Here is a 144,179-nt window from a genome sequence, read left to right on the forward strand (position 1 = left end):
TAAAATAAATTTATGCACATGGAATATTTTTAGCTGGGTCTTCTGAAATTTTGTTGTCGTTTCTTCTCACAGAATAAGAGGAATCATAGAGTGTCATCTTTAAAGAAAGTCTGTCACTCCCAAACACTCCTGAGAAATGACTTCATCCTTCAGAGAGATTGCATTTTTCTTCCTAAGGCCCCTCTTCTTTCTTGATGCTGTCTTCTTAGGGTACCAGGCTGACTAATTAGAAATTACTCAGAAGAGGACAGAAAATGCCACTGACATACTTTGTGGAGGAAATATGGAATACAACCAATGATACATACAATGCTTTTGATTACCCTGCCTGCTAGTATGCTCTGCTAATCCTAGCAAAGGGACTGTCTGTCTGGATGGGCCATGAGGGGCAGGTCGAGGAGTGCACTTCTAAGCAATGCTCGTTGTTATAATTACTCTTCTTCCAAAGATTGCAGAAACTGACCTTGAATTATTATATCACCTTGCTTGTGCCAGTCAGGGAAATGGGAGTGCACCTCATCCATCAACACTGTCTCATTCTGGCTGTGGAATCCTGAGCTGATGGGGTCCCAAGATCCTTAAATGTTCCCTTAGATGGGGACAGTTGGTCAGCGTGGCTTTGGGCAGGCTAGAACTTCAGCCATTTAGTAGTTTTATCTTTCTAGTATTCCTTCTGACTGCTGTTGCTGGGAGTGAAATGCAGTTAACCCTTGAACACCACAGGTTTAAGCTGTGAGGGTTCATTTATAAGCAGATTTTTTTCAATAAATATACAATATAGTACTATAATATCTGCTATTGGTTGGATCCATGAACCATGGACATAGAGGGCCATCAGTATAGTTATATCCACATTTCTGACTGGACAGAGATTGGCGCCCACAGCCTCTGCATTATTCAAAGGTCAACTGTACTAACCCTACCAGAGCCTAAACTAAGGATATGTATGGGAACTGAAAACAAGAGGCCGCTGGCAGAGTTTTCAATCATGGTTAAGAAGTCTGAAATATTTCACACGTTGGCCAGAGGAATTTCCATGGAAAGTCTCAAAAGATGAAATATACAGAGATGCTCCAAACAGACAACTTGCTCTACTGACCCAGTCCTGTGGCTTTTGCTTGTTATGCCTAAAGCTCTACCTTGAGCATCATGGCCCAAAAGGTCCCTGTTTTTGACCTAGCCATAACTTCTCTCCTGTTCCTTGGAACAGGAAGAGTGGTGGGGGCAGGGAAAGGAACTGAACAACTTCTTGGGTTTGCAATGGGCCGTGAATATTCAGAACTACATAGGGGACCATGCAACACACTGGTCAGGATAAGGAAGTAACCATTTGGTAAGTACCAGCTTATACCTGATCTGAGCATAGACTGAACTTCAGACTCTCTGGCCAGAAATATATTTTCCCCCATGGAATTCTGCTTTTGCTATCGCAAGTGCCTCTGGCAATCACAATTCTTGATAATGTTTCTAACATAAAACCTCTTCTCTTTCCTCCTCCCATCTCTCCCTTCATTTTTTTCTACCAGCACAGTGAATACACTTATTCATCTTCCCTGTTTTTGGTACAAGGAAGACATAGTGAACATCTTAAGATGTTTGTAAGTTTGTAGAGGCAGAAAGGCAAAGAAAGTTGTAGAGGGGAATTTCTGAGGGACTTTGTAAGAAATCAAGTGTTAGGAGTAATAATATAGGTAGTTAGGAGTTAGGACATAAAGACATAGGTAGTTTCTGACTTCCCTGTCCCTCCCAAGAAAAAAAAACTAACAATTATTTATGGGTAAGACACCACTAAGAAAATCCTAGAACATGCAGGTGGGACTGTCAAGATGCAAATGCTGGCTCTTGCGAGCTCCTACCCCTACCCCACATTGCCCTTCCCCCAGGGCAGCACAGCACCCCATTAAGAGGTCTTCCCCTGAGCCTAGCATTTCTCTATTGGGAAATGAGAGCCTAGAGTGAACCTCTAGCCTCCACAGTGTTGTGGGTCACTTCTTGGTAGCCCCAGTCTGGTCTCATTCCACGGGAATTGTAGGAAATCTGTGGGGCTTGATCACTGATAGTATGGTTATGATGGAGAAGGGTTAGTGGCTTGCAAGAACCAGCATCTGCATCTTGGCAGACCCAAGTTCCTACTTGCAGGGCCCAGCTAGTTGTCCCAGTCAGAGAATCTGCTCACATGCTGAGCTATGACCAGGGAAACCTATGGGATGCAAGTCTGCCTGATTCAGATCCTCAAATGAAGAGCCTTGCTATCCCTAGAGTCTGGTCTGCCCCACTGCAGCAGAGGAGCTGAGTCCTAGCCTAACCCACTGCTGAGTGCAGTTCCAAGTACCCCCTGACCAGAAAGCCTGGAAGCTACACAGCTCAGGAATACAGAGCTACATAGCTCTGCTTGAGCAGAGAATGGCAGGCTGTTATGATCATTGCAAAGCAAAGTCTGTCAGTACAGGGCCAGGGTTCTTGGAAGGACCAAGTCAGATTGAGTGAAAACCACAAAGAATCTTGCCGGGCATGGGTGTGTTCTGGGCTCCATCAAAGCAGGGAAACTAATTCATACACCCATCCATTACTGAGTATAGTGTCTGGCCTCTCCTGAGCAGAAACCCTGATCCAGAACACCTGAGAACAGCTTGGAGCTGACCTTTCCATTTCACCCAGGCAGAGCAGTTAAACCATCCCTTTATCAACTGGTAACTACCTGCTGGCCCACCTGGCCAAAACACCTGAAGCTGCATAGCTCAGCAACACTCAAGTAGAGAGTATGGCAGGCAGAGATGATAGGTTGCAAAGCCAAGCCAGGGGCCCTGTTTGGCCAGGGAACTTGGAGAATGGGTTGACTTGAGACAAGAGCACAAAGAGCCTTGCCAGCCTTGGGGGTGATTCTCCTGTTCTACCTGGGCAGGAAACTGATTTGCTGCCCTCCCGTTGCTATACACAGCATTTAGCTTGCCCAGCCAGGAAAGCTAGCCAGAGCAGACTGGAAGCTGTACAGCCCACCCAACCACCTTGCTTACAGTGACGCCTGAACAGAGAACACAGGCTGTGGCTTTTCGGTCTGCAGGGCACAACCAGTGACCTCATCTGGCCATATAATTCAGTGCACATACCTGCCTGATTCAGGTCCCCAGACAATGAGTTATGCAGGCCCTGGAGCCTGTCCTGCTGCCCTACTGAGGAGAGGAAGCTAATTCATAGTTCTGCCTCCTGTGGAGAATAGCATCCAGTTCCAATTATCTAGTAAGTGTGACAAGAAAACTCAGGCGACCATGGAGCCCATCCTACTGCCCTACCTAGGAAGGGGGCAGAGCCAAAAGTCCTATCTAACCATTCTCAGCCAGAAGTACCACCCCAGACCCCAGCCTGAACAGTGGACTCATCTGAAAATACACCCTGATGGCAAGTCCCACCTGTCCAAAGATATGACCATCAAACAGATGGTAATATCTGTTGAAGTTTACAGTCTGGAAGTCTCTGTAACTGTGAAAGCTCTCAGTCCTCCTTGCTGTTGCTTACAAAGGACTTTCTCTGGTAAGGTCTCATGGAACCATAAGTAACTGCTTCATGGATGGTTTCATGGTACTGGAGCTGAAGACTAGAATCTGATATCCAAAGAAACCCAAAATGAGCCAACTGGTAAAGAACTGTTTGTGCCAAAGTAAATTTTAAAAGTCTGGAATTAGAGACTTTTTACTAAAATGCACAAATGTCAACATAAGGAATCAAGGATCAAAAAAAATCAGGTAAATGTGTAAATGTGACACAAAAGGATATAAATTTCCAATAACTGAACCTAAAGGAAGGAGGTACATGAACTGTCAGACAAGGACTTTAGAATGATCCTCCTCAAGAAATCTGGTGAACTATAAGATACAGCAGACAAGTAAACAATCAGGAAAACAGTGACAAACAAAACAAGTTCAACAAATAGAAACCATCAAAAAAAGCCAGACAGAAATCCTAGAGGTAAAGATTACAATGATTGAACTCAATCACTAAAAAGTCAAACTGTCACAAACTGTTGACTCCAAAGTCAACAGACTTGATCTGGCAGAAGACCTAGAAGACAGAACATTTGAAATAATCCAGTCAGAGGAGCAAATATAATAGAAAACAAAGAATGTAAAGAGTGAAAAAAGAATATGTAACTTATAGGACACAATTGAAAGAAACAATATTGGCATTATGGGAATTTCAGAAGAAGAGAAAGGGAAAGAAAGCATATTTGAAGCAATAGTGGCTAAAAACTTCCCCAATCTTGGGAAAGAAATGAATGCCCAAATTCATGAGGCCCAAAAGTCCCCACATAGGTGAACCCAAGTAGAGCTACGTCAAGACACATTATAATTAAATTGTCCAAGTGAAAGCTAAAAAGAAGTTTGAACGCAGTGGAAGAAAAGGGTGGAGCTACACACAAAAGAACAGTCATAACATCAGCAGCTTTTCCCACAGAAGCTTTGAAGGCCAGGAGAGAATGGAATGATATATTCAAAACATTGAAAGAAGAAACTGTCAGCTGAGAATTCTATACCTGGAAGAGCTGCCCTTAAGTAATGGATAAAGACTTTCCCAAACAAACAAAAGCTGAGGGAGTTCATAAGCACTAGGCATGCCTTATAAGAAACGCTAAATGGCATCATTTAGCGTTGTCTTGAATGAACCACATCATTCAAGATACTGTCTCTGGAGGAGACAGAAAGCCATGGAAGCTCTTCCTCTGGAAACAATATAGAGCCTTTTAGAGAGTGAGATGGTCAACAGGTACTTATCCAGAAAGTTGTTCACTAACAAACTGTAAGATTTGCAAATTTGTAAAACAAGATGTAAGACTCATGTACTGGAAAAAGAATCTGTGAAATCCAAGCTGCTGACAATACTGGAATATCCTCATTTACAGTGAGAGAATGTGAGAGCTCCAGTAGGATGGACTCAAGGCCAAGGCGCTACTTATTCACAGGTCACACGATTGGCCACATTCAGGTGTGGGGTATGACCACTACCATGGATACGGTGAACAAAAGCGAGGATAAGGATGTAGGCGGTCTAACTGAAGACTGGCTCAAAAGACTGGATCAGTGTGATCTATGCACATCTCACTGCACTACTCCTAAGATCAGTCTGGCAACTTCTGTGGCTCAGCACAGCCATCTTTGGATATCAGATTCTAGTCTTCAGCTCCAGTACCATGAAACCATCCATGAAGCAGTTACTTATGGTTCCATGAGACCTTACCAGAGAAAGTCCTTTGTAAGCAAGAACAAGCAGGACTGAGAGCTTTCACAATTACAGAGACTTCCAGACTGTAAACTTCAACAGAAATATAGAAAGCATTGTCCCTAAAAATAGTAATTTGGGTCCAATACAAGCTGAAGTAAAGCAGGCAACAGGGTAATGGAATGTGTCTAAGAGAAAGTCTCATGGAACAGAAATTCAAAAGTTTGAGAGGCTCAGATAGGGGAGTGGAGATGAATAAAATAGCCAAAGATTTTCTAGAATCCAAGAAAAGGTCATCAGAAGATGAAAATGAAAACAGAGTTACAGAAGAAAGGATTTGAGCGAGGAGGATCCCTTGAAAGAAAGGAAGTTCCCCACCTGGCATCATCACCAAGTATGTCTGATGGAGGAGCTGACTCACCTGGTATTGCATCCCCATCTCCTACAGAGATCACTCTATCTCCTCAGCATAAAAAAGTGATTCTTCAGGTCGAGTACAGCTTGCAGAAACTCAGCAAAGTGAGTATTTGCTACATTAATTCAGACAAGAGTTAACTTTACTGGATTTCAATACATTACCTTTTACATCAAAACTTTACAAATTAAGATTGGACTTCATTTTGTATCTTTTTATCAGAAATACCTGGGGTAAGGAGAGAAAATAACCATATTTCTTCCAATCATTTGGAAATTTTGTTTAGTTTTACAGGCACATTTAATAGACTATTTGTAAAGCAGGAGTCTATTTCACTGTTAATCTACTTTGTGCACTTTAGAGCATACTATGTCTTAAAAAGATGGTTCCCATGTAGATAAGCATCTCCTTAGAGTGTGGAAACCAACAATTTGCATTCCTAATGTTGATTAAGCAAATTAAAAAATTCCCTTTGGAACTTAGTCTCCCAACCCTTATTGTGATAGCAAAGTGGTTTACCAGGTATTTAATAAGGTGCTATATTTATGAAAAAAAACACATGTAATTCAAAAACACTATTAAATTGCTTGGTGTATCAGTAAGTCCTTTAAGATAATTTTAACTGTGGTCATTTCCTGAGTCTCATTACTGAAATTCTTAAATGTTAGCAAACATTACCAATATTAAATGTCAGAAGTTCATTTAAACGTTCTTTAAAGTTAGAGCAATTGTCTGTGCTTAAACAAAGTAAAAATAATAAAGACAGCTTTGAGTACCCAGAAAGAACACTGTACCAGTTGCTGATCTGCCTTACTTTAGAGCCACCATAGTTTTTTCCTGTGTTAATAATCAAGATAATTAAATTAGAATGTAGCCATTTTGTTAAGCTTAAGAGATTGAAGTTCTGAATTTTTGGTTAAAAGTTTTGGCTGCTGCAGAAATGTTATTTTAAATATATTTTGAATTATAAGAACAGAAAAATTGTACTTTTTCCTCATTTAACTAGAATGATTTCCAAGTTTCTGTAAATAATTGTAAATTTAAAGCATTAAGCATTTATTGGTAAATAATGTATATATTCCCATTCTGAGAAATATAAGTGGGTCAAGTCAAAATAAACTCTTTTAAAGTCTAAAACAAAAGCCCAAAAACAAAAACACTAAAGGGAGTTCTTTATGTGGTAATAAAAGGACACTAATCAGCATTATAAAAACATAAGAAAGTAGCATTAAACTCACTGATAATGTTAAATATAAAGCCAAAGAAAGATTCTATAATATAGTAATGGTGGTCCATAATTTATTTGCAACTCCAGTTTAAAAATTAAAAAACAAATGTAGTAAAAAGAAAAAAAATGACCACAATAATCTGTTATTTGATACAAAACATAAACACATAAACTATAACATCAATAATCTAAAATGTGAGGGGCAAAGAAAAAACATAAAGTTTAGGAGTGCTATCAAAATTAAATCATTATCAATTCAAAATAGGGTGATAAAATTTTTAAATTTTATATTCAAGCCTCATGATAACCACAAAGGAAGAGCCTATAGTAATCACATTCACACCACGATAAAGAGACTCATTTAGCCTTAAAGACACACATACACACAGAAATTGAGATTGAAGATATGGAAAAAGATTTTAGCAAATTAAGGGTTAAAAAATAGGGTCGCTCTATCAGAGAAAATATATATTTTAAATTAAAAATGGTTGTGAGGCAAAAATCATTCATAATAAAAAAAAAAGGGCCAACCTATCAAGAAGATTTAACGATCATAAATATTTGTACCCAATATCAGAGCATCTAAAAATGTAAACCAAAAACTAACAGAGCTGAAAGAAGAAATATAAACAGCAACATAATTATAGTTGGGGACTTTAATACCCCACTCTCAATAAGACAGATCATCCAGACAGTCAATAAGGAACCAATAGGTTTGAACAATACTACAGTCCAAACTAACAACACACAGAATACTCTGTCTGAAAACAGCAATGCTCATTCTTCTCAAGTGCATGTGAACATATTCTATGTATATCATTATTTTAGGTCACAAAACAAATCTTAGCAAGTTCAAAGAGATTGAAATCATACCAAGTATCTTTTTTGATCACAGTGAGATGAAACTAGATATCAGTAATAGGAAACTGAAAAAATCACAAATACAGGGAAATTAAACAACACTCTCATGATAATCAAGGGATCAAAGAAATTAAATGGAAAATAATAAAAATATCTTGAAATGGAAACAGTGTACCAAAACTTATGTGATTCAGCAAAAGCATTTCTAAGAGGAAAGATTACAGAAATAAATGCCTAGATTAGTAAAGAAGAAAAACCTTAAAACAACCTAACTCTGTGCCTACAGGAACTAGAAAGAGAAGACAAAACTGAGCCCAAAACTGACAGAAGGAAGGAAATAAGACTAGAGTAGAAATAAAATATAGAACAGGAGAACAACAGAAAAGAGTAACAAACTAAGAGCTGACTCTTTGAAAGAGAAAATTGAGAAAACGTTAATCAAAGAAAAAATAGGAAACATCAACAAAATCATAAATGAAAATGAGACATTACAACTGGTACTACAAAAATACAAAGATCATAAGAGACTACTGTGAACAGCTGTATGCCAACAAATTAGACAACCTAGGAAAAAATGGAAAAATTCCTAGAAACATGCAACCTATCAAGACTTCTAGGAAGAGACAGAAAATGTTAACAGACCGAATAGTAAAGAGACTAAATTAGTAATCAAAAGTCTCCTGATGAAGAAAATTCTAGGACCAGATGGCCTCACTGGTGAATTTTACTAGAGAGTTAAGTAAGAATTAATGCCAATATTTATTAAACATTTCCCAAAAGTCAAAGAGTAGAGAACACTCATTTTAGGAAGCCAGCGTGGACCCAATGTCAAAGCCAGAGCAGGACACTAAAAGAAAATAAAACTATATGACAATGTCCCTGATGAATATAATTACAAAAGTCTTCAACAAACTAGTTTCAAACCAAATTCAGCACAACAAAAGGACCATTCACCATGATCAAATAGGATTTATCTTTGAACTACAAGGATGGTTCAACTTACACAAATCAATAAATGGGATACATCACAATAGAAAGAAATAATTATATGATCATCTTAATAGATACATAAAAAGCACTTAACAAAATTCAACATCCATTCAACACATTATAAACAGATTTATGTATCAATATAATAAAGTTCATATACAACAAGGCCACAGGTAACATCATACTTAATGATGAAAAGTTAAAAGCTTCTCCTCTGAGATCAGGGAAAGACAAGGGTGCCTGTTATTTCCAATCCCATTCAACATAGTACTGGAAGTCCCAGCTAGAGCAAATAGCAAGAAAATAAACAAATAAATGGCATCAAAATTGGAAAGGAAGAAGTAAAATGGTCTCTATTTACAGATGACATGATTTAATATACAGAAATCTTGAAGACTTCACCAAAAAAAACCAAACCTGTTATATCTAATCACTGAATTCAGTCAAGGTGCTTGGCAAAAAATTAACATACAAAACCCAAAGTTTTTCTATACACTATACAGATTATCTGAAAAGGAAATAAAACAATGCCACTTAAAGTGGCAAGAAAAATAAGATACTTAAAAATAAATTTAACTAAAGAGGTGAAAAACCTCCACACTGAAAATTAGAAGATATTGATGAAAGAAACCAAAGGCAACACAAATAAATGGAATCCTTGTTCAAGGACTAGAAAATTTCATATTGTTTAAATGTCCTTATTTAAATGACCTCCAGTGGCTAAGAATCTGCCTGCCAGTGCAGGGGACACAGGTTCTATCCCTGGTCCAGGAAGATTCCACAAGCTCAAGGCAACGAAGATCACATGCTACAACTACTGAGGCCTTTGCCCCTAAACCCCATGTTCCACAACGAGAAGCCACCGTGATGAGAAGCCTGAACATGGCAACTAGAGTAGTCCCCACTCACACAACTACAGAAAGCAATGATGACTATTTTAAAAAATCAGTTAAGCCATTTATAGATTTAATGCAATCCCTGTCAAGACATTAATGGCATTTTTTTACAGAAGTAGAAAAAACAATCTTAACATTTATGTGGAACCACAAAAGACCCTGAATAGGCAAAGAAGTCCTAACAAAAAAGAACATAGAGAGGAGCATCACATTTCCTGATTTCAAGCTATATTATAAAATTATAGCAATATGGCTGGTTCAAGATTGTAATGTAGGAGGTCCCTGAACTCATCTCCTCCAATGTGAAGTCACTCAGTTGTGTCTGACTCTTTGTGACCCCGTAGACTGCAGCCTTTCAGGTTCCTCTTTCCATGGGATTTTCTAGGCAATAGTACTGGAGTGAATTGCCATTTCCTTCTCCAGGGGATCTTCCCAACCCAGGCCTCGAACACGCATCTCCTGCATTGTAGACAGAGGCTTTACCATCTGAGCCACCAGGGAAGTCCATCTCCTCCAATAGACACACCAAATCTACAGCTAAATATGGAACAATTTCTTCTGGAAAAAACAACAACAACAAAACCTAAAACTAGGTGAGCAACTCCTACACATAGGAAAAAGAAGAAGAAAAACCCCACAAAGTGGGTAGAGGAGGCCGAGATGCAATCTCACCATAAGCCCCATCCCCAGTGTGACAATCTATAATCAGAATTCAAAACCAGGACCTTCTCCCTGAGAAGGAAAGAGTCTCAACCCCACATCAGGTACCACAACTTTTAAGACCTGCACCTGAGGGATGAAACATCTTGCTTTCAAAACCAACAGGACTCACATCCTTAAGAGCATAGCAGAACTTCCCTGGTGGTCCACTGGTTCGGAGTCTGCCTGTTGGTGCAGGGGACATGGGTTCAATCCCTCGTCCTGGAGAATCCCACATTTCTCGGGAAGATGAGCCTATTCCACAACTGCTGAAGCCCAAGTGCCCTAGGAGCCCGTGCTCTGCAACAAAGGAGCAGCCCATGCTCGCCACAACTAGAGAAAGCCTGTATGCAGGCGGCAAAGACCCAGTGGAGCCAAAAATAGTTTTAAAAAAAAAAAACCCAACTTTAAAAAAAAAGAGCATAGCAAACTGATAAATGACTCTGAGAGGGCTCACATGCTCAGACTCACTCGTCCCAGGGACTAACACATAGGCAGCCAATTACAAGGTGCTCAGAAGACACACGGGCTTCCCTGGTGGCTCATCAGTAAACAATCCACCTACCAATCCAGGACACACAGATTCAATCCCTGGGTCGGCAAGATCCTCCGGAGTAGGGAATGACAGCCCACTCCAGTATTCCTGCCTAGGGAATTCCATGCACAGAGGATCTTGGTGGGCTATAGTCCAAAGGGTAGAAAACAGTCAGACAGGACTTAGTGACTAAACAGAATACATATACAGAGAACAAACTGGTGGCAGCCAGGGGTGGGGGCAGGGAATAGGTGATATGGCAAAGTGAAAGTGACGTCGCTCAGTTGTGTCTGACTCTTTGCGACCCCATGGACTGTAGCCTACAGCACTCCTCCGTCCATGGGATTTTCCAGGCAAGAGTACTTACTCAAAAGTCACAAACATCTAGTTATAAATAATTAATTCATGGACATATGTTGTACAGCATGGTGATTACAACTAATAATACTGTTCTGTATATTTTTTAAGAGAATAGATCATAAAGTTCTCATCAAAAGAAAATAAACTGATAACTAACTGTGATAGATCTTAACTAGGCATACTGTGGTCATCACTTATTAATATACACATCACTTACTAATACACACTATATATCAATGTAATATATAGAAATATCTAAGTATTACGTGGCATACATGAAGCCAATGTATATGTCAATTATAGCTCAAGAAAAGTTAAATAAGTATTAATGTCAGGGCTATACTGCACAACACGATGGCTATAGTTAACACTGCTGAATGGCATGTTTCAAAATAGATCCCAAGAAGTCTCACAAGGGAAAAAAACATTTTTTTTCTTCTTTTATATTTACATGAAATAATGAATGTTAGCCTATATCGATAATCATTTTACAATACATGTAGTCAAATCATTATGCTGTACATCTTAAACTTACACAGCACAGTATGTTAATTATATCTCAATAAAACTGGGAAAAGAAAAAAAATCAAGTGTTTATTGGATGAATGTATGCAGAAACAATATAGCCAACAAAAGATTAGCATATATTTCTGATGAATTCTGTTTCCCAGTGTTGGTGGAGAATAATTTTAAATATCACGCATAATGAGTATGCTATAACTTGAGGATTTTCTAATATATATAATCTTCTGAGTCCTCATAAGACTAGAATATTGGAAATACACAACTTCAACACTATAATCTTCATTAAAATCTAGACTGTGTGGATATAAAGTTATCCATTAATAGTTAACAGTGGGCATTAATCTTGGAACTGACTAAATTTTATTTTAGCTGATATATTTAAGTGGAAATCTCTCTAGAAATAAATTTCTATATAACAGTTCTATAAAAATACTTTCCATGGGTTCTTAACTAAAGGAAACTGAAATTTATCCTTCTTTTGATGATTTATTACTCTATTACTATTTATTACATTATATTGTCTCATGCATGGTGGAAGAATTAGTTGCTCAGTCACCTCCGACTCTTTGCAACCCCACTCCTCTGTCCATGCAATTCTCCCAGGCAAGAATGCTGGAGTGTGTTGCCATTCCCTTCTCCAAGGGATCATCCCAACCCAGGGATCGAACCCGGTCTCCTGCATTGCAGGTGGATTCTTTACCATCTGAGCCACTAGGGAAGCGCTAGTGTATGGTAGTGGCAGATTAAGAATATAGCAAATACACCTACCAGGCCAGCAGACCCTCCTGGATTCAAAGAGAAGATCTGGTAAAAGTCCTAATTCTACATTCTGTTCCTTCAAACCAGCCCCTTTACCTGTACAATGTTTCTTTATCTTAGTACCAACCTCTCTGCTAGCCAAGATCTCAACTCCCTGAGAAAAGCAGATTTCCTCACTCTTCCCAAAGCATTACTTATACCTTTTTTCAGGCACCATACACCTTGGAAAAACATATTTCCTTTCCTCTTTGCCTTTTCCTATCATCTCTAGTTTTAAGGTCTAGCTTGGACTTCAACTTTTAAGTGTGCCTCTCATCTCGTCCTGTCCACTGGGATTCCTTCCCCCCAGAAGCCTCCTGCTGGAGAATGTGCCTTACTCATTTGGACTCTTTCCCATGTTTTATTCCTCCATCAGTGCATGAAGATCTGTCTTATATCCTCAGATAGCTTGTAAGTGATAAAAGAAAGAACCCCACCTCCACTTTCTCCAGCACCTAACAGTGTATGATGCCTACAGTCCAGTGTTTAGTGCTTACAGGATGCAGTGTTAACTCATTTTCCTGTAAGTAAATTTCAACATGAAAGAGCTAAGTGTAAAACCTCAACTTCACACAATCCATGAAAAATTTAAGCCCACTCAAGTCCAGCTAGTTTCCCCAGATCGCACACAGACTCTCTGGCTTTGAAACAGGCTTGTGACCTGGGATCCTTTGCTGCTGTGCTGTAACGCTTACACATGGATAAACCTCTCCTTGAGCAACAGAATACAAAGAAACTGTGTGGGACTAAACATAACCGCACGCATGCAGTTGGGGCAAATTCTGGACCCAAAAGATATAAAGAGACAGCTTCCCCCCCGCCCCCGCCCTGGGAAAAAAGACTTTAAAGGTCATCTTTAACTTTCATTAATTCAGACCTCACTCATTAGGATGTTGTGACTATTTAGGAGGGCTGAGATCCAACATGAAAGCAAATCCAGTGAACAGAGGAAATATTCAAACCATTTAAAAAGGAATCAGTTATATACAGCTTATTTGCTAATTACAAATCCAGCTTGTTTTTCCTACTAATTGTCAGTACCATCTGTTCCAGTACTTCTCAAACTAACTCTAGCTTGCAACAGAATCACCTGAACCCGCTCACCTTGGTTTTGAATTCAGGAGTTTCAAGGAAGGCCCGTGAATTTCAATTGACACAAGTACCAGGTGGTGTCAATACTCTTGGCTGGGAACCCATACTTAAAACCACTGATCTACTCAATATTTTGCCAAAATTAGAATATACAATACAAGCTAAACTTTTCAGTTTTATACGACCATATAATGTTTTCGAGAGTATCACCCTGATGGAAAGGCAGGCAGGTAGCAACTTCAAACTGTGGTCGTTGTTAATCATATCATTCAATACAAAACACTGTCACTACAGTTTTCTTGCTGAGGAGAGCAATGGGGGTTTCCTAAAGCAGGGGTACCCAACCCGGGGGATCTAATGCCTGATAATCTGAGGTGAAGCTGATGTAATCATGATAGAAATAAAACACACAATAAATGTGATGTGCTTGAATCATCCCCAAACCATCCCCCACCCCCAACACCAGTCTGTGGAAAACATGTCTTCCACAAAACGGGTCCCACGTTCCAAAAACGTTGGGGACCACTGTTAAAAGATTGAGTCAGGACCATTCAAAGGTCTGCCACCTTGACTGGCACTTTGTATCTCAGAAGCCGGAGAATAAGTCCTCCCAACTCCAACTCCCAGCGCTCACCAATTTAAGAGTGAGCTTACATCAACGTGTACAATAAGTAAAATATCAAGATCATGGGCTTTGAATGGGCGTCAGACATAACTAAACTTCATATTCAAGCTGTATGACCTTGGACAAATGATTTAACGTCGCTAAAATGCAGTTACCTTGTGAGTGGACACCGTAATACATGCTGAGATCCCCTGCACTGAAGGACGTCTTGCGCCAGCCATTGCAAGCTGCTGCTGCAGCCTTGCTCTCAGCTCTTCGGGATGGACTTATAGAAGAGGATCACATGGTCCAAGACCACGCCCCTCCCCGCCACCGCCCCAGGTGTGGCTCCCAAAGGCGCCTCTTAATAAACATTAAGCGCACCAAACTCCATCTCAGATTCTGCATCCCAGGAAATCAAACCTGTGACGCTCGTTTAAAAACAAACAAGTGGATGAAAACCCCAACAGGCAGTGATTTTATAGATTCATTCATTCAACAGCATTTATTGGGCCAAAGTGTTTTAGACACTAAGAATACAGCAGTGAACAAAGATGACCAAGTTTAAGAAAAGAGCTCGTGAAAAGCTTTAAGAGGTTGAAATCAATTTTTAGCTATTGCATTGATTGAGCTTCCAAGGTGGATGTAGTGGTAAAGAATCTGCCTGCCAATGCAGGAGACACAAGAGATTCGGGTTCTATCGCTGGGTGGGGAGATCCCCTGGAGTAGGAAATGGCAGCTGCTCCAGTAGTCTTGCCTGGAAAATTCCATTGACAGAGGACCCTGGAGGCAGTCAGAGTCAGACACGACTACTGAGCACAGCACGCATGCATTGTTGACTACTTGCTATTAAAAAAAAAAAGAGAATATTACTTCTTTCCATCCTCACTCCCCTATCTGCCTAGGTTTTTCTTTTTTTTAAATTTAAGCTTATATTTCTATTCTGTTCAGAAACCAAAAAATACTTGATTGTCAGTCTCAGTAGGTCTCAGGTGTTTGAGCCTAATTCCCCTATTGGTTTCCTTCTTTCCATCCGTCCTGTTTTTACACTACCCTAGGTGTGCAGGTTGTCGGAAATTGTTAGGCTAAAGTCCTAGTCACCTAGACACTTTATGCAGTCATTTCTGCTTCGTAGTTACAAACCACTGTAGAGTCTCTCTAACACCCCAAGGTCATATGCCTGACCTGTGTAATTATTGGGGTAATTTACACAGCTCAGCTATGTAATCATTGGGGTCCTATGACTCTTAAGTTCTAACCAGGAGATGGGGCACAAGTTTTGCTGTTTTTCTCAAATCCAGCAAACCTATGGCAGTTTGCTGTGACCACTTCAGCGCTCACTACATAAAGCAGGACACAGGTCCTTCCTCAGAGACTCATTAATATATTGACTCTCATGGCTTCCTCTAAACCTTCCCAACATCAGAAATCCATTTCTATTCTAGGGGTTTGAGAAGTTAGCTGTTACCTTCCAAGATATTTTGACTCTGCCAACCAAGAGGTTAGATTTTTGACTCTCAAAAGTCAAGAAGAAATCTTTTTTTTTTCTCTGGTATTTGTGGAAGCATCTTTTTTCTGAGCTAAAAACACCAAACGCTTAATTATTTGAATGTGAAAGAAGAGGCAAGTAGTCAATCAAATGCTCCAGGGAGTGGAGAAGATCATTGGTTAAGTTTTCTGAATATCTTCTTTACTTGATCACTTCCCCTGCAGACGGCCTCCTTAATCCAGCCTCTTACCTCTCTGTTCGTGCTAAATTGCTTCAGTCATGTCCAGCTCTTTGCGACCCCATGGGCTGTAGCCCACCAGGCTATTCTGTCCATGGAATTCTCCAAGCAAGAATACTGGAGTGGCTGCCATGCCCTCCTCCAGGGATCTTCCCGACTCAGGGATCAAACCCTTGTATCTTAGGTTTCCTGCATTGGCAGGCAGGTTCTTTACCACTAGCGCCACCTAGGAAGTCTCCATCACTCTCTCATACCATTTTTTTCAGTCTTGTCTTTGCCTGGGTATCCTGACTTCCACCCATGCATGACTTTAGCAGAAAGACAAATCTATGTATTTATCTTTCTCCTATTGCTTGTCTGTCCGTCTCCTTCACCTCTCTCCTACTGTTTCTCTGTCTACCTCCACAGCTGGCCCTATTTTAAACTGCAGTGTACTTTTCCTTATTTACTGAAATATCATGTGTCCTACTCTAAGTATGTGAATAGGAGGATTTATGTTCTTCACTTCAAAACTTGAGATATGTTTAGATCTTGTCATTATACTCTGTAATCAACAGACTTTGAATTACAAGAAAACTCTCCCCCAGCCCACAGAGTGGAAGAAAATGTAAATTTTATCTGATAAGAAACTTGCATCTTGAATGTGCAAGGAAGTCTTATAATTCAATAATAAAAAGATATATAAGCCACTGGAAAATGAGCAAAAGATCTCAATAGACAGGTCTCCACAGAAGATGTACAAATGGCCAATAAACAGAAAAAGATTCTCAATATCGTTAGCTATCAGGGAAACTGCAAATCAAAATCGCAAGATACTACAGCTATAATCAAACATATAGTTAACAGCTGTTCATCAGGATATGGAGAAATTGGAACCCTCATACATTACTGATAGAAATGTAAAATGACACAACCACTCTGGAAAGAGTCTAGTTGTCCCTCAAATGGTTAAGTATAGGGTTACCATATGATCCAGGAGTTCTCCTGCTAGTATATACTTAACAGAAATGAAAACACACATCCACACAAAATCTTGCACACAGCATTGAGATTAGTGTTATTCATAATAGCCTAAAAGTAGAAGCAACACAAACGTTTATCAACTAATGCGTGAGTAAATAAAATATGATATAGCCATACAATGGAATATTGTTAGACCATAAAAATGAATGAAGTACTGATGTATACAACATGGATTAACCTTGAAAACATTATGCTATGTGAAAGAAGCCAGTCACAAAAGACCACTGTGGTCACAAAAGACATACTGTGGTTTATCAATTTTCATGTGATTTCATTTATATGAAATTTCCAGAATAGGAAACTCTGTGGAGACCAAAAGGAGATTAATGATCGCTTAAGGCTAACAGTGTTGGGAGAAAATGGGGATGGACTGATCCTTCTGGGTGATTAAAATGTTCTAAGATTTTAGTTGTCCAATTCTGTGACTATAAAAATATGAAAATACAGAAGTTATGAACTAGATTAGAAGAAATAAGGGATGAGAGAAAAAGTACACCATTCATCTAATAAGAGTTAAGAGTTACGGAATAGAGAAAATGGGAGACGGGGGGGAGATTAAAAAGGAGAACAGCCAAGAAATTTCCGGTATTAAATATGCTACTCTCTATTTTCACATACAGTCTTAATTGCTTAAAATATAAAGTATTCTTCCAGTGACAAAAGTACTACATGTTTATTTGCTTACACATTTATAACCTACACATAGTACATAGGAAGAGTCCTTTGTGTGGTAGGGTGGAAATAACTTTCCATAAAGGCTGATAATATTAATTATATTCAATTTGACATTTACTCCCTAAGAACAGACACCTGCAGACACTTGTAGAGTTTAATCATCAAGTTGAAATATCAGAAATGCCATCATGTTTTTACATTATAATGTTCAACCTCCTCAATTTTTTTTTTTACAAACAGTGGGCATGTAACTTAAGTGTTAAAGTGAATTTTACAGTTATTAAATTATACAGCAAATTTTCAGTAACTAAAGGGTCGTGCAGTTAGTTGACTCTGTATCAACAAACATTATTGGATGAAACTCAAAATTTCCTATAAGGATCAATACAAAAGCTACTTCCTCCATCTCAACCACATCCCTGTCCCATGTTACCTACATTGTGGACAGACACTCATTTTCTATACTTTCTGGAGTTATCATAAATAAAAAAAATTATGAAACTTTCATATTCATATATTAATATTTCCCTTTTCCTAGTGCATGTTAATATTGAAAACCATGTTGCAAAATGAAACTCTTTTAAGAGTTGTTTTCATATTTATTCACAATTCTACAGGCCTTAATATTTTCAAAATGCTGTGGAAAACATATGGTTATTATTCTGCATCATAATATTCCATATGCTAGAATACTTTATCCTCACCTGTAGATGAGAATAATCAGATAAGTCAAGGCCATTTCCTAAAGAAACATAACCAAGGTGTGTGACTTCAGGATAATAAAGATTTCGACGTTAGCCTCTAGGGCAGGATTTCTTGAACTCAACACTATTGCTCTCTGAGGCAGGATCATCTTTTGCTGTGGAGGAGATGGCGGCTCTGTGCATCATAGAACATTCAGCAGCATCTCTGAATTCTATCCACTAGATGCCAGTAGCACCTCCTCACCAGCTGTGACAACCAAAAATACATCCCGATTCTTTCCAAATGTCACCTGAGATGTAAAGTTGCCCCATGGAGAACCACTGGTTTAGAGGGAAATGAACACATAAGCAACTAAATAGATGAATATACACGTATCCTGTTTTACATCCTATATATAAAATTTTCTTTTCTCTATGGAGTGAATGTGATTGGCCTGTAGCCTTTTGATTCCTACCTATACTTCAATTTTTCTATGGTAGAAATCTTTTAGAGAAAGGAACTATCACATCATTACATTGAAAATTATTAACAGCTTAACTTTTTTCAAAACTAGCAATAACCTTTGTCTCAACTTTTGATTTCCAATCAATTTCAATTGAAATTTTAAGCACACTATTTGAGTTAATAAAGTGCCAAATGATCTCTGATACTCATACATATTTTTGTGAGGTAGGTAAGTGTTTAGTGTTAAGTTCCATCATTAGAGATTAAGGATAAATTCAAGGTAATACAACTTGTTAGTGGCAAAAAATAAAAGGCAACTTACATGGCTTTTTGCTCCCATTAGCACTTTTATGATTCAAAACAATTAAGAACACTTGATTTTTAAAAATTCATATTATATTAACATTTTACCTTCATTTGGTTTAACTCAAAGATTTAGACAAGATAAATAATGTTTAATACTTAATAGTAATATTACTTTTATTTCTTAAGAATTCCATCTGGTTCTCTCACGTTTATAAAAGTAAAATATCTACAACTCCTAATGTCACAAAGACATATTTTGTTAAAACAAAGTAGACAAGAATTGAAGTATTATCTCTCTCATTAAGAATATATTGCATAAAAAAAGAATATATTGCATAACTCCTTGGCAGTCAGATAAGAAAAAATTATTTAAATAACTTGATTTTTATTTCCTAAATTAAAGCAGTCTATACATATGTGCATTTAGAATTATTAAATAAATAACAATAGTTCAAATCACACTCACATGAAACAAGATTATATCTTTCTACTCATTAAAAAATTACAGAAAGGTTTACAAAGTTTGATATATGCTTACAAACATGTTGATTAAAAGTAACAACTTTACTTATACAAAATATATGAATATATCATTAATTTAAATGTATAAATCTTTGTTTTAGATTAATGTTATTTCCTATTTTTTTAATTTATTAATGTTTTTAATTGGCAACCTCTAAATGTACACAGCATAGTCACCTAAGTATCAAAAAATAAGCAAAATTATCTAATTATAAAATATTTTAATGTACCTAAATATTTCACACATTATTATTTTAAAACAGTGTGAAGCTAAAAAAAAAAAAAAAACCCTTCTAAACAGTATCTAATGTGTGAACTATAGGAAAAAAGTAAGCTATTGATGAAAGCCTATAACCAAAGTCTTAGCTAGAATCGTAGCAAAAGAAACAAAATAAACTTTGAGATTGCTACTTGAAATTTTAAAACATGGAACATAGCATATACTCAGTAATTCCAGAACACTAAAGAAAAATAGTAATATTTGTCTATGTAATTTAGCTTTTCAACCAGGTGGATATATGGGAATTCAGTATGTCTAAGCATTGCTGTTTAGTCACAAAGTCATCTGACTATTTGAAATCCCATGGACTGTAGCCTGTCAGACTCTGTCCATGGGATTTTCCAGGCAAGAATACTGGAGTGGTTTGCCATTTCCTTCTCCATGTCTAAGCACGCATGTTCAGTCACTTCAGTCATGTCTGGCTCTTTGCGACACTATGGCATCTGGTCCCAATCACTTCATGGCAAACAGATGGGAAAACAGTGACAGACTTTATTTTGGGGGGCTCCAAAATCACTGCAGATGGTGACTGCAGCCACGAAATTAAAACACACTTACTCCTTGGAAGAAAAGTTATGACCAACCAAGACAGCATATTAAAAAGCAGAGATATTACTTTGCCAACAAAGGTCTATCTAGTCAAAGCTATGGTTTTTCCAGTAGTCATGTATGGATGTGAGAGTTGGACCATAAAGAAAGCTGAGCGCTGAAGAATTGATGTTTTTGAACTGTGTTGTTGAAGAAGACTCTTGAAAATCCCTTGGACAACAAGGAGATACAACCAGTCCATTCTAAAGGAAATCAGTCCTGAATACTCATTGGAAGGACTGATGCTGAAGCTGAAACTCCAATACTTTGGCCACCTGATGCAAAGAGCTGACTCATTTGAAAAGACACTGATGCTGGGAAAGATTGAAGACCGGAGGAGAAGGGGATAACAGAGGATGAGATGGTTGGATGGCATCACTGACTCAATGGACATGAGTTTGAGTAAACTCCAGGAGTTGGTGATGGACAGGGAAGCCTTGCGTGTTGCAGTCCATGGGTCACAAAGAGTCAGACACGACTGAACAGCTGAACTGAACTGGACTCTAGTCCATCAGGCTCCTCAGTCCATGGGATTCTCCAGGCAAGAATACTAGAGTGTGTTGCCATTTCCTTTTCCAGGGAATCTTCCAGACTCAGGCATCAAACCCGCATCTCCTGCCTTGCAGGCATATTCTTTACCACTGAGCCAGGTGGCAACCCATGTCTAAGCATATGTACCTTTAAATTTAAATGATTGCATGTTAGTTGACTTTCAAAAATGCAGCTTAATAGTATTCAGTGGAATCTTCTAATTCCATGGAGCTTAATCATTTTTAATTCTGTGTATGTTCTTAGACCACCAAATCTATAAGTACCTAGCTGACAGTACTCTGGTCATTTTAAGGCTCATGGGAGGGAGTTTATATTTATAGGCTGGGATGCAGTGAACCAGGATCTGGGGTAACAGGATTCACACTGGGTGTCTTAAGACATATGCAAGCACAAGGCAATAGAGTGAATGGGAATTATGAATAGGAAGGCAAGCAAGCATGAAATGCACAACAAAACCAAAGTCAATGGGCCAGAAAATTGGAATCCAGATAAGAACCAGAGTTTAAGAAAGACAATATAAGCAGCCAGTGGCCAGGAACTATAGATAACAATCAAAAAGGCCTAAGAATAGATGTGTAGTACCAAGAAGGCCTTGATTATTGGGCCCATGTTCTGTCCCAAACAGGATGCTTCTTGATTACCACCCTCCTGAGCAAGAGTCAATTCCAAGATTAATATGTGCCCTGGGCTGATAGGGGTTGATGAGAAGCAAAGATTTAGTTAGCATAGACCCATTATTTCATTGTTCCCTAAAAACAGAGTGGAGGGAGAAAGGTCTTTTTCAATATCAATTACAATTTCAGCAAACTCTAAAACATGCTAGCACCAAATGCATGGGAAATATTTTTAATGATGCCCTAATATAAGAATATTCTTTTAACTATCAAGTACATGTTATATGTATGTATTAGCTTTTCAGCACATATTAGTCACAACTTTCACAACTACAGCTTCACTGAAATAAAAGCGAGTTATAGGGAAATGCTGATGCTGAAACTTTTACCTCCAGAGTTGCATCAGTTAATGAGTGTAGAAAGTTAAAAAAAAAAAAGTCAGGGCTTTGCTTAAACAAAATGATCCCCCGAAGTTCCCTCCAAAGTACTCATTATAGACCAAAAAAAAAAAAAAAAAAAAAATCTAAAACCTGATTCAAGTATTTTAGAAGACATAAAACTGGCACACTGCTTAAGATCATTTAGCGTCACAGCTGCTTCACAAACGAGTTCCATTGATCTTGCTGCTTTGATCTGTGCCGTTCAATTCAAAATGGTTGAAGGCAGGATTATCAGTTCCACCATCTTCTACTGGATGAGATTTATAGCCTAAAACTTGCTTCTTCTAAAAGAAAATGTTAACATGATGATTAGAAAAAAGAAACTGTTCATTCAACTCAATAATTATTACTACTACTTTTCTTTCTCTAAATCTTATTCACAGTCTACTGAAGCAGAGATAAACAACAGAAATAACTCATTTTAAAGAGGAAGGCAAATACCTTCCTTGTCCATCAGAGTTCCAAGGAAAATCTGAGGACTAACAAGTATTCTATACTGGTGATAAAAGCAGTCTTAAGAATTTAAGGAAAAAGAAAGCCAACTCACTTTCTTAAAAATGTCAAAATTAGATAAAAAGTCCTCTTTGGTTAGTAGGAATCTGCAGTCTATGTTTTGTTTTCTTCCTCCTGAAAAGCAGACATTATTTACATCATTAAAAAGATATCTGTAACTACCCAGTGATGGACCATCATACACACATTTAACTTGAGCACATGCACTTTTATGCACTTACAAAATACAAAGAGTCTTTTAAATAGTGCTGGAGACTCAGCCCACCCTTTTTCTTCCTTCAGTCAGTCCCAGATTCTGCAAGCATCTCACTGGGATCAATATGAGTCTAGTGTTTAAAGGTAAATGAGATGGCTCTTGAATGTAAGCCAACTGCCTCATCCAGTATTAGCTAGGGAACAGTCATCTGGCCCAATACTGGAAGGAAAACTGGTTTAAAAGCATTCTTCATGTTCTATCAATAAAATGTCAAACCATCTACCTCTGCTTCAGACAGCAGAGTTTCCCTTCTTTAATCTGGTGGCTATGAATGTATGAAGAAATGTAGGGAACTGTGAATTGTTGGATAAACTATTCAAACGAAAACCAATATGGTTATCAGAATCAAAACATTTAGCAGGGGGGAGGAGCAAAGAGAGTATTATGACACTCCCATTTTTGAAAGAAAAAAATGAGTTGAAAAAGACCAAAAGTCAAATAGTAAAAGATGTTTGTTCCAGATCTGAATGGTTGGGTTACTGGTGAGAAAAGTTTAAAATCTGTCTTAAAATATATCACAACAGATAAGAGAGTAAACGTGCCATGCTGGGAATTTTACTTAGGAGAATAGCATAGTTCTTTTTGAAAAGAAAGAGAATGGTTTAAACAACTGTTTGCGAGGTAACAGATATCTACAAACTTTATTATAAACTTACAATAATTATAGATTGTAATGTCTATAATAATGACAAGTATATAATGTTAATATAATAATCTGTTATATTAATGTCATTATTAATATAATTTTAATTATAAATGCAAGTACCAAAGAAGTATCAAAGACAGTGCTATCCAGATGCCAAAAATCAATGAGAAGTGGTAGAATTCTACAAAGTGGGCGCCATGCTGGTAGATTTGTAGCATAAAGCAGACATCACACATACTTGGATGAAGCATAGGATTTCTAACTGATTATAACACATTTGATAAAGCAATGGAGCTTTCTGCCCCTTGTTTGGCTGCTCTGGATGTGTACATGTGAGGGAACATAGGAAATTAGGGAGCCCAGCTTTTCTCCCGATCTCCACACTACTGCTCTGCTCCAAACCACCACGACTGCTCACCTGGATAAGTGCCATAGCCTCTACCCGCCCTCCTTTCCTTACAGACTACTCTCAAAACTGGATCAGCACGCTCCTTTGAACATTATTGGAAAAGTATTTATAAACATATCCCGTGTAGTAGACCTAAAAGACATAGAGATGGAAAATAGAGAGAAGAGAGAAGAAAATCAGAGGGGCTGTCCAAGTTTAAAACATTTGACTAACAGGAGTTTCCAGAAAGAGAAAATCGAAAATGGCAGGAAATTATAAAAGAAATCATGTAGGAAAGTTCCCTGGAACTGAAGGATATTGGTCTTCAGACCCTCCTGAGGGTTTAGGGCAGGACAGTCATTGTGAAATGGGTCACATGTAAACAGCCAGTGCACGACAGGGCACTGCTATTCTGAACAGCAACAAAACAAGTCGAAGAAAAGTAAGACAGGCTCCAGGAACAAGAAAGCTACTCTCAACATAGGATCCTCTACTCACACTATCAACAATTATCAAGCAGATATGCAATGTTTCCAAGATCTCTTGTCCACCTTTTCTCAAGAACATGCTATAGCATATACTCCATTCAGTTAAGGGAGTAAACAAGAATCAGGAGAAATGCGATCCAGGCAGCAGAGAATCCAACACAGGAAGGAGACAAGGGGATTCACAGAACGAGGGCCAAACGGAGTCCCAGGATAGTGGCTCTAAGGCAGTCCCAGAGAGCAGCGCATACCATGTGTATTATTGGTTTGATTTTATTTAAAATGTATTTTTTTAAGTTTACAGACATCTGAAAAAAGCCTTCACACTATGTTTAGATATAAAGACCATAATTAGATATAAAGACTACTCCTTACATGTACGCATATCTTCTTTCCAGTTTACAAAGAGCTGGTGCAGGACAATGAGAATATCCTGGCACAGGGCTATTTTAATGGTATGTATAAAACTCCTAGCATTGTAAGAGCTACACACAAGCATTTTATTTTTATCTGACAGCAACCTGTGAGATAGGCAGGTCAATTGCTATTACCCTCATCTTATACATAAGATAGCTAAGGCTCAGAGTAGCTATGGAGCAGCTATACAGACTTAGAGTTATAAGTTCATGCAGCTGGTAAATGGCATAACAGATTCAAACTGAGATGGGTTTTCTGTTTTCAAGACTAGGCCCTAAAATTTCCCATGAGTAAAATGGAACAAATAATTGAACTAATAGTATTTTACTATTTTATATAGTATAATAACATAAATAGCTATAAAACAGATATAGTAAAAACTAATACAGAGGTAAATACAGCAATACTAAATACAGCAATATTAATGTTACCTGTTGATACACTGATAAGCATTCCCACAAATAACGTTACCAAAGTTCCAACAGTGCTGAAGTATAAATATGATAAAGAATACCAGTTATCCATCAGTGGAGTCCTAAGAAAGAACAAAAGCATAACTGTAAGGTTTTATGCATGCTACCAGTAACTAAGAGTATGTATCAATAAGCCTCAGGGCAAAGTCAGAATATAATACTTATTCATGTTTCTAATGTCCAAATTTGCTGTCCCAATTTTACCTTATTGGATCAGAAATTAAGTGTGACCTAACCTTTGAGTCTGAGTGAACTCCGGGAGCTGGTGATGGACAGGGAGGCCTGGCATGCTGCGATTCATGGGGTCGCAAAGAGTCGGACACGACTGCGCAACTGAACTGAACTGAACCTTTGACTGTGTGGATCACAATAAACTGTGGAAAATTCTGAAAGAGATGGAAATATCAGACTACCTGCCTCTTGAGAAACCTATATGCAGGTCAGGAAGCAACAGACAGAATTGGACATGGAACAACAGATTGGTTCCAAATAGGAAAAGGAGTACATCAAGGCTTTAGATTGTCACCCTGCTTATTTAACTTATATGAAGAGTACATCATGAGAAATGCTGGGCTGGAAGAAACACAGGCTGGAATCAAGATTGCCGGGAAAAATATCAATAACCTCAGATATGCAGATGACACCACCCTTATGGCAGAAAGTGAAGAGGAGCTAAAAAGCCTCTTGATGAAAGTGAAAGAGGAGAGTGAAAAAGTTGGCTTTAAAGCTCAACATTCAGAAAATGAAGATCATGGCATCTAGTCCTATCACTTCATGGCAAATAGATGGGGAAACAGTGGAAACAGTGTCAGACTTTAATTTTGGGGACTCCAACATCACTGTAGATGGTGATTGCAGCCATGAAATTAAAAGACGCTTACTCCTTGGAAGGAAAGTTATGACCAACCTAGATAGCATATTCAAAAGCAGAGACATTACTTTGCCAACAAAGGTCCATCTAGTCAAGGCTATAGTTTTTCCAGTGGTCATGTATGGATGTGAGAGTTGGATTGTGAAGAAAGCTGAGTGCCGAAGAATTGATGCTTTTGAACTGTGGTGTTGGAGAAGACTCTTGTGAGTCCCTTGGACTGCAAGGAGATCCAATCAGTCCATCCTAAAGGAGATCAGTCCTGGGTGTTCATTGGAAGGACTGATGCTGAGGCTGAAACTCCAATACTTTGGCCACCTCATGTGAAGAGTTGACTCATTGGAAAAGACTCTGATGCTGGGAGGGATTGGGGGCAGGAGGAGAAGGGGACGACAGAGGATGAGATGGCTGGATGGCATCACCGACTCGATGGACATGAGTTTGAGTGAACTCTGGGAGTTGGTGATGGACAGGGAGGCATGGCGTGCTGCTATTCATGGAGTCGCAAAGAGTCAGACACGACTGAGTGACTGAACTGAACTGAACTGAACCTTGATCTCATAATACCAATAATGTTTATTATAATACTAATGTCCATGTTTATTCATTTTGTTCATGTTATTCATTCAACTCTGCTTTGTGTCCCAGGCACTGTTCTTGTCATTGACAAGTCTGCCATTGAAAAGGTGGACAAGGGGGTGCCTGCCCTCAGGAGGTTTACATTCTAAAAGAGATATGTAATGATTAAGTAAACAAATTAATAAACATAATAATTCCCATTTTGATTGTAGAGAAGAAAGCATTTAAATGAGACATTAATATCAAAATGAGAAATTAATGTCAAAGATACTTTAAAAATTCCATGAATTTTGGAAATTAAATGTCCACTTCTAAATGATGTCTCCTGGCAATCTTGATTCCAGCTTGTGATTCATCCAGCTGGGCATTTTAGGTGTAAAATATAGTGATTCACAATCTTTTAAGGTTATATTCCATTTACAGTTTTCATAAAATATTGGCTATACTCACTACGTTGTATAACATGCCCTTGTAGCTTATTTTATACCTAATAGTTTTTAATCCCTTGCCCCTATATTGCCCCTCCCCACTTTTATGCTTTTTTGTTATCTTCATTATTTTGTTGTATTTTTTAGATTCCACATATAAGAGGTATCATACAGTATTTGTGTTTGTCTGACTGATTTCACTTATGTTTCCAGCAATATGGGTAGACCTGGCAGGCACATTGTAGTATTGTAAGTATTTCTCCACATATCATGGAGAAGTGACATGACCTGATCTGCTTCTAAAACAACTGCTCTAGGATTCCACATTCAGCTTTGATAGACCCACCATCCAGCCAAAAGCAGTATTTGAAAACTTGGAGTAGCGACAAGGCAGGTTTTTGTAGACCTCAGAGAGATCATGGCAATTAGAACTTAAGGGGTCAATATCCCAGAAAGAAGGGAAACACAGAGGTTAGCTAGTGAACTTAAGATAATGTGATATATTGGGCCAAAGACAGACAAAATAGAACAGAATAGAAAATCAAAAAACTGACCCACAAAAAATAGTCATTGGGTTTATGTCACAGTTGCCACTGCATGGCAAAATGGTGCAAAAAGAGGATATTTTCAATAAATGGTTTTTGGCTAATAGAATATCCATATGGGGGAAAAAATGAATCTTGATCACTTGAAAACAATTCGAAAGTGAATTACAATTCACAAATGGAAATGGTGCACAAGAAAGCTTTAAAATAAAAAAAATTAGAGGAATATCTTTATGACCTCAAGGTAGGCAAAGATTTCTTAAATGGGACTCACAAAAGACTAGCCATATAGGAAGAGACTGATAAATTGAATTCAATTAAAATTAAGAAATTCTGACCACTAAAGAGCATCACTAAGAGAGTAAAAAGGTAAGCTACAGAGTGGGAGAAAAATATTTTCAAAACTTATCTTTTATCTAAAATATATCAAGAAAACTTAAATAAATAAAAACAGAGAACTCAGTTTTAAATGGACCAAAGATTTCAATAAAGTCACAAAAGTTCACAAGAGTAGTTATACAAATGCCAAATTCAGTTCAGTTCAGTCACTCAGTCGTGTCCAACTCTTTGCGACCCCATGAATCGCAGCACGCCAGGCCTCCCTGTCCATCACCAACTCCCGGAGTTCACTCAGACTCACGTCCATCGAGTCGGTGATGCCATCCAGCCATCTCATAGAAATGCCCAATAGACATGTAAAAAGGTATCAACTTCATTAGTCATAAGGGAAATGCAATACTTGACTAATACTTGACTACCCATCAAGTATTAGGAACTTAAAAAGTAAAAACTGAATCTGAGTAATTGAAACCTAATATCTAGGCAATGAGAGTACCCTACTTCACCTTCAGCTGTGTGTTCACTCCCCCTGGACTCTAGTCATCCTGAACTGTGCATGATGTCCTAAGACACCGTGTGGCTTCAGGCCTTCCTGATTTGCATATGTTGCCTCCATTCTGCAACATACACTCCTCCTTCCTTTTTTCCCCCCGCCTGATCTTGTTCACCAGATTATTTCACCCATGTTACACTCCTCTAAAAAGAATCTTTCACTCAGGAATCATTAGGCTCCTCCTCCTTCTGGTTGTCATGATAGACTGTGAATACTACTTTTCACAATGTGTTACTTGTTTATTCTCTTGTCCAACTTCCATTTGGGTCATTTTCTGTGACAAGAATAACTTTCCAGACCTTCTCTTCTAGCCAACTTGTGCATTCTTTAAGTATTAGTACATCCCTGAAGTCTGTGCTAATCTACATTTCAGCTTTGCTTATAATCATTCTTGTGGGTACTTAGTTCATGCTCAAAAAATTCTGATTTATTAGCTGAGCTATTTTATAAATAAGCTAACATAGAACAGTGATTATTTATGGCACCAGGCACCTGGTAAACCTCAGCTAATTTATGTGTTTTGGAAATCCAAATAACCAATCTGCCTTTAAATTAAAAGATACATCTACATATTCAGGACAAACACTAAGAAAAATTGTGAAATGAAAAGTACAACTTCAACATCCTCCAGTTTACCCTTAATCACTTCTCCCTTAACTAATTCATCACTTCTCCCTTCTCTCTAATGACTTCCTGAGCTCCACCCCATAAATGCATTCATTCTTATCCAGAATATTCCCTGTATTTCTGTGCCCTGATCTCCATAGCATCCCCATCTAGTCAAACCTTCCCCCACACATGCCTCAGGCCCTAGAAGTACCTTTTCTCTTTACCCATGCAGATTACCAGCGCTGACTCCCACACAAGTATTCTCATAGCTGAATTCCCTCTGAATCACCAATGATGTTTGTATGTATGGTCACATTCCTTCTCCCAGGAGTGTGTCCCATTTTAAGAGGGAGATGCCATGTCTTGTCTCAAAAGAAATGATTCTCCAGTGGCTTCATTCTAGGCAAGCTGGAACTGGGGCAATACTTTAGGGGAAGTGCCCTCATCTTTGCATTCCTTGAATGCATCTATGGGTTTTGCGCTCTAGAACTGAAGATGTATATACCCACTAAGGGTAGTCTCGCTCTCACATCCACTGTACAGTGTAACAGGGATGTACCAAAAGGTCTGTTGCTGTTTAGTCACTAAGTGAAACTTGCTCAGTCATATCTGACTCTCTGTGATTCCATGGACTATAGCCCACCAGGCTCCTCTATCCAGGGAATTTCCCAGGGAAGAATACTGGAGTGGGTTGCCATTTCTTTCTCCAACCAAAAGTCTACATTATTTCATTAAATCAGATGACATCAGTAGCCAGAAGCTCAAAAATGTACTGCATAACTGAAAACTCTAACAGGAAGATCACAGCTGCAACTCATTGCCAATGCTCTAAAGATTCGGAATATTTAAAACTGAACGAATAGCAATTATCCAATGTATTTCAATGAATTGCAGCTTCTAGTTGGTAAAAGTTATACTTCAAAGGCTATATATGCAATGTGTCTTTATAATTTTGCTTTTCATTTTAAAGGTTTTTCAGTGGACAAAGACAACTTTTCATTCAAGTGGAACTAATATTTGTCAGCATTTACCATAGTAGAATTTTTTGTTACTATTCAAGTCTTCTCTGCATCTGTAGGTGAAGTGGAAGTTTTTATTGAAATTAAGAAATACGGCTTTTTTTTTTTTTTTGCTATTTCTGAACAAAATATAATAGCCAGAAAGCCACATGCACTCTCCTCATTTCAGAATTAGGCAAAATCACAGCACTGCAGGCAAGACAAAGGGCAACAGAGGTTTTCTATCTGTCACATTCAATTTTTTAAAATATGACATTACAAAGCTCAATTCATTACCTTTCAATGTTATGTACTTGAGAAGCACTGGTAGAAAATGGCATTTCTGCGGTTGTCATCCAATTTGTTCCATTGTATGTGCTGTTACAGCCATAGGTTTCAAGTCTTAATGGCATCATTCTCTCAGGAAGTGGGGGATAAAGCTGAGCTCCAATTCCGACCCACAGAGAAACGGCAAATCCAGCCAGCAGACCCCCAAGTGCTCCCTGCAAAAAACAGAAGTATCTTTCAAAACAAATAATACAGTTTGCTTTGAAATAGAAGTTAACATTAGGAGCTTAAGCTCAACATGGTCCAAGTCAAATTTACCAGCTTCCTTCCTAAAACTCTTCTCCCTTGCAAGCTCCCTGCCTCTCGCCAAGGGCAGCATGGGTCCCAGATCCCTCAGCCCAGAGCCCTTGTCTCTGGAACCCCCAACCCCTATTTTAATATCTCTATCTTGCCAATCACCAATTCCTCTTCATTTTTCTTTACATATCTCATAGTTCCACGCCTTGCACTCTGTCTCCATGGCCAGCACTCTGTTCTGGTCTCTTCATCTCTTTACACCCAGTGACCACAACAGACAGATATGCAGTTGACTTCAAGCCAACTGTTCCCTCCACTTTTACTTAATTTACAAAAAAAAAAAAAAAAGGCATGTCATATGAGCAACAGGGGCTTCCCAGGTGGCGCTAGTAGTAAAGAATCTGCCTGCCAATGCAGATTGACCTAAGAGACTCAGGTTCGATCCCTGGGTTGGGAAGATCCCCTGGAGGAGGGAACAGCAACCCACTCCAGTATTCTTGCCTGGAGAATCCCATGGACAGAGGAGCCTAACGGGCTACTTACTGTCTCTAGGGTTGCAAAGAGTCAGACAAGACTGAAGTGACTTAGCACACATGCATGCATGAGCAGCAGGCTATGAAGAAGAAAGCATCCACAGAATTTATTCCTTTACTTAGCAACATGCATGATTGTAAATTAGGGGACAATAGCAAGATGTTTTCACAAATGACTGCAATGGTACATATAACCAATCCAAGTACTTCCAGAGATAGTGAAAATGTCCTCTCTAAAGACACTTGGTTTCACAGTCTTTGAAAGACTTGGGTTACCCTGCTCCTACTTTTCACCAGCAATCGAACTGTTTTTGATAGTCAGTCAGTCCTTGAATGATTTAAGCCCTAGTTCCAGATGATGCAGTTGGAAGCAAATCTTGCTGGAAAGCCCCTTTCTCTGTGGTGAAGTTCCTCCCCTCACTGTAAGAATAATGATCAGATTATTACAACAGAAATAACAGTATCTTACTTCCTCTGCTAAGGACAAGTTGGACCTAGTCAGCTATAGCATTTCTGGAGGCAACTCATGGTGGCAATAAATGTCAAAAATCAAAAGTCAATCTTCTTTTAATATTTCAGGCACCCAACCAACCACTTGCATTTCATAATGCAAAGAGTCTCATCAAAACTTCAACATTCTGAGGTGGACATGAACTGCCCTCTTTCTTTATGATTCATATCTACTAAGCTAGCATTTCATATGACACTTCATTGAGAATTATTATTAACAATAATAACAATGATAATAGCCCTTATTTGTATCTGTCTTATCAATTCCTAATGCCTCATGAGGAAAATGGAATTCTAAGTATAAAGTTCTGCAGTTATTCTCCATCTGTCTGAAACAACCACATATACGTTATAAGCTTTTCCTAAACTTCAGCTTTATAGCAGAACTAAATTAGTAGTGTTCTGCCTGACTTTCAGAGAAATTATTTCAATTTCATTTATTCTAAACAAAACTTAGTACACCTCAAAGCATAGATATGTCTATATAGAAAAACAGAGCTATTACTTCTTTCTGAATTCAATTCTAAATTATTATTACCCCTTTGGGAACAGAACCACGTTGTTGGAGCTACATCTTTAAATATCGGGAGAATAGTTTCTGACCAAAGTGGCAAAGAATTTATCTTACTGCTTCTCTTTACTGTACTTTGGCTATTCACAGGTATCCTTGGCTCTCCTGCCCTGAAATCTTTCATATCCAAGGCTGTCAATCTCCTTTAAATCTTAATGATTAATTTTAATGAAGGGTAAAAATTAAATAAAAACAAAATGTTGTTCTTTAGTTATATAATATTCATAATGTGCATGCTAAGTTGCTTCAGTCATGTCTGACTCTGTGAGACCATAGGGATTGTAGCCTGCCAGTCTCCTCTGTCCTTGGGATTCTCCAGGCAAGAATACTGGAGCGGGTTGCTGTGCCCTCCTCCAGGGGATCTTCCCAATGTAGGGATCAAACCTGCGTCTCTTACATCTCTTGCATTGGAAGGCAGGTTCTTTACCTTGAGCACCACCTGGGAAGCCAATATTCATAATATATTGTATTATATTATATATTGTATTATGTGTTATTTCATAATATATATCCTTTAGTTGTGCTTTATGATACTCTTTAATATTATTTTTTTGGCTTCCCCAGTGGCTCAGTGGTAAAGAATCTGCCTGCCAATGCAGGAGACACAAGCTCAATCCCTGGGTCAAGAAGATCCCCTGAAGAAGGAAATGGGCTTCCCTCATAGCTCAGTCAGTAAAGAATCTGCCTGCAATGCAGGAGACCTGGGTTCGATTCCTCAGTTGGGAAGATCCCCTGGAGAAGGAAATGGCAACCCACTCCAGTATTCTTGCCTGGAAAATCCCATGGACAGAGGAGCCTGGCGTGCTACAGTCCATGGGGTCGCAAGAGTCGGACACAACTTAGTGACTAAACTACCACCACCACCACTCCAGTAATCTTGTCTAGAAAACTCCATGGACAGAAGAGCCTGGTAGGTTACAGCGCATGAGGTCACAAAGAGTCAGACACAACATAGTGACTAAACAACAATATTATATTTTAGTTATAATTATGTTTTTATATAATTATGTGATAGTCACAATATCAGAGGAGGCAATGGCACCCCACTCCAGTACTCTTGTCTGGAAAATCCCATGGACGGAGGAGCCTGGTGGGCTGCAGTCCATGGGGTCACTAAGAGTCGGACACGACTGAGTGACTTCACTTTCACTTTTCACTTTCATGCATTGGAGAAGGAAATGGTAACCCACTCGAGTGTTCTTGCCTGGAGAATCCCAGGGACGGGAGAGCCTGGTGGGCTGCTGTCTATGGGGTTACACAGAGTCAAACACGACTGAAGAGACTTAGCAGCAGCAGCAATCACAATATATATTGTTCTGGTAGTTTCTATTTAGTTTCACACATGCAGGGTCCCAGTACATAGTACATTCCTTGTGTGTCCCAGCAAAGTCAATACAAATAACTTAAGTCATAAAGATAAGCCACTAATGACAAGTATCAAAGGAACCATAACTTTACAATCGAGAAAAATTGTAGAAATGCTACTGTAGTTGGAAAAGTAGACTTTACATATGTTCATCTTTTATACTTACAATTGAGTTGGCAAAGGGAACCAAAATCCCCAAAGCAAACAAGCCCATAAGTGGCCCACCAAGCATGCCAAATATGCTGAGTGCTGCCTACAAAATTAATAAGAAGTCATCAATCAGCAATCGGAAATCCAAAGTTAAAACATTTAAAAGTAATTTCACTGAGACGAAGATTTAAACTCAAGACTCCTGAAAATCATGGCAGCCTTGCCATTGACAGATAACTAGAATCTGGAAGCTTCTGCATCTCAGGCTCAGGTTCTATCTGTTCATTAAGTATCCTCAATAAAAGAAGCAAACTATAAAGAGGACAGAGAATTATGAGGCAAGAGGGACACTACTCCTCCTAGCATTATTCTTGTAGATGTTAATAATCACATCACTCCTTTGTGCTTTGGTAGTCTGAAAATGCTCTGCAAAACAAGATTGTGGTTAAGTACTACTAAGTGACTAGAGATGGCAACAGAACCCAATGCTATCCTTGATTTCCTGAGGATAGAACTAGAATGAGAAATGTGATTTAAAAAAAAAGATTGATCAAATCACACAGAAAGTTTTAACCTGATTGGCCAACTGCAATCTTTGCTTTGATGGACAGATGCCAAAATCATGACAGTGAAAAAAGTTTACAGTGTGAAGAATGCAAAAGTGCAAATAGCTGAAACATTCAAGAGATATATGTTCACAATATTCAGACAGCTAATTCTTGAGAGTGACTAGAATCATCAAAGAAGAATCAGGGACCCACTGGTTTATTCACAGAGTAAAAGGGACAGATGGAACAGAATTAATACATTAAAGAAAAAATGTCAGTCAAAAAAATTTTAGAGGGTATAGACTGCAGCTCTGGGTTAAAAAACAAACAACAACAACAACAACAAAAAGAAAAGAAAAGAAAAGAGCTCTACCTAGTGGACTAGGGAAGGAGTGAGGATATGATGACAGAGAAGAACTAGTGTTCAAGGAGAATATGGACTCGGAAAATGGTCCTAAGGAATCATTTCACAATGTCTCTTGAACCAGAGTCCAGTTGGAAGGAAGGTAGACTTCACTGCAAAATGTGAAAGGTCACTTGGCTCATGTAGTGGTCACTGTGACAGTGTGACCTAGAGCCAGTTCTGGAGATGCAGGAATAGTCTCCCCACCAAATACCTGTCTCAGGAAATAAGACCTCGGTTAGAGATGAAGCAAGGAAGAGCGGTCTTAAAGTCATGATGACTCTCCTGGAATCTCATTACCTATACTCAGGCCAGAGCTGGTATATGAAAAAGGGGGAAAAGGGGGAATCAATCATAATAGAGCTCTAAATAATAATTCAGACTGTGAAGGAAAGCATACTAATAGGAGTTTTATTGGTTATCGCTTAGGTGTACCAGATAAGGTTAGAGTTTCTAGACCTAAATCATTCATTCCTTCATATAATCAGAATAAGAGCACACTATTTTAACAACTGGTATACACTAAGCAACAACCAGCCAGAAAGGAACCAAATCTTAGGCGTGAAGCAGGAGTCTGGAGGACTTGCTATGCCTAGCATTAACCTTCAAGTTTCTGGGTCATGCTGAGGTCCCAGAGTCCCAGAGTCAGACCCAGGTGGCCATGGAAATTTCATGGACCACTTGGGGGTGATCAGATAAGTAGATATTTATGAACCAATACATACATAGTTACATTCAACCTGAATGTATAAAATATTTATTTTGTCTTAGGAACTGTACCAGATATTTGGTACAGTATCAAAGAACAATGACATAATCCTCACCTTCATGAAATTATAACCTATTTAGTAAAACAGACACTAAATAAATGACTGCAATAAAGTATTATAATGGTGATGATAAGAGAAATATGAGGTGCTCTGGGAACATAATAGAGGGGAACTCAAACCTATCCAGGTAACAGAAAAAGCCTTTTTAGAAAATAATGTTTAAGTTGAAACTTGAAGGAAAAATAAGACTTAAACAGTTAAAGAGTGCTAAATGGAAAATGAGAAGGATACAGAAGAACAAGGAACCATCAATGAGAAGATCTATTAATAATTGACACTTGTAGAATATACACTTAACAACAGCAGAGCACACATTCCTTTCAGGTTCCCCTGTAACAGATACCAAAATACTATATCCTGGGCTATAAAACAGACTTCAACAAATTTTAAAGAATTAAAATCATACAGAATGTGTTCAGAATGACCGCCTTGGAATGAAACTAGAAATCAATAGCAGAAAGATAACAGGAAAATCACCAAACACCTAGAAACTTAGTAACATACTTTTAAACAATCCCTGAGTCAAAAGGACATATCAAAGGAAATTTTAAAATACAAATACAAAATATGAAAAGTTGTGGGACACAGCTAAAAGTGCTGAGAGGGAATATTTTAGCAATTAGTGCATAAGTTATAAATAAAATTCTGAAATCAATCATCTAAGGTCCTACCTCAAGAACAAAATCCAAAGTAACCAGAAGGAAGAAAATAATGAAGATAATAACAAAAAGCAATGATTTAAAACAGAAAAATATGGAAAAATCAGTGAAACAAGAAGCTAATTCTTTGAAAATATCAATAAAAATTGACAAACCTCCAGCAAGACTAAAAAACATAAAAGATAAAATTACCAATGTGAGGAATAAAACAAGAGCTAACACTACAAACTCTGCAGATATCAAAAGCATAATAAGGGAATACTATGAATAACTTCACAAACATAAATTTGACAACTTAGGTGAAATATACGAAATCCTTGATTCATTTTATAATGCATCCAATATGAAACAGGTAATTTGAATAGCTATAACTACCAAGGAAACTGAATTCATAATTTTAAATTCCCCCAAAAAGAAACCCTCAAGAGCAGATGGTTTCACTAGAGTATTATACCAAACAGCATTATACCAAACAAAGAATTAATACCAGTTTTGCACAATCTCTTCCAGAAAAAAGGAGAAAATTCTTTCCAGTTTATTTTATGAAGCTGGTATGACCCTAATACCAAATCGAGACAATGACATTACAAAAAAATAATACTACAGATCAGTATCTCTCATGAATATAGATGTAAAAATTCTTAATAAAATATCATCAAATAGAATTCAGCAACATATAAAAATAACTACATGCTATGACCAAGTGAAGTTTATTCCAGAAATGCAAGGCTGGATCAACTCTTGAAAATCAATCAGGATAATATACCATGTCAAAGGACTAAAGAAGAAAATCATATTGTTATATCAAATGATGCCGAAAAATCATCTGACAAAATTCAACACTCATTCATGATAAAAACTCTCAGGAAAATAGAAGTAAAGGGGAATTTCCTTAATTTGGTAAAGGGGATATACAAAACTCCTACAGCTAATGTACTCAAGAATGAATTACTAAATGTTTTCCTCATTCAGGGGGTTCCCTTGTGGCTCAGCTGGTAAAGAATTTGCCCGCAATGCAGGAGACCTAGGTTCAATCCCTGGGTTAGGAAGACCCCCTAGAGAAAGGAAAGCCTACCCACTCCAGTATTCTGGCCTAGAGAACTCCATGGGCTATATAGTCCATGAGGTTGCAAAGAGTAGGACACAACTGAGCAACTTTCACTTTCACTTTCCTCATTCAGACTGGGCAACAAGGCAACAGTGTTCACCCTCCTACATTTATTCAACATGATGTGGAAACTGAAGCCACAGGAATAATATAATAATAATAATAACAAATTGAAGCAGTAAGGAAACAAAAGGTACATGTGCAGATTGGAAGAGAAGATATGAAACTGTCCCTATCTGAAGTTGAAGAAAATCCCAGAAACTAATAAGTAAACTCAACAAGGTAATATGATATAGAAATATACAAAGATCAATTGTATCTCTTATACATTAACAAACACATGGACACCAACGTTAAAAACACAGTATCATTTAAATTACTCAAAAAATGAAATACTTAGGTATAAATCTAATTAAATATAAATGGGACTTTTAAAAACTTAGGGATGATCTAAATAAATGAAGAGACATACTACATTTATGGATTAAAAGATTCAATGTGGTAAAAATGTTCCCGAGTTGTTATATAGGTTTAAGACAATATTATCAAAATCTAAGCAGGGTTTATATGTAAATATATATATATATATGTATATATATATATATGGAGAGAAGATTATTCTAAACTTTATATAGGAAGGCAAAGGAACTAAAATAGCTAAAACAATTTTGAAAAATAACAATAAAATGGAAGGAGTCAGTAAATCTGGATTCAAGATTTATTACAACATGATAGTAATCAAGACTGTGTGATCTTGGCAAATGGTTATACACACAGATCAATGATATAGAACAAAGAAACCAAATACAGACCCATACAAATATGCTCCATTGATTTTTCACATAGGTGCAAAGGCAATCAATGGAGGAAAGATAGTTTTTACAACAACTAGTATTACAGCAACTGGACATCCACAGGGAAAAGTAACCTAAGTCTCTCACCATTGAGGAAACTGGCTAAAGGATATGTGGAGTCTCTCTGTATTATTTTTTATTATTACATGTAAACCTATGATTTTCTCAAAATGGAAATTTTAATTTAAAAAAATTTTAAAGACTTTAGTCATATCTGTTCCTTAGTATGTCTGTGGGTAGATATATAAAGAGGAAAGTCTAGAAGGATGATCACATCAACTTTTTAAAAAAAGAAGAATTTAGTGATTATGACTTAAACCTTTGAGGATTAGCTCTTACCTGCAACAAAGCTCCCATTAGTGAAGCCAGTGCAGCCATGCCAATACACAGGGCTCCAAACAGCACACCTATATGGATGACATAAAAGCCATTGCAAAATCCAGACTCAGAGGATTAGAATTCTCAATAGAAGAAGCTACCACACCTTGATTCAAAGTGTATAATATGACTATAATGAAGAATGGCCACCTACCTCAGAGTCAGGTAAAAAGGCAACGAGCTGTTTTTCTACAGCATCAGCAGTGTGCAAAGAGGAAAGAAAACCCTGATGTCGTTTCCCAGGATTTATTACATTAGGTTATATAAGTAAAGAATCCCTAAAATTAACTATAGGTATTTTAAAACTAAAAACCATTGTGTTACTAATCCTCCATAAATATTTGTTTGTAAAGGAAAGCTCAGGTCTCTCTTTTCAGTTTGCCAAAAACAGGACACAGTGTAGCTCTGCTCTGATGGGGGAAGGGAGTAATAAATATCAGAGAGTCTTCTGACTTTAAGTGTTCATTTCTCCTGGGAAGTGGCAATCCACAGCAGAGTATTTTAGGACCTTTAGCTGTCTTATAATCTCCATCAATATTCACAAACCTTTCCTGTTAAACAAAAGCAAAGAAAGGCAACTTGAAGATAAGTATTATATTTTTCCCTTCTACCAAACTCTTTCCCCAAAACTTCTTTATAGAAATTCTCAAGCTATCATTGGTGGTCAGTTTATGGATTTTTTTTTTGTCTTTTGTCTTTCAGTATTTTCCAGGTTCTCTCTAACTACATATTTTACTTTTGAAATTGCTTTAGGAAAGCTCTGGAAAAAGGAATGGCAACCCATTCCAGTATTCTTGCCTGGGAGATCCCATGAACGAGGAGCCTTGTAGGCTATAGTCCACGGGGTTGCAAAGAGTTGGACACAACTGAGCAACTAACATACATAAGAAAATTCCACTCCCTATTTTTATTTTAAAAGATTTCCATTCAACAAAACTCACCTGAAATCCATTAATATAATTTCCCACATATAAACTTCAAAATATAAAAAATAAAATGAACGAGAAATTTGTTCATAAAAAAATTATGCATTCCTTATGTTATTTCTATCTTACTTACAAAGGCACTCACACCTTCGTTAAGCAAAGTGAGTAAATAATCTCATTGTGCCTGAATGGAAAACTTTACTGCAATGATTTTCCATGTCTCTAAATCCTAATATAAATAGTATTTCCAACATACTAAATTCTTCTCTACTTGGTAACTCATGAATGGTCACCATTGTGGGTTTTTTGTACTCAGATTATCAGAAACATTCAAGTCGTTTGCCATATTACATACCTCAACATAATGATTATATTCAACCCTTCAAAACGAATGAAAGCTTCATCTATACTAGTGAAGTCAATTTGTTATTAATCATCATCAATATCATTCCTTGAGTATCAGCTGGTACCTCTTGTTTTACATGGATTATCTCTAAATCTCACAGTACCTACAAAGTGAATAATTTTTGTTTTCACTCTCCATGTAAAGAAACAGAGGCTCAACTGGGTTTGCTCAAGGCTTTGTTGTTGCCTAGATACTAAGTCATATCCTACTCTTTTGCAACCCCATGGACTACTGCCTGCCAGGCTCCTCTGTTGCCAAGCTCCTCTGTCCATGGAATTTCCTAGGCAAGAATACTGGAGTGGGTTGCCATTTCATTCTCCAAGGGATTTTTCCCAAACCAGTGATTGAACCCACATTTCCTGCACTGCAGGCAAGTTCTTTACCACCAAGCCACCTGGGAAGCCCTTGCTCGAGGATGTTAGTAAATTAGTGAAGCAGTTTGGTGAGGCCAGCAAGTCTGTCTGGCTTCAAAAGCTTCTATTTATTCTACTAAACTACAAAGCTTCAACAATTCCATAATGAGCCCATCTAAATATCCTTTAAGGAAGCATTATCTCATTTTTAAAAAATTATGTTCTAGGATTAAAATCAGGTACATAATAAAATAATTCAATGCTATTTAAATTTAAGGGACACTGACAAATATAAATTAAGTATGTATTCCAGGCTACAGTTATGGCAATTACATACAGAATTGTGGTATAAAACAGAATATTATTTACTATTTCTTTGACAGTCTACTAGCGCTATTAAGTTGAGGTTAAAGATTCTTTTTTAAAAAACAAATTTGTTAGTCATTGATCCTGAAACAAGTATACCCAAATGAAAATGAAGAAGTGCACTAGCTAGGTTACTCTGAGTCAAATACTGTACCTGGGACATATAGCAATTGAGGTTAAATATCTTTCCATTCAAGAGGATATTTAACCTCTAAATTGAAAAAGCAAGAGAATTCCAGAAAAACATCTATTTCTGCTTTATTTACTATGCCAAAGCCTTTGACTGTGTGGATCACAATAAACTGTGGAAAATTCTGAAAGAGTTGGGAATACCAGACCACCTGACCTGCCTCTTGAGAAACCTATATGCAGGTCAGGAAGCAACAGTTAGAACCGGACATGGAACAACAGACTGGTTCCAAATAGGAAAAGGAGTACGTCAAGGCTGTATATTGTCACCCTGCTTATTTAACTTCTATGTAGAGTACATCATGAGAAACGCTGGGCTGGAAGAAGCACAAGCTGGAATCAAGATTGCCGGGAGAAATATCAATAACCTCAGATATGCAGATGACACCACTCTCATGGCAGAAAGTGAAGAGGAACTAAAGAGCCTCTTGATGAAAGTGAAAGAGGAGAGTGAAAAAGTTGGCTTTAAAGCTCAACATTCAGAAAACGAAGATCATGGCATCTGGTCCCATCACTTCATGGGAAATAGATAGGGAAACAGTGGAAACAGTGTCAGACTTTATTTTTTGGGGGCTCCAAAATCACTGCAGATGGTGATTGCAGCCATGAAATTAAAAGATGCTTACTCCTTGGAAGGAAAATTATGACCAACCTAGATAGCATATTCAAAAGCAGAGACATTACTTTGCCAACAAAGATCTGTCTAGTCAAGGCTATGGTTTTTCCAGTGGTCATGTATGGATGTGAGAGTTGGATTGTGAAGAAAGCTGAGCGCTGAAGAATTGATGGTTTTGAACTGTGGTGTTGGAGAAGACTCTTGAGAGTCCCTTGGACTGCAAGGAGATCCAACCAGTCCATTCTAAAGGAGATCAGTCCTGAGTGTTCATTGGAAGGAGTGATGCTGAAGCTGAAGCTCCAGTACTTTGGCCACCTCATGCGAAGAGTTGACTCATTGGAAAAGACTCTGATGCTGGGAGGGATTAGGGGCAGGAGGAGAAGGGGACGACAGAGGATGAGATGGCTGGATGGCATCACCAACTCGATGGACATGAGTTTGAGTAAACTCCGGGAGTTGGTGATGGACAGGGAGGCGTGGCGTGCTGCAATTCATGGGGTCACAAAGAGTCAGACACGACTGAGCAACTAAACTGAACTGAACTGAAGATCCTACAATCTATGAATTTGAGAATTCATATTGAATAAAGTTGAGCATTCCTCATACAATTTTATTGACTATCTCCTGGACAGCCTACACATGCAGATAGAACAATCAAGATTGGTTTAAAAGAATCACAACACTCTGTTTCTTTATCGTCAATCCATACACATAAGACTATATATCTTAAACTGTCAGTGCCCTCTCAGGTAATAGAGAAAAAGTGTGACTCTTGGTTCCAAACTAAGGATATCTCTTAAAACTGTGGTTGACGGAAAGGAGTGGAATTTTTAACTGTAGCTAAGAATTCTAACATAGATTTGGGATAGGAAGAAGGTATAAAAGAAAGTTAGCCAAATAGGACCCCTGGAAATTGTTCTTTGTGGTCACTGGACAATTGTTTGAAGTATATCCCAAATCTTGATCACAAATATGGCCATGACTGCATTAAGTCACATGCATGCATACACTCACACTGTTTTCCATGGAAAATAATTTCTGGTATCTCTAAAAATGATGTCCCAGAGTTAAAATGGAATTGTGAAATGAAACCTTACTCATTCCTTGTGAAATCCAAGAGAGAGACTTTTCCGAGAGAGATGGGAAGCGAGGTTTCACTAGGTCTTCCATGGTCACTGCTGCTAAGGCATTAATACTGGAGGACACTGTGCTGTAAAGGGAAATCAAAATTTTAATGTATATGTAAACTTTAATAATACCTTAACTGGGTATAAGAAAAAGAAAACATTGTCACTTCTGAAATATAACCAGATTTCTACTACAGTATTTTCTTAATTATTTACTGAAGTATAGTTGATGTACAATGTTGTGGTAGTTTCTGTCATACAGCAAAGTTATTCAGTATATATATGTATATATTAATATGTATATATGTATATGTATATACATATATATATTCTTTGTCATATTATTTTCCATTATGGTTTATTATAAGATATTGAGTACTTTCCTATGTTATATAGTAGGACTTTGGGGTTTTCTTAATCTATTTTTCCTACTACATTATTTTTTAATAATTACATCATCCTCTTTCTGGAAGCTGTCATCCAAGAATGATTCAGGCAAATCCATAGGCTTAATAGAATGGATAATTTAATGTTGCTTCCATTTTGCAATTAATCCTTATTATCCATGAAAGAATCTCTTAGATCATGCAGTATTGCTAGATAATGACTTTAAAGCACATTTTTCTTTATGCATAGAAAGGACTATCATGAGTCCTCACTAACATTCACCATAAATATTAATAATATTAGTTTGCTGGATCTTCACTAACGTATGTTGTACATGATAATAATAAGTGCAACACAGGAACAAAGTGCAACGAATAAGCTCAAACACAAAACAAGATTCTTTGGACAGTATATATTATTCAGCCTGTAATAGGAGATTTGTATTCTGAGTTTTCCATTTGACCATGCTTTAGTTACATTCATATTTTAAACTAAGACTGTAGGTCCTTATTTTTGACCATCAGCAAAATTCACCATTTACTGATTATCATTATTGTGACTTTATGGGGTATGTGATGATGTTTTAGACAGTAGGGACTAAAGATAAAAGCAAAGACTTATGACAACAGACAGCCAACCCTCAGAGAGAAGAGTCAGACTGACAGAAAGGAGACATGGAATAATTACCTATTTAGGGCCATTTGTGCCCATGTCCAGAATTCAACTTTATCCCCCCAAATATCCAATAATAAAAGAAACATCCCAAGAGGGAAAACTTGTATTATTAGAGTCCTAGTTCATACCTTAATGTTCCACTGTAAGCACAGGCCACAAAAAGTCCAGGAAGTCCTGGATAATCTTGCAGAATGTCCAGTACCAAATAAGGCATGAGCTGAAAAATTCCAAAATTTACTCTTGAATACTACTGGCTATGAAATAAAATCAATTAACATCTCGTTTATCTTGTGGTATTCAAGAACTAAAGGAAGATATTCCACACAACTGAAATGTCCAAATATGAAAAATTAAACTCTTTACCTGCTAACATTTAAATAAACGAATAGAATAGTAGTTAAGGCGTACAGGCTCTGGATTCAGATACATGTGGCTTTTGTTAGTTAGCTTCTCTGAGCCTCAGTTTCCTCATCTGTAAAATAGGAATAATAATCCTAACCTCATAGAGTTACTACAAAACTTAACTTAGATCGTCTATGTAAGTTCTTAGAATAGAAGACAGAATGTAGTAAAGGCTCAGTAATAGGCAGCTGTTCTCATTTTTTGGAATAATAAATCAATTTAAAAGAAATATTTTTACATACCTCTGTGCTTAAGTAAGAAGCATTCACTTAATCTAACTTCACTTGATGACTCAAGTTTATACCTGTGAACTTCAATCACTATTCGGGAGTGAAAATGTAATTAGCGCTGCTTATACAGTTGACCCTTGTACGAAATGAGTTTGAACTGTGTGGGTCTGCTTATATGTGGATTTTTTTTTTAATATAGAAAAATATACATGTAGAACATCATATGCATGACTTTGTTGAAGTGGATAACCTATCCCTACACAGGTATGATGTGAGTGATATTTAATATGAAAACAACATGTTAGTTTTTTTTTTACTGTTTTATTACTGATTTCAAAGAATTGTGTTACTGCACAGTATGTCTCTCTCTAATAACTGCAGAAACTGCAACAACCAATCATCGCCAAGTAAGTGATAAAAAAAACACACAACAATGCTTCTAACACTATATTATGAATATGACTATTATACTGTATGCCATCAAGACTTTATAACAATTCATTCATTAGGGTATAGGCTAGGCTAGCATGAAGTAATCATATCAATTACCCTAGGTAACAAATAGCTCAGTTGGTAAAGAATCTGCCTGCAATGCAGGAGACCCTGGTTCAATTCCTGGGTTGGGAAGATCCCCTGGAGATGAGAAAGGCTACCCACTCCAGTATTCTAGCCTGGAGAATTCCATGGACTGTAAAGTCCATGGGGTCACAAAGAGTCAGAGATGACTGAGCAACTTTCACTTTCACAAGTTAAGCAATTATACTGCAGCTTCTTTGTCAATGCATGACCTGCCTTGAAAATGTTCCCAGGTATTTCCATATATTTTTCTATTATTTGTTTATTTATTTATTTTTGGCACTGTGTCTTTTTTAGGGCACTTGGGCTTTCTCTAGTTGCCGTGAGAGGGGCCACTCTCTGACTGCGGTGTGCAGGTTTCTCATTGCATAGGCCTTCCTTGTTATGGAGCATGGGCTCTAGAGCACGGGCTCCAGTAGTTGTGGCACACAGGCTTAGTTGCTCTGCAGCATATGGGATCATCCCAGGACCAGGGATAGAACCCATGTCCCCTGCATTGGCAGGCAGATCCTTCACCATTGGACCACTAGGGAAATCTCACCATTCTTCATTCTTGTTATGTCTACTAAAATAAAAATTTTCCAAATGCTTTATAGAAACTAAAAATGAATAATGTACGTATTTGCTATTACTTTACAAGAACATGAACACTCTCTCCTCCCAGCTAATAAACTTTGGGAACGTCATTACTGCACATAACAAAGACATGATACTGGACCTGGTCCGGTGCAGACACTTTCTTGGCTGTCCAAGGATCACAGTCATGGTACCTGGAATAGAGGGCAAGCCCACAAAGCACGGAACAGACAAGGATCACCCAGAGTCCTATGAGATTGATGTAGAGAGACCTAATGAAGTGAAAACAAACAAGTACATGACAATTTTAATTTCCATCTCAAAGATGAGGAAAATTGTAAAACAGAAGAGACTTTCATGATTATATTCAATAGACATGCATTCTCTTTTGGGTGTCAAAAATGCTACTTCTTTATTCTGGCATAACCTTCTGTTTATGAGATCAATCAACACTGTATTTGGAAATATTTGGAGTAGATGGGGTTTTGCCACTGAATGAATGTATCCTCCTGGTCGGAGTTCCATGGGCGTTATTAGCTTTATAATGTTGTTTAACTATACTACTTTGGGCTTCCCTGGTGGCTCAGCAGTAAAGAGTCCAACTGTCAATGCAGGAGATGCAGGTTCCATCCCTGGGTCAGGAAGATCCCCTGGAGAAGGAAATGGCAACCCACTCCAGTACTCTTGCCTGGGAAATCCCATGGACAGAGGAGCCTGGTGGGCTACAGTCCATGGGGTTGCAAACGAGTCAGATACGACTTAGCGACTAAAGAACAACTGTAACAAAATTACACTACTTCAGGGCCTTTTGTCATGAAATAGAGACTCTAATAGTCAACAGAGCAGGGACTTACTCATTTTCCCTTTGCGTAACATTGTTAGCATCTACATAGCAACTCATCAAAATTGTTTAAATGCAGTTTGTGATGCCATCCATTAAATAGGAAAGGCAAACCTGCATCCCTAGACAGATATCTTCCAAAATAATGTTCAGCATTTCAATACATGGCATGTGCTCCAGTAGAATGTAAAGGTTTCTGTAATAGCACTGGAGTCAGTCCTGAGCATAAACCTTAGCTCTGCCATATGTGACGTTAGGCAAGTAAATTAACCTCTCTGATCCTCAGTTTCTTCAGTTTCTTCACTGACGGCTAGAAATAACAATGCATACCTCACTGAGTTATATGTAAGACTAAATAGTGTCTATCATGTAATACAATAGCATGTAATAACCACTTGTTAAATGGAAGTTAGTGATATTACTAGTGTTAATATCATTGAATGCTATGTCTTATCAGGGAAGCCCTATTTTAATAAGCAGTTGATAGCAAATATTTCTCCCACTAAGGTGGCTACGGTTTTTTTCCCCCAAGGGTACTATAGTGGACTCCTGGACTGAAGAGAGGTGCCCACCCCACCACCAACTCTTATCTCCTTCCCCAGGGCAGCCTGCACAGAATGATGACTAGATTCAGAGGTTTAAAGGCTGAGTTCCCTCAAGCCAACCTGAAACAGCCTGAAGGGTCATCTCAGCTCGAAAGCTCCTGTTGAGGCCTCTGTTGAGAATGCATTTCAGTCTACCTTCTCCCTCTGGCCAATCTCCCCTTCCTTCTCTTCGACAGTGGTAATTCCCTAGGAGACTCTGGCATGCTAACCTCCATCTCAAAGTCTGCTTCCAGGAGAACCTAACCTGCAAGAAGTCCCAAACAACAGATTGCTAGTCTTTTCCCTTGATTGACTACATCCACTGTGTGTTTTGTTACTGCCTAATAAGTAATGGATAACCAACAAGAATCTACCGTATAGCACAGGGAACTCTGCTCAATACTTTGCAAGAAACTAAGTGGTAAAAGAATTTGAAAAATAATAGATACATGTATATGTATAATTGAGTCATTTTGCTATATTGTCAGGGAATGTTTAACAGGAGGATTCCTACCTGCTCTTTCTCACAAGTCCTTTGTTTCTTTTTAAGTGGAACAGCACGCTGCTCCCCGGAACTGAGGTCATTGTGTGAGACAGGCTTGAATCTCCTTTAGTAAACGTTCTCTTTACAACAAGACTGCTTAGTCTCGATCCCCTTCCTTGAGATACGGATTGTCTCCTGACCTTGTGACCATTATTAATCCCTTGTTCCCTTGGTGACAGTTGCTGTACATTTGGTTTTCTGATCTTTATCATTGTCGAAAGAAACTTCTTGTACCACAGGCTTCATATACTCACAGAGAAATCATTAAAGCACCTTTGCTCCATCAGAGCTTGGGTCCCCATGTCTTTCTTTCTTTCTTTCTTTCTCTCTCTCTCTCTCTCCTCGGCTGATTCTTTGGAGCGCAGAGACCCGTCTTGCTCACTCTCCTGCCCAGGCTTCTAAGACTCTCTAGAGAAGGCGCCCCGTGCCTTCACCCCCCTCTAGAGGGCACCTGGTGCCTTTGTGAGAGACACAAGTCCTGTGTCCAGGGCTTTATTGGTTTTCTGCGTAAACCAGGGAGTATCAGCCTCTCTCTCTTTCACTTTCTTATCATCGCCTCCTCCAAACCACCAGGTCCTGGTCCATTAAAGGACCCCAACAAGTGGCATCCCAGAACAGGGACTCTTGGGTCCCTGAAATACATGGCACTTTGGTCGGAGGGACTTGGGACCTATTGAGGTCAGGACATATTGAGGTTGGTAAGTACTAAGACATGGGTCAAATGGCTGGAAAGCCCCACCATTTCTCTACTTTACTTCACCATTTGTTTAAAGCTCAGGGACTTTTGGTTTCGTGCCAATGAATAGAGGCTTGCTTTCAAACACTGGTTAAATGTAATCCTTGGTTCCCTGATAAAGGCAGTTTTGATTTAGAAAGTTGGCACCAGGTCAAAGAAAATGTTGAATGAGCCGCCAAGCAAGGAAAAAATATTCCAATTGATTTCTGGCCATTTCAAGGTAAATTCTAGCCCTCCTAATATTCAAACACAGACAGAAAACTTATTGCATGTATACGAATTAGACGATGAAACTTTACAAAAAGCCCAATTAGAACAACATAAAATATTTCAAAATTTTCTTACTAGCCCTGCCCCGGCTGCTCCATATGCTCCTCCTCTGCCAACAGGCGTAACTCCAAAAGTCTCTCCTTTGTTGGAACCTAATGAAAGTTATGCTAATTTTTTTGCTAGATTAGAAACTGCTATTTCCCGTACTGTAATCGGAGAAGAAACCAAGAAACAGCTAGAGAAATTACTTGCTTATGAGAATGCAAATCAGGAATATCAAAGAGCTATCGCTGCAATTTGTGAGACTGGGACTATGATTGATTATTTGAAGGCTCATTACAATCTAGGATTAGAAACTCAAAAGATGCAAATGGTAGCTAAAACAATGGCTACTGTCTTTAAAAAGGGAAATGAAGGATGCTTTACATGCAGAGATAAAAACCATTTAAAAGGGGACTGCCCTAAGAAGGCTCATAAAAAACCTCCAAGAATTTGCCCTCACTGCCATAGAGGAATGCATTGGGTCAAAGATTGTAAATTTAAATTTGATATTGATGGAAAACCTATTCCAGGGACTCCAAACAGGGGACACCCCAGTTCCCTACAACAAAAACCAGGGGCAAATTCTATCTTTTCCTTCAAACCCTCCACATCCAGCAATGCTACCGTTAATATACCAGCCCTAGATGATTTTTTTCCTTTACCCTAAGCAGTCCCTTCTAGAGTACCCACCGGACTTCTTGGACCCCTGCCCCCATAAACCTTCAATCTTTTATTTGGCTGATCTAGTTTGGCTTCTAAAGGAATTACTGTTCACCCTGGAATAACTGATTCAAATTATTCCGGAGAGATTCAAATTATGATGTCATCTCAGATTCTATGGCAATTCAAAAAGGGGGACAAAATTGCTCAATTACTTCTTTTGCCTTACATTTCTGTTAACTCCTCTAATAATGTATGGACAGGCAGATTCGGCAATACAGATCAAAAACAATCCTTATGGACATCATTGGTATCTGATTATGCCCGACCAAATATAAATATCAAAATTAATAACAAAAGATTTTCTGCGGTGGGAGGGGGGTTCATGTTTGGGAACACATGTAAGAATTAAAGATTTTAAAATTTAAAAAAATAAATAAATAAATAATAAAAAATAAAAAATAAATTAAAATAAATTAAAAAAAAAAAAAAAGATTTTCTGGTCTCCTCGACCCTGGATCTAGTATTACTATTATTTCCAAACACTTATGGCCCAAATCCTTGCCTGTACAAAAGGTCTCTTGCCAAATTGCAGGAATTTCTCAAAGCCAAAGTACAAGAAATTTATCAAAATGTTTAGTCTACCCATGCTGCAGCTGCTGCTGCTAAGTCGCTTCAGTCGTGTCCGACTCTGTGCGACCCCATAGTCGGCAGCCCATGAGGCTCCCCCGTCCCAGGGATTCTCCAGGCAAGAACACTGGAGTGGGTTGCCATTTCCTTCTCCAATGCATGAAAGTGAAAAGTGAAAGTGAAGTTGCTCAGTCGTGTCTGACTCTTAGCGACCCCATATCAAGGGCCAAAAGGCCAACCTACAACATTAAGACTTTATGTGATAAATGCACCCCTCGATCTAATAGAAAGAGACTTACTTATGCAATGGCAAACTCAGATATATATTCCACATTTTTCCTAGGGGCCACTGCTCATTTAACAAACAAAGCAATTATTAAAATAACTTGGAAGAATGACGAGCCTATTTGGACAGAGCAATGGCCCCTTATGAAAGATAAATTACAGGCTACTAAAGAACCTATAGACACACAATTAGAATTGAAACATATCAAGGAATCTTACTCTCCTTAGAACTCTCCTATTTTTATTATAAAGAAGAAATCTAACAAATGGTGTCTCTTAACAGACCTTAGAAAAGTTAATGCATCTATGAAACCTATAGATGCATTATAACCAGGGATCCCATCACCTACTACTATTCTTCAAAATTGGCACATTATTATTACTGATTTACAAGATGGCTTTTTAAATATACCTTTACACTCTTTAGACCAGGAGAAATTCACCTTATCTCTCCCTTTTCCTAATCACATTGGGCCTCATAAAAGATTTCAATAGACTATGTTACCTCAAGGTATGCTTAACAGTCCTAATATTTGTCAAAAATTTATACCCAAGGCTTTACTTCCTATATGACAGCAATTCCCTCATGCATGTATCATTAATAATATACTGTAAGTACAAAAGAGAAAAATAATATTTTTGACACTGAATGGCCATGATATTCTTTAGACTCCAGAGAAAACTGATTAAAATCTTTTTTGAAATTGCAAAACTGATTCTTCTTACACATGCAATTAGGAAAAGGTTAACTTGTTAAAATACTTTTTTGGAGCTCCAATTCTGCCTGGGAAACAAAAACAAGTCTAAGAAAAAGCCTAAAATTAACTCTTATCATGTCCTTGGGATACACAGGCCACTCTATCTAGGACTCCAGCCAAAAACGAATTGGTGGAATTAAAAAAAATAAAATAAAAAAATAAAACAAAAAGATATTTTAAATTTCAAGTGGAAAGCTATGCCTATCTATCTAAAATTATCTATGTCTCAATATATGTCTTTGTTTTTGGATAATATGAAGTTAATAAGCTCTATTTAAATTCAAGTTAAGATGAACTGAAAAATATTCAATATTAAATATTCAGTTCAGTTCAGTTCAGTTCAGTCCCTCAGTCATGTCTGACTCTTTGCGACCCCATGAATCGTAGCACGCCAGGCCTTCCTGTTCATCACCATCTCCTGGAGTTCACTCAGACTCACGTCCATCGAGTCTGTGATGCCATCCAGCCATCTCATCCTCGGTCATCCCGTTCTCCTCCTGCCCCCAATCCCTCCCAGCATCAAAGTCTTTTCCAATGAGTCAGCTCTTCGCATGAGGTGGCCAAAGTACTGGAGCTTCAGCCTTAGCATCATTCCTTCCAAAGAAATCCCAGGGCTGATCTCCTTCAGAATGGACTGGTTGGATCTCCTTGCAGTCCAAGGGACTCGCAAGAGTCTTCTCCAACACCACAGTTCAAAAGCATCAATTCTTCGGCGCTCAGCCTTCTTCACAGTCCAACTCTCACATCCATACATGACCACAGGAAAAACCATAGCCTTGACTAGACGGACCTTAGTTGGCAAAGTAATGTCTCTGCTTTTGAATATACTATCTAGATTGGTCATAACTTTTCCTCCAAGGAGTAAGCGTCTTTTAATTTCATGGCTGCAATCACCATCTGCAGTGATTTTGGAGCCCCCCAAAATAAAGTCTGACACTGTTTCTACTGTTTCCCCATCTATTTCACATGAAGTGATGGGACCGGATGCCATGATCTTCGTTTTCTGAATGTTGAGCTTTAAGCCAACTTTTTTGCTCTCCTCATAAATATAATGATTAATTAAATATAAATATATAATTTAAATATAATTGTTTGCTAATCTAATTAAGACATGTCTTAAATCATCAACATTACGTAATACTTTTATTATGCCTAGGTTTAAGGTAAACTAAATTTGTCAACAAAAAGGTAACTATATAAAAAAAAATATATAAATGAAATGAAAATTTTTAGATAAACGCTATTAAAATAATTATATTTTTAATAAAATAATCTATTATTATAATCTGTTATTATAATCTAAAATAATCTCTTAAGATTGGGGTAACTTAAATTTCTAGAGTTATACTAAACTAAATAATAAAAGTTTATTAAATAGGTCATTTCCAAATGAAATAAGATTTTAAAACATTAATTACTGAACACTAACTTCCTCTTACAAAAAGTTTTTCTTACAGAAAAACTAAAGAGACTTTGAACTATTAATAAATACATAAATATATATATTTATATAAAAATATATATTATAATATATAATATAATAAATATATTCACCATCTATAAAAATACTAACATACAAGACACTTCATAGTTGCTAAAGAAAAAAAAAGATACATGAAATGGCAAATAAAATGATGAATACAAAATATAAACAGGGTTTATGAAAAATTAAAGAAAATTTTATGATAAATGGATTTAACTCATTACCCTGAACTTTCTTCCTCATCCTTCTTACATGTCTCAATACAAATTCTTCTTTTATAGGGGCCACACCTCTCCAAGGTGAAACTACAGAACATGTTATAACCCACCTATTAGTTTACTTTGCAATAATGAGAACGCCTAACTCTATAAAAACAGACAATGGCCCTACCTATATTTCTAAACAATTCAAACAATTTTTGCATTCATTCTCTATTAAACAGATTACAAACATTCCTTATAATCCACAAACACAAGACATAATTAAACAAACACATTACAAACTGTAACTACAAATAGGAAATTAAATAAAGAAAAATTCACAGGAACACTTTATCTTCCTTATCCAGAGCAGACTTTACTAGATTCTGACACAATATATTTTTTTAAGCCTATAACTACTGTTAATATAGCTTTATTTCTATTTCCAGTCTGTAAGATTCTTAAAACAAAATAACATCAACTTCAATGCCTGTTTCACAATACAAAACAAAAACAACATAAAAGGGGCACCATTTGCCAAATTAGTTATTTGTTCCTAAGAATATCAAAAGTGCAAAACATTCACCTTCTTTTCAGGTCTGTCTTGAAAGTATAATCATCTTCCTTGACACACTCAACAGAGAGATTTAACAGCTGCCAGGCTGCATTTCTTTTCCAAGGACAAGGTCAAATATATTTGGATATGAGCAACATATGAGCATCCGAGGTCAGGGGCAGCGGCCGAGAGGAGCTACCCTGCATCCAAGGCCAGGGGCGATGACCCTTAGGAGCCACCCCGAGCCCAAGGCCAGGGCCAGCAGTGGGAGGAGCGCAGGCACAGGAGGGCCTGGAGGAGCTATCCCACGTTGAAGGTCAGGAACGGCAGCAGTAAGGAGATACCCCTCGTCCAAGGTAAGGAGCAGCGGCTGTGCCTTGCTGGAGCAGCCATGAAGAAATACCCCACGCCCAAGGTAAAAGAAACCCAAGTAAGATGGTAGGGGTTGCAAGAGGGCATCAGAGGGCAGACATATTGAAACCATACTCACAGAAAACTAGTCAATCTAATCACACTAGGACCACACCCTTGTCTAACTCAATGGAACCAAGCCATGCCTGCGGGGCAACCCAAGATGGGCGGATCATGGTGGAGAGGTCTGACAGAATGTGGTCCACTGGAGAAGGGAAGGGCAAGCCACTTCAGTATTCTTACCTTGAGAACCCCATGAACAGTATGAAAAGGCAAAATGATAGGATACCAAGAGAGGAACTCTCCAGGTCATTAGGTGCCCAATATGCTACTGGAGATCAGTGGAGAAATAACTCCAGAAAGAATGAAGGGATGGAGCCAAAGCAAAAACAATACCCAGTTGTGGATGTGACTGGTGATAGAAGCAAGATCTGATGCTGTAAAGAGCAATATTGCATAGAAACCTGGAATGTCAGGTCCATGAATTAAGGCAAATTGGAAGTGGTCAAACAAGAGATGGCAAGGGTGAACGTCGACATTCTAGGAATCAGCGAACTAAAATGGACTGGAATGGGTGAATTTAACTCAGATGACCATTATATCTACTACTGCAGGGAGGAATCCCTCAGAAGAAATGGAGTAGCCATCATGGTCAACAAAAGAGACCGAAATGCAGTACTTGGATGCAGTCTCAAAAACAACAGAATGATCTCTGTTCGTCTCCAAGGCAAACCATTCAATATCATAGTTATCCAAGTCTATGTCCCAACCAGTAACGCTGAAGAAACTGAAGTTGAACGGTTCTATGGAGACCTACAAGACCTTTCAGAACTAACACTCAAAAAAGATGTCCTTTTCATTATAGTGGACTGGAATGCAAAAGTAGGAAGTCAAGAAACACCTGGAGTAACAGGCAAATTTGGCCTTGGAATGCAGAATGAAGCACAGCAAAGACTAATAGAGTTTTGCCAAGAAAATGCACTGGTCATAGCAAACCCCCTCTTCCAACAACACAAGAGAAGACTCTACACATGGACATCACCAGGTGGTCAACACCGAAATCAGACTGATTATATTCTTTGCAGCCAAAGATGGAGAAGCTCTATACAGTCAACAAAAACAAGACCAGGAGCTGACTGTGGCTCAGATCATGAACTCCTTATTACCAAATTCAGACTCAAATTGAAGAAAGTAGGGAAAACCGCTAGACCATTCAAGTATGACCTAAACCAAATCCCTTATGATTATACAGTGGAAGTGAGAAATAGATTTAAGGGCATAGATCTGATAGACAGAGTGCCTGATGAACTATGGAATGAGGTTCGTGACATTGTACAGGAGACAGGGATCAAAACCATCCCCATGGAAAAGAAATGCAAAAAAGCAAAATGGCTGTCTGGGGAGGCCTTACAAATAGCTGTGAAAAGAAGAGAGGCAAAAAGCAAAGGAAAAAAGGAAAGATATAAGCATCTGAATGCAGAGTTCCAAAGAATAGCAAGAAGAGATAAGAAAGCCTTCTTCAGCGATCAATGCAAAGAAATAGAGGAAAACAACAGAATGGGAAAGACTAGAGATCTCTTCAAGAAAATTACAGATACCAAGGGAACATTTCATGCAAAGATGGGCTCGATAAAGGACAGAAATTGTATGGACCTAAGAGAAGCAGAAGATATTAAGAAGAGGTGGCAAGAATACATGGAAGAACTGTACAAAAAAGATCTTCACTACCCAGATAATCATGATGATGTGGTCACTAATCTAGAGCCAGACATCTTGGAATGTGAAGTCAAGTGGGCCTTAGAAAGCATCACTGCAAACAAAGCTAGTGGAGGTGATGGCATTCCAGTTGAGCTGTTTCAAATCCTGAAAGATGATGCTGTGAAAGTGCTACACTCAATATGCCATCAAATTTGGAAATCTCAGCAGTGGCCACAGGACTGGAAAAGGTCAGTTTTCATTCCAATTCCAAAGAAAGGCAATGCCAAAGAATGCTCAAACTACCACACAATTGCACTCATCTCACATGCTAGTAAAGTAATGCTCAAAATTCTCCAAGCCAGGCTTCAGCAATACGTGAACCGTGAACTCCCTGATGTTCATGGTTTTAGAAAAGGCAGAGGAACCAGAGATCAAATTGCCAACATCCGCTGGATCATCAAAAAAGCAAGAGAGTTCAAGAAAAACATCTATTTCTGCTTTATTGACTATGCCAAAGCCTTTAACTGTGTGGATCACAATAAACTGTGGAAAATTCTGAAAGAGATGGGAAGACCAGACCACCTAACCTGCCTCTTGAGAAATCTGTATGCAGGCCAGGAAGCAACACTTAGAACTGGACATGGAACAACAGACTGGTTCCAAATAGGAAAAGGAGTACGTCAAGGCTGTATATTGTCACCCTGCTTATTTAACTTATATGCAGAATACATCATGAGAAACGCTGGACTGGAAGAAACACAAGCTGGAATCAAGATTGCCGGGAGAAATATCAATAACCTCAGATATGCAGATGACACCACCCTTATGGCAGAAAGTGAAGAGGAGCTAAAAAGCCTCTTGATGAAAGTGAAAGAGGAGAGCAAAAAAGTTGGCTTAAAGCTCAACATTCAGAAAACGAAGATCATGGCATCCGGTCCCATCACTTCATGTGAAATAGATGAAGAAGCAGCAGAAACAGTGTCAGACTTTATTTTGGGGGGCTCCAAAAATCACTGCAGATGGTGACTGCAGCCATGAAATTAAAAGACGCTTACTCCTTGGAAGAAAAGTTATGACCAACCTAGATAGTATATTCAAAAGCAGAGACATTACGTTGCTGACTAAGGTCCGTCTAGTCAAGGCTATGGTTTTTCCTGTGGTCATGTATGGATGTGAGAGTTGGACTGTGAAGAAGGCTGAGTGCCGAAGAATTGATGCTTTTGAACCGTGGTGTTGGAGAAGACTCTTGAGAATCCCTTGGACTGCAGGGAGATCCCACGGGTCCATTCTGAAGGAGATCAGCCCTGGGATTTCTTTGGAAGGAATGATGCTAAGGCTGAAGCTCCAGTACTTTGGCCACCGCATGCAAAGAGTTGACTCATTGGAAAAGACTCTGATGCTGGGAGGGATTGGGGGCAGGAGGAGAACGGGATGTCCGAGGATGAGATGGCTGGATGGCATCACAGACTCGATGGACGTGAGTCTGAGTGAACTCCAGGAGATGGTGATGAACAGGAAGGCCTGGCGTGCTACGATTCATGGGGTCGCAAAGAGTCGGACATGACTGAGCGACTGAACTGAACCGAACTGAACATTTCACTTATCAACTTGTTCTGCATCAACTTTCAATAATTTCACTTAGGAAAAATTATTTTAGTGTTTGCTCCTAATCCTTTGCCCCAAATAACACAAACCACTTAAAACACAGTCAGATCCCATTTTTTTTACTATATCAGGAAAAATGTATATACTGAATGAAGAGAAAATCAACCCATTAACTCAAAACCACAGCCAAATACCAGTCCCAAACAGATTTCTAGATGATTTTTTTTCTTTTGGACTGAAGTATTTCCTAAGAATGTTTTCATCATTATCACTTTCCTTTCTTTCTATAACTATTGTTAATATAGCCTCATTTATTTTAAAATTGTTAAACTTACCGCAAAGAGATATTTTGACAAAAGCAGAAAAGCATTTTGAAACATTTGCCTATTTGATATCGAGACAGGTTAACTAATCTATGGAAATCTAAGAAACTAATCTTACAGGGAAAGAGATATGCTTTTATTTTTCCAGATGGATCCAATGAACTCATATAACTTCCTCTTCAGAAGATTCAACTTAAGGGGGCCCCCAATGTTCAGACTAGAAACGATACAACAAAAACCTCAGGAGGAAGGAATTCCAATACAAGCCGTGGCAACTTTAAAAATTTCCAAAAAACACCGCACTCAACGTCATCGACCTTATGATCTCCCTACTTGGGGACAGATAAAAACCCTTACTAATCAAACTGAAAATCTGATTTCTCAACAGAGAATGCCTCGGAATCCTAATCCTGAAAATATTTTTCTTCGCTATGCTTGCTTTGGTTGCTTTTGCTTCCCCCGCTCAGGGTGACTTGATCAATCACACTTAATGGACTTATGTACCTAACACCCCTTTTTTATTGTAGGTTATAGAATGGACAGATATAGGAGCAATTGTATCCACTAATGACTCAACACAGATGCCCCCTCCTTGGAACTTGGAGGGGCCGTCTCATCCTGAAAAAGAGAAAAACTAATTAATATCTCTCTAGGTTATGAAGTCCTTCCTTTGTATATGGGCCCAACAGAATTATGCATAAATGTTACCCGACAAAAGGCTTTCGCCCTGCCTCTAAAAGAGGACTTTCGGACACTGCTTGGATTATTTACTACCCTTTCTTTGTCCGTGAACCATGTTTATACTACTGAAACTTTAGGGAAAGAGTTAAGGAAAGAACAAAGAACACTATGCAAAGGGTTTACTAACAAGAACTTTAAATATATTCTTTCACTGGGACAAATGTCAGGCCAAATCAGGAAAATTGATGTTTATGGCTAATCATATGCTAAAGCTGAAACTCCAATACTTTGGCCACCTTATGCGAAGAGTTGACTCATTGGAAAAGACTCTGATGCTGGAAGGGATTGGGGGCAGGAGGAGAAGGGGATGACAGAGGATGAGATGGCTGGATGGCATCACTGACTCGATGGACATGAGTTTGAGTAAACTCCGGGAGTTGGTGATGGACAGGGAGGCCTGGCGTGCTGCAGTTCATGGGGTTGCAAAGAGTCAGACATGACTGAGCGACTGAACTGAACTGAATCATACAACTGTTGATTGGGGACCCCATAGTATATGGTTATACTCAACCATATGGTAACCATATGGTAACTGCTCAAATGATATTAACAACACTGTGTGTGATTATGTTACTCAAATAACATAGAAGGTTACTAATACTACAATGGAACATGACCATGACAGAGGACTTCTTGGGCGACTTGACAGTGGAATGGCACCCCTCCATCCTCGAATCGTCCTTCATAAACAGATTGGGCCTAAACAGTGAGACATCTGGAAACTAGCTGCAAGCACTGAGGAACTTAGGACTTGGACTGGACATTTCACAGGGACCAATTGTAGTCATAGAAACTATTTCTTTCATTATAATCAATCATATTTTATACAAGCCTGTGTTCTATGTAAAGAGGTGCCCTTTACTTCTGTTTTTATGATGGCGGCTTGGGTGCACATTTGTTCGAAATGGAACTTCTAGAGGCGCCACATGCATTTTAATATCGTTGTCCATTGAATGTTCTGTCAGACTATCGTCGAGCTGAGGCGTGGCATTCAAAGGGAGGGAATTGGTGTGGCACTGGGCCGAGGCAGCCTGCAAGTTGGTTAATTTGCAGCCCTGGGAGGAGTTTTTGAAGCTCGAAGCACTCTTGTTTGTGCATGAAGATTCTGCGCTGCTGTTGGTGCACTTGGGAGCCTCCCCACTCGGCCCGCTGGAGCTGGGGGGCTGCACGTTGACCTGGACTGAATAGGCGCTCCGTCCCGGGCAGCAAGTCATGATCCATGAGAGCCGGACATCCGCCCTGTTGACACAATGGTGAACCACGATGAATGCACAGAGGCTCAAACACGTGGCTCCAAAAAAGAAGCTAAAAACCAAGTCCAAAGGGTAATACGAAGAAACAGCCAAGGCCCCAAACATCCACAGGGCGACATACAAGAGCAAGGTAAGGCTGGCCCCCAGAAGCTGAGCATGGAAAGTGTGTTTGTTTTCCAGAGCTGATGTGGAAATCAGGGACAGAGACGCGGAGTCCTGATGACTAACTTCTCCGTTTTCATTGGCTGCCAGCTGCTGCTGCTCCTCGGTGGGCTCCTTCAGCTCATATTTGCGCTCAGGGTGTCTTTTCAACTGAATAAATATGCTGAGAAAGTACATACAGTTTACGAAAGTGATGAAGCTGGCGGCCCGTAGAAGGCTCCCAAGGAGGGTTCCCATGCCTTCCAGCAATAGGGTGCATTTGGCCGACTGCTGTAATTCTTGATGTTTGCTGCTGCACTGATGCCACAAACTATGATAGGTATACCACCAGGCATCAGGTAGAACCTGAGCATTGGTCTTGGTGGAGGGGGCAGCTCATCAGGGTCCTGGCATTTTTCAGCTTTTTTATTTGTAGATGTTCCGAGCTGTCACTCCCACCCATAGTACTGTAGCAAGAGTGGAATAATGAAGAATTATTCCAACTGCTTGGCAGATGCTGGCATTTCTAGTTTGACTTATTCCTCCCACAAAGACCACACAGGTCAGAAAAATATGAAAGCACAAATTCACAAGTATGCGCCAGCCTTTGAGACTGATTCTAATCAAACTGTGATGGTATATGGAACTGACGAAGACCGCTAGGAGGCACAAGAGAAGAACAGCAGCAGTAGTGTAGACCACAGGCTGCCTGGGTATAGAATTCGGATCCCGTCAGATCCATTAAAACTGCATAGTTACGAAGGGAGTAGCGCTGAATGGCAGTGATGTTTTCATCCGAATAGAGTGTATGGCATCCATCGGACTTCCAGCCTCCTTGTCCAATCAGCAAATCGAAATCCCACTGGGCAGCCACAGCATCTGCTCCATGCGCAATTCGACGCGGCGTCACATTAACGGGGATGTGGCGGGTATCAATGTTCACACCATAGGGTGACCGTGAGGTTCGGCAGGGTGTCGGGGGCAGGACCTGCGCAAGCTCCAGGCTACTGCACACCACTTTGCCCTCGGCGGCGCCCACCGCCCTCCCGGCCCCTTGGGGCCGCCCGTCGTGCTTGCAGCCCGGGGCAGCGCCACGGCCCCGCCGCCCAGCAGCGCCAGCGGCTGCAGCAGAAGGGGCGGCGGCAGGCGGCCCCGCGGGCGCCCGGGCCGTCCCATGCTGCGGGCCGGGCGGCGGGCCAGGACCTGCGGGCCGAGCGACGCAGCGCTGGCCTAGCGGGCCGCCCCGGTGCCTCACAGCGCGGGCCCCGCGGCGCCGGGAGTCTCGTGGTGGCCGGAGGACGAGCCCTCCTCGGAGCCGCGGCGTCACGGCCGCGTGGGTCCCAGCGCCGCTCTACTGCCGGGCGGTAGCGCCGCTGCTTCCTCCACCTCCTCCTCCCATCACGTATTTTTAATATTCTCCTTTAATACAAATAGAATTGCTACTCCTCCTACTGCAATCACCTTGTTCCTGTTAGAGTCTTAAAGCTTCAAAAAGCCTGAAAGCCAACTCAGCCTTATTTATCAGTATTAAGAATGCTGGTCACCAAGTTTATCTGAGGCCTCCTGAGAAGAAACCAGCCGCTGCTCACACTCTGCGTAAGCCAAGATGGGCTGGAGGCTCCCCTCACCATGCTGTCCTTCTGACCTCTGTACATGCATGTGCTAAGTCACTTCAGTAGTGTCTGACTCTTTGCCGCCCCATGGACGGTAGCCCGTCAGGCTCCTCTGTCTACAAGATTTCCCAGGCCAGCATACTGGAGTGGGTTGCCGACTGCTACTCCAGGGGATCTCCCCGACCCAGGGATTGAGCCTGCATCTTTTATGTCTCCTGCTTTGGCAGGCAGGTTCTTTACCACTAGTGCCACCTGGGAAGCCCTCCAGAGGGCTCATGATAAGAGGTTGGAAGCCAACCTGTGTGCTTTGGGCAAATCACTCTTCCCACCTGGAATGCTCTCCCATTCTTCTCCACCGGCCCACACGTGGTCTTCCTTCAGGACCTGCCTGCTCAACAGGAATCTCTCATTCATCCCTGCCTTCACATCCCAGGATTTGAGGTGGAAAAGGGAATTCACATTTACTGGATCCCTACCACATGCATGACAAACACAGTATTTTATAATTCCTCCACAAGATGTGTGATATGCTCATTGTATAAGTTTAGAAACTGAAGTTCAGAGAGTCTAAGGAACTCACCCATTACTCAAGTAGCAGGTGTTAGAACCAGGTTATAAACCCATAACTGTGTCTGAATATAAAATGAAACAACACATCTGGCAGTACAAAGCTCTAGAACATTTCCTCTACTGTCACATTGTTTCAGGGAACTGTTATACCTCTAGTGTTATTCCATGTTTCACATAGTGGCATATATTTTCCCAATTTGATGCTATGTTCCTTCATGATTGTTGTTCAGTTGCTAAGTCATGTCCAACTCTTTGCAACCCCACAGACTGCAGTACACCAGGCTTCCCTGTCCTTCACTATCTTCCAGAGATTGCTCAAACTCAGGTCCATTGTGTCGATGGTGTCATCCAAACATCTTATCCTCTGTCCTTTATGATAAGAGCCACATATTTATAATTTTTATTCCTTATATTTCCTTGTACAAGCAAATACAAAATAAATGCCTATTTATTTGATAAGGTTTGTTTTACTTAATAATTGATATAAAATTTCTTTTCGCTACATCATGTGGCATGTGGGATCTTATTTCCCCAACCAGGGATCAAACCCTCACCCCTTGCTGTGGAAACAGAGTCTTAACCATTGGACCACCAGGAGCACAGCACCACCCATCAGGAGAAAACTGAATTAAAGATTTGCTGAGTGTGGCCCTGCCCCCAAGAGCACGACCCAGTCTTCCCCGCAGCTAGTCCCTCCGTCAGGAAGCTTTCACAAGCCTCTTATCCTCATCCATCAAAAGGCAGACAAAAGAAACAGAGGTCCTTGATATAAATATTTTAAAGTATCTGATTCAAAACATACAGTACCACTTTGTTCTATGTGATCCTTTTGTAAGTATATCATTTATCTCTTAGAATTTCATGATACAAAAGACAAACTCCAGCAAAGCTTGACTTCTGAGCATCCACAAAGACAATTGATAGTTATTCATGATTCATATACCATAGTTTGGCTTACAATTTTGCCTGGAACCTGCTTTTACAGGAAATATATCTCTGCACTTGGGATTGGTTCACACCATAGATGCTGGTCCACGTGAAGGTCCCTCCTATAATAATCGTCCAGAATGTGTGTCTTTGCAAAGGGTTAGGATTAAAGCTAAATGAAAACAAACAGAAAACAAATTTGAACTCTCAGTAAACTATTACAGAAATCTTTCTAGAGTGTTTTGGAAGCAAGCTATGTATACTTACATAAATATAAACAAATATATATACACACAAATATGTACAGATTAAGTAATATAAAAGGTAGAAATATTTCTAACTTAAGTTCAGTGAAATAAAAAAATCAATACTTTCAGAGATTTGGAAATTCTGGATAGGACTGGAGGCAAAACGACTGTTTCAATCGTTGTGAACATTTATAGAAACTGTTCTCTCATGGCCACAGGGAATTATTTAAACAAGTCTGCCATGTTGTAATCAGAGAAGAGCATGAAGCTGAAGAAAGAGAGAGCAAGCAATTCCTAGGTACACTAGAGCAACAGATATGGTACTGAAATAAACATAATATTGACACATTTCATGTGTATAATTCCTCTCCCGGAACATTTATAGTCCCAGTTCTACTTTATATTCAAGCTGAAGAATTCAATTAATGCAGTTTAAAGGTTTTCATGTTTAAAACTACCATGTCATTATAATCATGTCCTTAAAATGTTGTGTGCACAAACTACATACTCACAGTTGAAAGTCACATTACGGCACTTAAACAAAACACGATTACAAAGAAATCTCAACTTCCACATTCGATACATCTTTTAATTCTTCTTACTGTATCATCTTGGAAGGAATAAGCCTGTTCATCTCTGATACACAATATAATCTTGAAAATTTTCTGCAAAATTAGCTTTAATGGAAACATTCTGCATTTCTGAAATTCTGCAATTTCACTTCAAAGTTTATATTTGAGATCATTTGGGTAAAGTGCTACAATTTTATGTGTTTTCAGCATGCTAATGGAAAGATGAGAGCCTCTATTCCATTCTCTAATAGTTAATATCAAAAGCTAAGAGTTTCAAGGGTGTTGGCCCTTTCTCCCATACAGAAAGTGGCTACTATACTAGCTAATAAACGTCAAGAGCTAAAGGGTTCTGTGAGTTACTGGACGAAAGTAAGACAAGATTTAAAACACCCAATTTAGTGGGTTTTTGGTTTTTGCAATGCAGAATACATATGCCAACTATAGACCGAATGGAAAATATCAATACAAAATCCTTCTCTTCGTTTATCCTACCCAGAGCAGATTTATTGCCCACCATCATATTCTCAAAATATATTTTAATAACAAGGGGTATACAATAAGGCTTTTCATTATTCCTTGATTGTTGGAAACATTGTAAGGGTCATAAAAATATCTAATCTTTTACTTTTTGGAATCTCTTACTGGTTATAAGTTATTATTTCAATGCAGCAATGTGTTTACCCTTTGTATAAACTGACAGTTATTTTGCAGAAAAATTGATTGACTCCATACGCTTTCCCCTCAACCTAGCTGACTAGGAAGAGGTTTGGAAGTAATCCAGGTTTACCGAGTGGCCACTGGTTGTTTCTGCCTCTTGGTATCTATTCCCCACTCTTCTACCTACTCCAGTATTTTTGCCTGGAGAATCCCACGGACACAGGAGACTGGTGAGCTGCAGTCCATGGAGTCACAAGGAGCTGGACATGACTGAGAAATTAACACCAACCTAGATTTGCCTTGGGAAAATAACCATCTCTCCATTAAATAGTCTAAATGATGGTCAATTAAAATGTTCTACTCTGTCCTAGCTAATGGATGGAATCAAGCCTAAGCTAGCCCAACTAGAGGCTCTATTTTCCTTAAAAATATTGAGAACAGTTGGATTTGATTCACTGTAACTCATTCTTGCAAATTAAGACATTGAACCTGTCCAATTCCTAACTTTATTCTCAAAAACTAACACCTTCTTTCAGATAACCAGAAGAGAGCCACCAAGTGTAAAGTGACTTGCTTTACTCTTGCCAGTGATTTCAGCTTGCTTATCTCATACCAGGGCTCACTTCAGTTCAGTTCAGTCGCTCAGTCGTGACTGACTCTCTGCGACCCCATGAATTGTAGCACGCCTGGCCTCCCTATCCATCACCAACTGCCGGAGTTCACTCAGACTAACGTCCATCGAGTCCGTGATGCCATCCAGCCATCGCATCCTCTATCGTCCCCTTCTCCTCCTGCCCCCAATCCCTCCCAGCATCAGAGTCTTTTCCAATGAGTTAACTCTTCGCATGAGGTGGCCAAAGTACTGGAGCTTCAGCTTTAGCATCATTCCTTCCAAAGAAATCCCAGGGTTGATCTCCTTCAGAATGGACTGGTTGGATCTCCTTGCAGTCCAAGGGACTCGCAAGAGTCTTCTCCAACACCACAGTTCAAAAGCATCAATTCTTCGGTGCTCAGCCTTCTTCACAGTCCAACTCTCACATCCATACATGACCACAGGAAAAACCATAGCCTTGACTAGACGGACCTTAGTCAGCAACGTAATGTCTCTGCTTTTAAATATACTATCTAGGTTGGTCATAACTTTTCTTCCAAGGAGTAAGCGTCTTTTAATTTCATGGCTGTAGTCACCATCTGCAGTGATTTTGGAGCCCCCCAAAATAAAGTCTGACACTGTTTCCACTGTGTCCCCATCTATTTCACATGAAGTGATGGGACCAGATGCCATGATCTTCATTTTCTGAATGTTGAGCTTTAAGCCAACTTTTTCACTCTCCTCAGAGGCTTTTTAGCTCCTCTTCACTTTCTGCCATAAGGGTGGCGTCATCTGCATATCTGAGGTTATTGATATTTCTTCCCGCAATCTTGATTCCAGCTTGTGTTTCTTCCAGTCCAGCGTTTCTCATGATGTACTCTGCATAGAAGTTAAATAAGCAGGGTGACAATATACAGCCTTGACATACTCCTTTTCCTATTTGGAACCAGTCTGTTGTTCCATGTCCAGTTCTAAGTGTTGCTTCCTGACCTCCATACAGATTTCTCAAGAGGCAGGTTAGGTGGTCTGGTCTTCCCATCTCTTTCAGAATTTTCCACAGTTTATTGTGATCCACACAGTCAAAGGCTTTGGCATAGTCAATAAAGCAGAAATAGATGTTTTTCTTGAACTCTCTTGCTTTTTTGATGATCCAGCGGATGTTGGCAATTTGATCTCTGGTTCCTCTGCCTTTTCTAAAACCAGCTTGAACATCAGGGAGTTCACGGTTCATGTATTGCTGAAGCCTGGCTTGGAGAATTTTGAGCATTACTTTACTAGCATGTGAGATGAGTGCAATTGTGTGGTAGTTTGAGCATTCTTTGGCATTGCCTTTCTTTGGAATTGGAATGAAAACTGACCTTTTCCAGTCCTGTGGCCACTGCTGAGATTTCCAAATTTGATGGCATATTGAGTGTAGCACTTTCACAGCATCATCTTTCAGGATTTGAAACAGCTCAACTGGAATGCCATCACCTCCACTAGCTTTGTTTGCAGTGATGCTTTCTAAGGCCCACTTGACTTCACATTCCAAGATGTCTGGCTCTAGATTAGTGACCACATCATCATGATTATCTGGGTAGTGAAGATCTTTTTTGTACAGTTCTTCCATGTATTCTTGCCACCTCTTCTTAATATCTTCTGCTTCTCTTAGGTCTATACAATTTCTATCCTTTATCAAGCCCATCTTTGCATGAAATGTTCCCTTGGTATCTGTAATTTTCTTGAAGAGATCTCTAGTCTTTCCCATTCTGTTGTTTTCCTCTATTTCTTTGCATTGATCGCTGAAGAAGGCTTTCTTATCTCTTCTTGCTATTCTTTGGAACTCTGCATTCAGATGCTTATATCTTTCCTTTTCTCCTTTGCTTTTCACTTCTCTTCTTTCCACAGATATTTGTAAGGCCTCCCCAGACAGCCATTTTGCTTTTTTGCATTTCTTTTCCATGGGGATGGTTTTGATCCCTGTCTCCTGTACAATGTCACGAACCTCATTCCATAGTTCATCAGGCACTCTGTCTATCAGATCTATGCCCTTAAATCTATTTCTCACTTCCACTGTATAATCGTAAGGGATTTGGTTTAGGTCATACTTGAATGGTCTAGCGGTTTTCCCTACTTTCTTCAATTTGAGTCTGAATTTGGTAATAAGGAGTTCATGATCTGAGCCACAGTCAGCTCCTGGTCTTGTTTTTGTTGACTGTATAGAGCTTCTCCATCTTTGGCTGCAAAGAATATAATCAATCTGATTTTGGTGTTGACCATCTGGTGATGTCCATGTGTAGAGTCTTCTCTTGTGTTGTCGGAAGAGGGTGTTTGCTATGACCAGTGCATTTTCTTGGCAAAACTCTATTAGTTTTTGCCCTGCTTCATTCCACATTCCAAGGCCAAATTTGCCTGTTACTCCAGGTGCTTCTTGACTTCCTACTTTTGCATTCCAGTCCCCTATAATGAAAAGGACATCTTTTTTTGGGTGTTAGTTCTAAAAGGTCTTGTAGGTCTCCATAAAACCGTTCAACTTCAGTTTCTTCAGCGTTACTGGTTGGGACATAGACTTGGATAACTGTGATATTGAATGGTTTGCCTTGGAGACCAACAGAGACCATTCTATCATTTTTGAGACTGCATCCAAGTACTGCATTTCAGACTCTTTTGTTGACCATGATGGCTACTCCATTTCTTCTGAGGGATTCCTGCCTGCAGTAGTAGATATAATGGTCATCTGAGTTAAATTCACCCATTCCAGTCCATTTTAGTTCGCTGATTCCTAGAATGTCGACGTTCACCCTTGCCATCTCTTGTTTGACCACTTCCAATTTGCCTTAATTCATGGACCTGACATTCCAGGTTCCTATGCAATATTGCTGTTTACAGCATCGGATCTTGCTTCTATCACCAGTCACATCCACAACTGGGTATTGTTTTTGCTTTGGCTCCATCCCTTCATTCTTTCTGGAGTTATTTCTCCACTGATCTCCAGTAGCATATTGGGCACCTAATGACCTGGGGAGTTCCTCTTTTGGTATCCTATTATTTTGCCTTTTCATACTGTTCATGGGGTTCTCAAGGCAAGAATACTGAAGTGGCTTGCCCTTCCCTTCTCCAGTGGACCATATTCTGTCAGACCTCTCCACCATGATCCACCCATCTTGGGTTGCCCTGCAGGCATGGCTTGGTTCCATTGAGTTAGACAAGGGTGTGGTCCTAGTGTGATTAGATTGACTAGTTTCCTGTGAGTATGGTTTCAGTGTCTCTGCCCTCTGATGCCCTCTTGCAACACCTACCATCTTATTTGGGTTTCTCTTTCCTTGGCGTGGGGTATCTCTTCACGGCTGCTCCAGCAAAGACAGCCGCTGCTCCTTACCTTGGACGAGGGCTGCTTAAAAAGAAAACTAGCTGGTTCATGTCAAAATGAGCCCCCCTGCACATTGAACATAATGTATAAGGAAGACACTATCAATCCAAAAGATAAAGTGTTTTAAATAGTCTTTTAAATTGTGTGATATATTTGTGATGAAATATCTAGTTTCTCCATTAGCCTTCTTTAAGAAAGTTGAATAGTTGTTGAAGACATTATCTTATGTAATGCTGATACCTGAGACATTGGCCATAACTTCTCTAGTCAATATTCTAGAAATAAGATTTAATATTATATAATGTACATTAAATAATATTCACATATAAAATACACATATAATAATAATATACTATATATTTCCAGGGCCATATTAAAAGAGGAATTGTCTAGGCTGCTTGAAACAAAGAACTGTCAAAATGGAATCACTATCTTTCAGTGCTTTCTCTTAAAAGGTTTCCTTTCCTTACCTCTCCACTGTATCTTCCCTTCTCTCCCTACCCCTACCTTTCAACCTATCTCAGATTTTAATTTCTGGAAGAAAATACTTTTTTGCTAGAAATCCCTTCTCGGGAGGAAGCACCATCCTCAGCACCGAGTAACTAAATACCACCTGACTGCTTCCACCCTTAAAGTGAAAACTCCTTACACATTTATGTGCCAGCTTCAAATTTTTGTACCATGACCTTAATGGTTAGTTTGTTTTCTAATGTAAATTTATTATTTCAGCGAAGAGACTTTTTACAGAAAAAAAAAAAAAAAGGAACGTTCTATTAACCAAGAAGTAAATACTTAACCAAAAAGCAACTTACTTCCAGAAGTTTAATCTTCCTCCATTGGAGGCATCATTTATAATAGTGCTGATTCCACCTTGAATCAATGCAGCCTTTATAATCACAGATGTAAAGCCAGCCACCATGATTCCAACTTGAAAAACATCCGTCCAAATAACTGCTTTAAGACCACCCTTTGAGGAAAAAGTACATTAGGATTAATGCTTCTACCAGACATTATTAAGCACTTACATGCTTATACACTCTTCTGGTCAAAGATAAGGAAAACACAAATCTTGGCCACGAAGTGCACTCAAGGGAGATAGTCAGGAAGGTAGTACTCAGATCAAACTTTCAAATATAAACGGAATCCAAAATGAAAGGTCCTCCCAGCAGAGAAAACAGCATGGGCAAAAAGCCTGTGCTTAGTCACTCAGTCATGTCTGATTCTTTGTAACCCTGTGGACTGTAGCCTGCTAGGCTCCTAGAATTCAAAATACATGGCATGCTTAGTGTGTCCAGATATATATTTTGGAGCAAAGTGGAGTGGTGTGGGGATATTGTTAGGAAGAAAACTTGGAGTCAAATTGCAGTATCATAGATTTTATCCTATAGGCAGGACTGATAGTCAAACAGTATGCACAAAGAAGGCATGCATGTATGCTCTGAGGGGATCCAATTCTTTGTGATCCCCTGGACTGTTGCCCACCAGGCTCCCCCATCCATAGGGTCTGCCACGCAAGAATACTGGAGTGGGTTGCCATTTCCTACTCCAGTGGATCATCCCATCCCAAGGGATCAAACCCACCTCTCCTACATCTTCTGTATTGGCAAGTGGATTAGCACAAAGAAGGACATACCAGTTAGTGAAAAAATAAAATTGTTTTGTACTAGTCACTGCCCAAGGGTACCCCTCCAGAACCTGACCAAGTCCCTCTTTGTAGACCTTGTCTTCTACATCATTGAGCAACCAAAGTATTAAGACTTAGAGTATCACAGGTTGCACAAGACTTGCACCACTGCTAAGGATCAGCATCAGTGATAATATCAGTGCCCATGCCATACTGGTTCTTATATATTTTGACTGTCACACCTGCCTAAAGGCAATGGGAAATTATCTCAGGTTACTAAGCTAGGGAATACTGTGAGCATAGCTATAATAACATGACGAAAATACGAGCAAATTATGAAACGAGACTGGGGACCACTGCATGGTTCAAATGAAGAAAAAAATATCAGTTACGATCAATGTTTTACAAAGGATCAAATTTTACCCTGGACTGAATATTCCTTATAAAAAATAAGTTATTTGGGGAAGGAAATATAAACAACCCAGACTGCAGCATGCATTGATTGAAACTTCTAATTTTGCAAAGCAAGTGTATAGGGTAAAAGGAGAAATAAGGTTCTTGACATACCATAGTGCAGTAGAATGTGCAGACCACACCAGTAGCCACTACTACACCCCACAGATCAAATCCCGTGACTGTAGAAGAAAAGAAACGCATGTTTGACTGTGAAATATATACCAGTACTTCTCAAAATATCATCCGCAGGAGGCTATATCACTTCTTGGGCACCTATCTCTATACCCTCTTACCCTAAACTAGACCCAAATCTCAAAAAATGTACCAAAACAAATAGAGTTCAAAATTTATTTGATGAGTTAAATAGACCTGGTGTCTATCCTCAGACACTATACAGGATCCAACGTTGGCTAAATCAAATACATGAAAAAGCATTGATATTATAATTAAGGTGAGAAACTGCTTGATATCCGGAAGTGGTTACCTAGACTGAATGGGGTCATAGGATATTTGTTGTCATGGTTCAAATAAACACCTTTTTCTACCAGTCCTTGAAAGACAAGCTGTCCATGTTACTAAAATGGGACCAAGAAAGAGAAAAGCTTATATCATTTGTTACCATTTATTTAAGAAGTAGAGGGGCAAAACTTCCCTGGTGGCTCAGTAGATAAGAATCTGTCCGCCAGTGCAGGAGACATGGGTTTGATCCCTGATCCAGAAAGATCCCACATGCCTTGGGGCAACTAAGCCCATATGTCACAGCTGCTGAGCCTGTGCTCTAGAGCCTGGGAGCTATAACTACAGAGCCCACATGCTGCAACTACTGAAGTGTCATTTCTGATTCCATCACCATGGGGTCATTTAATGTTCCACGGTCCTCTGTACTTCTTGTGAACGAGTTCTAGAAGCATTCTCAGACTTCAACTTTTTGCAGTAATAAGCTGCAGCTATTAATGTGTCATTAATTAATTCATTCAAATTTTAAAAAAAGAAGCAGTGGGTCAAATTATATTTTTTAATGGAAAGATAACAACTCTATGCCCACAGATTTGAAAGAAAATTTTACAAAAGATATCTGATAAGGGATTGTTCTCCATATCATACAAAATGCTTAAAACTCAACAGTAAAAGAAAAAAACAAAACTGATTCTAAACCATACCAAGACCTTAACATATACCTCACAAAACATATATAGATGACAAATAAGCATATGAAAAGATGCTCCACATTGTATGTCATCAAGAAATGCAAATTAAAACAATGAGATACTACTATACACTTGATAGAATGGTCAGAATTTGGAACATTGACATCACATGCTGGCAAGGACATGGAGCAACATATGTCTTTCATGCATTGCAGGTAAGAATGCAAAATGGCAAGAGCCATTTCAGAAGGCAGTTTGGTGGATTCCTACAAAACTAAACATATTCTTGTAATATAATTCAGCAATTGTGTCCTTTGGTATTTGCTCAAAAGAGTTGAAAACTGCATTACGAAATAGTCTCCAAAAAGTTGAAATAAAGTCTGAGAATGCTTCTAGATATACTTCACAAGTAATACAGAGGACTAGGGAACATTAAATGACCCCATGCTAATGCAATCAATAAAGCCAAGAGCCTGGAAAATTAACGAGCTGAAATTTTGACATTTATAAAACATTGTCCCCAACACAATGAACATTCTGTATAAAAATATATGGAATGTCCAGGAACAGAGACCATATCCTGGGCTGTAAGACAAATCTTAATACATTTCAAAGAATTAAAATCATAGTAGTTCTCTGACCAAACCAGCATTAATTTAGAAACCAATAACAAAAAGGTATGTTTGAAAATCACCAAATATTTGAAAATTATGTAGCACACTTCTAAATAACCTGTGGGTAAAAGAAATCATAAGAGAAATTGGAAAATAGCTTGAACTGAATGATTAAAAAAAAACACATGGTATCAAAACCTGGGGAATGCAAATGAAGCAGTACTTACAATAGAATTTATAGCTTTAAATATTATTTTAGAAAATAAGAAAGATTTAAAATCAATGGTCTAAGTTTCTACCTTAAAAAGCTAAAAAATTTCAGCCCAAAGTTAAGTAGAAGAAACAGTAATCATAATTAATGAAATAGAAAGCAAATACATAAAATCAACAAAGCCAGAAACTAGTTCTTAGAAAAAATTTAAAATATCAATAAAAGACTAGCAAGATACACCAGGGAAAAAAGGACAAAAAATATATCAATATTAGGAACAATTAGAAGGGACATCACTATAAATTCTATAAACATTAAAAGGATAACAAAAGGATATTTTAAACAACTTTATGCCAATGATTTGGCAAATTAGATAAAATGAATTAAAGTCCTAAAAAAGACAGTTAACTAAAACTGACTGAATAAAAACTAGAAAATCCAAATGACTATATTTATTACAGAAACTGTATCCATAAACTAAAACTTTTCTACAAAAATAAGTATCAGGCTCAGATGCCCTCATTGTGAATTTTTTCAAGCATTTAAGAAATAAATAAACAGTCTTATACCTCTTTCAGAAAACAGAAGAAGAAACACTTTCTGAACCATACAAAGTCAGTATAATTAATACAAAAACCCTGACGAAGACATTTAAGGAAAAGTAAATTTCATGCCAATACTCCTCATAAGCTACAAAAATCCTTTACAAAATACTGGCAAATCAAATTCATCAATATATTAAAAGGTTAATATATTATGACCAAGTAAATTTTATCCCAAGAAGGAACATTGGTTTAACATTTGAAAAATCAATATAATTTTCTACATTAACAGTGAATGAAGACAGAGAAGTAAAAGGCATACAGACAGAGAACAAAGTAGTACAACTGTTTCTGTTCATCAGTCAGGATTCAGTCTCTCAGTCTTACTCTTTGTGACCCCATGGACTGCAGCGTACCAGGCCTCCCTGTCCATCATCAACTCCCAGAGCCTACTCAAACTCATGTCCATCACATCAGTGATGCCATCCAACAATCTCATCCTCCGTTACCCCTTCTGCTCCCACCTTCAGTCTTCCCAGCATCAGGGTCTTTTCCTATGAGTCAGTTCTTCACATCAGGTAGCCAAACTATTGGAGTTTCAGCTTTTGCATCCGTCCTTCCAATGAACATTCAGGACTGATTTCCTTTAGGATGGACTGGTTGGATCTCCTTGCAGTCCAAGGGACTCTCAAGAGTCTTCTTCAACATCACAGTTCAAAAGCATCAATTCTTTGGTGCTCAGCTTTCTTTATAGTCCAACTCTCACATCCATACATGACTACTGGAAAACCATAGCTTTGACTAGACAGACCTTTGTTGGCAAAGTAATGTCTCTGCTTTTTAATATGCTGTCTAGTTTCGTCAGAGTTTTTCATCCAAGGAGCAAGCGTGTTTTAATTTCATGGCTGCAGTCACCATCTGTAGTGATTCTGGAGCCCAAAAAGGTCTCTAACTGTTTCCATTGTTTCTCTACTGTGGGCAAGAATCCCTTAGAAGAAATGGAGTGGCCATCATAGTCAGCAAAAGAGTCCAAAATGCAGTATTTGGATGTAATCCCCAAAACGACAGAATGATCTGTTTGTTTCCAAGGCAAACCATTCAATATCACAGTAATCCAAGCCTGTGTCCTGACCGGTAATGCTGAAGAAACTGAAGTTGAACAGTTCTACGAAAACCTACAAGACCTTCTAGAATTAACACCCAAAAAAAGATGTCCTTTTCATTATATGGGACTGGAATGCAAAAGTAGGGAGCCAAGAGATACCTGAAGTAACAGGCAAATTTGGCCTTGAAGTACAAAACAAAGCAGGTCAAAGGCTAACAGAGTTTAGCCAAGGGAATGCACTGGTCATAGCAAACACCCTCTTCCAACAACACAAGAGAAGACTCTACACATGGACATCACCAGATGGTCAATACTGAAACCAGATTGATTATATTCTTTGTTTCTATTCAGAAACAACATGAAAACCACAAAGAATTTTCCAAAAGTCTACTTGAATTAGTAAGTATGTTTAGCAAGTTCTCAGGATAGAAGATCAACATACAGAAGGCAATTGTATTTTTCCATACTTGCAAATGATGAAAAGACATTACTGAGAGAAATTTTAAAAGGCCTGGGTAAACGGATAAATAGGCCAAGTAATGGATAGATAGACCATGTAAATGACAGGTCAAGTCTTTTGCCCACTTTTCGTTAGGTTATTTGTCTTTTTTCCATTGATTTTGTTACTCTATGAGCCAGTAAGCTCAACATCAACAGTTATTAAGAAAATACAAAATAAAACCACAGTAAGATAATAGATGGTACAACTAGAATGGCTATAATTAAAAAGACAAATACAAAATGTTGGCAAGGACATGAAATCACTGAAACTCTTATAGGTTGTGGGGTGGACATGTAGAATGATACAACAACTTAGAAAAGCTATTTGGTAGTTTCTCTTAAATTCTGTACATGTGACTACCTTGTGGGTTTGAACATGTGGGTCAGAACAGGTGTATATTTAACTTTATACTGCTTCCAGGTATTCATCCACTAAAAATGAAAACATGTCAAAAAGCAAAACCTGTACAAGAATGTTCTTAGCAGCTTTCATCAAACCTGTACAAGAATGTTCTTAGCAGCTTTCATTCAAAATAGCCTAAAACTGGAACAACCCAACATCCATCAACAAGAGAATAGATAAACAGATTTTGGTAGATGCATATGATAAAATACTAGCAATAAAAAGGAATGAATTACTGATACATGTACCAACATGAAAGAATACCTCAAAAACATTTTATTGAGCAAAAGAAACCAGATACAAAAAAGTCACAATATGATTCCACTTATACAAAATCTAAGAACAGGGAAAGTAATTTATGGTAATAGAAGCTCGCTGCTTGGAATAGAGAGGGGAACTCATTAGAAAGAAACACAAAAAATTTCTGGGAAATGAAGATAAAAATATTCTATATCTTGAGTTAAATGGTTGTCACAAGTACACAAAATTGTCAAAAGTCAACCAACTGTGCGTTTAGGTTCTGCTCATTTTATTGTATATACACCATGTCACAATAAAATATGGCTTTCAATTTTAAAAAGCAAGAAAGAAAACCTTAAGAAACAACTGAACTAATTACAGATATATAAACTTATCTGAATCCTGATTCTAACAAACACTGAGAAAACACCAGGGATCTCTGAACACTGACCTCATATTGGCGATTGTTGTTTTTTAGTCATTAAGACATGTCCAACTCTTTTGCACCCCTGTGGACTGTAGCCTATGAGGCTTCTCTGTCCATAGCATTTCCCAGGCAATAATACTGGAATGGGTTGTCATTTCTTTCTCCAGAGGAATCTTCCCGACCCAGGGATCGAATCTGCGTCTCCTGTATTAGCAGGTGAATTCTTTATCACTGAGCATTATTGATGATAGGCACCCCAATCCAGTACTCTTGCCTGGAAAATCCCATGGATGGAGGAGCCTGGTAGGATACAGTCCATGGGGTCACTAAGAGTCGGACACAACTGAGCGACTTCACTTTCACTTTTCACTTTCATGCATTGGAGAAGGAAATGGCAACCCACTCCAGTATTCTTGCCTAGAGAATCCCAGGGACGGGGGAGCCTGATGGGCTGCCATCTATGGGGTCGCACAGAGCTGGACACGACTGAAGCGACTTAGCAGCAGCAGCAAGCAATTAGTGTTAACGTTTTAGAAATGATGGAAGTTACAATTGTATTTTAAAAACACACCTTGGTACAAACTGTCAGTTACAGAATATATAAACCATGAGACTGCAGTGTACAGCATGGTTAATAATACTGTCTTGCATATTTTAAATGTTGCTAAGAAAGTAAATCTTAAAAGCTCTCATCATAAGAAAAAGATTTCATAACTATGAGCAGTGCATATCCCAAAAAGTAATTTTACATTCAATGTGAGGAAAGAGGCATCAGAAAACTGACTGCTCAGATGTGGTCACTGTTAACATAATGATGTGTATTTTCTTCTACATATATTTAGACCTCATGCTATCGTCATAATATTTAACTAAGTGGAATTGTAGGTTTTTTCTCGATCATTTTGCTTTTGTATATGTAGGAATCTAGTTCCTATTATCATGACTGGGCCTTTAGGAATAAATATGATAATAATAAATCAACCAAATAACCTCCAGGGTAGCTTTTCAAAATTCTCTTCTAATTCTTCCTGTTCATCTCAAATCATCTCTAACACTATATGCATTTTCTAGACATTTATAAAAAATAAGCTGAAAATCTGAAGGGTAATGATATTTTACATAATTTTATTCTACCTCATGCTTTTATCACAGAAGCAGTGTTCACTGTTAAATAAAAATTTCTTTATTTCCTGATAGCTATGTTTCTACCTGCTATCACTTTTTCAATGCTCCTTTTAAATCCAGGATATCTGAATGTAAATTCTCTAACATGTCACTGGATATGATCTTGTTTCTTTTGTAAGCACAGTCCTTCAAACTATAGGCTAGAAATGTCATTTTATTTTAGACAATTTTCTCCACAGGCCTAGAGAAAAACTTGATTCTATAAAAGCTATTTAGTCAAAGGCTTTTTCTTAAAAACAAAAACAAAAAACAAGTTTGAAGAGCCAAATAACTTACTTGGTCCTTATAAAGTTAATGGAAAGATAATTGAATATGTGACGCAAGCTCTAAAGGAAATCAGCCCTGAATATTTATTGGAAGGACTGATGCTGAAGCTGAAGCTCCAGTACCTTAGCCACCTGATATGAAGAAATGATTGGGAAAGACCCTGATGCTGGGAAAGACTGTGGGTAGAAGGAGAAGAGAAGTGTAGCAGAGGATGCGATGGTTAAGTAGCATTACTGACTCAATGGCCATGAGTTTGAGCAAACTCCAGGAAAAAGTGAAGGACAGGGAAGCCTGGTGTATTGCAGTCCATAGGGTTGCAAAGAACTGAACATGATTTAGCTACTGAAGAACAACAACTGCCATGAATTTTAAAAAATCCTTCTTGAATCTCAATCCTATGCGTTAATGGTATTTGAATATTTTAAAAAGAGAGAGAGACAGATGCTGCTTGGCCAGGTGTATCTATACCTTAATGCTATCTTTACATTCCCAGAATTTGGCTTTTCACTTTGTAGATTTAGAAATGCAAAGATGAAGGGGTTATAGGGGATAAATCATGCTGACTGGTAAACTATAAGCATTGCTATAAAACAGCATTAAAGTTTACTAATATACAATGAGAAATAGGGGTCATAAGCAGACTTGTTGTAATTGTTAGTTCATGATCACATAATTGATTAGCATGTCAATGTGGGAAGCCAAATTCTGTTCAAAAGGTAACTTGGTGAGCTTAGTATCTGAAAAGGAAGCATTAATCTCATAATTATGAAGGGTTGAACCATTAATCTGTTCAGTGTCCTTTGTTTCATTACCTTGGATCTTTTACAGGTGCCTCTATACCAAACTCAGTCTTTATTCTGAAGAGTACACATTATAGCTGAAAAAAGTGAAAGTGTTAGTCACTCAGGGGTGTCTGACTCTTTGTGACCCCATGGACTGTAGCCTGCCAGGTTTCTCAGTCCATGGAATTCTTCAAGCAAGAATACTGGCATAGGTTGCCATTTCCCACTCTAGGATGGAACCCAGAGATCAAACCCAGGTCTCCTGCTTTGCAGGTGGATCCTTTGCCATCTGAGCCACCAGGGAAGCAATTACAATCCTATAATGTCCCTTAAAATCCACCCTCCCACATTTAGGAATTGTGGATATATCCAATTCATGTATTGCATTTAACAGGGCTTCCCTGGTGGCTCAGCAGTAAAGAATCTGCCTGCCAATGCAGGACACCTGGGTTTGATCTCTGGGTCAGGAAGACTCCCTAGAGAAAGAAATGGCAGCCCTCTGCCCATAGGAATTCCCAGGCAAGAATACTGGAGAGTGTTGCCTGGCAGGCTACAGTCCAAGGGGTTGCAAAAGTGTTGGACACGACTTAGCAACAAAACCACCACCACCATGATGATGTATGTTAACTAGACCTATTGTGGTGATCATTGTAATATACAAATACTGAATCATTACAGTAAGCCTGCAACTAATATAATGTTATATGTCAATTATACCTCAATGAAAAAAAGTATGTAAAAGACATATGGAATTCAGATGAAATGATAAAATATCTCAGATTTTCAGCAAAATAAACTAGTGATGGAAATAGGGAGTGAAATAAATCAAGAGTCGATAATTATTAGTGTAGAGTTAATGGTATGTTAGCGTTCAGTACACTATTCTATTTTAGCATATGATTGAAGTTTTCTGTAATTAAAAAAAAAAGATTAAAAAGATTGCACGTAGAGAACGTTAAGTTCCAATTCAGCTAAAAATGTTTCTACGGAGCATCTGTTGCATACCAAGTACTCTCTCTGTGTCTGTGTTTACTGCTTTGTTACAGTAAAATGCATGTATGCTCAGTTGCTTTAGTCAGGTCCAGCTCTGTGACCCTACAGACTGTAGCCCATCAGGCTCCTCTATCTGTGATATTCTCCAAGCAAGAATACTGGAGTGGGTTGCCATGCCCTCCTCCAAGGGATCTTCCTGATCCAGGGATTGAACTAGCATCTCCTGTGTCTTCGGCATTGCAGGCGATTCTTTACCCACTGGGCCACGTGGGAAGCCCATGGTAAAATACATGGCTGATATTAAAGTGGTCAAAATGCAATGCCTCGAATCCTAATTTACTTCCAGGGAGTGGCTCAATAAACTGATAAGAACAGTCCTTGAAGCACTGAAAATAGGGCTTTCTTATTCCCAGAACTTCACTTTAAAACTCTAAAGCCAACATTTCAGTTATACTTAACTCCAATAGGTAACTTATGAAGTTTATAGCTCAGCTCTTTACATATGAAGTGATTCATTCACGATGTTGGTAATATTTACAAGAAACATGCCAGACATTCAGAATTCAATCACATTATATAATGGATATCATCTTTGCAATGATATTGCTGTGCTTTATAAATACAGATGACAACTATTATCTATGTATCATGAAATCAAGAAATTAGAATCTGCAGTTAGAAGGAGTTTTTCCTTCTTTTCTTGTTTTCTTTGAGGTTTTCCATTTTATATTAATTTGAGGAACTGCATCACATTCTTCCCATCACAGACTCCACTTGTCCATTTTAGAAGGAAGTTTCAGAGATAAATTTGCTTCTAACTGATAAGAATTTAAAGTATGCAGTTTCCCTGAAGCCTTTCGAGGGTATGACTAATTCACTTCTTTGCCTCAATAAACAATCCCAGTTTCACAGCTATTATCTTCCCAAATCTAGAGAGTAACTTGTTGATCCATAAAATTGTCACATATTTATTTATAAAGCTACTATAGCCATCTGTCCTTTGGTCACCAGGAGCAATCTAATATTTCAAATCACACAGACCTCTTTTTCTTTTATTTTGGATCACATTCAAAGTGGGGAGAAAAAAAATTTCTCCTCCTGCCCAGTTTCACAATGGGACGAAGCCTGAGCTGAATAACGCAGAAGCCTATTGGAGATAACTTCTTCCAAGGAGTAAGCATCTTTTCCAAAATTAAAAGCAGAGACATTACTTTGCCAACAAAGGTCTGTCTAGTCAAAGCTGGTTTTTCCAGTAGTCATATATGGATGTGAGAGGTGGACTATAAAGAAAGCTGAGCACCAAAGAATTGGTGCTTTTGAACTGCGGTGTTGGAGAAGACTCTTGAGAGTCCCTTGGACTGCAAGGAGATCCAACCAGTCCATCCTAAAGGAGATCAGTCCTGAATATTCATTGGAAGGACTGATGCAAAAGCTGAAACTCCAATAGTTTGGCCACCTGATACGAAGAACTGACTCATTTGAAAAGACCCTGATGCTGGGACCAATTGAAGGCAGGAAGAGAAGGGGTCGGCAGAGGACAAGATGGTTGGATGGCAGCAGAAGACTGATTCAATGGACATGAGTTTGAGTAAACTCCGGGAGTTGGTGATGAACAGGGAGGCCTGGTGTGCTGCAGTCCATGGGGTTACAAAGAGTCGGACACGACTGAGCGACTGAACCAAACTGAACTGAACTGTTGGAGATGGGCTCCAGGTTACAAAAACAAAGGCAGCAAGTGCAGTCCATTCATGATTTAGACTACAGGGGGCGTTCATTCTGAAGGAATGGAGAATGGCTGGTTGGCACATCCCAGAGAAACACAGCCCAGTGAAGCCTGTTGTAGCTGTTTAGTCACTAAGTCATGTCTGACGCTTGCAACCCCATGGATGGTAGCCTGCCAGGCTCCTCTGTCCATGGGATTCTCCCAGCAAGAATACTGAAGTCAGTTGCCATTTCCTTCTACAGGGGATCTTTCTGACCCAGGGATTGAACCCTTATCTCCTGCATTGGCAGGCATGTTCTTTATCACTCAGTCACCAGGGAAGCCCCCAGTGTTCTAACCTTCTACTAATTTACAGACCTTTCTGAGCTATGATTCAGGAACCCAGAGAAGTTGCTAGTGTAGACACTGAACCCACCAGATCTGATTCAAGCTGATGCAGGCTACTGGAAGCATTCCTCCACCTCCCCATCTCCCCAAAGAGAAAATAAAGTCTGTTAAAAGTGAACCTCCAAAAAAAAAAAAGTGAACCTCCAAGTGTGAGTGACATATTAACTCTAAAACGTACCTTGATTCAAAGCCAGGGCAGGGGCATAAATAACAATTCCAGTATACAGAATCTAGAGGAAAAAAGAAAATGAATAAATAGTATGAATTACAAAATGAAATATTGATATTTTTCTATAAATTTACTTAGGAATTAAAAAACATAGTTTTAATATACTTTAACAAAATTTGTTTGCAACTTGAAAATGTTATTTAAGTGAAGTTGACTCTCCTTTTCTATTTGGGGTATGGTCATAGGTTACAAAAACCTTTTATGACCAATTTTATGTAAAAATGTGGACTTTTCATGCAGTGCTTAGTGCAGATAGTCACTAATCCATCAATTCAACTCTGAAACCAACTTTCCTAGATCTGGAACAATTTGGAAGAAAGAAAGGGAAGAGATGTAAAAGGGCGATGCTCGCTCATATGCTTTCAAACTTTTGTCAATCACTGAAGATGTAAGTGGTAAAGCAGTGAAAATTTTGGAAACTTTGTTTGCAAAAGCTGGCATGACCACTAATTAAACAAAAGTGTAAATTTGCCCTAAAATTTCCTGAGGGCCAACAAAAGTTCTACTCTACCTTTTTAATATTATTATTTTTCATTCATATACTTAACAAATATCTATTAATCTGGGGTACAACAGTAAGATAAATATGTTCTTTTTCTCAAAATATTTTCATTGCATCTGATCTTTCAAATACATAGAGGCTAATTCTATGATTATGCTATAAAACATACTATAAAAAACATATTATTCAGTATTTGAATGTTTGATTAAATTGCATGAGTAGATTACAGAAGTAAGTCCTTCAAACAGTGGATTCTAAAGCTCCACTCCCTTTGCAGGAATGCACTAGCTTTCCAGTCATTATATCGTCCAAGTTAAAGATTTGAAAATGTGACCCAGCCATCTTCTTAACATTTGTCCCCACTCTTACATTTCTGTTGGCACTTCTAATGATGATCCAAAGAGGGACTGAACTCCATGGTGGAATGCAAGCTACTAGCCTCAGCTCTGGGTCAGAATCTCTACCAGACCCCAGAGGGCTCTTTTCTTTCATATTCCAAGTGTTAAGGGCAAATACAATTTAAGCTACATAGCTAGCAAAGATATAAAATGAAGCTAAGTTAAATAATTTACAGAGGCACTCTGTCTTGCTGTCGCAAAAGCTTGGGTAGCTTTTGACTGGAGAAATGGAATTATAAATAGGGATGAGATTGAAAACTCCTTCCTTGACCTCCATTATCAAACTCATTCATGAAAGACTTAGCTGCCAAAAGGGAGATAGGTCTAAATTATGTGACAATGATCATGACAAGATGATGGGTAGGAAGCAATCTCTGTCACTGATGACTTGGCAAATCTTTGATTTCCATTTGCGCCAATCAGTAAATCTATAATTGCATATTTTTGAAGTATTGGATTGTGACGGGGTTTGTTGGTTTTTTTGTGACCCTGTGGACTGTAGCCCACAAGGCTCCTCTGTCCATGGGATTTTCTAGGCAAGAATACTGGAGTGTGCTGCCATTTCCTTCCCCAGGGAATCTTCACAACTCAGGGACTGAACCTGAGTCTCATGCTTGGCAGGCAGACTCTACCACTGAGCAACCTGGGAAGCCCATTGGATTGTGCACTTGGCTTTAAAAACTCCTCCTGAGTGCATGATGTTGTTGCTTTATACTCAGTGAGTATATCAATTAGGTTTTACAGTTCAATCTCTGAAAGAGTGCATTGATTCATTTTTTTAAAGTATGCTTTCAAAGAAAATTATTTTCAAATTTTTTCTTCCTATGTCAGCTAATATTTTCTATTAAATCTATTACTTAACACACTGAAAAATACTATGAAATATACAACTTCTTTTCCCTTTATTGTAATTCCTACTGTCAGCTAGTACAGTTCCTTCAAATATCTTTGTCATCTAAGCCATGCCCTTACTGTCACTTTGGTAGGGACAGAGGGAGACATAAGAGGAAAATCATATTTTCCTAACCATAACTGTTGCTTGTTCAATATAATATTCAGTGTTCACTTAACTCACTGTTTTCTCAGGAAATAATGCATTTGCTGAGACAAGGTTTAATGATCTTAAGGATTAATGCTATGTGGTGACAGGTGTTTTTCCTTTTGTGTTTCCTCCTATGTTCAACCTCTTTTCTTTCACATATTTATCAAAGAAGCTTGACCCAGGTGCCTTGTTTAAAAAACACTGTAGATGAAAAGAAGATAAAATAAATGAACTGATGGCTACTTACTGTTTGAACAATGAAGAGGACTGTTCCACAGAGACGAACACATTTGTTAAATCGAAGTTCTAAATACTGTTTCCAAAAAAAGGAAAAATGGTTAATATATAAAACTTCTGGACATTTTTTAAAAACCAGCAGCCTGAGAAGTAAAGGAGCTAAAACTTTAAAGAAACTTCATAGCTAATTTTTATCCTGCATTTCTATTTCACTATTAATAGTTTAATTTAAATTATTTAAATGTTGTTATTTAAATTAATATTTTATCTTTAAAATTATTTATTTTTTAATTGAAGGATAATTGCTTTACAGAATTTTGTTGTTTTCTGTCAAATTTCAACACGAATCAGCCATAGGTGTACATATGTTACCGGTGTACATATGTACAGCCATAGATGTACAAATTATTTAACTTAGTATTTTAAGTTACATATAGCAAAACTGACCCTTGTTTTAGAGTACAGTTCAAAATTTTTTTGTTTGCTTGTTTGTCTGCTTTTGGCCACGCTGTGTGGCATGTGGGATCTTAGTTCCGCGATCAGGGATGCAACCTGTGTCCCCTACATTGGGCATGCAGAATCTTAACCACTCGACTGCTAGGTTAAGTCGCAGTTCAATGGTTTTAACACAGAACAGTTTCATCACCCCCAGAAGAGTCCTTCATGTTGCTCCTTTGTAGTCAAATCCTCTTTCCATCCCTAAACCTCGGCAATCACTGATCCATTCTCCATCCCTAAAAGTTTTGCCTTTTGTAGAATGTCATACCAATGCAATTATTTTCTGCATTTTTAGAATGAACAAAGTGTGGTCCTCCCCTTTCTCTTGGCATCTACCCAATAAATTTCCCTTGATACACTTAAGGAATCAACCCTTTCCCACTTTAGGCAACTGTGGCAGAACTGTCAATCAAGATGCCTTGCCTGGGCTAAAAGGCAGTCACATGACCTATGTTCAGCCAGTCAGTTTCTCTTCTCAATAGATGACTCTTAGAGGCAAGATATAAAGACAGAAAATGACTGAAGCAGAAAGCAGACTGATCCTGACAGCGTGGGCCTGAAGAGGCTGCCCTGGCTTCTGTTCCTTTTCATAGTCTGTTTGCTCAGCCTTTCCTCCTGTTCTGTGAGCTATGCCCATATCCTTACAATAAAAAATTTTTTAATTTAAATTTATTTATTTTAATTGGAGGCTAATTACTTTACAATATTGTATTGGTTCTGCCACACATCAACATGAATCTGCCACAGCCGTACACATGTTCCGCATCCTGAACCCCCCTCCCACGTCCCTCCCCATACCATCTCTCCGGGTCATCCCAGTGCCTAAGTCCATTTTTCTATTCAGAGCCAACCTTGACATCTGCAATAGCTTATAATATAGAGGCATACCTCATTTTATAGCACTTCTTTTTATTGTTCTTCACAGACACTGCATTTTTTACAAATGGAAAATTTCTGGCAACCTTCCATGAAGCAAGTCTATTGGCATCATTTTTCCAACAGCACTTCATGTCTCTGTTTCACACTTTGGTAATTCTCCCAATATTTCAAGCTTTTTCATTATTGTTATGTTTGTTACAGTGATCTTTGACGTTGCTATTGCAAACGCTTACAACTCACTGAAGGCTCAGAAGGTGGTTAGCATTTTTTAGCAATAATGTATTTTTTAATTATGGTATGTACATTGTTTTTCAGACAAAGAGCTATTGTACACTCAATAGACTAAGTGAGTGAGTGAAGTCACTCAGTCGTGTCCAACTCTTTGTGACCCCATGGACGGTAGCCTACCAGGCTCCTCTTTCCATAGGATTTTCCAGGCAAGAGTACTGGAGTGGGTTGCCATTTCCTTCTCCAGGAGATCTTCCCAACCCAGGGATCGAACCCAGGTCTCCCACATTGTAGGCAGACGCTTTACCATCTGAGCCACCCGGGAAGAGCCCAAGGCATAGTGTGAACACAACTTTTATTTGCACTGAGAAAGAAAAAACATGCAACGAGCTTTACTGCAATATTCACTTTATCGTGGTGGTCTGGAACCAAACCTGCCATATCTCTGAGGTAGGTCAGTAGTGTGCCTATCTCCTATGTTATATATAATAATGTGTCACAGAGTTAGAATCCTAGGACGTTAGAGCTGGAAGGAAGCTGGGGTACATGGTTTAGTCACTAAGTCGTGTCCAACTCTTGTGACCCCAAGGACTTAGCCCGCCAGGCTCCTCTGTCCATGGGATTCTCCAGGCAAGAATACTGGAGTGGGTTGCCATTTCCTCTCCAGGTGATAGTCCCAACCTGGGGATTAAACCAAGATCACTTGCACTGCAAGCAGATTCTTTACCCACTGAGCTATGAGGGAGGAAGCTGGGGTCGAAGACATTCTTTAACTTGAATAGTGTTACTATAATATACAGAGAATTTTAAAGCTAATAGTAGTCTTTTCAAATGCAGAAGAAAAAAGAAGGAAAGAAAAACTGATATTAGGTAAATATCAGAGGAAAAGACACTAGATATTTTTGCTTCATAATTATGGATAACATTTATAATGTATTTGCTGCATGTCTTGTCTATAGCCCAGGATGGCAGCCTCTCAGATAGCTCTGAGGAACTGTTCCAAAGAGTTAAGGGAGGAGCCAGGATATAGAGGAGTATTTACTAGGGGCAAGGGAAGAATATGTAGTTAACATCAAAAGATTATTGCTAATCACAAAAAAAGCAGATATCTCAAGTTAATGATTTTAGCCCTTTTCTGTGTATGGAAAGATGCAAGAGTCTGAGCTTCCTGAAATCCTTCCTTCATATACATCTTAGCTATTTCGGGCCAGGATCCTATTTGTCTCCACTCTCTCAGGGTGCACCATAGATAGCAGCTGCAGTGGCTGATGGCTTTGTGGCCACAATATTCTTTGTTTACTGCAATGGCAGAGACATTCTTTGTCCACCTCAGCTACTGGGCTGCTAAAGAAATACTTAAAGACCAAGTCACTGATTTGTAGGCTCAGAGAGTAGCTCTAGGATTTCTTGACAGAACTACAGAGTAACAGGAGGCATCTGTGTAACCAAGCAGGACCCTATGGGACCTTCCCAGGACAGATTCCTGCCCCCATGTCCTCACACTGCCTCTTGTTTATAGAAAAGCTGTAGACTCCCAGGCCTCCCTGAGTTACAAAAGTCTGGCCCAACAATTAATGATTGAAAAGATGTTGAATACATAGTGACAAAACTAGCAGTTGGGCCAGAAGAACTGGTAACAATTTAAACAGTAAATCAGCCATATAGCAGTCACAGAACCTTTAGTTCCTTCCGGAAGTACCAAGATAACAGTATCTGATGTGCATTTTCCCAATTGCTTTACAGATGCTAAAACCTCCACCAAATGGAAGAAGCTAATTAACTGATGCCCTCAGAACCACTGGAGCCTGAGGACTGATAATGTTTACCCCTGTAACACTGCCTGGTTACCTCACTATAAACCTATCAGACAACTGTGCCCAAGTTTATCACATAGTTGGTAACTCCCCTTCCTCACCTTGCCTTTAAAAATGCTTCCCTAAAACCCATCAGGGAGTCTGAGTTTTTGATAATCAGCTGCCCCAGACTAATAATAAAAGCTGTAGTTTCTTTCATCACAACCCAGAGTCAGTAAATTGGCATTCCTGTGTATGGTTAAGTGGACCCAAGTTTGGTTTGATATCACCTATTGTCAGTCAAGATCTCTCATGGTTCTTGGTACTTGGAATGATTTAGGGACACTAAGATTCCTATTGAATTTTGTTTTTAAAAAAGAGAGAGAGTAAGGGCAATGTAGTTTAAACACTTAGATTTTGTTGAATCCAGAAAGATCCTAAAGAAATGGGGAATGCAGTTGGGCTCCTGCATGATATTTTTTTCTGTGGGTCTGGAAGTTGTTAAACACCTCTCAGGACTATACCCTGAAAGCAGTGATAGACATCACAAATGTTTCTAAACAGCCTGTTGTATTCTGTATGTGTGTGTGTGTGTTAGTCGCTCAGTTGTGTCCAACTCTTTGCAATCCCATGGACTGTAGCCCACCAGGCAACTCTGTCCATGGAATTCTTCAGGCAAGAATACTGGAGTTGGCTGCCATTCCCTTCTCCAGGGCATCTTCCTGACCCAGGGATGGAACCCAGGTCTCCTGCATTGCAGGCTAATTCTTTTCCATCTAAGCCACCAGGGAAGCCCCACTGTATTGCATCATAGCTAACGAATGGAAGCTAGGGAGAAATTTTATACTTGTATAAGAAGGCCAGGGTTCTCAATGCTGGACCTCTTATTCTGCATAGTTGACTCCAGCTGTCAGCATAAAACAAACAAAATACACCACATGAAAGAGTTTTCCATGACCAACTGCAGGGACATAGCATGAAACCTAACTTCTCTGTCCCCAGCGGCCTGGCATCCACTAGTCATGGACACCCCCTGTGTGCCCACAAGCCCTTGTGTCCTACACCACGTCCCTTTCGCCTTAGCCCTTCTAAGCTCCGCTTGGGGTTGTAACACTCACAGGAGCCTTCAGAGGCAGCCAGCAGTGCACCACTGCAGAGCCTCTCAGCATGAACCCACTTTGTTTCAGGCTCTTCTGTGTAACTTAGTTTACTCCAGTTCTCTTTGTTTACAAAATGAGGCTGTCACAGTATAAGGATTATTTTGAGTATTGAGACAGAAAACGTATGTAAAACAGGCAGCCCAGTACCCAGCCTGTACTGAGCATTTGGCAAATGTTAGCTTTTTGCCATTTCTAGCTGGAGCCTTGCTAACTTAGCCTCCACCACTGTGGATGTGTGGGAAATGTGTTTCTGGTTGAGTTAATGTTGCTGCCCTGGAGAGGTACGGGTCAGTGACTATGAGAGGAGCAGTCATCTATGGTGACTGAAATCCTCATGCCAGGTTCTTCAAACCCCTTCTGGGTTTTGGAGTTGTTTAACTACAGATCAGAGCTCACAGACTCAAAATGCCTGAAGATCTCATCAGGTAAAGTACATAAGTCAATCAACCAGGCATTCATATATTAACCAGCTTGAAATATTCCTCATATCCACTAAGAAATATGTTCTCTGACATCCCCCTCCAAACAAGAACTCCCTTCACACCTTTCTATCTTCTCTTTTGCATGTTTGATAAAGACTTAAATGCAGATAGATTTTTCTATCATAAGAAAGTAACCATGCAGATATAGCGAAGAGGCCTCAATACAGAAATTAATTGCAAATTAGAGCAGTGGCTATAAACTGAAGTTCCTGTCACCACAGGGAATGTGAGCCCTGAGTCACTAGCCTTTTAAGTTTCAAAAGAAGCCAGAATCTGGAATTTTACTTGACTTCTCATCATCATCATTAAATGCTAAATTAACTTCCCCCTTGTGGCTCAGCTGGTAAAGAATCCACCTGCAATGTGGGAGATCTGGGTTCAATCCCTGGGTTGGGAAGATCCCCTGGAGAAGGGAAAGGCTACCCACTCCAGTATTCTGGCCTGGAGAATTCCATGGGCTGTATAGTCCATGTGGTAGCAAAGAGTCAGACATAACTGAGCAAGCTTCACTTCACTTCACTTTTTTCAAGGCATTATAAGGATCAGCAACAACCAAAAAGACTTAAGACTGAGTTTGGCCTGGGGCGATCAGTTTGTCACTTTTGAGCAAAACAAACTGTATCCATTTCTGGGGTGATGACTAAATACTCTCAAATACAATGACCAGAATGGAAAGAAGGCAACACTACCCCAGGGGCACCTCGCCCTGAATGACATCACTGGAGCCCAGGCAGTTTGTCACCAACACTTGTTGTGCCATTAAGGCCCTTCACCAGCACCAGTTGAAGCAGCCTCACTGAGTGGCTGGATCAGGGCAAACATTCCATAAACTCAAGGACAAGGTGGCTGCTGAGAGGCTCAGCATCCTCTGGAATCAAACACTGCTCCCATGGAGCTCAGGGAACTAGGCCCGACCCCTGCCCTGAACTTTTATTCTCCCCGGACACTCCCATTCAACAGCTCTTTAAACTAAACCAAACATTCACACTACCTTGCAAAGCCCTTTCTGGCAGACAACTTAAGAGAATCTACAATCAATCAGTGGACCTGTGCAATTGGAAAGCCAGTTTCCTGAATCATCTTTCCACAGAGGGAGAAGGCAGAGCTGATGAGGAACCTTGTGGCCAAATTCTCCTAGTGATCCCAGTGGGACCACCTCTACCATCATCACCCCAATATTTAGGGTCAACATTTATTCAGCACTTACCCTGTGCCAGACACTATTCTAAACGCTGTCCTTGCATCATCTCCTCTAATCCTCCCAACAACCAGATGAGGTAGGTGGTATAATTATTTCCATTTTGAGATTAAGAAAGAGGCACAATTGGTTAAATGTCAGTACAGGTTCTCCTGTGAATAAGTGGAGAATCCCGTCTCAAATGCAGGTGCTGGGACAAGAAATTTAGAATCTCAACCATTTGGGTGCCTGCCCCTGGGCAGAAGGCAGGGGAGAGTACACACACTTTCCTGCTATCCTGGAAAAGTAAATGAAGTCCGAGGACCTGGAATAAGGGGATTTATTTCAAGGAGGGGGAGCTGAGACTTGAAAAACGTACCCTCTCCCAGGATAAGTTTAAAAATCTTTCCCCTTGACTTGGAATCAAGTATGTTAAAGCAGAAATCACCTCAGTGAACACTGGCCGAAAATAACTCTGTTTACTTCAGAAGCCTCTCTTTTCCTTCAAGCTCATGAAAGTTAAGTCCCAAGATTTTTTTCCCCTCCTTTGCAGAACACCTCTCCCGGAAAGGGGAGGGCAGCAGAAGTGATGGATGTGAACGGGGAGAGATTTCGATGTGGTGGTTAGTCTGCCCCCAGGAAAATGCCTCCAGGAGTCTGAAAAGTCCTCCTCTCCCCTCATCACCTCTCCCCGTGACCCCCTCACCCTGTACCTCGTAGGTGCTGGTAATGCCCAGTTTGTAGAACACGGGGAGGAAGACCTCCGCACTGAGGACCACCACGAGGAAGTAGGTGATGGCAAAGATGCTGAATATGGCTCCAAAACGGTAGACCTCCGACGGGGTGCCCAGGACGGTGACGGCCGACATGAAGCTTGCGGTGAGGGACAACGCCACGGGCACGGCGGTCATCCTGCGGCCGCCCATCAAGAAGTCCTTGGAAGTCTGCTGGCCGCCGCCCGCGAAGGCGTAGTAGATGCCGATGACGGCCGAGATGAGCAGCATCCCAGCGAACACTACGTAGTCCCACACCACGAAGGCGCCGATGTCCCTCGGTGCGCCCATGGCCGCGCGGTCGCCGGGGTCCTGCGCGCAAACTGGCGGCCCCGCGGCGCGCAGCCCGAGCCGGAGCTTTTCTGCGTGCCGGGCACTCACTTATTCCCCAGTCGCACGCAGCGGGTGTGGCGCCCTGCGGGGATGAGAGGCGTCTGGCAGGTGTCTGTCCGTCCGCCCCCCAGCGCCCAGCTCGGCCTCTGCGCCCACCGCAGCCAGCAGAGCCCTCCGAAACGAGATTTCGGGGACACCCCACCCACGCGGCGCTGAGCTCTCACTGGGCTCCAGACCAAGATGGCTCGCCCGGCGCCGCGGACACCCAGGCAGGTGAGAACTGGAGCTTCCAGCCGCCTCTGGAGAACCTTCAAGGAGCGCTCAGCGAAATTTTTATCAAGTGTCACCCGAGGGGACGCACTATTTAAATGAGCAGGTGACCGATCGGGGAGTGTGGGTCGAAGGGTAATTGTCACGCCTTTAAGCTTTCCGGTTCAACAGACCGGGTCCTTACGGGAAGGTACAGCTGGAGTTTTTAGACTGATTTATTTGATAAATTGATGGGTGATTTCTGTGACAGTGTGCAGTGACCTGAGGTCCCAGTTCTTAGACAGGTAAGCAGCTATAAAGGAGAGGAACAAATCTGTGCTATTGGTTGCCTGTGTTTTTATTCAATGAACAATTTTCATCCCTAGCAGTTTCTCCTAGCAATGATAGTCACTATAATATATATGTGTGTGTGTGCACGTGTATGCTCAGTTGCTCAGTGGTGTCCGACTCTTTGCAGTTCCATGGACTATTGCAGGACAGACTCCTCTGTCCATGGAATTTTCCAGGCAAGAAGACTGGAGTGGGTTGCCAATTCCTACTCCGGGGGATCTTCTTGAACCAGGAATTGAACTCACGTTTCTTGTGTCTCCTGCACTGGCAGGTGCATTAATAATACCTACAACTTAATGAGTCTTACAGTGTGACATGTAACATGCTTGGCACTTTGTACATTAACTAGTGTAATTCTTACCATTACCCTTCATATAGAAATCATCTCCACTTATCAAATAAGGAAACTGGCTAAAACACTTGCCCAAGAAAATGGTGGAGATTAAGATTTTTAATCCAGGTGTGATACAGAATTTGTTCTCTTAATCACAATACTATACCTTGTAGAATTCAAATATAGACACTTGTTAAATGTAGGCACAATTATATACACTTAAATGAAGACACTTGAAAGCATGTGGAAGACAAGATCATTTTCAGTATTAGCACTCAGTATTTTAAGTGGCTTGTCTTGAAATATTACTAACAACATGAGTCATGCTTGTAAAGCATTGTGATTCCTAAATTCTTCTTCTAAAATAGGCCCTCTAGCCAAATATGCCCTGGCATAGGTCTATTTCAAGCCATCCTTATTTATTTTCTTAAATGCTTATAATTTACCTGTTGACTCTTGGTAGACAACCCACAGAATGCATTTAGACCAGCCTGGCATGTGAAGAAAGCTATGTCACTTCTTTTGTAAACTGGCATTATTTGCATAAGGCTACTCTGGTGGCTCAGTGGTAAAGAATCTGCCTGCCAGTGCAGGAGACTCAGGTTCAATCCCTGGGTCAGGAAGATCCCCTGGAGAAGAAAGCGGCAACCCACTCCAGTATTCTTGCCTTAGAAATCCCACGGGCAGAGGAGCCTGGAAGGCTACAGTCCTTGGGGTGGCAAAGCAATCAGATGTGACTTAGTGACTAAACAACAACATTCATTTGCATAACACTCTTGAAAGGAAATAAAGAAGGAAATAGAAGATAAATCCAAGCAATTCCATTATTTAAACAACTATATGGTTTGAAATTAATTCCAGTATGAAATTTACTATATTTCAGAGACAGCATTTTTCTTCTGCTGTCACTGCCTGGTGCTCAAACCTTCAGCATAAAATTGCATCATAAAAGTTATAGCATCCACTGAATCTGGGGTTCTTCCATCTCTATACAAACTACAGTGCTTTACTTCACTGTGCAATGCCAGTGTACTCTACTCCATTTGTGTCCTGTCAAAGGATTAAGTGAGATTATATGTTCTCTGGAGGTGTTGGCCTCTGACTGTATAGAGAAAGGGATTTTGGTGGAAAACACTCAGACAACAGAGGATGGGCTGCCCACTTCTCTGAAGGGGATAGATGTTATGACATTGAACCCAGCATAGTAGTAGTTGTAAGTGGAAAAAGAGGTCTTCCCACTTACTTTTTTTTTTTAATCGGAGGCTAATTGCTTTACAATATTGTGGTGGTGGTTTTTGTCATACAATGACATGAGTCAGCCATGGGTGTACATGTGTCCCCCATCCTGAACCCCCCTCCCACCTCCCTCTCCATCCCATCCCTCAGCGTTGTCCCAGTGCACCAGCTTTGAATGCCCTGTTTCATGCATTGAACTTGGACTGGTAATCTATTTCACATATGATAATATACATGTTTCAATGCTATTCTCTCAAATCATCCCACCCTCACCTTCTCCCACAGAGTCCAAAAGTCTGTTCTTTATATCTGTGTCTCTTTTGCTGTCTCACATATAGGGTCATCATTACCATCTTTCTAAATTCCATATATATGTGTTAGTATACTGCATTGGTGTTTTTCTTTCTGACTTACTTCATTCTGTATAAGAGGTTCCAGTTTCATCCATCTTGTTAGAACTGATTCAAATGTATTCTTTTTAATAGCTGAGTAATATTCCATTGTATATATGTACCACAGCTTTCTTATCCACTCATCTGCCAATGAACATCTAGGTTGCTTCCATGTCCTAGTTATTGTAAACAGTGCTGCGATGAACACTGGGGTACATGTGACTCTTTCAATTCTGGTTTCCTCAGTGTGTATGCCCAGCAATGGGATTGCTGAGTTGTATGGCAGTTCTATTTCCAATTTTTTAAGGAATCTCCACACTGTTCTCCATAGTGGCTGAACTAGTTTGCACTCCTACCAACAGTGTAAAAGGGTTCCCTTTTCTCTGCACCCTCTCCAGCATTTATTGTTTGTAGACTTTTTGACAGCAGCCATTCTGACTGGCGTGAGATGGTACCTCATTGTGGTTTTGATATGCATTTCTCTGATAATGAGAGATGTTGAACATCTTTTCATGTGTTTGTTAGCCATCTATATGTCTTCTTTGGAGAAATATCTGTTTAGTTCTTTGGCCCATTTTTTTATTGGGTTGTTTATTTTTCTGGAATTGAGCTGCATGAGCTGCTTGTATATTTTTGAGAGTAATTCTTTGTCAGTTGCTTCATTTGCTATTATTTTCTCCCATTCTGAAGGCTGTCTTTTCATCTTGCTTATAGTTTCCTTCATTGTGCAAATGCTTTTATGCTTAATTAGGCCCCATTTGTTTATTTTTGCTATTATTTCCATTACTCTGGGAGGTGGGTCATAGCGGACCTGCTGTGGTTTATGTCAGATATTGTTTTGCATATGTTTTCCTCTAGGAACTTTATAGTTTCTGGTCTTACATTTAGATCTTTAATCCATTTTGAGTTTATTTTTGTGTAGGTGTTAGAAAGTGTTCTAGTTTCATTCTTTTACAAGTGGTTGATCAGTTTTCCCAGCACCACTTGTTAAAGAGATTGTCTTTTCTCCATTGTATATTCTTGCCTCCTTTGTCAAAGATAAGGTGTCCATAGGTGCATGGATTGATCTCTGGGCTCTCTCTTTTGTTCCATTGATCTATATTTCTGTCTTTGTGCCAGTACCATACTGTCTTGATGACTGTAGCTTTGTAGTATAGTCTGAAGTCAGGCAGGTTGATTCCTCCAGTTCCATTCTTCTTTCTCAGGATTGCTTTGGCTATTCAAGGTTTTTTGTATTTCCATACAAATTGTGAAATTATTCATTCCAGTTCTGTGAAAAATACCATTGGTAGCTTGATAGGGATTACAGTGAATCTATAATGGACCACGATGTATGTTTTTTGTTCAGTTAAAAGCGACCTCCTAGTAATTCATCCTACATTATCTGCCCCTTGACCAGCTCTCAGGCATCTTTTGCTGCCACTTCTTTCCCCTTTTACTCTGTTCCCAGCCACATTACCTTCTCAGCGCTCCTGGAATAGGCCATGCCTGTTTCTGCCTCAGAGCCTTCGCTTGTGTTGCGTCCTCTGCCTTGGACGCTCTTCCTCCAGATATCATCATGACTCTGACCTTCACTTCATTCAGGTGTCTGCTCAGATGTTGTCTCCTCCAAAAGCCTTCCCTGACCACTCCATCTATCATTCTCTACTCTCTTACTTTGGGTTTGTTTTGTTTTGCTTTTTTTCATACACAAAACAGCCTGACGTAGTTCTTTGTTTATCTGGCTTATAGTCTGTCTCCTCCCACTGGAACAGAAGCCCCATCATGGCAGGAAATTTCTTTGTTCACCATTATACTCCCTGAGTGTAGAACCTGATACATAATAGTTATTTTTAAAAATATTTGTTGGGATTTCCCTGGTGATCCAGTGGTTAAGACTCCATGTTCCCAATGCAGAGGACCAAGATTTGATCCCTGGTCAGGGAACTAGATCTCACATACTGCAACTAAGACCTGGTACAGACAAATTAATTAATTAATTTAAAAACGAATTAAAAATTAAAAAATATTTGTTGAACTTGTGAATAGACAAGGAAGGAATTATTAGGAAATACTTTCAAATAAATTGGCTCAGTCTTGGTTTCTAATGCTGCAAATTTCATTTTTTTCTGTGTTTCATAGGCATTTTGAAGGAAAAAATGAGAGAAACTACAGTAGGAACTACTTGTTATTTTAAAGCTACCTTTAGAACTGAAGCAGTTTAATTTATCATTATGTTCTCTTTACTCGTTGTATCAGTTAATACTGCATTTGGCTGAGAATGACAGGAACCAAAATAACAATGCTTTAAACAAGATAAATATCTCCTTTCACATTTAAAGATGTTCACAGACAAGTAGCAAGAATTGGGATCAGTTGGAGAGGGGTGAGTCTACATGAAACGATTTGGGATCCAAACTCCTCTCCTACAGTTCTACCATACTCAGATTTGGTTTCCATTTCATCGAGAAGAAGGAAAGGACTGCTTAGGTACATCCACATCTTTCAAGGACATTTCTCATCAATTTTAAGTGACAGTCTCATTTATATCCCATTGAATAGAACTTAGTCACATGGTCACATCTAATTGCCAGGGAGACTGGGAAATGAAGTTTTTACACCAAGGGGCCATGTGCCAAACTAAATTTGGGGGTCCTACTTCTAAAGAAGAAGAGAAGAATAGACACTGGGAGATCACCAGCAGTCTCTGCCACATCTAACTTAAGCACCAAAACAGACTTCTTTCTCAGATACCAGTTTCCCAGGAAGTTTTACTATTTCCCCATGGGTTATCCTTAGCTGAAAAAGTTAGACATCCTCAGGTTTAAAAACACAAATCAACTGCCCCAATGACTGGTTCCCAGTTTACCCTTCTCTACGTAAAGTTGTCAGTCTCTGGTTTTTCCTTTTGTTTTGACAAACAGCTCAAGAACCTCAAGAACCCACTCAGAAGACCCATAACACTAGGGCCACATAGAAGCAGCGAAGTGGCTGAGTCAGAACGGGAGACACAGAAGAACACTGTGGTGCCAGTTCATAGTAGGCTACCCTTCACTCATTTGCCTATAGCCCTTGAAGAAAGCATTTCTCCTGTGCATTTTGACATGCGATTGGCTGCTTTAAAAATCAGTGTACATTGATTTTAGGAACACAGTACATAGGATGGAGTAAAGTCAAAGTTCATTAAAATTAGGTACAGGCACTATCCTAATTGTTTTGGGACTACATTCTTTTAAGGAAGAGTCATGGCTGGAGTAGGAAACATTTCCTGTGATACAGAAAATTTTGCAGTGACATCTGCTGTAATGGGAATATATCTGTGTCAGATGCTTGGTGAAGGAAGGACAAGATTTCAAGCTCATGGAAGTTCTTAATACAAGGCTAGGATAAAGATTGGTTTGGGAACAAATGATATTTAAAATTGTTAATAAGTCAGAAGTTAAGAAAGTTACATGGGCTACCATCAAGGTTAAAACATCACTGACTTGACCTAAAAGTTATTTTAGTTTATAAACCAGATCTCTTACTAAATAAGATAAATGATATTAGCTATAAGATACAAGTTCTCACTTCTTTTGTTTATCTCCAGAACTTTCCTACTGAGTTCACTTTTACCCCCTAATTAGTGTATTTATAAACATGTAAAAACATATAATAAGCTTATTTATGCAGTGCCTTATAAATGCATAATTATTCATTTTAGAAGTATATTTACATTTAATATTTTGTGAAAAATAGCAACTTAACCCACAATAGGTATATATTACACCTTTTCCCCAGTCCTATTTATGATGTGTTTTTAAAATTTGGCAAAATAACTTTTTTCCCAGAAAAGTAAATGGTGGCCCTGTAAATTGGTGGCCTGCTACATCTGAACGTCCTAGATACAGATATTGAGGAGAGGGTCAACAGAGCCAAACAGGTTCCCTTTGGGTGAAATAATATTTGCTATTCGTTTACTCACCTCACAGTGCTGGGAAATGTTATTTACCACTTATTCTGAAACAAGGAAATAAGAAATTCACATTGAAAATTACAGCTTTGCATGACCAGCTGCTTCATCTCTTTTTGTCTTCTGTAGAAACACAGGAGTTTTTCTGAATGGCCTTTTAAATTTTTTTTAAGGAGAGTGGCTAGGGAGGTCACTGAGAACAGACTGACACTTACTGGTAATTATACTCAAGTGGAAAAAGAACCCTAGAATGTGCTGACATGTGCCACAGCTCATAAGAGGATCAGAGCTGCTCAAAGAGCTCAAACTTTCACAAGAAGACCACTGTCCCCAGTCATCTTGGCACATCCCCGTCCCAAGTTTTCTCTCCCCTATGTGGTTCCTTTTCTGTATAAATACCCTCACCCCACCTCCTCCTAGTGAGATGGGTGATAAAGAGTCTCACCTGTCATTAAATGGGGACTGAATTGTCAACATTTTTCATGAATGTTTTACTACTATTTGCCCACTCTCTCCTGGCCTGGAGCTCTTTCCGCATGTTTGCACTGCATTTTTGGCCTTAATACTGACATGGTATTGTGGTTTAATCAAGGCTGTTTTAACCAAGGCTGTTGATGCAGGATAATCTCATGGATTCCGTACGTCCCAAAGCAGGAACGGGAAAGCCACTCTACACACCTGCTTCATTTCCCTCTCTCTCCAGTTGGGTTTTCTCTGAATTTCCACAGGTATGTGATCAGAAATGTTGAAGCCTATGCTTATATGCCCTTAATTCACTAACTAGCAGAGACCAATTAGCACCTTTGAACTTTAATTCTAAATCCCATGCAGAGGAAGTCTTATTGGTGCAACTTGGGTCCCATGTCTCTGGACCATTAATCCTATCAGCAGTGACCAGAAGGGCAGGGTTCCCCCTGTGGCTGCACAGATTCACCCTGAAAGTGGGAAAGGGGACTAGTTTCCCATGTGGAAGGGTGGAGAGCTGGCAAGATGCTCTGAAAGGGACCTCCTCTACCAAACATCTGTGCCATTCTGTTATTCCCTGTGAGAGTGAAATAAACTCCTTGGAAAAAAGGAATGGGCTTGCTCATCATCATGAATCCCCAGAATCCAGCACTGTCTGTTGCCTTAAAAAAAATGCTAAACATGCTATGGTATTGACCTACTTTACCATGCCTATTGGTGTCAAGAATTTCCTAAGATTTTTTTTTTAATTTTACTTTATTTTACTTTACAATACTGTATGTGTTTTGCCTTACATCAACATGAATCCGCCACGGGTGTACACGTGTTTCCAATCCTGAACCCCCCTCCCACCTCCCTCCCCATACCATCTCTCTGGGTCATCCCAGTGCACCAGCCCCAAGCATCCACTATCCTGCATCAAACCTAGACTGGCGATTCATTTCTTATATGATATTATACATGTTTCAATACCATTCTCCCAAATCGTCCCACCCTCTCCCCCTCCCACAGAGTCCAAAAGACTATTCTATACATCTGTGTCTCTTTTGCTGTCTTGCATACAGGGTTATTGTTACCATCTTTCTAAATTCCATATATATGTGTTAGTATACTGTATTGGTGTTTTTCTTTCTGGCTTACTTCACTCTGTATAATCGGCTCCAGTTTCATCCACCTCATTAGAACTGATTCAAATGTATTCTTTTTAATGGCTAATATTCCATTGTGTATATGTACCACAGCTTTCTTATCCATTCATCTGCTGATGGACATCTAGGTTGCTTCCATGTGCTGGCTATTATAAACAGTGCTGCGATGAACACTGGGGTACACGTGTCTCTTTCAATTCTGTTTTCCTTGGCGTGTATGCCCAGCAGTGGGATTGCTGGGTCATAAGGCAGTTCTATTTCCAGTTTTTTAAGGAATCTCCACACTGTTCTCCATAGTGGCTGTACTAGTTTGCATTCCCACCAACAGTGTAAGACGATTCCCTTTTCTCCACACCCTCTCCAGCATTTATTGCTTGTAGACTTTTGGATCGCAGCCATTCTGACTGGTGTGAAGTGGTACCTCATTGTGGTTTTGATTTGCATTTCTTTGATAATGAGTGATGTTGAGCATCTTTTCATGTGTTTGTTAGCCATCTGTATGTCTTCTTTGGAGAAATGTCTATTTAGTTCTTTGGCCCATTTTTTGATTGGAAGTGAATTTTGGAAACCTGAGAGTGATCTCATTGGATCTTGAATCTAGACTTATGCTTTCTTATCAGGAAAAAAGTCTCTTTCCTCTAATTTTTGAGAGGAAATTTAGAGAAAAATATACTCCAGTTCTAATACCCTGTTGCTGACTCTATGCGACCCCATAGACAGCAGCCCACCAGGCTCCCCCGCCCCTAGGATTCTCCAGACAAGAACACTGGAGTGGGTTGCCATTTCCTTCTCCAATGCATGAAAGTGAAGTCACTCAGTCGTGTCCGACTCTTCGCGACTGCAGCCTACAGGCTCCTCTGTCCATGGGATTTTCCAGGCAAGAGTACTGGAGTGGGTTTCCATTGCCTTCTCCATCTAATACCCTACTGTCTGCTTATTCTTTACCTTGAAATCACAATCACAGTTGCTATGGAGTCCTGAAATATCCTTGTAACATGGCAAAGGAAGATAAGAGTATAAGAATTCCTACAGAGTACTTTCTTAATGACCTTTCAACTAGGAACACTGAGTACAGTTAGAAATTTAAGGCAGTACAAGAGTCAGTGCTATCGACTGAAAAAAATGCCCAATCTAGAAGTTGAGGATTATATTTTACTTGGCGGACACACTGAGGAATTAAGCTCGGGAGACAGCCTCTCAGATAGCTCTGAGGGACTGTTCTGAAGAGGTAAGGGAGGAACCAGGATATATAGGAGTCTTGGCAACAAAAACCAGGTAGCTGGAACATCAAAAGATTACTGTTACTTAAAGAAAAAACAGATATCTCAAGTTAATGAATTTAGTGCTTTTTTTGGAGGGAAGATGAAAGAGTCTGGGCTCACTGAAATCATTCCTTTGATATGCACCTTAACTGTCTAGGACCAGTATCCTGTTTTCTCTGTCCTGAATCCACTCAGGGTACACAGCTGGAGGTGGCTGCAGTGGCTGACAGCAATAGCATCCTTTGTCTACTGAAATGGCCGGTGACAGTCCTCGGCCCACAGAGTCACCACAAGGGCTGAGTTGGGAGAAGTGTAGATGACTCAGTACTACCCTCACACATCTTCTTTTCTTTTCTCTTACCTGAGTTTCACTCTGACCAACTCAATGTTATCAATCCTGCATTGAGTACTAGGTACTTTATTAAGCAATCGGTCAACAGCTCAATAAATTTAGCAGGAGGAGTTTTATCTGATGCCCTGGTGTGTTTCCTGTTAGGTAATGAAGGCTATGAAACTCCTCATGTTTCTCCTTTTAGCAGAACTGCTATAGCAGCTCAGTAAGTCCAATCTATGTGCTATCACAGCCCACATCCATAGCTGGGTTTTCTGGCACACACATTTCCCTTCTTTTGTTGCTTGACTTTTGTTTTTCTCCCCCTATTTCAATCTTTTTTGCCTATGTATCTTTTTTTTTTTCTTTTAAACTTTTTATTTTATATTGGAGTATAGCTGATTAACAATGTTGTGATAGTTTCAGGTAGACCGCAAAAAGACTTAGCCATACATATACATGTATCCATTCTCCCCCAAACTCCTTTCCCATCCAGGCTGCCACATAACATTTAGCAGAGTTCCCTGTGCTATACAGTAGGTCCTTGTTGGTTATCTATTTTAAATACAGCAGTGTGTACATGTCAGTCCCAGACTCCCTAACTATCTCTTCCTCCCATTCTTCCTCCTACGTATCTTTTATTGCAAACAATCTCAACTCCTCTTTTGGATATAGAAAGTTAAACACAAAGAAGGAATGATGTCCAGAAAAATAGGTTGATTGCACATATTCCACTACTTCCTGGAACAGCACTAAAATGACATCAAAGGAATTAAAAAAGAGAGAGAAGGTGAGAAGACATGGCTGCCAATAAAAGGTTTAGTACAATTTTGGAAGAATGCAAGTGGTAATTGACTTGGGTTTCAGCTTTCTTCACCTGTTAAATACCTTAAGGGAAAGAAGCCAACAAGAACAAAACCTACTGTAGCACAGTACCCCCCAGGAAGAGTCAGAAACCAGAAGAGCCGTATACTTATAAAGTAAGTTGTTGTTCAGTTGCTGAGTTATCTCTGACTTGTTGTGACCCCACGGACTGCAGCAGACCAGGCTTCCCTGTTCGTCACCATCTCTTGGAGTTTGCTGAAACTCACTCCATGTCCACCTAAAGGTAAGGGTAGGAGGTAAAATGAAAAGCCAGAAGGCTTTTCTGGGCAGCCAGGCAATTGCCTTTCTATTTTTCTTGCCAAAAATGAAAATCACCCTTTCTGAAAAGGTTAAACTACAGAAACTCTGGCTGAGGAACCCATCACTGCTAAGGCCTGGAGTGAGATATTTCCTTAGAAAAAAGGGGTTAGAGACCCATTTGTCTACTGAATGAGGAGACCCTGCCCCAGCCTTTCAACACTCGGATCCCACTGTTACCAGATTTTTCTACTCTCTCAGGCAATACTGGAGAGGATTCCTTTCTGAGGAAACCAACCAGCTCAAGAGAACACTGGGATCTAGGAGTTCTATACAAAGACAGGACCCTGAACATCCCTGGGGGTGCACTGGATAGGAATCTGCCTGCCAATGCAGGGGACACATGTTCGATCCCTGGTCCAGGAAGATCCTACATGCTGCAGAGCACCTAAGCCCATGTGCCACAACTACTGAGCCCTCGCTCTAGAGCTCACGAGCTGCAACTCATGAAGCCCGTGCACCTAGAACTTGTGCTCCACTACAAGAGAAGCCACCTCAATGAGAAGCCCTTGCACCAAAACGAAGAGTTGCCCCTACTTGCTGCAACTAGAGAAAGCCCACTCGCAGCTACAAAGACCCAGAGCAGCGAAAAACAATTAACTAATTAATTAAAGGAAAAGAACCCTCACCTGATCACCCTAAAGTGAGACCCTCTCCTCAACAAGCCCAGCCTTCACACAGTTTCCAATTAGCTTGCGGTGCCTCTCTGTTTAACTGAGTGGGCCTCCAGGGATCACTCTCCACTTGGGAAAAACCTTTCATGCAAAAGACAGAAACCAGAAGAAATGGGGAAAGAAACATTAAGAAAAACAGTGTCACTGGAAAAAAACTAAGGAAAGCCTTAAAAATGAATGCACACACAAAAGAACACTGGAGTTATTTCCTGAGAAAACAAGGAAAATTCCACATTTATGAAATGTGAAGAGTTTGCTGTTAAAATTTCACATTTAGAGAATAAGATGGAACTTCTGGAAATTAAAGTAGAAGAACAGAAATGAACAATTTGCGGAAGAATTAGAAGATAAAGTTGAGAACAAAAATACAGACAGATGCAATAAAAAGCTAAAATAAAAGAAGTTTATAAGTTCAATTCTCGAAGTCTAAAACACAAACTATAGGAATTCAAGAGAAAGAATGGAGAGAACGAAACTTACAAAGGAAAATTTCTAAAAATCTTAAGAACGTGATTCTTCAGGGTGAAAGTTCTCAACAAGTGTGTAGAAAGCTGCTGCTGCTACTGCTGCTAAGTCGCTTCAGTCGTGTCCGACTCTGTGTGACCCCATAGACGGCAGCCCACCAGGCTCCCCTGTCCCTGGGATTCTCCAGGTAAGAACATTGGAATGGGTTGCCATTTCCTTCTCCAATGCATGAAAGTGAAAGTGAAGTCACTTAGTCGTGTCGGACTCTTCGCGACCCCATGGACTACAGCCTACCAGGCTCCTCTGTCCATGGGATTTTCCAGGCAAGAGGACTGGAATGGGTTGCCATTGCCTTCTCCAGTGTAGAAAGCTAGAGGGCAATAAAACAATGCCTTCACATTTCTTTTAGGATAAACTACAACTGAAAATTCTTTAGGAAATCAAACTATCATACCAAGTGTGAGAGGAGTATAAAGATGTTTTCAAATAGACAAGGCATCAAAAGTGCTGTTCCCACACCATTTCTCATGAAGCTTCTGGAGAATGTGCTCCATGAAAAAAGGGAGAAAATGCAGAAAGGTATGACAGGAAACAGCAAATCCACGAGTACAAATAAGCAGCTAGTTCAGATGGGAGCAGGTCAGAAGTCTCCATGTGGAACAACTTCAAGAAGCAACGATGGAGCATTGTCTTACAGATTTGACCTTCATGAGAAAGAAGTTTCAGTGATCCTTTCAAAAAGCATGGTGATGAGGACTTCCCTGATGGTTCAGAGGTTAAGAATTGACCTCGCAATACAGGGGATGTGGGTACAATCCCTGGTCAGGGAACTAAGATGCCACACGCTGCAGGGCAACTGAGCCCTAGTGCCAGTCACAACTACTGAGCCTGCGCACTGCAACGAAAGATGCTGGTTAACACAAGGAAGATCTTGAGGGCTGGAACTAAGACCCAATGCAGCCAAATAAGTTTAAAAATATTTGTTAAGACTTAAAAAGAATGGTGATAAAGTGATGCAAGTACAGGGAAAAGGAAGCATAATAGTTCCCACTCTATATGCTAGGTTTGCACAGTCACCAAACTGGCAAAAACTAAAGTCAAATAATACCAAGTGTTGGCAAGAATGTGTAGCACTGGGAACTTGCATATAACATCGGTAGAAGCACTTTGGCAAATGATGGGTAATATAAAGATGAAGATACCCATGCACTGTGACTCAGAATGTTTACTCCCTGCAGCTTGAAACTTGTGTATATGTGCACCAAGTTGTGTGTACAAGAATGTCCCAGAAATGAGACTTACTGCAAACTGGAAACAACCCAAAAGCACACGATCAGAGACACAGATAAATATCTGGGGGCATACTCAGCCAATCCAGATGGTTGTGAACCGTGCCATGACTGAATTTTATTGGGTTGAGTAAAAGAAGCTAAACAGTAAAGAATACACACTTTTCACTCCACTTACATAAAAATTTCCAAACAGAGCAAATTAAACTGTGTTGTTTCACAATGCAGACATGGGTAGTAAAACAATAAAGAAAAAGAAGGAAGTTGTAATAATAAAAGGTGGTATAGTGTTACCTCTGGGGAGAGGTAGCTAGTTGTCATGAGGAAGGGATACCTGGAGGGCTTTTAGGGTGCTATCAATGTGTTATTTCTTGACTTGAGTATTGGTTAATGATTGTTCACTTTATAATTATTCGCTAAGCTCTATGCAAATATTTTACAATTTAAAAGAAAACTACTTTTCAAACAGCATGGCAGATTGAACGATATATTTACTTTTGGTTCCTTCCCAAACCTCACTAAACCCACTCCAGTATTCTTGCCTGGAGAATCCCCATGGACAGAGGAGTGCAGCAGGCTACAGTCCATGGGGTCGCATAGGGCCGGACATGACAGAAAATAAGCACAAAAATCACTAAAATCAACTGTAGTGGAATAAAAACAGCATAAATCATAAAATAGAGAGTGAAAGAACTAGGATAAAATTTTGGAAGCTGGAAAGCAGACACATTAAGTAGAAACCTACTTAGAAAATGAGAGGAAGCTGAAATTCTAGCCAGTGGTAGAGAAGGCCCAGAAGTAGGTTTATTTGTACCTCAGAAGCCCCTAGAAGGATCAGGATTTGGAAGTAGCAATAGTTCTTAAAGAGGGAGAAGCTGATGAAGAGGGGTCCAGAAATGTATACATAAAGAAATTTTATCCCAATTCCTCAACCTCCCACCCCTAACAAAGCTGAGCAACTGTCTCTCCACCATCCCAGCAGAAAACTGAAGTTTCACTCACAGAAGAGGTTAAACCAGAGAAACTGTGGACAGAGGCCGCTGGGGACAACTGAGACTGGGCTTCTACACTGAAGACTGAGAGACTGACGGAGTGTATTCATACTCGCGAAAAGAGACCACCACCACCCCGCTTCCTTCCCCCAGTCATCTCATTCCCAGACTTCCCCCAGAGTGTAAATCTCCACCAGTATGTCTCAATACATCATGCAATCACTGTGGACTTACTGCTCTCCAGACTTGCTGCACACTTGTTGCCCTGGGATCTCAGTTTATCATACTCCAAGAGATTTGCCAGTCTTTACCCTGTTGATCTCAGGTTACTTGAATCTCTTCATATATTTCCTTGTCTGGGCTGTGCATACCACCCAGAAGCTTCCTGAGAAAGAGTCCACAGGAAGTAATTCTTTTGAGATTTCACATGTCTGAAAAAGCCTTTCTTCTCCCTCATACTTGATGAATCAATGGATGGAGGCTTGGCAACTCTCAGGCTTTTCCATGAGGTGTTCCACCTGGACGCCATCAGCTTCTACAACTCTGCCTCCCACACTGGGCTCCCTCACAACAGCCTTCTTGCCATTCTTTGAGCACATCCAGCAAGCTCTGCGAAAGTGTTTCCTTTTCGGCATGGCCTTTTCCTAGATGGTCGCACGGCTCACTCTCTCATGTCATTCACAGCTGTGCTGGAAGGTCACCTCTGACCAGTTTGACCTTTTTTTCTCTGATTATTCTGTATAAGATGTGACCCTCCTCACCCCATCTCTGCTCCTCATCATTCCCTATCCCCTTTTATCTGGAAATCACGCACACACACACACACACACACACACACACACACACACACACATATGTTTACCCCACTGCGACTGTTCACTACCTGCCATTGTACTGGTTAGTCCCTGGAGAGAACCGTGTTGCAGGGGTAGGTGGTATTTCAAGAAACAGACTTGTCCATGGTAATACTTCCCTGAATGCACCCAATCTTGTCTGATTTCTGAAGCTAAGCAGGGTCAGGCCTGGTTAGTACTTGGACGGGAAGAAATAGACTCAATCAGTTTTATTTAATACCACCATTTCAGCTATGAGTCATTCTTCACATTCAGGAGGATGGATTTGGATTTCTGGGATTTAGGAAGCTTCTGAGTGCATTCAGCACAAGCACCCATGTGTCATCCTTGCAGTTCTGAAAGTGATACAGGATGCCCTAAGTTTCTCCTTTTAAAGGACTCATGGAAGTATTCATCTCGTGCATCATTTCATCCATATTTTTAGTCTTCACTGCTCATCTTTTTTTTTTTTTTGCAGTAAACATATAATTACGTACACTCTGGGTATCACGGATGTGTGTGTGTGTGTGTGTGTGTGTGTGTGTGTGTTTACTCAGTCATGTCTGACTCTTTGTGACCCCATGGACTGTAGCCGGCCAGGCTTCTCTGTCCATGGGATTTTCCAGGCAAGAATACTGGAATGGGTTGCCATTTCCTCCTCCAGGGGAATCTTCCTGACCCAGGGATAGAAACCACATCTCCTGCCTCTCCTGCATTGGCAGGCAGATTCTTTACCACTGCACCACCTGGGAAGCCCATCACAGATGCAAGTCCTATGATAATTATTTACTTATGAGATAACTGTGTCTGTTTTGATGGGTTTGATATTGTTTTTAACAAAGGGGACACTCAAGAAAAAATGTTTTGCTTACTGAAATTAATGTTAGTTACATTTTCAGCCTATGAAAATTCACTCCACAAGGACCCTTTTCCAGGAACAAATTATCATCATTAGTTGGGGAATATCGTACATTACTTATTTATATGTTCTATGTCCATCCCACTAGGGTGTTAGTTCTGTGGGGCAGGGACATTGTTTTATATAGAACAGTACCTGGTACGTGTAGACATTTAATAAAGAAATATGAATGGACATATGAATTACTGAAATTGTAAAAAATGTCTTTTGTTTCAAAAAATCTGAAACACATATGGTAATGATTATGGTAATATTAAAAATATGAAAATAAAGATACGTAGGAAAAAGGTATACAAAAACAATAATAGCTATTGGAAAGTTATAATTATGGGCAGTTGGGGGAAGGGGCTAAGATTTCCCAGTTTTCTAAAGTGCTTCATTGTTTTATTTTTTAAAAAGATGGGGCTGGGTATCTCTGTTGAAAGCACACTGAACCGGAAGTCCAGAGACCTAGACTCCAACAGTACTGACTACACTGTGTGATTTTAAGTAAGTCACTGAGTTTCTCTGTGCCCCTGTTTCTTCTTTGGGAAATGGACACTCTTAGAATTTCTCAGTTCCAAAATTCTGACTCTCCTTTCTGTCAACATTAGTCACTTCCACTCCTTCACTCTGTCCTGAGGGTGTCCTTCACTCTGGACCTGAAGGTTAAAAAGTCCTAGAAAGTCAGTGTGGTGTGTGTGTGCACGCGTGTACACACGTGTGCACGTTCAGTCATGTCCAACTTTTGGGACCCCATAGGCTGTACCCCGCCAGGCTCCTCTGTCCATGGGATTTCCTAGGCAAGAATACTGGAGTTAGCAGCCATTTCCTACTCCAAGGGAATCTTTTCAAGCCAAGGATTGAACCTCTGTCTCCTGCATCTCCTGCACTGGCAGGCAGATTCTTTACCACTGAGCCACCTGACAGAATGTCAGTAGTCCGATCTAAATAGGTGAAATAGTTTTCAGAACCAGCAGTCTTTATCATCATTATTTTCTTTAATGTAATAGCTTCTGTTGTACCTGCCCAGTTTCTGGCAGTGATGGTATGGCCTGTTCTCCCAATTCTATCCTCCCTGAGTTCCAGGAACACGTCAGGAAGTCCTGCATCCAGCTGGTGGCTGGTGGGAAGGAGAAGCACAGCACGTTCCATGGCATTAGGCTCCTGACTTTCTGGTTTGGGTGGAGTGATGGGTTGGCTCTCGATTGGCATAGACTTCTCTGCTTTCCTTACGCATGGTTTTTGCTTTCCCTGGAAACACTAGCAAATTGTAGGTGGGGTAAGCTAGCTTCCATGGCCCATCTGATGGGGGAATCCTTGGGTCTAGAAGGCCAACCTTGAAAACTCTGTATGTGACAGGCTGTATTTACTTTAAATGGAGTCATTTTGAATGCCTGTGAGATCCACGCCTCATAAGATGAATTAGTCAGGGTGGTACTTGGAGAATTCTCATCTAGTGAGTAAGTCTTTACACCATGAGGCAGTGATATGAGACCCAGTAGACCCAGTAAAATCTTTACTCATAAGAAACAATTTCTTAGTTCATTTACATCTCTGCTTGTAGCACATAAGGGGACAAACAGGATTGCATGGTAAGTATGTCACTCTGTTTGCATAGTCAGTTTTTTAGCACAAGATGCTTCTTAAGATGATGTTGAGACAGCGTGATTAGCTGAACCATTTCTAGAATTAAATGAGATAACACATGTAAAGAGCTTAAAGCAGTTCCTAACATATAGTAAGTGCTCAATACTTAGCTTTCATCATTTTTGTTTGTTTTATTATCACACTCAAATACATTTGTGGCTCTTTTGAATATTGTTGAGGGCAGAAATTCACTTCCATCCCCAACCATTGTAGAAAAATTATTAAGTGCACAAAAGGAAAAAAGGCAACTCTCAGAATGGGGGAAAATATTTGCAAATGAAGCAGCTGACAAAAAATTAATCTCCAAAATATATAGACAGTTTATGCAGTTCAATATCAAAGAAAAAAATAACCCAATCCAAAAAATAGGCAGAAAACCTAACTAGACATTTCTCCACAGAAGACACACAGGTGGACAACAAACACCTGAAAAGATGCTCAACATTACTATTTATTAATGTTAGAGAAATGCAAATCAAAACTACAGTGCTGCGTCACCTCACTCTGATCAGAATGGCCATCATCAAAAATCTACAAACAAATTCTGAAGAAGGCATGGAGAAAAGGGAACCCTTTTACACTGTTGGTGGGAGTGTCAACTGAAAGAACCACTATGGAAAACAGTACGGAGGTTCCTTAAAAAACTAAACATAGAACTACCATATGATCCAGCAGTCCCACTCCTGGGCATATACCCAGAGAAAACCATAACTCAAAAAAGATACATGCCCTTCAATGTTCATAGCAGCACTACTTACAATAGCCAGGACATGGAAGCAACCTAAATGTAAAGAGTGTGTCCCTACATTGCAAGAGCCCTGCTTAGTGACTCTGTGAGTATCCTCTCTGCTCCTTTCTTCTCCTCAGGGCAGCTGCCGGGATCAGGTGATATGTTGCAACTTTCTCTGACCAATGAGTGCTTGATGCCCAAAAATAACTGGCTCCTGGGGGGATGCCTGGCACAGCACAAACATGAGAAATGCTTTCAGCTCAGCCCTAGCTGCTCTTCAAATTCTAGCAGTTGGGATTTTGCTAGCCAAGTGGAAAGTACCTGCAACCCAATCTAAACCCAAGTCTATACTGAGTAGACTAAGAGCTTTCTCTTTTCCCCAGAAATCTGATATCTGATTGAACAATTCTGGAAGTCTGCAAAGTCCTATTAAGCTGAATCTATTGTCAGCCTCATTTATTTTCCCATGGCACCATGTGTGCCTAACCTGCAAAAAGCCCTCCCCCTTAAGTGTCATCGCAAGTCACTTTACTTCCTTTAAAAGAGCAAGAAAAAAAAAAAAAAAAGGAAAGAGGTTTGAGTTCCCCAGCTCATTCTCAGATCCAAAAAGGGCTGTTAGGCCTCAAAAGTTCAGTTCCACATTCATTTCTAGGAAAACTGAATTTGACGGACCTAGATGTTTTTCAGTAGTCATGTAAGGATGTGAGAGTTGGACTATAAAGAAAGCTGAGTGCTGAAGAATTGATGCTTTTGAACTGTGGTGTTGGAGAAGACTCTTGAGAGTCCCTTGGACTGCAAGGAGATCCAACAAGTCCATCCTAAAGGAAAGCAGTCCTGAATATTCATTGGAAGGACTGATGTTGAAGCGAAACTCCAGTACTTTCGCCACCTGATGTGAAGAACTGACTCATTTGAAAAGACCCTGATGCTGGGAAAGAGTGAAGGCAGGAGGAGAAGGGGATAAGAGAGGATGAGATGGTTGGATGGCATCACTGACTCAATGATTGACATGAGTTTGAGTAAACTCCGGGAGTTTGTGATGGAGAGGGAGGCCTGGCATGCTCCCTGCTGTGACCATGCGGTCACAAAGAGTCAGACACGACTGAGCAACTGAACTGAACTGAACTGAGAACATCAGCTTTGTTAGGTTGGCACTTTGCATTCCTCTAAGAGGTAATACCCATTCACTCCCAACAGGAAGCAGGAAAGAACTGAACAAGGAGACAAGGTGGTGGAAGCCAGGCTGTATCTAGAACCTCCAAAGGCAGAGCTCATGCCATGTGGGTTGGGTTTGAAATGTAGAAAGGCCTGTCTTTATGAACAGGTTATGTTCTTAAAGTCTTATTTATTTATGGGACTTGTTTGGAACTGAGAATATATTCCACACCTTGCCCCCAGTCATCTCCTCCTTTTGTTTTATCATTATTAAAATTTTTGACATTAGTTTAGTTTTAGGAGAGGTCCTTGATTTTATGAAAGCTTTTATTTTATTAAACTAATATGTGTATATGGGCTTCCCTGGTGGCTCAGGGGTAAAGAATTCACTTGCCAATGCAGGAGATGCAGGTTTGATCCCTAGGTCAGGAAGATCCCCTGGAGGAGGAAATGGGAACCCACTCCAGTATTCTTGCCTGGGAAGTCCCATGGACAGAGAAGCCTGGTGGGCTACAGTCCACGGAGCTGCAGAAAGTTGGACACATCTGAGCAGCTAAGCAGAGACAAAAAGAGAGAGTACGTGTATATGGGTGAAAATGTCAATCATATTACAAAGTTTTTCAACAAACCATCAATACTCCCTCCCAAGTGTCCTCACCCCTAATTCTCACTCTCCAGAAAAATCACTTTATATTTTTTTAGCTGTTTCTTTTAGTATTGACCTCCAGATTTCTACTTTCTAATGCTCTAAAGTTTAAGTATGTTCTATCACCTTCCTGCCAGGGAAACTGAAGATTTAGCACCCTTATGAAACCCCTCTTTCCCCACCTTTACACACATATACACACACTGCGTGTCCCTAATTTTCCTAATATAACTATACCAGGATTTGTGTTAGGGAAAATTCAGTATGTATTATGTATAAATATTATTCACAGCCAAGTCACATAGAGTACTAAGAAGAAATTGACTTTCTTATATAACCTATTGCTTTTCTTAGAGTTAATTATCTCCTCCTCTCTTCTTTTTCATTTTTTTTTTTAACCTCATAGCAATTCTTTCATCTTTAACGTCTCAGTTAATTTCTATCCTTAGGCCAAGACTCAGATTTGCAAAAGCAGTAACAATTCTCAACTTTCTTCCAACTTTAGACATCGCGTTTTGTAATTAGTAAGATATAATTGTTGAAAAACAATAATTGGCTAACCAAAGAAAGTCCACATTTTTATTTGTTTATTTTTTTAGGGAAATTAATTTTTTAAAAGTTATTTTCTTTTTTCCACTTTACAATACTGTATCGGTTTTGCCATACATTGACATGAATCCACCACAAGACATTGCCTTTTGATAGAATAAGAAAAGACTCCTTGCTTTTCCTGCTTTCTGGCCACATTCTTCTACTGATTTCTTTCTACAGAAAAGTAACTTTTCATTTTTAAAAATAAAACTGGAAACTACTGCAAGCACAAAGAAAAATGATTCAAAGAAAACTCATGTTGAGTGTAGAAGGCACACTGTGTCCGGAAACACTGATTATATAATAATAAGCGTTATTAAAATACTTGAAAGGATACAAAACAGCTGACCGTATGCCTCATACACAGCCTTAGCCCTCTCATTTCTATAAGCCATCTGCATGCTTGGGTTCTTAATGACAAGTTGCCATCGCTAGATGATGGATAAACAAAAGTATGAGGCACTGGGGTGCTCCCTGAGAAATCCTCATACTTCTTCACCACTGAAGTCAGAGGAAACAAAGTTAAGACCAGGAACTAGCCAGAGTTAAGGCCAGTCTCTTGGTGGGGAATTCCCCTTTTCATTTGTTGCTATGGTCATGAAACTTTTCTGTTTGTTTTATTCATTGTTCCTTATGATACTTTAATAAAACTAGTTGATCTGCCCTAACTGTTCGAGTTATATACATTATATATGTAAAGCTTTTTACATGCCAATCAGATCTCACTAAAGTGGTTTCTTTAAAGAAAAACAGTTGATTTGACTTATTAAATAAGTATAGGCTGATTTTAGAGAGGTTGCAAGGAAGTGGTCTGTTTACCAATGTAAGAAATTGGTGGGCTTCTCTAGTGGCTCAGACAGTAAAGAATCTGCCTGCAATGCATGAGACCCAGCTTCAATCCCTGGGTCAGGAAGATCCCCTGGAGAAGGAAATGGCTACCCACTCCAGTATTCTGGCCTGGAGAAGTCTATGGATAGAGGAGCCTGGCAGGCTACAGTCCATGAGGTCGCAGAGAGTAGGATAGGACTGAACAACTAACACACTAATGAAATCCACAGATTAAAGATTCACATTCAGCTACTGAAAATTTTATGTATTTGGCTTTATAAGTCCTGTATTGGTTTTATCGTTTGTATTTAACTTGTTAAAGTCTTTTGCTGTCTTTTGGAAAGAGCTGTACAAATAAGAACATTTCTCAAGAGAAAGAGTTGATTCCCTGGTGCTGTAACTTTCTACAATAAAAATGTCAATCATTTGTGATACTTTTTGGTCACTCCTGGTAGACAGTAAATCTCAAATTCTGTGTCATATTCTCGGTTATTTGCCGAAGTTCAGACTATAAAGAACTATGTAGTCTGCCAAGGACTACATACATGTCCTCCAAGTATGGTAGTTACTCCACAAAAGTGCTGGTGTACTACAGGCACTGCATCATCTTGTTATTTTCATAACAGGATTATGACATGATAGGAATTATTCCTGACATGGCAGGAATTATTCCACAGCTTTTCCAGAAGAGATTACTATGGCTCAGAGAGAGTGGGTAATTTGCTACTAAAAAGCACCAGACGAAAGGCCATTGCACTAAATGGATGCTTTTTTCTTTAGGCCAAGCTGACTTTGGAAAAGAAAATTTAAGTAAACAACATTTTAAATTTTCTTCTCTTCTCAATTTGAGGGTTAAAAAAATAACCCTCCAAAATATAAGGTGAACACAATATTTTACTGAAGTGGTGCCTGACGGACTCTAGTCCATAAGGTCACAAAGAGCCAGACACAACTGAGCACACGTGCAACGTCCCAAGACATATTTGTTGGCTACTGGATTCTACACAGGAACAAAAAACTCAAGGATCTTTCAAAAGTTACCTAAATATCAACCCAAATTGATGCCTAGTATTGATGAGAAGTCACCTAAACTTGTGGCCCCTCAAATAGCACTGTGATATGATAAAACATCACTGAATTAAGTTTGCAAAGGTTTCTTAAATAGGATATTAAAACCATTAAGGACAAAAGTTTTTAAAAAATCAATGTTAGATTATATTAAAATTGATAATACTTCATCAAAACACATAAATAAGAATGAAAAAGCAATTATAAAGCTGGAGAAGATACCTGATCAGATCTAGAATATATAAGGAACTTCTATAAATCAATAAGAAAAGATACTTAATAGAACAGAGGCCAAAATACTCTAAAAATATATATACAAATAGCTAAGAAATATTTTAAAGTATTCTTCTTCATAAGTCACCAGAAAATTACAAATTAAAAGCCATAGTGTAACATTACTACTCACCCATCAGGAATGCTAAAATGAAAAAGATGGAAAATACCAAGGTTTGGCAAGGATATACAGCAACCAGAATCCACATACAACACTGTTGGGGGTATAAACTGGTGCAATCCTTTGGAAAACTGTTGTACCAAACAAAAGAATGGAGGCAATCCCTAAGATGCAGTAATTCTATTCCTAGGTATACACACAAGATAAATGCATCCATGTGTTCACCAAAAGACAGGCACTAGCATGTTTGTAGCTGCACTCTAAACTGTTGTCATTTAGTCACTGAGTTGTGTCCAACTCTTTTGTGAGCCCCATGAATTGTAGCCCATCAGGCTCCTCTGTCCATGGGATTTCCCAGGCAAGAATACTGCAGTGTATTGCCAGTTCCTTCTCCAGGGCATCTTCCCAATCCAGGAATTGAATCTGCATCTCTGAGTCACTAGGGAAGCCCCAGCACTCTAAATAGCAGCCCTCGAATGGCAATTTCCCAAACACCCTCAAACAGCAGAATGGATAAACACATTGTGGTATTTCACACAGTGAAGTTACATGCAGAAATGTGAATGAGTGATTTATGACTATGACAACAATATGGATGAATCTTAACTACAATGTTGAGGGACTTCGCTGGTGGTCTGGTGGCTAAGACTCTGTGCTCTCAATGCAGGCAGCCCAGATTCAATCCCTGGTCAGGGAACTAGATCCCACATGCCACAACTAAGAGTTCACATGTTGAAACAAAGACCCAATGCAGCCAAGTAAATAAATATCTTTACAAAAGAAGAAAAACAATGTTGGCCAAAGAACCAAACAGGAAAGACAACATGTAGTGTTGTTCCCTTAATATAAAATATTAAAATAGGTGAAACTAATCAATGTTGCTAGCAGATCAGGACAATGGTTGTCCCTGACAGTGTGTTCAGTCACTTAATTGTGTCCAACTCTTTTGCAACCCCATGGACTATAGCCTACCAGGCTCCTCTGTCCATGGGATTTTCTTGGAAAGATTACCAGAGTGGGTTGCCATTTCTTTCTCCAAGGGATATTCCAGACCCAGAAATTGAACTCAAGACTTTCAGAAATCAAATGGAAGGATTGGCCCTAGTAGCTTGAGGACAAAATCACTTTTTCCTCACTGGCTGACACTTTCACTATCACATATACTATATGGCAGTGACTCACTGCTTCTACTGTGGTCAGGATTGTACTCAGGGATGTCCAAAGGCACATGAAAGATGGATGCTTCCCCTAGTAGTCCTAGCTTGGGAAACATTCCAGGAGAGCTATTCTGTTACACTCTGCGTGGCATCAGGGAAAAGGACAAATCAAACAAAGGTCTTGGTGATCAGTTCAATTCAGTCGCTCAGTCGTGTCTGACTCTTTGCGACCCCATGAAGGGCAGCACCCCAGGCCTCCCTGTCCATCACCAACTCCTACAGTTTATCCAAACTCATGTCCATTGAGTCAGAGATGCCATCCAACAATCTCATCCTCTGTTGTCCCCTTCTCCTGCTGCCCTCAATCTTTCCCAGCACCAAGGTCTTTTAAAATGAGTCACTAAGTCATGTACAATTCTTTGTGACCCCATGGACTGCAGCACACCAGGCTTCCCTAACCTTCACTATCTCCCAAAGTTTGCTCAAAATTATGTACACTGAGTTGGTGACACCATCCAACCATCTCATCCTCTATTGTCCCCTTCTCCTCCTGCCCTCAATCTTTCCTAGTATCAGGGTCTTTTCCGATGAATTAGCTCTTTGCATCAGGTGGCCAAAGTATTGGAGTTTCAGCTTCAACATCAGTCCTTCCAATCAACATCCAAGACTTATCTCCTTTAGGATGGACTGGTTGGACCTCCTTGCAGTCCAAGGGACTCTCAAGAGTCTTCTCCAACATCACAGTTCAAAAGTATCAATTCTTCGGCTCTCAGCTTTCCTTATAGTCCAACTGTCACATCCATACATGACGACTGGAAAAGCCAAAGCCTTGAATAGATGGACTTTTGTTGACTAAGTAATGTGTCTGCTTTTTAATATGCTGTCTAGGTTGATCATAACTTTCCTTCAAAGGATAAGCGTCTCAATTTCATGGCTGCAATCGCCATCTGCAGTGATTTTGGAGCCCAAAAAAATAAAGTCTGACCCTGTTTCCACTGTTTCCCCATCTATTTGCTATGAAGTGATGGGACTAGATGCCATGATCTTAGTTTTCTGAATGTTGAGCTTTAAGCCAACTTTTCACTCTCCTCTTTCACTTTCTCAAGAGGCTCTTTAGTTCTTCTTCGCTTTCTGCCATAAGGGTGGTGTCATCTGCATATCTGAGGTTATTGATATTTCTCCCCGCAATCTCGATTCCAGCTTGTGCTTCTTCCAGCCCAGTGTTTCTCATGATGTACTCTGCACAGAAGTTAAATAAGCAGGGTGACAATATACAGCCTTGACGTACTCCTTTCCTGATTTGGAACCAGTCTGTTGTTCCATGTCCATTTCTAACTGTTACGTCCTGACCTGCATACAGGTTTCTCAAGAGGCAAGTCAGGTGGTCTGGTATTCCCATCTCTTTCACAATTTTCCACAGTTTATTGTGATCCACACAGTCAGAGGCTTTGGCATAGTCAGTAAAGCAGAAATAGATGTTTTTCTGGAACTCTCTTGCTTTTTTGATGATCCATCGAATGTTGGCAATTTGATCTCTGGTTCCTCTGCCTTTTCTAAAACCAGCTTGAACATCTGGAAGTTCATGGTTCACGTATTGCAGAAGCCTGGCTTGGAGAATTTTGAGCATTACTTTACTAGCGTGTGAGATGAGTGCAATTGTGCAGTCGTTTGAGCATTCTTTGGCATTGCCTTTCTTTGGGATTGGAATGAAAACTGACCTTTTCCAGTCCTGTGGCCACTGCTGAGTTTTCCAAATTTGCTGGCATATTGAGTGCATCACTTTCACAGCATCATCTTTCAGGATTTGAAACAGCTCAACTGGAATTCCATCACCTCCACTAGTTTTGTTTGTAGTGATACTTCCTAAGGCCCACTTGACTTCACGTTCCAGGATGTCTGGCTCTAGATGAGTGATCAGACCATTGTGATTATCTGGGTCGTGAAGACCTTTTTGTACAGTTCTTCTGTGTATTCTTGTCACCTCTTCTTAATATCTTCTGCTTCCATACCATTTCTGTCCTTTATCGAGCCCATCTTTGCATAAATTTTCCCTTGCTATCTCTAATATTCTTGAAGAGATCTCTAGTCTTTCCCATTCTATTGTTTTCCTCTATTTCTTTGCATTGAACACTGAAGAAGACTTTCTTATCTCTCCTTGCTATTCTTTGGAACTCTGCATTCAAATGGGTATATCTTTCCTTTTCTCCTTTGCTTTTCACTTCTCTTCTTTTCACAGCTATTTGTAAGGCCTCCTCAAACAGCCATTTTCCTTTTTTGCATTTCTTTTTCTTGGGGATGGTCTTGATCCCTGTCTCCTGTAAAATGTCACAAACCTCATTCCATAGTTCATCAAGCACTCTATCAGATCTAGTCCCTTAACTCTATTTCTCAGTTCCATTGTATAATCATAAGGGATTTGATTTAGGTCATAAATCAATGGTTTTCCCACTTTCTTCAATTTGTCTGAATTTGGAGATCATGATCTGAGCCACAGTCAGCTCCCCGTCTTGTTTTTGCTGACTGTATAGAGCTTCTCCATCTTTGGCTTCAAAGAATATAATCAATCTGATTTTGGTGTTGACCATCTGGTGATGTCCATGTGTAGAGTCTTCTCTTGTGTTGTTGGAAGAGGGTGTTTGCTATGACTAGTGCATTCTCTTGGAAGAACTCTATTAGCCTTTGCCCTGCTTCATTCTATACACCAAGGCCAAATTTGCCTGTTACTCCAGGTGTTTCTTGACTTCCTACTTTTGCATTCCAGTCCCCTATAATGAAAAGGACATCTTTTTTTGGTTTTAGCTCTAAAAGGTCTTGCAGGTCTTTGTAGAACTGTCTAACTTCAGCTTCTTCAGCATTTCTGGTCAGGGCATAGACTTGGATTACCATGATATTGAATGGTTTGCCTTGGAAAGGAACAGAGATCATTCTGTCATTTTTAAGATTGTATCCAAATACTGCATTTTGGACACTTTTGTTGACTATGATGGCTACTTCATTTCTTCTAAGGGATTCCTGTCCACACTAGTAGATATAATAGTCATCTGAGTTACATTCCCCCATCCCAGTCCACCTTAGTTCTCTGATTCCTAGAATGTTGACATTCATTCTTGCCATCTCCTGTTTGACCACTTCCAATTTGTCTTGATTCATGGACCTAACATTCCAGTTTCCTATGCAATATTGCTCTTTACAGCATCGGACCCTGCTTCTATCACCAGTCACATCCTCAACTGGGTGTTGTTTTTGCTTTTGCTCTATCCCTTCATTCTTTCTGGAGTTATTTCTCCACTGATCTCCAGTAGCATATTGGTGATAAGGACCTAAAAATCAACCTGAGATGCCATCAGGTCTACCCTTGGTGTATCCCCACCCCACCTTGGTGGTAGAACCAGGAGGGATGAGTAAGATGCCTGCATCTGTAAGAAACAGACTAGTCTGACCAGGGAAGGAAAGCTTCAGTGGAAAGTCTGTCTACATCTCCATCTAGAGCAGGGAGGGATGCCTCTAGTGTAAAGAAGCCACGGCTGTGGATGCTGGTTTTTTTCTTTTATAGATGGGAGATAGCAGTTCCAGAACCATTCCTTTACAATGTATTTTTTTTTTTTTTACAATGTATTTTTTAAAAACTAGGACAAGTTTGATCCCCAGAGTTTAAAAATACATGCCTGATATTCCTCTGTGATACTGAATGCCACAGTATCCTTTGGAAGAGAAGGAATGCTGGCCAGTTGTAGGATCTTACTTACAATACTGTTTTACAACTAGACCGGTTCTGTAGAAAACAAGAGAAGTGGGTATAAGTGACTTATATGTTGCTCTTTATCTCTCTGCAGACATGCTAGAACTTATGTCCTAAGGGTGCAGATGTGGGTGTGAAGCCTTCAGCTGCCTCCTATCCACTTACTTTGCCCCTGTATCTGGGGCTCCCAACTGAACAGGCTGAGAATCAGGGCACACTTCCAGGAGGAGTTACCTCAGTCTAGGTAGAAATTCAAACAGTCCCAATTGTGGTCAAGACTATTAAGAAGATCCCAACGGTACACAGAAGACTTTACAGGACTAACTTTACTTTATGACCTTGCTTGGAGAGATGTATGTCTTGGGACAGACACTGACTCCTGACTCGAGAGCTTGAGTTTTGGGGGAAGCTACTACTTTTGGAGATGAATGGCTTGAACATGCGATAAGGGGAAAGAGGGAACATGAAATAGCTCTCCTCCCTACTAGGAGACAAGCAGTTCCCATATCAGAACCACTTTGCTAGAAGTAATCTTGAAGGACTCAAGCAAGTGCGTGCTGAGACTTTAGACTATACTAAGTTGGCTGATATAGAACAGAGAGAGAAGAAAGTGCAGAGGAGGAATGATCTTAAAAGATAGATTTCTTACTCATTCAGCTCCAGATATCTGCCTCAAGTTACAACAACAGGTGTTCAGATCAAATCAGTCTTTAGAAAAACTGTTGCAGCTGGCTAAGATGGTATATTGTGGTAGAGAATATGAGGAGGAAAATAGGCAAAAAAAGAACCAGACAAAAGACTAAAGGCCCTACAATAACTGTTAGATCCACTCTGAAACAGCCTGAGGAAAAATGCCCAGAGGGACCCAGGTGAAAATGGAAGGACTTGTTATTACTGTAGAAAGCAGGGGTATCTCAAGCGGGATTGCCCCCAGGCTTCTAAGCCACCCAAGGCTCCATGTCTTGTCTGCAAAGGACCATACTGGAAAAGAGACTGCCCTCTGAGGTTTAGGCCCCAGGGGTCAGATTCTCAAGACAATCGAGACCGAAGGTGCCCAGGGGTCCCCATCCTAATTACACCTGAGGAACCCAAGGTATTAATAACTGTGAGGGGCCAATAAGTCCATTTTCTTTTGCACACTGGGGCAACTTTGTGCTCACTGAAGCCCCTAATTCACTTTCCTCCTGATCCACTACTGTAATGGGACTGTCAGGATGAGCCAAACGCTATTATTTCAGTCATCCTTTAACCTGCAGCTAGGACTCTGTGCTGTTTTTCTCACGGGTTTCTAATTGTGCCAGAGTCTCCCTCACCCTTTCTGGGGAAGGATATACTGAGAAAAGTCCAGGCTTCTGTTTTCATGAATATGGAACCTGCTCTTTTTAATTGAACAAAATGTAAATCCTGAAGTGTGGGCTGATGAAAAAACTGTGGGTCGAGCACAAAATGCTCCTCCTGTCGTTATCAAGCTCAATGACCCTCACCTATTTCCACATCAAAAGCAGTAACCACTAAAGCCTGAGGTTAAGGAAGAGTTAAAACCCATCACTGAAAATTTAAAGGAACAAGGGCTATTAATTCTAATAGTCCATGCAACACTCCTATTTTGGGTGTAAAAAAAGTCAAATGATAAATGGAGACTTGTTCAAGATATATGAATAATAAGTACCTAATCCTTATACTTAATTATCTGAAATTCCTAAAGGAGCCAAATATTTTTCAGTCACTGATTTGAAGGATACTTTCTAGAGTTAAACCTATTATAAATCATACTCTACCTATGACTTTAACAAAATTGAGAAGATTCTTGGGCACTACTGGCCACTGCCATATTTGGATTCCAGGTTATGGGGAACTTGCCCAGCCTTTATATAAACTTATAACTGTGACTCAGCAGGCCCAAACCGACAAACTGGTTTGGTCCCCAGAGACTCAAAAGGCTTTTGAAGCTCTTCAAACTGCTCTCCTGCAGGCTTCACCTTTGAGCTTGCCCACAGGATCAGAGTTTAGTTTGTTACTGAAAAAAGGCTATGGCCACATTGTTTGAGGGTAATTGCTACTATTGTTTTGCTAATGCCTAAAGCTCACAAGTTTGCTAGTGGGCAAAATCTTACTGTACTGACTTCTCATGATGTAAGAGGGATCTTAAACTCTAAAGTTCAGAGCAACAATGCTCCATCTTTAAATCTACTGTAACTCCAGAGGTGTCAAAAGTTCTAGGAATAGAATATCTTTTACACTGCTCCTTGAGACCCCAATCTTCAGGAAAGATTCAAAAGGCTAGTGACATTATTAAAAGATATCTGTGTAAGCTAACTCAGGAAACAAGACAGTTGGTTTAAAGTTTTACCCATAGCTTTAATGAGAGCTCGAACTGTTCTTAAGAAGAAAGGACTGTCTCTATGGCAGACTGTATTTGTGCACAGATAATACTTTGGCCACCTGATGCAAAGAACTGACTCATTGGAAAAGACTCTGATGCTGGGAAAGACTGAAGGTGGGAGGAGAAGGGGAAGACAGAGGATGAGATGGTTGGATGGCATCACCAACTCAATGGACATGAGTTTGAGTAAGCTCTGGGAGTTGGTTATGGACAGAGAAGCCTGGCATACTGCAGTCCATGGGGTCTCAGAGTCGGACACAACTGAGTGACTGAACTGACTGACATTGTCATAGATCCTGAAGCCTTAAAATTAACTATGTGACTCAGCTTTCAGCTTTTCAACCTCCTCATCAATTGAAGGCTTTGCGTGGTGGGTTTCTCTGCTTCAAGGAAAGGACTTTCTTCAGCTCTGAAAATACCTTCACCAACAACAATCATATGTGACACCTCTTCTTGATCTGATGATGTTATGCTCAAGTCGCGAAATCTCCCAATGACCACCAGGGAGCCAATATCCAATGCAAAAGCAAGAGAGTTTTTATTACCAAGCTCGAGCTGGGGCTCCCACCGTTACCCATGCAGCAGCTATAGGGAGGAGCCTTGGGTTTTGGATTACATTGCTTCTATAGGGAGTGTTCATGAAAAAAAAAGAATTTCTAGGGAGGGGGACGTCTGATTGGTCACTTTCTTTCAAAGAGTTGTGTGTTGGTTTCTGATTGGTCCCTATTACCTAGGAGGACCACAAGTTCCTGAACGTTAAGTCAGGAGATTCTGGTCTGGGGTCTGATTGGCTCGTGGGTGGTGGGGTGTTCAGTTCAGTTCAGTCACTCAGTCGTGTCCGACTGTTTGCCACCCCATGAATCACAGCATGCCAGGCCTCCCTGTCCATCACCATCTCCCAGAGTTCACTCAGACTCACGTCCATTGAGTCCGTGATGCCATCCAGTCATCTCATCCTCAGTTGTCCCCTTCTCCTCCTGCCCGCAATCCCTCCCAGCATCAGAGTTTTTTCCAGTGAGTCAACTCTTCTCATGAGGTGGCCAAAGTACTGGAGTTTCAGCTTTAGCATCATTCCTTCCAAAGAAACCCCAGGGCTGATCTCCTTCAGAATGGACTGGTTGGATCTCCTTGCAGTCCAAGGGACTCGCAAGAGTCTTCTCCAACACCACAGTTCAAAAGCATCAATTCTTCGGTGCTCAGCTTTCTTCACAGTCCAAATCTCACATCCATACATGACCACAGGAAAAACCATAGCCTTGACTAGACGGACCTTAGTCAGCAAAGTAATGTCTCTGCTTTTGAATATGCTATCTAGGTTGGTCATAACTTTTCTTCCAAGGAGTAAGCGTCTTTTAATTTCATGGCTGCAGTCACCATCTGCAGTGATTTTGGAGCCCAAAAAAATAAAGTCTGACACCGTTTCCACTGTTTCCCCATCTATTTCCCATGAAGTGATGGGACCGGATGCCATGATCTTCGTTTTCTGAATGTTGAGCTTTAGGCCAACTTTTTCGCTCTCCTCTTTCACTTTCATCAAGAGGCTTTTTAGCTCCTCTTCACTTTCTGCCATAAGGGTGGTGTCATCTACATATCTGAGGTTATTGATATTTCTCCCGGCAATCTTGATTCCAGTTTGTGTTTCTTCCAGTCCAGAGTTTCTCATGATGTACTCTGCATATAAGTTAAATAAGCAGGGTGACAATATACAGCCTTGACGTACTCCTTTTCCTATTTGGAACCAGTCTGTTGTTCCATGTCCAGTTCTAACTGTTGCTTCCTGACCTGCATATAGATTTCTCAAGAGGCAGGTCAGGTGGTCTGGTCTTCCCATCTCTTTCAGAATTTTCCACAGTTTATTGTGATCCACACAGTCAAAGGCTTTGGCATAGTCAATCAAGCAGAAATAGATGTTTTTCTTGAACTCTCTTGCTTTTTCCATGATCCAGCGGATGTTGGCAATTTAATCTCTGGTTCCTCTGCCTTTTCTAAAACCAGCTTGAACATCAGGGAGTTCATGGTTCACATATTGCTGAAGCCTGGCTTGGAGAATTTTGAGCATTACTTTACTAGCATGTGAGATGAGTGCAATCGTGCAGTCGTTTGAGCATTCTTTGGCATTGCCTTTCTTTGGGATTGGAATGAAAACTGGCCTTTTCCAGTCCTGTGGCCACTGCTGAGTTTTCCAAATTTGCTGGCATGTTGACTGCAGCACTTTCACAGCATCATCTTTCAGGATTTGAAACAGCTCAACTGGAATGCCATCACCTCCACTAGCTTTGTTCGTAGTGATGCTTTCTAAGGCCCACTTGACTTCACATTCCAAGATGTCTGGTTCTAGATTAGTGATCACATCATCATGACTATCGGGGTCGTGAAGACCTTTTTTGTACAGTTCTTCTGTGTATTCTTGCCACCTCTTCTTAATATCTTCTGTTTCTGTTAGGTCCATACCATTTCTGTCCTTTATCGAGCTCATCTTTGCATGAAATGTTCCCTTGGTGTCTCTAATTTTCTTGAAGAGATCTCTAGTCTTTCCCACTCTATTGTTTTCCTCTATTTCTTTGCATTGATCGCTAAAGAAGGCTGTCTTATCTCTTCTTCCCTGAACCTTACAAAATGGAGTTTTTCTGTTAACAAAATGGAGTAGCTTAGGTTCTTCAATGACATCTAACAATCCTAAGATGGACTGGTATAACATATTGTACCTTAACTATGGACATAATGTGAATTAATTTTGATAATGTTCTAACTTGGTTTAATGACTATTTTGCCTTACATCTGTAACTGTATAAATGGGTTTGTTTCTAACCGTCTGAAAGCTTTTAAGTTACAAATGGTTGTCCAGGCACCTATGAGTACCACAGCGTCTTCCAACTATTACTTGGGGCCCCTGGATCAGAGACCCTCATTATTAGGGTTAGGAAAATATGTTGCCTCAACAATTTAGGGACAGTGCCCCATCACAGCAGGAAGTAGTTACAGAATGAGAGAGACGCCCCTTTTCCCTTGGCAGCCATATTCTCCTGAAAGAAAAGGGGGGAATGAGAGTCAGTTCCTAGGCAGATTGATAAGAAGTCCGGTGTCACCAAGGAGGAGAAAGGGGTTTGGAGTTCTCAAGGAGGAGGAAATGACAAAAGGGTTTTTTTTTTTTTTCTCTCTCTCTTCTCTACATTTTTTAGTCTTAGTCACATAAAACGTTTTTTTTTTTTCTTTAAGCCTGGAACTGATGACTACACAACAAACAACTCAATTCAAACTTTGTACTAAGGGTTATATAACAACAATGTATCTTGCTTGAGGGCAGTTTCTCCTTCCTGAAAACCTGACTAATCTGTTATCTTAAAATGCATATTATAGGAGTGGGTCTGGTAAAATCTTTGTATTGTTAGTTCTTATCCTGTCATCTTAAAACATAAATTGTGGGGGTGGGTCTAGTAAAATTTTTACAACCTTGAGACATTCTTTTGATTTATTGTAATAACCAATTTAGTGAAGTGAAGTGAAGTGAAGTCACTCAGTCGTGTCCGACTCTTTGCGACCCCATAGACTGCAGCCTGCCAGGCTCCTCTGTCCATAGGACTTTCTAGGCAATAGTACTGGAGTGGATTGCCATTTCCTTCTCCAGGGGATCTTCCCAACCCAGGGCTCAAACCTGGGTCTCCCTCATTGTAGACAGAGGCTTTACCATCTGAACCACCAGGGAAGTTTTAAAAAGTATATAATTCCCTTACTAAGACTAGTAAGCAGGGCACTCTCCATCCCCCTTCTGATGTCTATGTCAGAAGCTTTCTCTGTCCCTTTTTCACTTTAATAATACTCTGCTACACACACACACACAAAAGTGAGTTGATTTAAATATCAATACAAGTACAGGTGATACAAAAATATAGCAAATACTGTGAATTTATAGCAAACCTGCAGAATAACTAAACTTTGAAAATCAGTGACCTAATATATTTAAAGTATTACAAGGCATAAACAATTCCAAGAAGGATGTTTCCAATTAGTTCATCTTAATTCTAAATCCTGACTAAAGATCTAAGAAGTGTAGGGAGGGTGAATGCTAAGCCAATCTGCTCCCTCCTCTGATTCCACTTTCTCTCTCCCTCCCCATTCAACTTCGAGCTGCTCTCAATGCCAAAATGTCACTGTAAGAAGACAGAGGAATTCTGTTTTAGGTTGTGCTGTCAATTCAGTTGTGTCTGACTATTTGCAACTCCATGGACTATAGCCCTCCAGGCTCCTCTGTCCATGGGATTCTCCAGACAAAAATACTGGGGTGGGTTTCCATTCCCTCCTCCAGGGAATCTTCTCAACCCAGGGATTGAAGCTGTGTCTCTTACATCTCCTGCACTGGCAGGCAAGTTCATTACCACTAGTGCCACCTGGGAAGCCAAGTGAAAATAAGATGAATGTAACCATTTTAATTAAAAAGTAACAGTTTCATCAAACGCATAGAGGTATTCAATTTACACTTCTGAAAATATCTTCAGGTTCAAAAGACTATAACAATAAGTTAATTAGCTCTGCGCTTATATGATAAGAAATATAAAACCAAATATTGGATATAGAAATGATGAGATGGTCTTCAACTCAGACCAAAGTGCAAACTAAAGAATGTCGCTTGCCATCTGGTTTTTAAAAGAATTGAAGTCACTCACCCTGCAGTTGCTGATTTTTAAGGCATCCTGAGAAGAGTTCAGGCAAGGATCAGGAATGAGACTCAGGAATGTGCTTTGGGAAAAATAGAATAGTCTTCAGATACTCAGATATTTTCAAGAGAAAATTCTATGACTCCAATTTCTTGCATCTTCTCATTCCTAGAAAGGCACTAAAATCATCTGCTCCTTGTGACTAGCAGCAACCTTCTTGTGACTGGCAGCAACCTTCCAATAAGATTGATGCTTGTTTGCACAGACCTCCCCCTGCCCCTTGGCCAAACCACGTCTATATACTGACCTCCCCCTCTTCACTCCTCTTTGTGTGGCAGTTCTCAGAGCTACCAGAAAGGCTATCTCTTGGACTATAGTCCACAGTAAGCCCCAAATAGAACTGAACTCACAGCTGTCATGTACATTTTTTTTTTCTGGTTGACAAAGGTCAATGTAATTTTTAAATGATGTGAGCTTTGGCAAAGATTAAACAGATAGATAGACAGATAGACATGGGCTCACAATATATATATATATTCATTTCATTTAGTAACATGAGATAAGGAACTACGCTAACAGATAAATAAAGGCATCCATGGCCCCTGACCTTGCAGACCTTAGTCAAGTTCAGGTTCCCCAAAAGCCAACATATATAAACTTCCTGGCACAGAGCAAGTGCTAAATAAATGTTAGTTTTCTTACCACTCTCCCCTTTCCACCTTCTCATCCTTAATGTGAAGTGAAAGGGCCTCATGAATTTCTCTTTAAATAAAATGAAAAGAAATGCACTGCTAGAGTCCCTTGGCTTTTCTCATAACGCAAGCCATTTAACATGTATGAAGCTGGAAGAGAGTCTGAATTTTCAGAGTAAATAATCTGTAACCTCCTTATCCTGGCTTTGGATTACCTGAAGGAAAGGGTTTGGAAAGTAAGACAGATGACACCTCATGGACGACCATCAGGACAAATGCCAGGAACTCTGTGTCCCCACACACCAAGCCCCAGCCTGATGTCACCGTACACTGTCAGAACAGGCAGTCCTGATCACTGCAGGGCTGATGTAGATGTGGATTTAGGAAAGAGCTGGCATTGGGCAATCCCAGTCCACTCCCCACACAGGTGATTCTTGCTCAGGGACAGAGGTCTCTGCTGGTGAGCCACAGAGCCTGGCCACACTCCCAGGATTCCCGCTTTAGTTCCAGGAACGCCAAGTCACAAAGGTTCTTGAGAAAACAGGGAGAGTCAGCTTTTCTTTTTAAAGGAAATGGAAAAATGGAGATTGCCCAGAGCCCATCCTGATACCTGACATATCCAGGCATCAGGATATTGTGTGTTGTCTGAATAATGAATGAACTAAAAGTGTCACTTGGAAAACTGCCAGTTCTGTTTGACAGACCTGTTAGAACACTAAGAGAATGATAATAACTAACACTTATTTTCTATGAGGGCTACAGAATTTACAAATATTGAGTTGGCCAAAAAGTTCACTCATGTTATGGAAAAACCCAAACAAAGTTTTTAACCAACCCAATATACAGCCTCTTTCAACTGGAGTAGGGAGGGAAAAACCTCACAGTCCAAACTAATAGACACACATTTACATACTAACCACACATAGAAATTCATGAACCAGACTTTGGCTTGAGAACCTACTATGAAGAATAATCATAAATGTAATTTATGGAAGACCCTAGACTGCCTTCCTGACTGTAATCATTAACTCCAAACAGATGTGGGCTGATACAGAGCCATATAGAAAGAAGTCCAGGTTACTACTACATCTTGAAGCTCCCAACAGTATAAAACAGTAAAGACAGGCAAACACATGGTTACTTGATGTCTACATGTGTATGTTCAGTTGCTCAGTCATGTCTGACCCTTTAGGGTCCCATGGACTGTGTAGCTCTCCAGGCTTCTCTGCCCATAGAATTCTGCAGGAAAGAATGCTGCAGCAGGTTGCCATTTCCTACTCCAGGGCATCTTCCTGATGCAGGGATTGAACCTGCATCTTTTGTATCTCCTGTATTGGCAGGCGGATTCTTTATCACTAGGCCACCTGGGAAGCCCCACTTGATCTTAAATATTTACAAGTTAATAATTTAACAAGTTAATTTCCAAACAGAATATAATATGGAGTACAAATCATGTTATTTAAAAGATAGAGTTTGGGACTTACCTAGTGGTCCAGTGGCTAAGACTCCATGTTCCCAATGCAGGGGGCTGGGTTTGATCCCTGGTCAGGGAACTAGATCCCACATGCCACAATGAAAGAACCTGCATGCCACAATGAAGATCAAGATCCTGAGGGCCACAACTAAGACCCAGAAGAGCCAAATAACTAATTTTTGTCCAGGGTAGACTTTATAAAAATATTAGTTCAAGATGCACAATAGATGATGTGACTCAATAATGAGACACAGTTGAAAGTTGTTAGTTGTTGGTAAATGCAGTCTTTGTGAATACACATAAAATCTCATTTGGAGGTAGAATTTTGAGATTGTTTTTGAATGTCATGCCCTGAACCAAATGGCCTTCCCACAACCTTGTAGTAGATCCTACTGGAATCTACACATGGCACTCCCTTCCTTCCTTCTGCTCATTTAACATTTCAAAGAGATTATATGTCATTATGTGTTCACCTGAACAAAAAAATCTAAAAGCAATTACAGTCAAAATTCTCTCTCCCACCTCTGCCCCCCTATCCAGCCAGTTCCCACCTTCCTCCAATAAATGACCACTCTCACTAGTTCTTTGAGGAATATTCTAGAAATTTTTTTCTGTATATACAAGTGAATACCAATATATATCTCCCCTCCTTATACCTAAATTCACAGCATCCTATAGACATCCCTCTGTGTTGCTTTCTTCAGGTAACAGTATGTCTTTGGACTTCTCTGATGGACCAGTGGCTAAGAATCCATGTGCCAATGCAAGGGACACAGGTTTGATCCCTGGTCCAGGAAGATTTCACATTCCACAGGGCAACTAAGCTTGTGTGCCACAAATACTGAAGCTTGTGTGCTGTGGAGTGTGTGCTTTGTAACAAGAGAAAGACCTTGCACAGCAACAAAGACCCAGCACAGCCAAAACAAGAAACGAAAAACATTATGTCTTTGAATTTCCTCCATATCAGTACATAAAAAGCTTCCTCATTCTTTGCAGAGCTGCAAAATATTCCATTGTATGCATGTTGCAAAACCTATTTTGACAATGCCCTATTGATATTTGTCTATCCCATAATTGTTTCATTTCCTACAATATTACAATGTACAAATATGCCATCAATCCTTTTACTTGTGTAAGGAAAACTTATTGAAGAACATTCAGTTCAGTTCAGTCACTCAGTCGTGTCGGACTCCCTGCAACCCCACGAGTCACAGCACACCAGGCCTCCATCACCAACTCCCAGAGTTCACTCAAACTCACATCACTAGAGTTGGTGATGCCATCCAGCCATCTCATCCTCTGTCGTCCCCTTCTCCTACTGCTCCCAATCCCTCCCAGCATCAGAGTCTTTTCCAATGAGTCAACTCTTCGCATGAGGTGGCCAAAGTATTGGAGTTTCAGCTTCAGCATCAGTCCTTCTAATGAACACCCAGGACTGATCTCCTTTAGGATGGACTAGTTGGATCTCCTTGCAGTACAAGGGACTCGCAAGAGTCTTCACCAACACCACAGTTCAAAAGCATCAATTCTTCAGTGCTCAGCCTTCTTCACAGTCCAACTCTCACATCCATACATGACCACTGGAAAAACCATAGCCTTGACTGGACAGACCTTAGTTGGCAAAGTAATATCTCTGCTTTTCAATATACTATCTAGGTTGGTCATAACTTTCCTTCCAAGGAGTAAGTGTTTCTTAATTTCATGGCTGCAGTCACCATCTGCAGTGATTTTGGAGCCCAAAAAAATAAAGTCTGACACTGTTTTCACTGTTACCCCATCTATTTCACATGAAGTGATGGGACCAGATGCCATGATCTTCATTTTCTGAATGTTGAGCTTTAAGCCAACTTTTTCGCTCTCCTCTTTCACTTTCATCAAGAGGCTTTTTAGCTCCTCTTCACTTTCTGCCATAAGGGTGGTGTCATCTGCATATCTGAGGTGATTGATATTTCTCCCAGCAATCTTGATTCCAGCTTGTGCTTCATCCAGTCCAGCGTTTCTCATGATGTACTCTGCATATAAATTAAATAAGCAGGGTGACAATATATAGCCTTGACGTACTCCTTTTCCTATTTGGAACCAGTCTGTTGTTCCATGTCCAGTTCTAACTGTTGCTTCCTGATCTGCCTATAGGTTTCTCAAGAGGCGGGTCAGGTGGTCTGGTATTCCCATCTCTTTCAGAATTTCCCACAGTTTATTGTGATCCACACAGTCAAAGGCTTTGGCATAGTCAATAAAGCAGAAATAGATGTTTTTCTGGAACTCCTGCTTTTCGATGATCCAGTGGATGTTGGCAATATGATCTCTGATTCCTCTGCCTTTTCAAAATCCAGCTTGAACATCTGGAAGTTCTCGGTTCACGTACTGCTGAAGCCTGGCTTGGAGAATTTTGAACATTACTTTACTAGTGTGTGAGATGAGTGCAATTGTGTGGTAGTTTGAGCATTTTTTGGCATTGCCTTTCTTAGGAGCTAATAAACAAAGACCCCCCCTTTCAAAACATGAAATTATCTTTGATAATGTAGGAAATATGACCCAACTAAAAGAACTTCGTAATCAAGTACCCATCTACAATGGTCTTATCTTTTTCTACCCTCCTTTCTGTTGTTCAACTCCCCCAAGGCTGTGTCTACTGTCACTTATTTTTAAAATGTCCTCTGTGATAGACTCACCTGGTGGTCCAGTTGTTAAGAATCTGCCTGCCAATGCAAGGAACACAGGTTTGATCCCTGGTCTGGGAAGATTGCACATGCATGTCATGGGGAAATTAAGCCCGTGTACCACAGCTACTGAAGCCTGCCCGAGCGCTGAAACAAGTGAAGCCAAAAACAAAAACAAAAAGCAGTATAGCCATAAATAAATAAATAATTTAATTTAAAAAAATACTGTGGCTCTTAAGAAAGACAAAAGCAAAAAAACCTGCTCTGTGGCTTACCTGTATCAGAATCACGTGGGAGTGAGGATGAGAAAATCTGGCTTGCTGGAGCCTATTCCAGACCTGATGAATCAGGATATGTAAGGATGGGGCCTGGGAACATGCATTTTAGACAATTGCCTCCTCCTTGAGTCATAATTCATATGTACACAAAGTCCTCACTGTGGCTAATATTACCTGTGTCCTTGAAGCCCCTTCAAGGGCATAAGTGCCCTGCTCTGAATCCCTGAATGCTGCTTGTCTTCTGTAAATTCACTTAGAGCACTGACTTCCCTCTCACTGTTTTGCTGTGACTTAGAAGAGAAATGCACAGCTGAACTCTAAGTTGTATTCTGCAAGTCTTGGGATGTGGTCTTTACTTAAGGTTTTAATTTCACACTAAAATGTAAAATTTGTACATTTGTAAATGTGAAAAATCTAAAATGCCAAAGAATGCACAAACTACTGCACAATTGCACTCATCTCACATGCTAGCAGAGTGATGCTCAAAATTCTCCTAGCCATGCTTCAACAGTACATGAACCGTGAACTTCCAGATGTTCAAGCTGGATTTAGAAAAGGCAGAGGAACCAGATATCAAAGTGTCAACATCTGTTGGATCATCGAAAAAGCAAGAGAGTTCCAGAAAAAATCTACCTTTGCTTTATTGACTATGCCAAAGCCTTTGATTGTGTGGATCACCACAAACTGTGGAAAAATCTTCAAGAGATGGGAATACCAGTCCACCTGACCCGCCTCTTGAGAAATCTGTATGCAGGTCAAGAAGTAACAGTTAGAAATGGACATGGAACAACAGACTGGTTCCAAATAGGAAAAGGAGTACGTCAAGGCTGTATATTGTCACCCTGCTTATTTAACTTATATGCAGGGTACATCATGAGAAATGCTGGGCTGGATGAAGCACAAGCTGGAATCAAGATTGCAGGCAGAAATATCAATAACCTCAGATATGCAGATGACACCACCCTTACGGAAGAAAGTGAAGAAGAACTAAAAAGCTTCTTGATGAAAGTGAAAGAGGAGAGTGAAAAAGTTGGCTTAAAGCTCAACATTCAGAAAACGAAGATCATGGCATATGGTCCCATCACTTCATGGCAAATAAATGGGGAAACAGTGGAAACAGTGTCCGACTTTATTTTTGGGGGCTCCAAAATCACTGCAGATGGTGACTGCAGCCATGAAATTAAAAGACGCTTACTCCTTGGAAGAAAATTTATGACCAACCTAAGTGAAAAGTGAAGTCGCTCAGTCGTGTCTGACTCTTTGCGATCCCATGGACTGTAGCCCACCAGGCTCCTCCATCCATGAGATTCTCCAGGCAAGAGTACTGGAGTGGGTTGCCATTTCCTTCTCCAATGACCAACCTAGACAGCATATTAAAAAGCAGAGACATTCCTTTGCCAACAAAGGTCCATCTAGTCAAGGCTATGGTTTTTCCAGTGGTCATGTATGGATGTGAGAGTTGGACTACAAAGAAAGCTGAGTGGCGAAGAATTTATGCTTTTGAACTGTGGTGTTGGAGAAGGCTCTTGAGAGTCCCTTGGACTGCAAGGAGATCCAACCAGTCCACCTTAAAGGAGATCAGTCCTGAGTGTTCATTGGAAGGACTGATGTTGAAGCTGAAACTCCAATACTTTGGCCACCTAATGCAAAGAGCTGACTCATTTGAAAAGACCCTGATGCTGGGAAAGATCTGGGAGGAGAAGGGGACAACAGAGGATGAGATGGTTGGATGGCATCACTAACTCAATGGACATGAGTTTGAGTAAACTCTGGGAGTTGGTGATGAACAGGGAGGCCTGGCATGCTGTAGTCCATGGGGGTCACAAAAAATCAGACTGGTCTGAGTGATTGAACTGAAATGAATTAACTGATTTACAATTGAGTCAGTTTGCAAGTTCCAAGTTAATATATGAGGTATAGGTCATAAATGATTACTGGATAAATAAATAACCAACTTATCTTCAAAGTGCTACTTGTTTTGTTTTCCTCAATTTAGCATTGGTTTTAATTTCTGTATTTTAATACAACTCTTGCAGTCTGAGAGCAACATTTGTTGTTCTATGCCTTTGGCCAAATAAAGTGTAGAACAGTTAATGCTGTTTCTTTAAAAACATCAGTATCAATCAATGACAACCACCATTGACAGGGATGCGTAGTATTTTTCCACAAACATTTCTATTAATAAGGGTTTCTGAGGTCCTTCTTTATGCTGCCTTTTATGTTATGAAAAGAAGAGCCAACTTTTGTTGAGTGCCTATTATTGCAAGGTGTTTATTATGTCAGACAGTGTCACACAGTTAAGAGTATAGACTGGAGATAGACTGGTGCTGCTGCTACTAAGTCGCTTCAGTCATATCTGACTCTGTGCGACCCCATAGAAGGCAGTCCACCAGGCTCCCTCGTCCCTGGAATTCTCCAGGCAAGAACACTGGAGTGGGTTGCCATTTCCTTCTCCAATGCATGAAAGTGAAAAGTGAAAGTGAAGTCACTAGGTTCAAATTCTGGATCTGCTACTTTGGAGCCCTGTGAGCATAAGCAAGTTATTTAAATTCTCTGTGCTTCAGTATCCCTTCTATAAAATGGAGGCAGTAAGACCATCTTGTAGATTGTTAAGATGACCACAAATTCTTCTCCTCCCTCCATCTCTGCCTCTGCATAGGTGTGGAATCTGTTTCTCCAACCCTTCAGTCTGGGTTGGCTCTGTGACTTTCTTTGGCCAATGCACCAATGGCAAATGTGACACAGCATCAAATGTGACAGATGCTTGTAGAGCACTTGCAGAAGCAGAGCACCTAACGGAATGGCATCTGTCTGCAGACGCAGTAAGCCCAGGTGAGGCCAGCAGAATAGCCACCCCACAGAACCCAGCCCAAACTGCTGACTCCAAATCATTTACTTCCTAACCCTGTCTATTTCCTTCCTGGATTCCTTCCACTGTGCACTTCAAAATTTGGTCTTCCACAGGGTTTTATTTTTTTTTCTAATACTATTGTTTCTCTATAGGAAATCTCAACTACTTTCACATCTCAATTACTACCCACATGCTTACACCTCTCAATTTACATTTCAGTTCCTACCTCTTTCCTGAGCACCCCACAGCCAACCATCTAAAGGACATCCCAAACCCAGCATGTCCAACTACAAAGCTACCACTTTGCCTTACAATTCCCTTTCTTCCTGTATTCCTATTTCAATTACTAGTTTCATTTGGTAGCCTGGGTTATAAAGCTAGAGTCATTCAGACAGATATCAAAATTCTTTATTCTGCATCCTACCAGCTCTCCAATCCATCCTTCTCCTCTTCACCTCTGTGTTTTTGCCTTAGTTCAGCCTCTGGTCATCTTTCACCTGACTTTCAACCTTCTAACTGACCACTAATTCCAGAATAGGGGCTGCAAACTGAAACATCCACTGGTGCCAAGTACATAACTTAATTAAATAAAGTGGGTCAGGTGTAGATATTTTGGTGTGGTGGTCAAATGGAAAATCCATACTTTATCTAAAGAACTTCCAGATCTTTATAGTGGGAGCATAACTTGGACTGCGAGATTTAGCAAATAAAAATTCAAGACATAAGGCAATAATTGGGAAATTCTAACACTAAAAATTTACTCATTGTTTATCCGAAATTCAAATTTAATCAAGTGTTCTGTATTTTATCTGACAACCCTATTTATACACTTTTTCCAAGATAAGAAGGAGGAAGGTAGAGATGAGTGACAATACAGACAGAGGAGTTGAAAAGTTCGACTATATGGGACTTCCCTGGTGGTCGAGTGGTTAAGACTCCATGCTTCTACTGCCTGGGGAACAGTTTCAGCCCTTAGTGGGGTAACTAAGATCCCACATGCTGCACAGCACATCTGGGGTAGAAAAAGTTAGGCTGTTGACTCAGCAAGGTCCCTGGTGAACCTTCAGGGATAAAAAAAGTCAAAGCAGGAAGAGAACTAGTAAAATTGTTATCAGTTTGTGTAGTGAATACTGATTGGTTGTGGGTTGAATTGTGTCCCACCCATCACCCATCCCCTGCAAATATCTGTTCGAGTCCTAAGCGCCAGTCCCTGTGAATGTGACTGTATTTGGAAATGTGGTTGTTACAGATGTAACCAAGTTAAGATTAAGTGATACCTGATTAGTGTGAGCCCTAATCCAGTGGCTGGCATCCTTATAAGGAGAAGGAAATTTGAACACAGAGAGGAGAATGCATGTAAAGATGTGGGCAAAGGTTAGGGTGCTGCAGCTACAATTCAAGGAATGCCAGCACTGACGGCACCAGTAGAAACTAGGGAGAGGTAATGAAGGGTTCTCTAGAGCTATTGGAGGGAGCGGGAGCCCTCTGACACCTTAATCTTGGACTTCCAGCCTCTAGAACTGTGAAAGAATGAATTTCTGTCTGCGGTCATACGTTACAGCAGCCCTGGGAGACTACACCATAGTGAACTAATTGGTCTAACTCTTTCCCTCCAAAATCTCCATGGTTACAGAGGATGCTTTTGGCAAAGTTTTATATATATAATGGCTCTGAGACAGGGATACCAGAAATTAAACCAGCAATAGCAGCTGAGCCAATGTCCCTTCCCCCAGATTGTTTTGGAGGTTCTTAAGTAACTGGACCTTAACTATGTATGAGAATCTGTCTGTCCGTCCTACTATAAGGTCTGGAGGCTCAGAATCAGTCCATTGGCAGAGATGTGACCAGCCCTGACAGCAGATGAGTCCCTGGTTCCAATTTGTCCCTGGCTGAGGGCCATCCCATACCTCTGCCCTTGCTTTTCTAAGATGCCCATCTGCCATTACAATAGACTCTCACTTTTCACTTCAGTTCTATTACCTGCTACCAGAAGACCCCTCCCATACAGTCTATAATTGCCTCTGTGGGGACTGGGTAAGAGTCCATCTAGGCAGATATACTAGTCTATTAGGGCTGCTGTAACAAAATAAAAAAACTGAGTGAGGCTGCAGTCCAAAATCAAAGTGTTGGCAGGGATGGCCCTTCTTTTCTTTAAACTGTGCTTGGTCTTTGGTGCTGAGCATGGGCTTTCTCCAGATGCAGCCAGAGGGGGCCAGTCTCTTGCTGCAATGTGAAGGATTCTCATTGTGGAGGCTTCTCTTGTTGTGGAACAAAGGCTACAGGACACATGGGCTCAGTAGTTGTGGCACCTGGGCTTGGTTGTTCTGTGGCATGTGGAACCTTTCCTGGACTAGGGTTCGAACCTGTGTCTCCTGCATTGGCAGGCAGATTCTTAACCACTGGAGCACCAGGGAAGTCCCAAATTTTCAAACTTTTTACAAAAACATCAGTCATATTGGATTAGGGTCTGTCCTAATGATGTCACTATGACTCAGTCACCTCTGTAAATACTCTTTCTCCATATGCAGTCACATTTGGAGATACTAAGGACTGGGACTTCAACATACTTAACACATACATTTTAAAGGGACATATTCAGCCCAAACAGTAGGAGACCCATATGAGATTAGAAGTCCTGTGACATTTGCAAAAAGTATTATGTTACTTTATGTGCAATGGTCAAACAAAAAGCAGGTTATTTTTGGCAGTGGCTTCCACCTTGTTTTCAGGATACAGCTGGGATTCAGAGCCAAAGAAAACCATGCCAACTCTCATTTTACTAAAGACGTAAGCACAGAAACTTGGTTTAATCCTCTCTGCTTCTCTCACTGACCACTGGAACATCAGTGCTCTCCAAATACCCACTCAGACCTCTGAGGCCACATTTTTCAGCTCACAAAGTTTGACTTTGTTAGGTCACATTTTTGATTTTACCACTATTTCAGGTATCAATGATTTTCAAACTGTTGAATATGCCAGTGAAGGAAAAGCTGCTTGCTGTTCAGGCAGGACTTTAGAAACTACTTTCAGGGACAGGGGTAGGAAAGGGATCCTAGTCTAGGATCTCTTGACACTTTCAGTTCAGTTCAGTTCAGTCGCCTGGTCATACCCGACTCTTTGCGACCCCATGGACTGCAGCACGCCAGGCCTCCCCTGTCCATCATAAACTCCTGGAGTTTACTCAAACTCATGTCCGTTGAGTCAGTGATGCCATCCAACCACCTCATCCACTTTCATCCCCGTCTCCTCCCGCCTTCAATCTTTCCCAGCATCAGGGTCTTTTCCAATGAGTCAGCTCTTCACATCAAAGAATTGGCCGAAGAATTGGAGTTTCAGCTTCAACATCAGTCCTTACAATGAATGTTCAGGACTGATCTCCTTTGGGATGGACAGGTTGGATCTCCTTGCAGTCCAAGGGACTCTCAAGAGTCTTCTCCAATATCACAGTTCAAATGGATCAATTCTTTGGCACTCAGCTTTCTTCATAGTCCAACTCTTACATCTATACATGCCCACTGGAAAAACCATACCCTTGATGAGATGGACCTTTGTTGGCGAAGTCATGTCTCTGCTATTTAATATGCTGTCTAGGTTGCTCATAACTTTTCTTCCAAGGAGTAAGCATCTTTTAATTTCATGGCTGCAATCACCATCTGCAGTATTTTGGAGCCCCCCAAAATAAAGTCTGATACTGTTTCCACTGTTTCCCCATCTATTTGCCATGAAGTGATGGGACCATATGCCATGATCTTCATTTTCTGAATGTTGAGCTTTAAGCCAACTTTTTCACTCTCCTCTTTCACTTTCATCAAGAGGCTCTTTAGTTCTTCTTTGCTTTCTGCCAAAAGGATGGTGTAATCTGCATATCTGAGGTTATTGATATTTCTGCCTGCAATCTTGATTCCAGCTTGTGCTTCATCCAGCCCAGCATTTCTCATGATGTACCCTGCATATAAGTTAAATAAGCAGGGTGACAATATACAGCCTTGATGTACTCCTTTTCCTATTTGGAACCAGTCTGTTGTTCCATGTCCATTTCTAACTGTTACTTCTTGACCTGCATACAGATTTCTCAAGAGGCAGGTCAGGTGGTCTGGTATTCCCATCTCTTTCAGAATTTTCCATAGTTTGTGGTGATCCACACAATCAAAGGCTTTGGCATAGTCAATAAAGCAGAAATAGATGTTTTTCTGGAACTCTCTTGCTTTTTCGATGGTCCAGTGTATGTTGGCAATTTGATCTCTGATTCCTCTGACTGTTCTAAAATCAGAGATGTTTTCTAAAATCCAGATGTTTTCTTGAACATCTGGAAGTTCACGGTTCAGGCATTGTTGAAGCCTGGCTTGGAGAATTTTGAACATTACTTTACCTGTGTGTGAAATGAGTGCAATTGTGTGGTAGTTTGAGCACTCTTTGGCATTGCCTTTCTTTGGGATTGGAATGAAAACCAACATTTTCCAGTTCTGTGGCCACTGCTGAGTTTTCCAAATTTACTGGCACATTGAGTACAGCACTTTCACAGCATCCTCTTTTAGGATTTGAAATAGCTCAACTGGAATTCCATCACCTCCACTAGGTTTACAGAGGTTGAAATAACAAAACGTGCAAACTCAGTTTTTTGCATATTTATTTAAAATTTTCTCTGCAGATAACTGGAGAAGGCAATGGCACCCCACTCCAGTACTCTCTTGCCTGGAAAATCCCAAGGATGGAGGAGCTTAGTAGGCTTCAGTCCATGGGGTTGCTAAGAGTCAGACACTACTGAGCGACTTCACTTTTACTTTTCACTTTCATGCATTGAGAAGGAAATGGCAGCCCACTCCAGTGTTCTTGCCTGGAGAATCTCAGGGATGGGGGAGCCTGGTGGGTTGCCATCTATGGGGTCGCACAGAATCAGACATGACTGAAGCGACTTAGCAGCTGCAGCAGCTGCAGTTAACTACATGTCTAAGAAATTTCTATTGCTCAGGAAATGCCAGATTTATACAGAAACTTTATTTTGGGGTGCTCCAAAATCACTGCAGATGGTGATTGCAGCCATGAAATTAAGACGCTTACTCCTTGGAAGAAAAGTTATGACCAACCTAGACAGCATATTCAAAAGCAGAGACATTACTTTGCCAACAAAGGTCTGTCTAGTCAAGGGTATGATTTTTCCTGTGGTCATGTATGGATGTGAGAGTTGGACTGTGAAGAAGGCTGAGCACCAAAGAATTGATGCTTTTGAACTGTGGTGTTGGAGAAGACTCTTAAGAGTCCCTTGGACTGCAAGGAGATCCAACCAATCCATTCTGAAGGAGATCAGCCCTGGGTGTTCCTTGGAAGGAATGATGCCAGAGCTGAAACTCCAGTACTTTGGCCACCTCATGCGAAGAGTTGACTCATTGGAAAAGACTCTGATGCTGGGAGGGATTGGGGCAGGAGGAGAAGGGGATGACAGAGGATGAGATGGCTGGATGGCATCACTGACTCGATGGACGTGAGTCTGAGGGAACTCCGGGAGGTGGTGATGGACAGGGAGGCCTGGCGTGCTGCGATTCATGGGGTCGCAAAGAGTCAGACACGACTGAGCGTCTCAACTAAACTAAAATCCTTGAGGTATGGGCCAGAGCCCTAAAAGAAGAGTGGATAGTCACCCTATCCCAGAAAGAGACATCCTCAAATATAAAATGAGGATTCGAGATGCTCAACCAAATAATAAGCCAGTGTTCAAATAAGCCAGTGATAATGATAAATAAAGCCAGTATTCAGTGATAAGCCAGTGTTCAAACCCTGGTCTGATTCCAAAGCCTGTGGAAGTTTTGTATCACTGTCATGAGGAACGAGGGCAGAACAGGAATCTAACAAACATGGAGCATTTTCTAAGTGCCAGTACAGTGTTAGGATAGAGGTAATTTGCTCCGTTTTATTATTTTCCCTACAGAAAAGTGAAAGTGTTAGTTGCTCAGTCACGTGCGACTCTGACTCCACGGACTGTAGCCTGCCAGCCTCCTCTGTCCATGGAATTCTCCAGGCAAGAATACTGGATTGGATTGCCATTCCCTCCTCCAGGGGATCTTTCTGAACCAGGGATCGAACCTGGGTCTCGTGCATTGCAGGCAGATTCTTTTACCATCTGAGCCACCAGAGAAGTCCATTATCTTCTTTAGGGCAGGTGTTATGGGCCTGTAACAATATTTGTTCTGTTCTACTTGTTTCTACCCTTACCCATCATCCACATGTTGAAGCCCTCACTCTCAGTGTGATGGTATTAGGAGGCAGGCCTTTGGAGGTAATTAGATTTAGATGAGGTCATGAGAGTGTCATGAGAGTAGAGCCCCACAGTTAAGATTAATGTCCTTATAAGCAGAAGAATACACCAGAACACACTCTCTCTCCACTATGCAGGGCTGCAGCTGAAAGGCAGCTGGGCATCTGCAAGACAGGAGTGACATTCTTATTGGGAACCAGATCTGCTGGTCCCCTAATCTCAGACCTCCATTCCCCAGAACTGTGAGAAAATAAAAGTCCATTGTTTAAGCTTCCCAGTCCATGGTATTTTGATATAGCAGCCTGATCAAGGACGATATCCAATTACAAATCTCTTTTTGCCTTGTTTTGAATACAAAGGGATAAGTTTCTTTCTAGTTTTTATAAAATTGTTAAAAAAAAAAAAAAAAACCAACATGATTTCTAAACCAAGGAGTTTCAGCAATGGGATTTGTAAATGTCACTTGTTTTCTTTCATTATAGCAGCTGTATGGCCTTTCTCTGGGAAGGCATTTCTCTGGGAAAAAGGCACTGAAGTTTTACTATAACTTATTTAATAACGGTAGACAATTGTAATAGTGTGTTAATCTCAACTGTTTCCCATGACAAGGAAGAGTTGTTACCTGGCTTGTCAGGGAAGAGATTTTCCCCAAGGATTCCTATAAATAAGATCTATCGTCTTTTTTAAAAAAGCAGGTTATAGAATAATATGCATTATATAATTAAATTTCAATAATACGAGTATTTATATGCATAAAAATATTCTGGAAGGTTACCTCCAAGGGTTTTAACAGAAGCTATAACTACATATTGGAATTATGCGTAATCTCTTTTGAAAGAAAGTGAAAGTGTTAGTTGCTCAGTCGTGTCTGACTCTTCGCAACCCAATTGGCTGTTGCCTGCCAGGCTCCTCTGTCCATGGGGCTTCCCAGGCAACAATACTGTAGTGGGCTGCCATTTCCTCCTTCAAAGGATCGTCCAGCCTAGGGATCAAACCCGGGTCTCCTGCATGCAGGTAGATTCTTTATCATACTTATCTAAATATTCTAATTCTTGTGCCACAAAAATATAACAGGACAAAATGTTTCAACTACTAACATAATAAAAGACTCAGAAAAGCCACATGAACAGATTGTGAGAATACCAAAATTGCACTTGGATTCTATGCTTTCAGAAGGGGGTAAGAAAATGAACATTTATTACAAACTTAGCAATCTTTCAAGGTGAGTGGTATTTTCCCCATTTTACAGATGAGGAAACTTGAGGATCAGAGGTTGCAGAAACAGTCTAAATCATATAACAACACAAAGCAGTGCCGGATTAAATCAGATTCATCTGATCCCAATGGCCTCACTCTCTCTGCCTGACTAGACAGCTTTCAACACTGTGTAATAGAAAGCACCCCTCCAGGTGCCTTGCAAACAACAGTCTGTCAGTAATGGCTGCACCTAAGTTTCATCTGACTCAAGGTCCCTTCTTCCAGCTCAGGGAAGGAGTGCACGTCGGGCTCATAGGTACACCAACCACTCCCTAACTCACCATGAGTAAAGACATGGCTCTGAAATTCTTGTTACACCTGCAGTGCCAAATGCACTAAATGTGGTTTACCTTCCCTCTACCTGTGATAAAAACCCATCATTATGGGGACTTAGAGCCTTTTGGTAATTCTGAGATACTTATGCTCTTAAGGGAAGCTCTCTACCTCATGGTGGACTGACAATCAGCCTCTTATTTTAACAACTGGCAGAGCATCAGAGCCTTGCCTCAATTGCCCTTTGTTTTCCTGTCCTGTTGGATGTTTTGTTAAGTATTAATATGTCTTTGATTCCCCATCACACCAAGGAGCCTCGGGCAATTCACTTATGGTTTCTCCTTGCCATCACATCGCAAGGAGATGAAGAACGTGACTGCTAAACATTGTTTTCTCACCATTACAATTGCGGCAGTGAGGCGCTGCATGTTGCACCTCTTGGAATAAGTTTGGCCAAGTGGCAAGTAACTGGCAAGAAGCCAGTGTGGTGGGTGGAGTAGAAGCAAACTACGAACAGAATGTGGACGAGTGCTGACATTTCGGGACAGGAGAAAAATGACATGGGATGTGTGGTGATAGAGGGAAAGCGTCTGCATTACGATAGGGACTGTTAATGAAGCTCTTCCAATGGGTCAGACCCTGGGTGAAGCCTTTTACATGTGTTGCCTGATTCATTTCCACGAGCAGTAGCTGATCCAAGTTGTGTGAATCTCTGAAGATGATGCACTTTGTGGTAGGGGTGAGGGGTTGGGTTTAGATGACGAGATTAAAATGGAACATGCAGGCACTTCCCTGGAGGCCCAGGGTTAATACTCTGTGCTCCCAGTGCAGAGGGCCTGGGTCCAATCCCTGGTCAGGGAACTAGATCCCACAGGCCACATCTAAGAGTTCACATGCTGCAACTAAAATATTCTACATGTGGCAACTAAAGAACTGGCATGCCACATCGAAGGTAGAAGATCCTGCATGGTGCAACTAAGACCAGGTGCAGCCAAACAAATAAATATTAAAAAGAATGACAACATGCCTAAGGCTCCTCCATGAGAGGCTCACACAAGTGAGGTACCTCAACACTTAAACTTCCTTAGCTTCTAGTTAAGCCCAGAAGTTAAACTTAAGTAGGCATTTTCAGTCTCCATATAAGGAAGTTCAGTGAGGTTAGGTAACTTGCCCAGTCACAGAGTTACCAAGTAGCACAACCAGGGTGCCAACCAAACTTTCAAAGTTCAAAGTGGCACAACCAGGATGCCAATCAAGCTTTCAAAGTCCTTCAAGAATTGCCCAAAGCCCCCAAAGAGGCAATACATGAGGACAAACACTCTTGAAGCAGCACCATGACACCCTGATGTGGTTCTGAGGAGCACAGGCAGAGCTGGGCCCTGCCAGGATCTGCAGGACTTGGGGGTATGGAATCCTGCCAGACAGCTCTGCAGGGATTTGCATCTTTCAAATTCACAGAATCTATAAAGAAAACCTCTGTGAAGGGAGAGAGAAAGACAGGTTTTAATGACTCTAATCACTGTATCCACAATCCAAAAAAAAAAAAAAGACACACAGGAGAAAAAAAACACAATCCTGGATAAGAAGCTAACAGTGATCAAAGCTGGATGCAGTGAAGGGCTGGTAAAACAACTCAGGGGGCAGAGGGAGCCTCAGTTTTAGCATCGGCCAATTTCTATGGTGTCAGTGCTCTTCCCAAGACTGGTTTCAAACTACCAATGGTTGTTAGGCTCACAGAATTCCTGAATATTTCACAATCACCTCTTACAAGTAGGTACAAGGTACTCTAGCACACCACTGGCTGGGTTTTCCATCTGGCTATCAAGGTCATGGCCTCAAGCTGTTCAGTTTTTATGAAGATCTTTCTTAAAAGTTAAAGGAAGGGAGTTCCCTGGGTTGTCCAGTTGCTAACACTCTGCACTTCCACTGCAGGGGACACGGGCTCCATCCCTTGTTGGGGAACTTAAGATCCCTCATGCTAAGAGATATGGCCAAAAAAAAAAAAAAAAAGTTAAAGGCAAATCTTCTTGGCCCTGAAATCTTGTCTAGGTAGGTAGAGGGTTTTTGATTAATTGGTAAATCTTAAGAACATTCAGTTCAGTTCAGTCGCTCAGTTGTGTCCGACTCTTTGTGACGCCATGAATCGCAGCACGCCAGGCTTCCCTGTCCATCACCACCTCCCGGAGTTCCCTCAGACTCACGTCCATTGAGTCAGTGATGCCAACCAGCCATCTCATCCTCTGTCGTCCCCTTCTCCTCCTGCCCCAATCCCTCCCAGCATCAGAGTCTTTTCCAGTGAGTCAACTCTTCGCATGAGGTGGCCGAAGTACTGGATTTTCAGCTTTAGCATCGTTCCTTCCAAGGAACACCCAGGGCTGATCTCCTTCAGAATGGATTGGTTGGATCTCCTTGCAGTCCAAGGGACTCTCAAGAGTCTTCTCCAACATCACAGTTCAAATGCATCAATTCTTCGGTGCTCAGATTTCTTCACAGTCCAACTCTCACATCCATACATGACCACTGGAGAAACCATAGCCTTGACTAGACGGACCTTTGTTGGCAAAGTAATGTCTCTGCTTTTGAATACGCTATCTAGGTTGGTCATAACTTTTCTTCCAAGGAGTAAGCGTCTTTTAATATTATGGCTGCAGAACTTTAGGGACACTCATTAGGGGACCTTCACCATTCAACATGATCCATTTATATAGTCTTTCTGCAACAGGTACTCAACTATTGATGCAGGTATGAACCTCGGCTCCTGTCCCCTTCTCTATTTGCTTGACCTATTGACACCCCTGGAGCCTCTATCCTCCTCACAGAACCCCACGAGTAACTGCAACAGCCAAGGACAGGACAACTGGTAAAAGCAAAAAGGAACAAGTCCAGCATCCTCATTTTATAGATGGGGAACTGAGACCCAAGGAGAAGAAAAGCAACAAAGGTCATGTGGGATTATGATGCTACAAAGTGAAAGTGAAGTCGCTTAGTCGTGTCCAACTTTTTGCAACCCCATGGACTGTACCTGCCAGGCTCCTCCATCCATGGGATTTTCGAGGCAAGATCACTGGAGTAGGTTGCCATTTCCTTCTCCAGGGGATCTTCCCAACTCAGGGATTGAACCTGGGTCTTCTGCACTGCAGGCAGACTCTTTACCATCTGAGCCACAAGGGGGGGCTTCAAGTGGGGCTAAAAGCTAAGTCTCCCAGGACTTCGCTGGTGGTCTGGTGATTAAGAATCCCTTGCAGTGCAGGGGATGCAGGTTGGATCCCTGGCTGGTGAA

At 40.1% G+C, this 144,179-nt stretch overlaps 1 protein-coding gene and 1 pseudogene across 1 annotated transcript; one reads left to right on the forward strand and one right to left on the reverse strand.

Moving 5' to 3' along the window:
• Positions 1-4,665: 4,665 nt before the first annotated feature.
• Positions 4,666-5,766, forward strand: LOC128048183 (BTB/POZ domain-containing protein KCTD3-like; annotated as a pseudogene).
• Positions 5,767-22,248: 16,482 nt separating this feature from the next.
• Positions 22,249-90,097, reverse strand: SLC5A8 (solute carrier family 5 member 8). Its single transcript, XM_052640521.1, has 15 exons — positions 89,747-90,097; positions 82,827-82,892; positions 80,587-80,638; positions 69,992-70,059; positions 68,613-68,767; positions 62,414-62,554; positions 45,654-45,783; positions 43,856-43,944; positions 42,636-42,748; positions 38,644-38,711; positions 33,919-34,005; positions 30,485-30,690; positions 25,227-25,330; positions 22,638-22,717; positions 22,249-22,374 (listed from the first exon to the last, which is right to left on the reverse strand). The coding sequence occupies exons 1-15, from the start codon at positions 90,095-90,097 to the stop codon at positions 22,249-22,251; spliced, it is 1,836 nt and encodes a 611-aa protein (XP_052496481.1).
• Between the last annotated feature and the right edge of the window lie 54,082 nt (positions 90,098-144,179).

Source organism: Budorcas taxicolor, chromosome 5 (assembly GCF_023091745.1).
Source record: "Budorcas taxicolor isolate Tak-1 chromosome 5, Takin1.1, whole genome shotgun sequence".
In the NCBI taxonomy this organism is placed as follows: Eukaryota; Metazoa; Chordata; class Mammalia; order Artiodactyla; family Bovidae; genus Budorcas; species Budorcas taxicolor.

Bases quoted from the DNA above. Each gene is read 5' to 3' on its own strand.
- SLC5A8 (XM_052640521.1), bottom strand. From the start codon at position 90,097: ATGGGCGCACCGAGGGACATCGGCGCCTTCGTGGTGTGGGACTACGTA. The intron at 80,639-82,826 runs GTAAGTAGCCAT...TTTTTCCTCTAG, and splicing joins TCCTCTTCATTGTTCAAACA to ATTCTGTATACTGGAATTGT. The intron at 68,768-69,991 runs GTATGTCAAGAA...TTTTCCTCAAAG, and splicing joins GCACATTCTACTGCACTATG to GGTGGTCTTAAAGCAGTTAT.